Source organism: Oryx dammah, unplaced genomic scaffold (assembly GCF_014754425.2).
Source record: "Oryx dammah isolate SB20612 unplaced genomic scaffold, SCBI_Odam_1.1 HiC_scaffold_14, whole genome shotgun sequence".
NCBI classification, from domain to species: domain Eukaryota; kingdom Metazoa; phylum Chordata; class Mammalia; order Artiodactyla; family Bovidae; genus Oryx; species Oryx dammah.
In genome coordinates, this window is record NW_024070198.1 from 31,338,503 (window position 1) to 31,482,681 (window position 144,179).

A 144,179-nucleotide genomic window follows, 5' to 3' on the forward strand; every position below is an offset into this window, starting at 1 on the left:
CTAATATCAGGTGCCATCAGAACCAGTCGCACATTTTCTTATGCTGTAACATGAGCACATCTGTGGCCCACACTGGCCATCAGAAGCAAACATCACCAAAATAAAAGAGTTCTGGGGTCTGCTACTGATTTGAGCAGTCGATACCATATCTACATTTAGACCTTCTGAGGGGATTAGACTCATTAATGTCTGAGATGTCTATCTAAAGAGTCTGTGCTTAGAAACTGACAATAAAAAGGGAAAAATATATATAAAGATATAATTTGACCTCACAATATTTCAAAACGCCTTTAAGTGCTGAGTCAAGTAACAAATTTCTGACTTTTTAACAATGCAGGAAATGCCTATCTTTGAATAAAGACAACATCAAAGAAAAGAGGGCACAGAAAGACAGAGACCAGCCACAATAACATTATTCAAGCCCCTAGATGCAGCCATTCCTGAAGCAGAAGTGCTTCAGGAACCTTTCAATTATGTGAGTCAATACATTGCCTTTTACGTTTAAGCTTGTTTACAAGTTGAGCTTCTGGTCAATTCAAATCAAGATGATTCCTGACTAATAGACAGAAGGAGGAATCTTTAGGACCCCTGAAGAGCGTTCAGTATTTTAGTTGATCTCATTACTTTGAGTACCAGATCAAATATTCTTCAACTTCAGTAACTTGATCTGTGAAGAAGAAATGGACTTTGTGACCCATCTTCTTATACTGAAATCAGTATTCATCTGGCTTAGTCTGTAATCCAGTGGAAAGAAATTCATATAGGCTCCACTGAGAGAAAGTGGAGAATGTAAAGAGAAGTGAGAGTTAACTCTAGAGATGAATTAGTGAATGCCTAGCCTCTCTCTAGGGCTTCCCTTGTGCCTCAGCTGGTAAAGAACCTGCCTGCAATGCAGGAGACCTGGGTTCAATCCCTGGGTTGGGAAGGTCCCCTGGAGAAGGGAAAGGCTACCCACTCTAGTATTCTAGACTGGAGAATTCCATGTACTGTATAGACCAAGGGGTCACAAAGAGTTGGACACAACTGAATGACTTTCACTTTTTCTCCTCTCTCTCTAGAAGTCCTGAACTGGCCACACAGAGGCACTCACTGGTCATGATTGCTGAGGCCACATTTGGTCGTGGTTGTACAAAATAACCAAGAGTAGAGAGAAACAAAACAAGAATACACACACCCTCTCCCCACCCCCACCGCATTCACAGATTGCCAAACGACAAGCCTGGGAAGCCAAAATACACCTGCAGGTCCAGGGCATGAGGTCAGGCTAGAATCACAGCAAAATGTAATTCAAAGGGAGTGATAGAATCAAGAAGTCCAGTATAATAATGCAAAGTAGGACTGTATACGCTGACCTCGTTACACCTGGATTCCAGTGTCATGGCACACAGGGTCAGCCTGGGAAGAGATTCAAGGTGGACAAAAGGTAGCCTGCCTTTAGGTTTAGGAGAAAGAAAGAAAATGGAAAAGGGGACTGGAAGAGGAAAAATGAAGATAGAACAAGAGAAATGAAGTATGGTGGTTAAGACCAGAGCCTCAGACTTCCTTGGGAGTCCAGGGAAGTGGTTAAGATACCATGCTCCCAAAGCAGCGAGCCCGGATTCAAGCCCGAGTCAGAGAACTATTAATAGGTCCCACATGCCACAACTAGGAGTTTTCATGTCACAACTCTAAGATCCCACAGGCCGCAGAGTAGACCCTGCATGCCCCAACTGAGACCAGGCACAGCCAGAAAAGACCAGAGCCTCTGAAAACAGACAGACCTGGGTTCAGATATGAGTTCTGCTTCTTTTGAGACTTCTCTTTTTCCTTCCTCCCTCCCCTTTTTTCCTTTCTTTTGTCTTTAACAATTTTATCGAATTATAGTATACATGTTATAAAATTGCACATTTCAAGTACACAAATCAATGACCTAGTAACTTCACCAAGTTATGCAGCCTTCACCCTAAATCAGTTCTAGAACACTGTCATCTCTCCAGTAACCACTTTCATTCTCACAGTTAATCTCCATCTCCATTCTCAGCTCCAGAACTACCACTATGTTGAGTCTCTAAAATAAATTTATTTTCTGCCTCTATAAATTTGCCTTTTCTGGACACCTCACATAAGTGGAATCACATGATATGAGGTCTCTTGTGTCTGACCTCTCTTATTTAATGTAATGTTTTTGAGACTCACCCATCACCATTTGCATAACAAATGTCAGAAGTTTACCCCCATTTTGCTGAAGAGTAGTTCACTGTCAGTATGAGACTTATTTTCTTAAGCCTCAGTTTCCTCATCTGTAAAATAAGGATAAGAATAATAGAACCAATTCGATAGTGTTAAATAAATGTGATAAATGAAATAGTGCACATTAAGACTGTAGCATAGCAGCAGGTACCCAAAACATGCATACTTAATTTTAAGAAGCTACAGTAGTAACATAAAGAAAGCATTGCTATTTCAACCATTCACAATTCTGACTTTACAGATATCACCTTCCTCCTACTCACTATTCAGGGAAGAAAAGGAAGGTATGTTTGCCTGCATTTTAATAGAAAAGGAAAGGAGAACAAAAGCTGAGTGCCTCGGCACGCCCCCCCCCCCACTCTGAGAACCTCTGGGTGGAATGGGGAGGGGTGCTTTGGCACAGACAGCTCACAAAATGAAGCACCTCCTAAACAGCATCACCCCAACTGTCAGAGAGCCTACTGCTTCTAAGTGAATCTGGGGGAAGATGGCAGAATTGAGTCGGTAATGCATATATTCACTTTCTAAAAAATGGAGTGATAATGATGTAAGAGAAAGCTCCCTAAGTAGGAATAATGGTGTGAAAGTAAGGAAAAGAACAAATCCAAGTGAATTAGAAAATGCCACCCAGATCCTGGCATGTTCTCAACTGCTGTAAGGCCTCTCCCAGGGAACTGCATGGGCCCAGCCCTGCTCCAGCTCCCAAAACTCAGAACAGGACAGAGGAAGGAGACAGCTCCTTGTGAAGAGGCATCCTACAGCTTGATTATCAGTCCAGCCTTCCCTGTCTTTCATGTAGTGACTCTGAAAATACATTTTTTTCAAGCTCAGACGTTTAAAGGTTTCATCGTTCCTGCTAGCAGAGATACATTAATCAAAAACAGAAACATGCATGGAGAAATGATTAAATGGTCCCAAGCAGGGCAACTACTGACACCATTCTCTGCTGCAGGGCCCATGGAAGGAAGATCGACAGAGACCTGGAGCAGAAGTATATCAAATGGAGCTGGTACTTTCAGAAACAGAAATAGCCAGATTATAAAAGGGTGGGATTTTAAGTATAGGAAACTTTCACATACTTAGTAAGTGTTCCTTAAGGTAGCAAACATCTGAACCAAAGTTTGAATTTCAGTTAGAGCACAGTTACTGGAAAGACTCTCATACATCTCTAAGTCAACCTTTCCATTTATATCTAGATATCTAGAAAGAGGAGGAGGAATAGAAACACACACAAATACACATCCCTGACCCTGGCAGGATAGATAAGGACCTTTCATCATTAATTAGATCTAGGATAAATTAAACAACTATAATTTTGAAGGCTGCACACTTTTTGCATTGCTAAGAATAGACACTCAACAGATGGCTTTTGTGTTTAGCCAAAGTAAACACTTCAGTGAAGTTTCTTTAGATCCACAAAGTCACGGCAGGAACCTAATGTGAGATCAAGGTTAGAAATTAAATTGCTCTAAGGAACGATGTATGAAGAATGTTTTGAGTCTTCTCTCGGTGCTTGAGGAAGTAAGGAGTCTAGGGACCTGAGAATGACAAAAAGGGAGATGAGGCGAAAGTAATTCTAGAACTATAGTTCTCAACCAGGTACGCTTTAGTTCCCAGGGGACACTTGGCAATAGCTGGAGACATTTTTAGTCTCCCTCCACAACTTGAAGGAGAAACACAACTGGTGTCTAGTGGATAGAAGTCAGGGCACTGTCAAACACCCAACAGTGCACAGGTCAGCTCCCACTACAAGGAATTATCCCTCACAAAATTTCAATAGGGCCAAGTTTAAGAAATGATGGCTTTGAATTGTGGTGCTAGAGAAGACTCTTGAGAGTCTCTTGGACTGCAAGGAGGTCAAACCAGTCACTCCTAAAGGAAATCAACCCTAAATATTCATTGGAAGGACTGATACTGAAGCTGAAGCTCTAATACTTTGGCCACCTGATGCAAAGACGCCGACTCATTGGAAAAGACCCTGATGCTGAGAAAGATTGACGGCAGGAGGAGAATGGAGTGGCAGAGGATGAGATGGTTGGATAGCATCACCGACTCAATGGACATGAGTCTGAGCAAACTCCAGGAGATAGTGAAGGACGAGGAAGTCTGGTGGGCCACAGTCCCTGGGGTTGCAAAGAATCAGACACAACTTAGCAACTGAACGACAACAGCAAGCTTTAGAAGAAAAATAAAAGGAGTCTATTAGAAACTTGAAACGTCAGGAATCAAACAGACAAATAGGGGACAGATAGGGGAGAAATTCCCTGGGATCAGGGATGGACCCGGAAGTTTTCATAATACCTATTCAACTTTCTTTTGTGTGCTTAGAAGTACTGAGATGTCTCTTTCCATTTTCTCTACATTAAATTCTATGACATGATAGCCTTGTGGTAGACATGTCTTGGAGAATAGGAAAGAAGAACTGCAATCTGCAGAGGGCAGGGAGATAGGAGAGCAAAGTGCTGCAGCAGAGACCAATGGCGATGCTTGAACCAGCCAAGCCAGCAGGGCAGGCTGCCACATCTTCACCTCGGCAGTCTCCCAGACTGGGGGGGAAGGGGTGGAAGTTCTGCCAGGATGTGGCAAGAAGGCTTGGGGAGATGGTGACACAGATAAGGAGGCTCATACTCATTCAGTCACGTCAGACTTTTTGCAACCCCATGGACTATAGCCCACCAGGCTCCTCTGTCCACGGGATTTTCCAGGCAACAATACCAGAGTGGGTTGCCATTTCCTCCTTCAGGGGATACTCCCAACACAGGGATCGAACCTGCATCTCCTGAATTGGCAGGCGGATCCCTTACCACTGAGCACCTGGGAAGCCCCCTCAGCGTAATAAACTTGCTTGCTGCAGGGTGATTAGATATAGTCAAGTCTGGGCAGAGCATACAGATCTGGTGGGTATCACAGCCTGTTCACCTCTGTCTTCCAGTACCTCACACACCATCTGTACCCTCATATCTGAGGTTGGACTTTCCCCTCCTACATTCAATTGTGGTAGTTTATTTCAGTTATTGTTATTTGTCTTTTGTGTTACTTTTTAATTTGTAATTAAAAAACAAAAATACAGCCTTAAATTGACCAAAGGCATGAGAAGAATGTACATACAGGGTCAGTCAGCTTCTCTCAAGTCTCACAATCCCCATGCCAAAATTTTCAAGCACCCACATATGCCAGACATGGTACCAATGGACATGAGTGGCACTCTGAATCTTCAGGGCAAGACAGTGACATACAGGTAACTATTTCCATTTTAGTAATGAGAAAACAGTCTTGAAAAGACAAAGTTACTTCTCTAGGTTACATAGGTGGAAAATATTTGTTTCAGGCTTAGAACCTGGTCACCTTGATTTTAAGGACAGGGGAACAAGTTATCATGGAAATATCATAACAAATAGACTAGAAATGAGTACCTAGCACATAAATAGATGTTCAGTATTATCAGTTTAAATAAAGTGAATTAAAACATTTAAAAATCTATTAGTAGATGTAAAAAATCATAAGGGTTTAAGTAGTATAACTTGAAATACTTCCAGGAAGTCAATTTGTCAAGAAATATAAAGAGAGCTAGTGAGATTCCTACTACTTCATCAAGTGATTTATTCTACAAATGAAGGTAGAGATTTATTCCCAAGTATTATGGGGGTCATTTATTATACAAAAAAAGAGAAATCTGCTATCATAAGGAAATTAATTTTAGCATATCCATAAAATAGAATTGCATGTATTTACTAAAGATTATTTTACCAAAATACTTACTATGGGAAAGTCCTTAAAATATTAAAATAGGATTATACAATTACATCTTCACTGTGATGCCAATTTTTTTAGTATATAAGAAAAAAGATGGCAATAAAATATGCCAAAATATTATTAATAGTACATTTTTTCTTTTAAACACCTTTCTGTATTTAAAATTTTTTCTACAAAATCTAGACCTTCCACTTAAAATTGTAAACAAAATGAAAACCAAGATGACCTTGCAATAACGTGAAAAAGAAGTCCATAAATGATGACTGGGTTGGGCAACAGTAAAGTGCATTTGAAAGAAGAAGAAGTCTTACTCTGCAACATAACTCCAAGATAACACCCATCCCCCAACCCCAGCCAAACCAGCATTACCTGTGGTGTGTCAGAGACACACAAAAGACTCACAAAGTTTCCATCAAGAGGGAGCTCAGAAAAGAGAATGACAGGGATCTGAAGTCCTAAGAAAAGACCAGGGCTTACCAAGAAACATGTAGGTGAAAGCTAAGTGGGTAGAAGCCAGGCTGGCCCTGGACAGTGTAAACAATTTGTAAAGCAGCCTTTCCCTCAGGGGGAGGAGATTATTACAGTCCCTGGTGATGTTAAAAGAAGGAGCCCCTTGACATGTCTATAATAAAAGTGCTTCCTGCTACTATACAATGCCGGCGAGCAACAGCACCTTGGGCCAACTCTTAAAACAGGAGTCGGCTGACTTATTTCTGTAAAGAGCCAGATAGTAAATATTTTAGCCTTTGCAAGCCATATAGCTACTCAACTCTGCCATCGTAGTATGAATACTGCCGGGAGACAAGACATAAATAAATGGATGTGGCTGCAGTCCAAAAAACCTGAATTTATAGAAACACTCATTGGGCTAGGCTGTCCCTCTGGCCACAGCTTGCTGATCCCTTACGACTTTAAGCGCAGCAGTGAAAGCTTTCCATTCTGGCTTTTCCCACTGGTCATGCTTCCTCGTATTAAGGCACCAGAGTTTAAATTGCGTAAATTATGTGATTATTTGGGGAAAGAGCTGAGTGAGATCGAGGTAAATCAGAAAGCGCGTTCATTTTACAGAGCTTTGGTAACTGAATGGACAGCAGGTACAGAGGGAGGCCTTCTGCCCGGAGCTCGCCAATCTACTGGTGACACAGGCTGATCAACACGCAGTCTGCCTCTGCTGCTGTGAAGCCTACTGGTTACCCTAGTGGAGTGAGCACCATGGACCGGTGGGAAGAGGAGCCAGAGATTGGAGATCCAGGAGTGGCAAGTGAGCTTTGCATGAGTGGAGTCTTTTAGGCTGGAACTCCAAAACCAGAGGCCGTGCTTTAACTAGCCATATGACCTTCATCTCTCGCAAAAAAATCTGAAGGCCTGACGTTGTTAGATTTTCCCTGAGCCCTGTGATCCTACAGAACAGGGAAGGTTTGTGTTTCAGAAATCAGCTTACTGCAGAGAAGCATCCTTCCCCCTGAGACTTAGAAAAGACTCATGGGTGGCTGCCAGGCCCTATTTACCTATGGCAAAAACAGGCACAAACCCTCCAAGTTCCCATATTTTGCCCCATAAATAACTAACTGAACTGCTTATCTCCACTGATCAGGGCAAAAAAACACTTATTAACCAAGTTTTAGTTCTGCTTCCCTTACTACTCCAGGCCCCTGAAATCTGGCCCACCCTCAATCGGAATTAGCACACAGTGCCCCCACCCCTCAGAGAATAGGTTGGCCTCAGGGTCACATCCTCTACTCACACCATCATTTCCTCCCACTCCTCCACACCTGGCTCTTTGTAGCTTTGTTTCAGTTCAGTTCAGTTCAGTTGCTCTTGCTTACTCCTCTATAAAACAAAAGTCCCACTTCCCTGGTGGTCCAGGGGTTAAGAATCTGCTGCCATGGAGCAATGAAGCACATGAGCCACAACTGTTGAGGCTGTGTACCCTAGAGCCCATGCTCTGCAACTAGTCACTGCAATGAAAAGCCCACACACCACGACTAGAGAACAGCCCCCACTTGCCACACTTAGAGAAAGCCCGCACTCAGCAAGGAAGACCCAGTGCAGTCAACATATAAATAATAAAAAAGAAAAATTTCCTTTTGGCTAATTTTTGATACGCTTGGCTTTATAGTTACAACAGTTTCCCTCTTGAAATAATCCCTTTCTGTTGTAATATTCCTTTGGAATAAATCTCTCCTTACTGAGTCTGGATTGCTTTTTCTTTGACAGGCTCTAGATGAGATGGTTGATATGGTCACCTATCATCTCTCCATCTCCCTCTCCTCCAGTTCCCATCTCCATATCTGCTCTCTCCCACTCCACCCTAGCCCCACTGCCTTCCTCAAACTCCAAACATGTTTCCATTCCAGAGTCTTGGCATTTAACCTTGAAACAGGTATAACCTATCTGGGTTACTCTCTCTCTTTGTCCCAGTGTTTGTTCAAATGCTAGCCTATCCAAGAGGCCTGATAGCCCTCTACAAAGTACCAACTCCATCTCTTTCCTTTCTGCTTAATCCCATACCACCTTTTTTCTTTCTTCCTTGTGTTTATCTCCACCTGATACAGATTTATTTATTGCCTATCTCCCAGCACTTAGGATATAAACTCCCCATGACTGTGCCTTCTTTGTACGTTGCTGTACCTTTACTGCCTGGAACATGGCCTGGGATGAGACAAAGTCAGCTGACAGTAAATACCTGGCTCAATAAAATGACCTGAAGAGAGTAAAGTGAAACCTACTAGTGGTAATTATTGAATGCTTACTAGATAATTGCTCTGTGCTGATTTCTAAGCCTCACAATTAACTGTTAAGGTAGGGATTATCACCTCCTTTGACAAATGAGAACACTGAATTACAAAGATTCACTAAAATGTCCACATTTTTATAGCTATGATGTGCTCAGGCTAGGATTCATATTGATCCCCGCACCCTTATACTTTTTGCTATAATATAGCGAATTCCCTCTTAAACCTTTATTACTGCTGCCATGCTATTGCCTGCAAGAAAAGAAGACAGAAGTCCTAGAGCACCACTTCTTTTTGGCACCAAGAGCAAGGATTTAAGGGAGAACCTGCAGGAGTAACATAAGGCACCTTCCAGCTGTCCCCAGAAGTTATGGTGAGAATCCCAGCAACTGGGGTCTAGAGCCAGAAGCTGGCCACCCCAGCTCACCACTATGACCTCAACAGCCAGCTGTGCCTGACACACAATAGAGACTGAACATGTGTTGAACAGAAGTGCCACAGGGGCATGGAGGAAATGCAACCACCGGAGGAGGAAGGGCACACTGAAAGCTGGGGCAAATCTGAGGCCGCTTATGCTAGAGGTGGCCATTTAAAAGTCCGCGCAAAGGACAAATAGCATTCACATAAACAAGAGGAGAAAAGGCCTTCGCGTCCTCTCTGGGACTTCCTCAGCCCCAAGTCTCCTTGTGCACTCCATCTCACTGTGTCTGACCCAGGGCACAGCCTGCCAGTGGGAAGTATTCCAACCTGACCAGCTATTTCACAGTCATAAAAATTAATTACCAAGCTGGAGGTGGAACATGTGACTCATTTATTCTTCTCAAAGCCAGCTGTAAATCTTGAAGGCAAAAATAGCAGGCACTGAATACTCTTATCATTCCCCCTGTATGCAATGAATTCTTAAATAGGTCTACCTATATCTATACACCTTATTTTTGACTGAAAAATGTTTGCTAAACATAGTAATGACCGAACTTTTATTGAGCGCCTAATATATGTCAGGAACTGTTAGACATGTTCCATGTGACAAGGCATCTTCCTCTTACAGGAATCCATGAGATATTGGTTATGTCCATTTTACTAAAAAGAGGCTCAAGAGGTCCATCATCTTTTGGTTATAAAATCAGGGTGCAGATTTAGGCCTGACTGTAATATTGCTTTGTCATCTGGATTACTTGGCCTTCCAAGACATAAACTTTTTACCAGCTTCTTCATATTTTGCTAAATTAAGCACCCACACAGAAATGGGGCTCCTCCCACAGGAAACCAGTTCCCTTTGACAGCACATTACCCAGCATAGTAATCGGTGCATGAAATTACAGGTGTGTTCCTCCTTCATGAATGCCGAAAATAAGAAAATAAACTGAGCAATCAGATAAATCAAGGGCAACTATCTACCTCTTAAGAGGATTCGGCTCTTTAGAAAAGACTGAAATCAATGTCCTAATGTATTTCATTGTTGCTAATAAAGAATGCAGTAGGTGTTTGGGAAAATGCTCATCAATTTGCCTGTCATGCAATTTCTAGTTTTCATATAATCTGTTCATTCCTCAGCCTGGGCAAAGGAAACCTTCAGTATTATGTGACCTGGACCCTGGTCTCAGCTGATTGTCATGATAGACAGTCTGACTCAAGCTGGGCTGATTAGATTTTCTACAAAGAATGTATCGGGCATGAAGTATGAATACAAGACATCAAAGCAGCTACAGTCCATAGAACACAAACCAATGTTCTTGGGGAGCAAGAACAAAGAGAAGTCAATATACAGAAGGAGAGATGGGAAACAGTACGAGAAGCCAGACTACACCAAAGAGCCAGAGAGTGGCTGACTGACACCATGGAGTGACAACCTTCCACTTCTGAGGAGGCCAAACTATCCCCTGAAGTTAGGTTCTAAGATTCCTCTGATATCTCATACTATGCTCAGTTGCTCAATTGTGTCCAACTCTGCAGCCCCATGGACCGTAGCCCGCCAGAATCCTCTGCCCATGGAATTTTCCAGGCAAGAATACTGGAGTGGGGTACCATTTCCTACTCCAGGGGATCTTCCTGACCCCAGGGATCAAACCCACATCTCTTGCATCTCCTGCATTGGCAGGCAGATTCCTTACCGCTTGTGCCGCCTGGGAAACCTAATATGTCTTACTGGTGGTGGTGGTGGGTTAGTCGCTAAGTCATGTTCGACTCTTGTGACCCCATGGACTGTGTAGCCTGCCAGGCTCCTCTGTACATGGGAATCTCCAGGCAAGAATACTGGAGTGGGTTGCCATTTTCTTCTACAGGGGATCTTCCCGACCCAGGATTTGAACCCGGGTCTCCTGCATTGCAGGCAGATTCTTTACCAACTGAGCTATGAGGGAAGCCCAATAAATCATATTAAATTTCCCTTTATTTAAGCTATTTCCTTGGTGTGTACAGGCAGGCATACCTTGGATATACTATGGATTCAGTTCTAGACCACAGCAATAAAACGAATATCTCAGAGAGTCACACAAATTTTTTGCTTTCCCAGTGTGTATAAAAGCTTTGTTTATACCATACTGTAGTCTCTTAAGTATGCAACAGTGCTATGTCTTAAAAAAACAATGTACCTACTGTAACTAAAAAAGTATCTTATTGCTAAAAAAAGGTTAATCATCATCTAAGCCTTTGTATTATTTTTTAACAGTAACAAAGATCACTGATCACAGATCATCATACAAATACAAAAAGTATAGAACTTTGTGAGAATTACCAAAATCTTACAGAAAGACACAAAGTGAGCAAATTCTGTTGGAAAAATGTAGCCCACAGTTTTGCTGGATGCAGAGTTGCCATAAACTTTTAATGTGCAAAAGGCACAAATCTGCAAAGCACCATAAAATGAGGTATGCCTGAATTGTAGCACACAGGCTTAGCTGCCTCATGGCACGTGGAATTTTTCCTGGGCCAGGGATCAAATCCCCATCCCCTGCAATGGTAGATGGAATCTTTACCGCTGTTCCACCTGGAAAGCCTCATAGTCCATGATGGTGCAGGAGAATCAGACACAATTTACTGACTAAACAATATCAACATGCCTGAATGAGTTACCTATTGCTGTGTACCAAACTATCTCCCAAATGTAGAAGGTTAAAACTATCAGATTGCTTATTTCATGCAGTTTTAGAGGGTCAGAAGTACAGGAACAACTTAGCTGGGTGGTTCTGACTCAGGCCATTTCCTGGGCTGCAGGCCAGCTGGGCTGCTGGTGGGGCCTCCAGTCACTTACTGGCTGGACTAGAATGGGGAATCCACTTCTTGACTCACTTGCTTGGCTTTTGGTAGGTCTCAACTCCTTCCTGGATGGTTCTCCCAGAGGGAAAGAGAAAGACCAACAGATCCTGGTGGGTTCCTATCCTGGCTTCTCCCTTATGGCTGTGGGACTGTGGACACGTTACTGAATGGCAGGACCTGGGTTCCCTCATTCGTAGAAGGGGCTGACTGCCGCAGCAACTACCTCTTAGAACTGATGTGACTGCGTAACTGGACATGGACAGTGCTTACAACAGGACTTGGCACAGAATCAGCGCTCGACAACCATCAGCTGTTACTCTGGGTTCATGACTCTGCCATTCACTATGCGATTTACCTCCTATGACAGAAACTCCTGAATCACAGAGCCAGATGGAGCAAGTCCTCCCTGTCCCCTAAACACAGATGAGGAACAAAGTAATACAGATTCAGTAAAGGTTCCTCAACCACACAAGGAGAGGCCAGGGGACCAGGAGACGCTGCTGCAGATTCTTCATCCGTACAGAGTTCAAATAATACGGAATTCAAATATAAACTATTGAACTATGAAGTTCAAAACTTCATATTCTCTAGCTCATCCACTGCTTTATTCGCATCATAAACATCTTCACACTGTTCTTTAATTGAATGCAAAATTCTCAAACTAGTGTTTAAGGACTTGCCAGGCCTGCAGTCAGGCCACCTTTCCCAATAACCACCAGGTGATTATTTCCTATAGTAACTGCTTTCGAGAGACTGGGCTCCTTGCCTTATTCTGAGCTCATGCTGGTCTCGTCTGCATCTTCTTCCCTCTGCCACTCTTCTTCCCAGCTTCAGTATTTTCAAATTCCGCTCACGGCTCAGCTCCATCTGATCCACGCAGTCTTCTCTGACCACATACTCGAGAGCGGTTGCTCTTGCTTCTGAATTCCTGTAATGCTCTGGGCTGTTTATTAATTCATTTGTTTACTCAAAATATTATTGACCATTTTTTTTCTTTTGAGGGGAAAAAAGTCAGAACTCTACATCACACACAAAAATAGATTCCAGATGGATTAAAAAGCTAACTGGAGTGAATAGGCAGTTCTAGAGAGATGGAAAATAGATCAGTGGTTGCCAGGGCCTTGGGGTTGGTGGGAAATGGGGAATGACTGTTAAGGGGTCAGGATTTTCTTTGGGATGAAAAAAACGTTCTTAAGTTTGATTGTAGTGATGGGTTTTGTAAACATATAAATATTTTAAAACCATTGAATGGTACACTTTAATGAGTAAATCATACTAAACCATTGGCTAAGGCGCTAATGCTCAGTCATGTCCAACTCTTTGTGACTCCATGGATTGTAGCCCACCAGGCTCCTCTGTCCATGGGATTATCCCAGCAAGAATTCTGGAGTGGTTTGCCATTTCTTCCTCCAAGGGATCTTCCCTACCCAGGAATCAAACCCGCATAGCATGCATTGGCAGGTGGATTCTTTTACTACTGTGCCACCTGGGAGGCCTCAATAAAACCATTAAATATGTTAAAACCATTGGATAGCATTCTTTAATAAGTTATGTAATAGGTGCATTGTATCTTTTTTACGTTTTTTTTAAGTATTATTTTTAGAATTTCTGGAAAAAAGCTAACCAGAGACAATTCATAGAGCTTATACTTAGGATTTTTATATTCTTCTCTGTGTATATTACATCTCAATAACAGAGTTATTTTCAAAAAGCTAACTGGATAAAGAGAGATCTATTAAAGTCTTAGGAGACATGGCAGGAAAATAGTCTTTATAATACTTGGATGGGCAGAACCTTCCTGACAAAGCCCCAAAAGCCATAAAAGAAAAAAACTGACATGTCATACTTTACTATCCATACGTAACAATCAGATTTTCCCATCAGTAAATGACATCATAGTTATTTAAAAGACCAGATAATATTTACTATACATAAATATAAACATAATTTACTAACTATCAAGGATTTACTATTCCTAATATTAAAAAAGAGGGCATATCTGGTGTCTCCATGTAAAGAATTTGCCTGCCAGTGCAGGAGACTGGGTTTGAGCCCTGGATCTGGAAGCTCTCCTGGAGAAGGAAATGGCAAACCCACTCGAGTATTCTTGCCTGGAAAATCCCATGGGCAGAGGAGCCTGATGGGCTACGGTCCATGGGGTTGCAAAGAGTCAGATATAACTGAGCAACTAAACCACAATACAGAAAGAGCTCTTACAAGTTGATAAAAATGATAAACAGCCAAATGTAAAATAAAATAGGCAAAGATATGAACATGGGTTGCAAAGAGCTGTGACCAAGACAAAGTGCAACCGATGGTGAGGGGACTCTGTCCCGAGATACGGCCTCATTGCTCCTCAGTAACTACACTACCTTATCCACAGTGCGGTCAATGCATGTTTACCTAGGGCAACACTTTTTTCCTTTCTGGCCACACCTCGTGGCCTGTGGAAATTCCCTGACCAGGGATCTAACTCCTGTCCTGTGCTGTGAAAGCACCGTCTTAACTGCTTGACCATCAGAGAAATCCAAGTGTAACATTCTTATTTGCCTCCCTTGAGTTTCAATTTGTCCTTTATCTTTTTCACTCTAACAGATTTTACATTTTTCCATCTCTACTTCTGCGATAGCAGATGTTCCTTTTTTACTTTTATTTGAAAGCAAAAACATGTTGTGTGTATGTGATTTTAGTAAAAGCCTTCTGTTTCATACTTATCTTTTTTTTTTTTAACTTAATGATGATTTCTCTTTTGATATGTTGATGCAGCCCATTTCCCTTCCACCCTGACTTATGTGATCTGTTGAGAAGTAACATGTCGATGGAAGCAGAATAGGAACTCAGCCTTTTCATCAGTAATTCCATCCTTGGTGTAACAGGCGAAATGATTATGCTTTCAGGAGTTTAAAGTAATTGCCTGTGACAAAAAGTAGAATTTCCCATTTTGTAATGAAAATACTGAGGAGTTCTAAGGGACTAAATTGGCTTTAGCATCACATTTCCCTATTTAAAAATAAAAATTCAAAAAATGTGCACAAGTGGGTAGAAGGAAAGAAAATCCTTAACCTTGGATTAGCCACAAGAGCATGATGAGTGTTAACTGTGAGGTGGTTTTTTTTTTTCCTCTGTGCTGAGAGATTTAATAGAAAAAAAAAAAATCCTTTCAGGAAACAAATTTCTCAGCAGTAGCTGAGTTTGAGAGAGCTGTGGAAATCACAGGATTGAAGCTCCGATTACCGTTCCTTCCCCACATGCCATAGCCTACATTTGAAGGTCGATTTAGAAACCAACTGAAAATCTTGCAGCCACCTCAGGAAAGCCCTCTAGAAGCCGTTCATCTTACAGTGCTTCTGCAGCACTGCAAACCCTGTTGCCCAAGCTCAACACTGTTCCTCGGAGAACCTTCTCTCCCCTCTCCCTCACTGCCCAGCCAGTCACACACTGAGCTCTTGCTCTTATTGACAGAGTGATGCTGTACACTCTCTTGAGTTTTTCTGAAGTCATGCCAGATAAGGAATGGAAATTTCATGCATAAATGGGACCGATGCTTTCAGTCCACTAATGGTCCCTCACCTATCCTTCCCAGGACACAGTTAACATTGAAAGAGAACACGCTCTAAGAATGACGTGATAATACTCCAGAGAATTCAAGAGAAGCCCAAACTCCAAGTTGTGTTATTCTATTTATGCTATGCTGTAACAAAGGATGAGATGGCTGGATGGCATCACTGACTCAATGGACATGAATCTGAGTGAACTCCGGGGGTTGGTGATGGACAGGGAGGCCTGGCGTGCTGCGATTCATGGGATCGCAAAGAGTCAGACACGACTGAGCGACTGAACTGTACTGAACAATTCTGAAAAGTGAACTTAACACAACTAGAAAATGGATGACCATCTACATTTTCCAGTATACTCTGGGTAGGACTTTTATTTGTGGTCATCATCAACAAAGCACAGTAATAGTCAGAGAAAATCACTGGAAGCCAGCTGTTATAGGCAACATTATGGAACAAGCAGTATCACGAATGGTGATATAACTAACATTAAATAAGTAGCATTTGGGAGCTGCAGAGGTCAGAAGGTCATATTGACTTACTACAAACAGCTTCTAAAGAACTATGGCATTTTGAGTAATAATTTTGCCACCCTTTTCTCTCAGCAGAAGTTATGAAATCTGCCAGAAATGGTTCATTTGGCAGAACATGAAGAAATAGTTTATGGACCTGAACATGAAGATATGATGTTTGGACACTATGATGAATCTCTGTACATTAACTGGTCAATGAACTAATACATAAGTACATCTTCTACCCCACTCTAAATCCTTATCAATAAATCACCTAGTGTACATGGGCCCATGAATTTTGTAATATATTTTACTTGACAGTGACATCTTCAGATTTTTCAGAAAGTAGGTTGCTGTTGTTCAGTCGCTCAGTGATGTCTGATCCTTCACAACCCCACGGACTGCAGCACTCCAGCCTTCCCTGTCTTTCACCATCTCCTAGAGCTTGCTCAAACTCATGTCCATTGAGTCGATGATACCATCCAACCATCTCGTCCCCTCCTCCTCCTGCCTTTCAATCTTTCCCAGCATCAGGGTATTTTCTAGTGAGTCATCCCTTCACATCAGATGGCCAAAGGGTTGGAGTTTTAGGTTCAGCATCAGCCCATCCAATGAATGTTCAGGGTTGATTTCCATTAGGATGGACTGGTTGGATCTCCTTGCAGTCCAAGAGACTCTCAAGAGTCTTCTCCAACACCACAGTTCAAAAGCATCAATTCTTCAGTGCTTAGCCTTCTTTATGGTCCAACTCTCACATCCATACATGACTACTGGAAAAACCATAGCTTTGACTAGATAGACCTTTGTTGGCAAAGTAATGTCTCTGTTTTCCAATATGCTGTCTAGGTTTGTCATAACTTTTCTTCCAAGGAGCAAGCATATTTTAATTTCATGGCTGCAGTCACCATCTGCAGTGATTTTGGAGCCCAAGAAAATAAAGTCTGTCCCTGTTTCCATTGTTTCCCCATCTATTTGCCATGAGGTGATGGGGCTAGATGCCATGATCTGAGTTTTTTGAATGTTGAGTTTTAAGACAGCTTTTTCACTCTCCTCTTTTACTTTCATCAAGAGACTCATTTTTAGTTCCTCTTCTCTGTCTGCTATAAGGGTGATGTCATCTGTATATCTGAGGTTATTGATATTTCTTCAGGCAATCTTGATTCCAGCTTCCATTTTTCATCCAGCCTGGCATTTCCCATGAGGCACTCTGCACATAGTTAAATAAACAGGGTGACAATATACAGCCTGACATACTCCTTTCCCAATTTGGAACTTAGAAGAAATGGAGTAGCTCTCCTAGTCAAGAGAAGAGTGCAAAAAGTCAAGAGAAGAGACTTGGATGCAGTCTCAAAAACAACAGAATGATCTCTGTTCATTTCCAAGGCAAACCATTCAGTATCACAGTAATCCAAGTCTATGCCCCAACCACCAATGCTGAGGAAGCTGAAGTTGAAGGGGTCTATGAAAACCTCCAAGACCTTCTAGAACACCAAAAATAAATAAATAAATAAATAAATAAAAGTCCCTTTCATCATAGGGGACTGGAATGCAAAAGTAGGAAGTCAAGAGATACCTAGAATAACAGGCAAGTTTGGTCCTGGAGTACAGAATGAAACAGGGCAAAGGCTAACAGAATTTTGCCAAGAGAACACACTGGTCATAGCAAATACCCTCTTATAACAACACAGGAGATAACTCTATACATGGACATCACCAGCTGGTCAATACCAAAATCAGGTTGATTATATATATTCTTTGCAGCCAAAGATGGAGAAGCTCTATACAGTCAGCAAAAACAAGACCAGGGGCTGACTGTGGTTCAGATCATGAACTCCATATTGCCAAATTCAGACTTAAATTGAAAAAAGTAGGGAAAACCACTAGACGATTCAGGTATGACCTAAATCAAATTCCCTTATGATTATACTGTGGGAAGTAAACAATAGATTCAAGGGATTAGATCTGATAGAGTGCCTGAAGAACTATGGATGGAGGTTCATAACACTGTACAGGAGGTAGTGATCAAAACCATCCCTATGAAGAAGAAATGCAAAATAGATGCCTGAGGAGGCCTTACAAATAGCTGAGAAAAGAAGAGAAGCAAAAGGCAATGGAAAAAAGGAAAGATAATCCATCTGAATTCTGAATTCCAAAGAAGTGCAAGGAGAGATAAGAAAGCCTTCCTAAGTGAACAATGCAAAGAAATAAAGGAAAACAATAGAATGGGAAAGACTAGAGATTTCTTCAAGAGGATTAGAGATACCAAGAGAACATTTCACGCAAAGATGGGCTCAATAAAGGACAGAAATGGTATGGACCTAACAGAAGCAGAAGATATTAAGGAGAGGTGGCAAGAATACACAGAAGAACTATACAGAAAAGATCTTAATGAGCCAGATAACCACAATAGTATGATCACTCACCTAGAGCCAGAAAACCTAGAGTGCAAAGTCAAGTGAGCCTTAGGAAAGATCACTACGTACAAAGCTAGTGGAGGTGATGGCATTCCAGTTGAACTATTTCAACTCCTAAAAGATGATGCTGTGAAAGTGCTGCACTCAATATGCCAGCAAATTTGGAAAACTCAGCAGTGGCCACAGGACTGGAAAAGGTCAGTTTTCATTCCAATCGCAAAGAAAGGCAATGCCAAAGAATGGTCAAACTACCACACAATTCCACTCATCTCACACACTAGCAAAGTAATACTCAAAATTCTCCAAGCTAGACTTCAAAAAGTAGGAGGAGAACATTTTAAGGAAGTTGGGTTTTGGTATATCCCATTATGTTATGCTTAAACTTTATTTACAGCCCCCAAATGTGGCTTCTCCAGTTGACTGAGATCTGTTCAGTGAGTGGGGAAAAGAGAACAGGTTATTCATTTATCTTTGTATTGCCAGGAAGAAAGACCTTGACACACAAATGTTCCTATAAATGTTCATCAAGTGAATTATAACCTTAATTGTAACACTGATTTTGTCCTCATAGAGAAAGTCTAAGATATCCCACTTGCTTGCATTTCAGATACATCTTTGAATGTTTTTGATCTCCATTTAGAGAAGACTCTGTGGTTTACAAAGCACCATGGGATGAATTATCTGAGCCAGGAAATGTTTTCTTAGCCCTTATCTATGTCAGGTTCTGGGGGGAAAAAGATGAAAAGTCACTGCTCTCAAGGATCTCAAAATTCAGCATAAAGAAGAATCAGACATACTATTATAAAGGCAGCATTACTAAGAACTGTGCAAAGATTAATTTTGTGTGTCATCTTAACTGGGCTAAGGAACACCCAAGTAGTTGGTAGAATATTATTTCTGTGTATGTCTATGAGGGTGTTTCCAGGAGAGATTTAGCCTTTGAATCTTTAGACTGAGTGAAGAATATCACCACACCACTACAGATAGGCATTATCCCATCCATTGACAGCCATTCAGGAAAGGCAAATTTGCTCTCTGCCTAAGCTAAACATCCATCATCTCCTGCCCTTAGAGATCAGCAATCCTGGTTCTCAGGCCTTCAGAGTCAAACTGATTTACACCACTGGCTTTCCTGCTTCTCTAGCTTGCAAACAGGAGATGGTAGAATTTTTTGGTCTCTGTAATCACATGAGCCAGTTACTATAAGTTGTCTCCATATACATATATATAAAGGCATCATAAATTGGTGGTAGAAGAGATGATATTAATATAAGTACAGAAAAGAATATCTTGAATTAGATCTGCTTGTAATACACTGAAGTTCAAAAGGTCAAGATATTAATATGAAGCTTAGGACAGAAGTTGGGGCTGGAAATACAAATGAATGATCATCTGCTAGAGGAAATTTCTCAAAAGCCATGAGAGATGATAATTCTTGAGTTTTGATTATTGGAGCACACCATATGTAAAAAGTATAAATAGAAAACTAAGAGGAAGGATGGCTGGGCTTCCCTTGTGGCTCAGATGGTAAAGAATCTGCCCACAAAGTGGAAGACCCAGGTTTGATTTCTGGGTCAGGAAGATCCCCTGGAGAAAGGAATGGCAACCCACTCCACTATTCTTGCCTAGAGAATTCCATGGACAGAGGAGCCTGGAGGGCTATAGTCCATGGTGTTGCAAAGAGTTGGACAGGACTGAGAAACTAACACTTAACAGGAAGGACAGAATGGCCAGGGAAGGAGAAGCAATAAGAACTTATGGTCTTGGGAGCCAAGTGATAAGAAAATTAGAACTACTTTGTCTTCTCAACCACTCTTTTAGGGGAGCAAAAAGCAATTAGTTACCACCATTTTGGAAATGTGAAGACAAACACTCAGAAAAGTTTGGAGACGAGGCCAAGGCTCTGCAGGGAGCAGAGGCAAGACCCAAATCCAGGTCTTCTCACTGCAAGTTCACTTAAAGCAAGCATTGCTCTTAAGGATAAGGGAAGAGTTGTGTTAAGTGTTGTGGGTGTCTCTGATGGCTCCAATCAGACACATTCAATCACTAATGTTCTTCACTCCCTGAAATTTTCATCACCAATATCACTCTTTGGGATAAAGGAATTTTCAGAAGGCCTTTAAAATTGCACATTCACAGGGAGGATTTTAACACATGAACACATTAGCAGCTCTTAAGGTGATTTTTCCCCTCAGAACAGGCCTCTCACAGCACCTTTTCATCAAATTTCCAAAGAAATAACAGGTCATGAAGGATGCCAGAATGGGAAAGGGACAGAGGGAAATGTCTTTTGCACGCTGAAAAGCCTCCATGGCTACCAACTAAGCATACTTCAACCAAATCAAAGAGGGTAAAGGAAGGAATCAAGCACTGGAATAGGGCAATGAGAAGATGTAAATTAGGCTTAGGTTCTGCAAGGCTGGGATTGGAACTGAACACCCATAGGGGAAGCAACACAGACACTGAGAATTAGAGGGAAGCTAAGTATCTAATTTCCAAGACCAGACAAAGTGCCCCCAAATCAGAGGCCAGAGGCTGGACTGGGGCAGGAAGATCTCAGAACCAGAGAGAGATGGAAACAGAAGGGAGGTGGTCAGGAATTGGTAAAGGAGGCTGAGGGAATGGCAAAGAGGGTAGGAGGGGGAAACAGGACCACAGATCATGAATATTTATACAACCATGAATATTCATGACTAATATTCATGAGCCAGTGGGTTTATGGGTTGGGCAGGAGTGGATTTAGCACATGTGACCTTGGAAAAACATACTGCACCTTTCTGAGCTTCATATCTATAAAAAAGAAAAACAACAATTTGATTAAATTATTTCTAAAACGTTCTCCAAATTCCAAAGCAAAACCTTCTCTTAAAAAAAAAAAAAAAGAAAGTACATTTCTTATCTGGACTGAGGAAACTGTCAGATGCTTAAGAAATTATCCATTGATTTATTTCTTACCTTCTAAACAGCTATTCCTTTTAGCAAGAATAAAAGTGAAACAAACCAAGGGGTGGAAACAAGAGGGCATTTTAAATCTCTAAATTGAAACAGAAAGGGAAGAAAGGTTTAAAGGTAGCATAATAACGGCTTTTCTGTTTTCCCACTAAGAGCTTTTTATCTAAAAGGTTCACCCAGAATGCTAACAAGCCAAAGCTTCAGAAATGCATCAAATGAAACTATTTCCATTTCCAATGGCCTTAATCCTCTCTGTGGTTCAGACAGAATTAAAGGTAACCCCTAAGGAGTTGGCATCCCTCAGACGTTTTCCAAGTACACCTGTTCAGGGGTCCCTAGGCAAGGGCATTAGCCTGATTCATCTCCACACTCCCACAGTCACTCGTGGACGTCTTCAGCATGTCACCTGGAGGTCACCGGCTTGCTACAAAGAGCACCAGTTAGAAACCAACTGGATAAGCGCTTTCCTAACTGGATGCAGCTCACCACAGGGAATTTCATTTTAGGACAAATCTACTTATAGGTCGTATCATTTGTGCTGATAACATTATCCTCTCCAAAGACAGAACATAAGAGCTCCCATATAAGTAAAAATTTGAGATTTAAATTCAACCTTTTGTGTGATATTTTTCATTACTTCCTTTACTCTGTAGATTCCATGCAAGCTGTCAGCATTTGGAGCTAAAAAATCGTCTACTTTAAAACTGACCATTACATCTTTGACAACTATATCAAAGCGCTCCCATGCGTTTAAAATATGAAAAAGTACAAATAAAGAATTTTGTGAGCAATGTCTTAAATGCTCTAGGAATCTTGCCTCTGTATAAATACCAGCATCAGAAACATTGCATTCTACCACCACTTAACAAAATGTTGGGTTAGCGCAAGCTGCTTTACTCTCTCTGACTTCTGATTCCACTTCACCTCGGAAATTTCATTGAGCTTATAGAAGAAAAGGCCAATTATGTAGGATGAGCTACATTGGAATCTCATCAAAATCATCTTGGAAGTTGTACACTGTAAGAACATCTGGAGTTTTCAGCTTCAAAATACTTAGTAATTAGAGATGCTACATATCAGGGGGGAAGCGACAAAAGCTGACATTTCTACTGAAAAATCACTGGAACAGAGGGATTTGTCTCCAAATGTATTAATTACAGGAAGCCACTTCTGCATGGTGGTTGGTGGCAATTGTTGATGCTAACAGTATTGTTTTCTCTTTTGTTGTTTATGCCAGCTTCATTCAGGCTCCCAGAAATCTCATACTGTCTATAAAGTCTTCTTGGATAAGGAGTTTCATTTTCATTGAATAAAAAGCATATTCGTTACCTGTTCAGATGACCCCCAAGCTAATGGGGTTTACTACACTAGGGAAGATAGACCTGGAGTTCAAACTGGCACTAACAAATTGGATTCACTGTCAAAATGCAAGCCAGTGCAGGCAAGGGGCACACACACTGCAGAGTCTCTGAGAAAAGGGGAGCCACCTATTGATATATCGGTCCCTATGCCCTGAAATGTCAGAAAGGCTTATAAACTCATTTCCAAGTTCCAGGTTTATTCATAGCCAATGAAGAGCAAAGATGGAACACAGAGGGTGAAATGAACATTCCTTCTGGACATCCTTGCAGTCAAGACTGGAGAAAGCGTCCACATGAGTCTCCTGTAGACCCTTCTCCCATTTCTTCCTTCATCTTTCCTCCCTTACTAACCACCGCCCCCTCAGGGTCATCTTGAGCTTTCCCCTGTGTCAAAGGCTCAAGGAGGCGGGCTATCCCCCTCTTTCATATAGCTTCTTCTCAACTCTTAACACATTGTAGGATTTGCTTCTTGTCAACACTCCAAGAATCAGCCCTGGATAGTATGGTTTGTCTGGGATAGTCACAGCTATCATTGTAGTATCTATAAAGAAATAATTCTTTGTCTTGCTAATATAGCTCACCTCTTATTGTATAACTTTGATTATTAAGCCAAGAGACCTCCCCTGCCCACCCTGACTGAAGATGGGATGGGGTAAAGGGAGGGTCCTGCCACACACACACAAACCTAGATTAGGGTCTATAACCGCTGCTACCAGTTTTGGGAGTTCAGGCAACATACTTCTCTCTGGGCCTGTTTCCTCATCTGCAAAACAAATAATTACAACTCTCAGATCCAGTCATCAGATCCCCTTCCAGCACTAACATTCTGAGTCTTATCTCTATGTTAGTCTTGCTCTTTTGTCCTCAGCTCACGTCATACTTTTCAGCCTTTGAGAGTGAATGTATTCTCAGGCTGTCTACTCTATTAACACCATCTTGCTATTACAATCTGATCATAAGCTCAGGGCCTCCTTGCATCTTAGGGCAGGAAGGGATCCCTGCCAAGTTATCATCAGCTTCAGAGGAAGAACGGCCAGCCCAACCCCATAGCCATTGTGACCTATACCTACCTTGTTCCAGAGAGAATTTATGACAAGTGGGCAGGATCTTTTATAAAATGCAAAATGGGATAAATTAAAAGCAAAGATAGAAAGACAAGCAAGGGTAGGGACATATGGGCCTGGCAACTACCTCAAGAATAAGAAAAGTCCCCTTTGAAAATTCTTTGCATAGTGCCAATTCCAAGCCATGTGTTTGGCTCTGAGTTCTCTAGCAGTCAAAGGGAAAAGGGAAACCCAGAGGTTCAGTTGAGAAGCCTTCCTCTTCTCCCCAGCATTCTTCCCTCTGTTGGGCACAGCCTTTGGCTGTACCTGGTACACTGCTCAAAGCTTACAGTCGCTGTCTGAAGGGGTATGGATTGAAGCAGTTGGAGTTCTTTGGTCTTTGGCTAACTCAAAGCTCAAGAAGGAAACAGAAACCATAGTCTTAGAGATTGATCCTATTTCTTATCAGACATGGGTAGGGCAGTGCTGCTCCTTCTTATATCTCTGCCAGGGAAAATCACAGGAAAATGTTGGTCCATTGTAATCAACTCATATCTTCTTGCAATATCGTACTCACTGCCAGAAGAACTGAAAGATGAACCCTGAAAACTGTGTTTCTTACTCTATAAAACAAACAGCTTCATGTGCTTCAAAAAGAATCTTTGATACATCATTAGAAAAACACTTGGCTTCCTGAACAGAGGCACTTTTTCTCAGCCAAGACTACTTCCAAAGGGTTCCATTGTAAGCCATCATCATCAACAAGGACTACCTTTTCCTCGAAGATCAGCCACAGTCAGGAAGGCACTGGGATGGGAACCTGGGAGAGAGTGCATTTTTTCAGAAGGCTGGGAGGCAGTGAGGCTCTGAGGAGATCAATCCTTAAGGAGCCTTATATCTAAATATTTAAATAATCTGTGTGTCTCCTATGTGTCCCCAGGTCCCTGTGATGAAGATGAAAGAGCTCCGCTTCTGGATGAAGATCTGAAAGTGACTAAAGGACTTTTGAAGAGATGGCTTGCACAGTGACAGAGATTCTCTTCCCGACCAAACTGTAGTTATGCTCCTTTGAGCCCTCTGCTTGACAAGGCACCTAATGGGCGTCCATCCCCATTCTTGTAGAATCCAGTTTTATTCGTAGAAACCTGTCAGTTGGTTCAGCCAGAATCCCTCATCCTGGATCCCTGATCAAGTTCCCCATCCCCACCATCTTCTAAGGGATGTCTGATGCCCCTGACCTGCCTTCAGCAAGAATCCGGTCAGGGCCTCCTAGCTAGAATGCCCCCTTATCCCTAATGTGTCCTCTTAGAAATCTTCCTTCCACTGGCCCCCACCCTGCTCCTTGGCTATAAATTCCCAACTGCCCATGCTGCACACAGAGTTGAGCCCAGCTATATATCTCTTAATAGTTCCTGAATAAAATCTGTTTTTACCCCTTTAACAACTGTCCAACTCTGGCTATTCTTTAGCAATAGCCATGGGTCAGGTCTTCTAATTCCAATGTGATAAAAGACCTGGGAATTGGAAGGTAAGTGGTGAGGTCCTAGATCAGACTCCTACTATCTAGTTGCTAAATCTCAGACAAGCTGCCTTCTTAAGACAAGGATTAGGGTCAGGGTAGGGGCTCAAAACACAGACAATCACTATGGGCAAGCATCAAGCCAACCCGTCTCTCTAGCCTGCCTCTCTCCATCTGTCCCTGCTGAGGTCTGTCTCTTCAGTGGGACATTGGCTTCTGAATCCCCTTCCCATGTTTGCTCTGCCCAGCATTTACAAGAGGAGAGAAACAAAGTCATTTATCTAGAAGATGTGAGCACACATGGGCAGGTCTGCTCCTGGCTGACCTCTGTATCCACCAAAGATTTTATCATTTTATAGGTGTAGGGTGGCAGGAGTATTTTGCCTTTATAAAAGTAGACTTTTCATTTTCTTAGCTTCATTCTTTGCACATAAACAAGGCAAAATGCCTCCACAGCTCCAAAATGTTCCCTACCACTTAATACAGTCAACCAAAGTTCTTTGCCATAACCGTTTGTGAATGAAAAGGAACAGCCTTTATTAGGCCATTTGAGCTTTTTTAATTTAGGAAGACAGGAACACATTCCACTCCCCTAAAGTAATTACAGATGAGTGTTGGGACCAAATACCGGCCATGATGCCTCATAGCCTTTGTAAAGGAACGCATAAACACTGTACAGCTGTTTGTGCTTCGACAACAATATCGAACTGTGTCTCAGCACCAAGAGGAAGATTCCTCTATATGATCCAAGGACGGGGGGAATGTTGGGACCAAATACCGGCCATGATCGGCTCAGTGAGGCCTACAAGGACTAAGGCCTGAATCAGCAATTTCCTAACAGAAGTGGCCCATAACCAAATTAGGAGGGCCAGAACATTCCTTAACCTTATTAGGAGAATTCCCCAAGAAGCACCTATCCTAAGGCGACAGGACATGAGCTCACCCTGTCCAAACCAATCATGTAACTCCAGCTACCCTCTCATAGAGACAAAGAAAATGCCTGTATATAAGCGGCCATGCTCCTTTGTTCGGGGCTCTTGTCAGATTCCACTGTGCTGGATGAGACTTGAGCCCTAGCGCGCTAGAAATAAACTCCCTTTCTGCTTTTGCATTACTGTGGTGGACTTGTTCTCTCGGTTGGTTTGGAGATACGGACACAGTGCGTAACATTGAGAGCAACTTTAGCTGGTAGACAACCCACAAGCTGCTCTGTAGCCCCAAAGTAACAGAGACTGGTCTTCACTCCCATCAACTGCCCACAGTGCTCTGTTGCAAGCAGTCTAACCTGATGCTGAATACTGCTTTTAAACCCTGCTTCACTTGCTAGAAAAGGTCTCTGGGACAGAAAGGGTGCTGTATCCCACATGGGCCAGCTTAGGACTCTTTGTAAGAGTTCCATTTCTATTTCCTGGCTATATTTCCATTTAGAGCCCAGTTTATTCTCTCCCCCCGTAAAGGAAATATGTCATCAAGTCTCCTTAGGAGCAGCCCTTCTGTACAATGATGCAATCCAGCTGATTAACCAGAGGACTGCACTTAGATGAGGATTGTGAACCGACCTTCCTCCCTGCATTCTCCACTCAGAAATGCAGATGACCAACCACAGGGCAAGACCTAAGGGTGGATTATAACCTCTGTTGTTTCCTCTAGTCATATTGATCTTAAATCAGAAGACCATAAACTTTAGCCAAATTCTCCTTTATTAGACAGAGCTATTATGCAAATCTTTGGGACGTATTACTAGCATTCTAAAGAAAAGACATTTTTGTTGCATTATGGTAATGATTCCATTATTTCTGGTGAAATCATAGTTTATATACACTACGGCCAGTTATGTGCCATAGTGAGGCAGGCAGCCCTACAGTCTCCTTCAGGGGAAGTATATCCACAAATACGCATGTGTGTTCAAAATCTATTCACTGTCAAGGTGGCTCTGTCACCAAATGAGTGGCCTACCAGACTGACTTCAGCATCGCCACATTTACAATTGCCCATTGTGACAGCAGAAGCCACTGGAGACTCATCCAGATGTTTTTTACAGACTGGTACACTCACCCTGGTATGCTCGTATATACCAGTGGTAACGTCCTAGATCAGACTCCCACTATTTAGTTGCTAGATCTCAGAAAAGCCACCTTCTCAAGACAAGGATTAGGGTCAGGGTAGGGGCTCAAAACACGACACAGACAAACACTCCGGGCAGGCATCAAGCCAACCCATCTCTCTAGCCTGCCTCTCTCCATCTGTCCCTGCTGAAGTCTATCTCTGCAGTGGAACATTGGCTTCTGAATCCCCTTCCCATGTTTGGAGCAGTGGCTGCGCTTTGCTGGAGCAGCCGTGAAGAGATACCCATGCCCAAGGTAAGAGAAACCCAAGTAAGATGGTAGGACAAGAGGGCATCAGAGGGCAGACACACTGAAACCATACTCACAGAAAACTAGTCAATCTAATCACACTAGGACCACAACCCAAGCCAGGTGGGTCATGGTGGAGAGGTCTGACAGAATGTGGTCCATTGGAGAAGGGAATGGCAAACCACTTCAGTATTCTTGCCTTGAGAACCCCATGAACAGTATGAAAAGGCAAAATGATAGGATACTGAAAGAGGAACTCCCCAGGTCGGCAGGTGCCTAATATGCTACTGGAGATCAGTGGAGAAATAACTCCAGAGAGAATGAAGGGATGGAGCCAAAGCAAAAACAATACCCCATTGTGGATGTGACTGGTGATAGAAGCAAGGTCCCATGCTGTAAAGAGCAATATTGCATAGGAACCTGGAATGTTAGGTCCATGAATCAAGGCAAGTTGGAAGTGGTCAAACAAGAGATGGCAAGAGTGAACATTGACATTCTAGGAATCAGCGAACTAAAATGGACTGGAATGGGTGAATTTAACTCAGATGACCATTATATCTACTACTGCGGGCAGGAAGCCCTCAGAAGAAATGGAATAGCCATCAGGGTCAACAAAAGAGTCTGAAATGCAGTACTTGGATGCAATCTCAAAAACGACAGAATGATCTCTGTTCATTTCCAAGAAAAGCCATTCAATATCACGGTAATCCAAGTCTATGCCCCAACCAGTAATGCTGAAGAAGCTGAAGTTGAACGGTTTTATGAAGACCTACAAGAACTTTTAGAACTAACACCCAAAAAAGATGTCCTTTTCATTATAGGGGACTGGAATGCAAAAGTAGGAAGTAAAGAAATACCTGGAGTAACAGGTAAATTTGGCCTTGGAATATGGAATGAAGCAGGGCAAAGACTAATACAGTTTTGCCAAGAAAATGCACTGGTCATAGCAAACACCCTCTTCCAACAACACAAGAGAAGACTCTACACATGGACATCACCAGATGGTCAACACCAAAATCAGATTGATTATATTCTTTGCAACCAAAGATGGAGAAGCTCTGTACAGTCAACAAAAACAAGACCAGGAGCTGACTGTGGCTCAGATCATGAACTCCTTATTACCAAATTCAGACTTAAATTGAAGAAAGTAGGGAAAACCACTAGACCATTCAGGTATGACCTAAATCAAATCCCTTATGATTATACAGTGGAAGTGAGAAATAGATTTAAGGGCCTATTTCTGATAGATAGAGTGCCTGATGAACTATGGAATGAGGTTCGTGACATTGTACAGGAGACAGGGATCAAGACCATCCCCATGGAAAAGAAATGCAAAAAAAGCAAAATGGCTGTCTGGGGAGGCCTTACAAATTGTTGTGAAAAGAAGAGAGGTGAAAAGCAAAGGAGAAAAGGAAAGATATATGCATCTGAATGCAGAGTTCCAAAGAATAGCAAGAAGAGATAAGAAAGCCTACTTCAGCAATCAATGCAAAGAAACAGAGGAAAAGAACAGAATGGGTAAGACCAGAGATCTCTTCAAGAAAATTAGAGATACCAAGGGAACATTTCATGCAAAGATGGGCTTGATAAAGGACAGAAATGGTAGGGACCTAACAGAAGCAGAAGATATTAAGAAGAGGTTGCAAGAATACACGGAAGAACTGTACAAAAAAGATCTTCACGACCCAGATAATAACAATGGTGTGATCACTCATCCAGAGCCAGACATCCTGGAATGTGAAGTCAAGTGGGCCTTAGAAAGCATCACTATGAACAAAGCTAGTGGAGGTGACGGAATTCCAGTTGAGCTATTTCAAATCCTAAAAGATGATGCTGTGAAAGTGCTGCGCTCAATATGCCAGCAAATTTGGAAAACTCAGCAGTGGCCACAGGACTGGAAAAGGTCAGTTTTCATTCCAATCCCAAAGAAAGGCAATGCCAAGAATGCTCAAACTACCACACAATTGCACTCATCTCACATGCTAGTAAAGTAATGCTCAAAATTCTCCAAGCCAGGCTTCAGCAATATATGAACTGTGAACTTCCTGATGTTCAAGCTGGTTTTACAAAAGGCAGAGGAACCAGAGATCAAATTGCCAACATCCACTGGATCATTGAAAAAGCAAGAGAGTTCCAGAAAAACATCTATTTCTGCTTTATTGACTATGCCAAAGCCTTTGATTGTGTGGATCACAATAAACTGTGGAAAATTCTGAAAGAGATGGGAATACAAGAGCACCTAACCTGCCTCTTGAGAAATCTGTATGCAGGTCAGGAAGCAACAGTTAGAACTGGACATGGAACAACAGACTGGTTCCAAATAGGAAAAGGAGTATGTCAAGGCTATATATTGTCACCCTGCTTATTTAACTTCTATGCAGAGTACATCATGAGAAATGCTGGACTGGAAAAAGCACAAGCTGGAATCAAGATTGCCGGGAGAAATCTCAATCATCTCAGATATGCAGATGACACCACCCTTATGGCAGAAAGTGAAGAGGAACTAAAAAGCCTCTTGATGAAAGTGAAAGTGGAGAGTGAAAACATTGGCTTAAAGCTCAACATTCAGAAAATGAAGATCATGGCATCCAGTCCCATCACTTCATGGGAAATAGATGGGGAAACAGTGGAAACAGTGTCAGTCTTTTTTGGGGGGGCTCCAAAATCACTGCAGATGGTGATTGCAGCCATGAAATTAAAAGACGCTTACTCCTTGGAAAGAAATTTTATGACCAACCTAGATAGCATATTCAAAAGCAAAGACATCACTTTGCCGACTAAGGTCCGTCTAGTCAAGGCTATGGTTTTTCCAGTGGTCATGTATGGATGTCAGAGTTGGACTGTGAAGAAAGTTGAGTGCCGAAGAATTGATGCTTTTGAAGTGTGGTGTTGGAGAAGACTCTTGAGAGTCCCTTGGACTGCAAGGAGATCCAACCAGTCCATTCTGAAGGAGATCAGCCCTGGGATTTCTTTGGAAGGACTGATACTAAAGCTGAAACTCCAGTACCTTGGCTACCTCATGCGAAGAGTTGACTCATTGGAAAAGACTGATGCTGGGAGGGATTGGGGGCAGGAGAAGAAAGGGACGACAGAGGATGAGATGGCTGGATGGCATCACTGACTCGATGGACATGAGTCTAAGTGCACTCCGGGAGTTGGTGATGGACAGGGAGGCCTGGCGTGCTGCGATTCATGGGGTCGCAAAGAGTCGGATACGACTGAGCGACTGAACTGAACTGAACTGAACGAATACTCGCCCTTCTTCCAGACCCCAAGTAAAACTTTGACCGCTGCCACCCTTTCCTTGTGATCCTCATCATAAACAACAAAGGTCTACTGTATGGCACAGGGATCTATATTCAATATCCTGAGATAAGCCATAATAGTAAAGAAAATAAAAAAGAATGTGTCTATATGGGTGTGTGTTCACTCGTTAAGTCACGTCAACTCTTTGTGACACCATGGACTGCAGCATGCCAGACTTTTATCTATATCTATATATAATACATATATAAATGTATATATATATAGTGAACCAGTGAAGTTGCTCGGTTGTGTCCAACTCTTTGCGATGTCATGGACTGTAGCCTACCAGGCTCCTCCATCCATGGAATTTTCCAGGCAAGAGTACTGGAGTGGGTTGCCATTTCCTTCTCTAGGGGATCTTCCCTATAAATGCAATTAAAAAAAAAAAAAAGCCTACAGCAACATATTAAAAAAAAAGAAAAAGAAAAGAAGAAAATGGATGAACCTAAAGCCTGTTGCACAGAGTGAAGTCAGAAAGAGGAAAACAAATATTGTACAGTAAACATATGTATGGAATCTAGAAAAATGGTACTGATGAACCTATTTGCAGGGCAGGGAAAGAGACTCAGACATAGAGAGCAGACTATTGGCAACAGTGGGCACAGGAAAGAGTGGGACAAATTGAGAGAGTAACATTGAAATAAATACAGTACCATATGTAAAATAGATAGTTAGCGGGAAGTTTCTGTATAACGCAAGGAGTTCAGCCTGGTGCTCTGTGACAACCTAGAGGGGTGGGATAAGGTGGGAGGTGGGAGGGAAGTTCAAGAGGGTATACCTATGCTGATGTGTATACCTATTGCTAAATCATGTTGATGTAAGGCAGAAATCAACACAACACTGTAAGGCAATTATCCTTCAGTAAAATAATCTCACTTCAAGAAAAAAGTAAAAAGTGACGCTCATTAATAGGAACCACTTTCGCTGGCAAGGATCTTGTTGTTTAGCCACCAAGTCGTGTCTGATTCTTTGTGACCCCATGGACTGCAGCTCTCCAGGCTTCCCTGTCCCTCACTATCTCCTGGAGTTTGCTCAAACTCATGGCCATTGAGTCAGTGATGCTATCTAACCATCTTATCCTCTGCTGCCCCCTTCCCCTTTTGCCCACAGTCTTTCCCAGCATCAGGGTCTTTTCCAACCAGTTGGCTCTGCATATCAGGTGGCCAAAGTACTGGAGTTTCAACATTAGCAAGAACATGCAGGATACTTAAGTATATGCAGGATATCTTAAGACACAGTGCCACGGGGCAGAGAGAACAAAGTCTATATCCAATGACTGAATAATATGGGGTGCTAAAGGCTGGCTTCCTTACCTCCCCCTCAGACAACTCTGAGGTGCTACTTATGCTCAGAGTTCCCTATACCATCATGCTGAAGCCAAATACCCTCATCCTTGTCCAAGTTTTCTATAGTCTGCTCCAGCTTCCTTTGCTCCTTTAAAACACTCTCTCCGGGAATCCCTTACCTAGGAATTGTCTCAGCTCTGCTTCTAGGAATACCAGCCTAAGGCACTGAAGTCAGGAACAAAGCTGAGCACAGGAAATCACACCCGGCTGTCAATGGTGGTAGCCCTTTCCAAGGAGGAGGTGTAGGTCTTAATTTCATCTCGTATTTTCATTCTGTGGTGCTATTTCAGCATCAAAGAATAGGAGCATCCCTGGATTTCAAAGTCTCAGTGTCTTGATACAGACAGATCCTGAATCTTACAAACAGCAAGAAAGATGCCCTAAAGAGTGGTTGCCTGAAAAATATGCCTTAGGAATACATGCATTTGCATAAGGTTTTGGGGAGGCCACTACTGAGTTCAATTAAAAACCAACTTCAATAGTTCAATTGGGGATAGGATGGAGTTAAAATTAGGGCAGATGTATTAACTCTTGGTAAAGTTGTACTTAAACTTGATCAAACATTTATTGAGAAGTCCCTGATTCAAAGTTTTATTCTAAGGGTCTTACATTTGAACACTGTGAAAGTAGACTCCCATGTCTGAATCCTACCCAGGAACCTGAATGAAATACAAGTTAATTTTGTTATAAACTCTGTACCATGCTGTAAGCTCCTGGAAGGTTGCCGCTGCTAAGTTGCTTCAGTCGTGTCCGACTCTGTGCGACCCCATAGACGGCAGCCCACCAGGCTCCATCCCTGGGATTCTCCAGGCAAGAACACTGGAGTGGGTTGCCATTTCCTTCTCCAATGCATAAAAGTGAAAAGTGAAAGTGAAGTCGCTCAGTCGTGTCCGACTCTTAGCGACCCCATGGACTGCAGCCCACCAGGCTCCTCCGTCAGTGGGATTTTCCAGGCAAGAGTACTGGAAGCTGACGTGGTTTCAAATAAAGAAACCAGTGCTCTTGAAATGGGCACGTACTATATTTTGCCTCTCTAGAATCTACTTACCTTTTTTTTTGAGAAACCAAAAGATATCTTTTTAATTAATTTTTATTACAGTATAGTTGCTTTACAATGTGTTAATTTGTGCTGCCCAGCAAAGTGAATCAATTTTACATATACCCCTTTCCCATTTAGGTCAACACAGAGTACAGTGTAGAGTTCTCTGTGCTATACAGTAGGTTCTCATTAGTTATCTATTTTATACATAATAGTGTAGATATGTCGGTCCTAATCTCCCAATTTATCCCACCACCCACCATCCCCCTGGTATCCGTAAGCTTGTTTTCTATATCTCTGTGTCTGTTTTTAGTAGCAGGACCCGGATTGACTTGTGAACTTCCTCCCTGGACTCTGGTAACACTAGCTCTGTTGCTCAGATCCAGGAGTGACTTTCATATTCCCTGGGGGCAATGATTGGCTAGCAGATAATCCCATGAGCTAAGCCTGGTCCTTGAGAGACTGTGAATTCAAGTCAGTCTGAGACTGGGCTGCAGTAGTCAGAATAAATAAAGGTCTTTTTCCTCTCATACAAGCAGAAGAAAGGGCTTTTTCTCCCAAATTAGTGAAACTTAGAGAATGCAGGCCTGGAGATGCTGGTGCCATCTTTCCGTAACAAGAAGACACCCTGCAGGAAAATAAAGCCAACATAGAGAGGCAAGCAGAGCTGAGAGATGAAAAGCAATCTTCCCCCCAACCCACCAAAAAATATTCTTGGTCTCTTTATTACAGAGAGCAAGGAATAAAAAAATATATATTTAGGTCATTTTGAGTTGGATTTCTGTCAGTTTCAATCAAATGCTGCAACTAAGCCTTAAACCTCTAATAGGCATTCATTCAAATTTTAGGTATGTGTTAATTAGAATGTGTTGGTACCTTTACCAGGCAAACAGACAAATACTTTTAACCTTCAACAATTGCATCTAATTTTAAAGATATATATTGATCATTTACACTGAGCCAGATATTGGGCTTGGATTTTTGAAGGATTTTAAGATGATTAAGACATGATTTCCTTTCTTTAAAACATTTATAATATATCCACCATCAGAAAGAAACTCATTAGATTTCAACTCCTCCCCACTGGAAATAACACAAGGACACCCATTTTAAAGAAGTTACATTGAGAAATGTTTTATTAAAAACCCAGTGGAGAAATAGGTGAGTCAAGCTGTTTCCTGGATCTAAACCATAAGTTGGTGCCTCAAGTCATAGTTGATGACTCCACTGGGACACAGGGGAAACAAAAGTATTTTTAAACTTTTGAGAAGGGAGAGTAGCTTGAACAGCCAAAATGGACAGTCTGTCCCGTTGACTCACTTGGGAAATTTCCACTTTTCTGCCATTTCAAGGCAGAATTTGAAACAAGATTTGGATTGCCTTTTAAGTAGATACGCTATCTGGATAACTTCCTTGGATGAAATGTATGCCATCACATCATAGATATCATGGCTTCTGTTTTTAATCTACCTTTTTTTGGGATAATGACTACATTTAATAGTTTTTCCAGGATTAGGGTAAACTAATAAGCAATGAGCTACTAGTAGCAATATCCTACTTCTACAGAGTATTGGGTTGGCCAAAAAGTTCAAAAAGCCCAAATGAACTTTTTGGCCAACCCAATACTTCCCAGTTTATTAAAGCACATTCTCATGCATTATCTCCTAGGGAGTTGGGAGAGCCAACAACTAAATAAATCTAAACAGTTGCTCCTCTTTTTATAGGGTATTATTTCATTTTTATTTCCTTTTTTCTATTTCTAGTACCCTTTTTTTAACCTCATATTTGGATTTCTATAGTAGCCTCATAACTAGTCTCTATTTCTTAGCTTTCTTTTTTCTCAATATTCCTCATGCATATCTCTGACCATATTCCAACTCCTTAGTGTTCCATGCTTAACAGAAAAAATCCAGACATCCCAGCCAGTCATCCATGATCCATCCTACAGTTCCAATACCAGATCCTAACCACCTATCACTCTGACAAGTTTCACAGAGAAGAGGAATTGGCGTCGTAGTGACAAATGGGAAGAGTCTGAACAGGAAGACAATCACAGAAGCTGAGTCTTGGAGAAAAGAAGGAATGACCAAAGGCAAAAAATCACATGACTAGAAAGGTTGAAGGTACAACCAAGAGTGTCAAGCAGTCAAATTTGGGGACTTCCCTGGCAGTCTAGTGGTTATGATTCTGTGCTTCCATTGCAGGGGGCATGAGTTCAATCCCTAGTCGGGGAACTAAGATCCTGTACGCCTCGTAACACAGCTCTAAAACTTCACAATTCTGATCAATAGCCAAGGGATACTGATTCTAAATATCGACTGCCTCTGACAGGAACAAAAAGTAAAAGGAACAGAAGAAGGAAAGAAAACTTTACTAAATACAGAAAGTGATTAGGGGCTTTAGCCCTCAAAGCCAGAAAAGGTAACTCAAAAAAGAGAGGGCCTCTCAGAGCATAACAAGTCCATTGGGAGCTGAGGCTTAGGAGCCCAGAGCCTCACTCTGAGCACAGTTTTGTCTCCCAAGACTGCGCTGACCTTTCTATAAAGGGCTAACCAACGTGATGCTGGGAGTGCACCAGGAGAAGCAATGGCTGGGTAGGTCCAGAGTTCTGGAATCATTCAGTCTGATGCATTGTGAGTACATACTCAGTCTTGTCCAAATCTGCAATTCTATGAACTGTGCATGGGATTATCCCAGCAAAAATACGGGAGTGGGTTGTCATTTCCTCTTCCAGGGGATCTTCCCGGACCAGGGATTGAACTCTCGTCTCGTGCAATTTGGGAGCATTCTTTACCACTGAGTCACCCTGGGAAGTCCCTGAAGCACTATGTTCCAGGAGAGGAACAGCAGCACGCAGGGATTTTTATAAGATATATACAAGCAAATATACTTTGCAACTTGGAATGAAAGACTCCTGTGAAAGGCCCCTGAGAGACTGTTCAGTTCAGGTGGGCCAAAACCTGGGCTGGACTAGTCATTCTCAAGAACCTGAGGAGCTTATTATTGTTAGAAAAACACATTTCCAGAACTCCACTTCAGAGACTCAGACTCAGGAATGGGATGATGCTCTGAATTTCAAATTTGTAACAAGCTCCCAGGTGATTCAGAAGACAGATGCCCGGCTAGTTTTGGAATCACGGGATGGACTTCCTTTGTAAGTCACACTCTCAAAGAATGCTACTCTCCAGCAACCTGGCCCCCAGGCTAGATGGGCTGTTGATGAGTCTACTGGGCATTGCTGTCTATTTCATCAGCTGCTCTAGAGCAATGCCCACAAGTTGTGCCCAACTTGTGGGCACATTAGAATCTTAGAATTTGGAGAAATCAAATTTCCTCCCCAGCATTGAATGAAAATCTGCATCTTAACAAATCTCCATATAATGTACATGGCACACTCCAGTTTGAAAAGCCCAGTTTGACTGATTTTTAATCTCTTCACTTGTTTGTGGCTATCAAGGTCAGCTCTGCAGAACTAGATAGGAACAGGAATCATAATTCTCCCCAGTAAGTAACCAAGTTCACATGAGCCAACTAAAAAGAAATTGGTTTTTCAGTGCCTAGTGACTGCAGGAAGGTCTAGCCTGTCACCCCAGTTCTTCAGCATTTCAGAGACACCACACGCTCATTTCCACATTCCTATTTGATAGCCTGGAAAATCCCATGGATGGAGGAGCCTGGTGGGCTGTAGTCCATGGGGTCACGAAGAGTCGGACAGGACTGAGCGACTTCCCTTTCAATTTTCGCTTTCATGCTTTGGAGAAGGAAATGGCAACCCACTCCAGTGTTCTTGCCTGGAGAATCCCAAGGACAGGGGAACCTGGTGGGCTGCCATCTATGGGGTTGCACAGAGTCGGAAACGACTGAAGCGACTTAGCAGCAGCAGCAGCAATAGAGCTGAAGGGCTTCCCAGGTGGCACTAGTGATAAAGAACCCACTGGCCAATGCAGGAGGTGTAAGAGATGCAGTTCAGTCCCTGGGTGGGGGAGATCCCCTGGAGGAGGACATGGCAGCCCACTCCGGGATTCTTGCCTGGAGAATCCCATGGACAGAGGAGCCTGGGGGGCTACAGTCCATGGGGTCAGAGTCGGCCATGACTGAAGTGACACAGCATCATTCAGTTCAGTTGCTCAGTCGTGTCTGACTCTTTGCGACCCCAAGGACTGCAGCACGCCAAGCTTCCCTGTCCACCACCGACTCCTGGAGTTTGCGCAAACTCATGTCCATCGAGTCGGTGATGCCATCCAACCATCTCATCCTGTCGTCTCCTTCTCCTCCTGCCCCTGGAGAAGGGAATGGCAAACCACTTCAGTATTCTTGCCTTGAGAACCCCATGAACAGTATGAAAAGACTTAGCGTGCACGCACGCAATAAAGCAGAAAGAGCCCTGCATAGATTGACTAATTTGGGGGATGTATACTCAGCCCAGGTTACTCAGCCGGAGAGGAACTGTGCCCACCCCAGACCCTGCAGCCACAGGTCCTGTGGAAGAGACACCAGGGCCACGACGGCTCTAGATGCTGAGCTGGCTGATGATGAGGGCAACACAGTTGGAAAATTTTCAGTGCTGCTCTTCTCCTGGAAGAGAGGAGAGGTTCAAGGAGATGTTGGGTGTAACACCTGCTGCAGGAGGAGGACTGCCAAAGGACATCTTCGGCAAGCACGGGCTCGGGGACAAAAGTCCAGAGCAGAATGATTTCTGCTGTAATTGCCAATTTGTCCATGTCAGCACCACAGCCACATCTAATTTACTGTGCATAAACAGCCAGGCCGTCACAGGAGGTGAAAACTCCATGGATCACAACCAACCAACAACTGAGCAGGACCCTAGAGTGAGTCGTCCCAGGGTCAGGCTCTCCAGAAGGTGGGTTTATCTGGTAGGAGAATTCCTCTCTTCCCTCCACCCAGGGGAGCATGAGGAGCCAGTGAGATTGTCCTTTCAAGGCACTTTAGATAGGAAAATTTTATAATTGTGTTTATCAGGCCATTGTTTAGGGGGACAAGGAATGATCCCTACCTTCTTAGACTCTCTGTCTGTAACTTAGAGAAAATAAGTTGAATGAACACATGCTCCCTATCTCTCCCCCGTTTAACCCACTCTATTATAGCATTCTTCATAGATGTCATATGGAGCTGCAGTAGCTGGAAACCTCTAAAGACTGGGAAAGGAATCAAGAACTGTGCCTAATGAACTGTATGCCAGTAGTAAGTTGGGGAATCGTGTAAGTCTGGATGGTGAAACCCTCTTTAGCTGCTCCTGTCAAGCCTCCAGAGGCTCTATTGAGTCCGGCTGCTGATTCTCAGACATGAGCAGACAACAGCACGCCCTGCAGTGCGTGCTAAACCCTGGAATGGCTGGACTCCACCCCAGAGGCTCTGAATAGCAGCACTGGTAGCATAGAATTTCCATTTCTATTAAGTCCGACTCTTTGCGACCCCATGGGCTGTAGCCCACCAGTCTCCTCTGTCTGTGGAATTCTCCAGGCAAGAATACTGGAGTGGGTTGCCATTTCCTTCTCCAGAGGATCATCCAGACCCAAGGATCAAACCCAGGTCTCCTGCATTGCAGGTGGTTTCTTTACCATCTGAGCCACCAAGGGAAGCCCATATTAAGTCTCCGGGTGGTGCTGTTGCTGCTGATCTAAGGACCACACTTTGAGAACCAGTGAGCTAGGGACTCCCTGAGAGCAGCTGTGGGATTCAGAATGTAGAGACAAGCATCACCAGGTAAGTCACCCAATGTTCACTGTGAGAACAGAGCATCTTTGTTCCATACTTCAAATAGTTTCTTAAAGATTGATTCCTAGAAGTGAGATATATTGACCCAAAGGGTATGAACATCTTTATGGCTCTTGATAATTATTTCTAAATTTCTTTCCAAAAGGTTTGGGCTAATTTATGACAGCATTAACATGTATGAGTACTGAGTATCAGTACTTTCATTACCAAAACTATTATAATTATTACAACTTATTTCATCGGCAAAATGATAATGATTATGGTAATAACGATGTCATTTAAAAATGTATCCACTTATTTGATTACTCTATACAGTAGAATATTGTTCCAAGTCTATATCACCATCTTGAGTATAAAATTGGTGGCAAAAAAAGGAGATCTTAATCAGGCTACTTGTCCCTTAGGTACCACTTCCTACCTCTATCAAAGCTCCATGACCCCAAATTCTGTCTTGTTCTCCACTGCATCTTAAGCACCTAGTTGAAGACCTGCCACAGCAGATGCTCAATAAATGAATAAATTATAACTTCCCCTGCTTTGCTGGAGAAAAGTTATATACAATTGCTGCTTAAAAATAACACACTTTTCATTCCCCATCCCTTCTGTGCTCTTTGTTCAATGAATGAAAGTTTGATACCATCTTGAATTTCCAATGTTAAGTGTGCACGGATGCCCCCATGCTTTTCCAATAAGCTAACAAGCATCTCTGAGCATCCGCGGTAAGCAGGGCAGCAGAAGAGAGGCAAGCACCACGTCACCTGCGGTCAACCCCCATGGCACCTCTCCCTCTCCCAACCTCATTCTCTCGGATGTTTGTTTCCAACACCTGCAGCTTTTCCCAACCCAGTTCCACTAGATTACAAGAGGATCAGAGCCTCCACTAGGCACATTCCTCGCCAACATGCTGCCAGGCAGCAGTGAGAGGAGGTGGAAACCAACTTTGTCCCCTTCCCTCGTGGTAAGAAACACAAGACTTGCCAGGGCCCTGGACCCCTGGAACGCCACAGCAGCTCCCCGAGCAGCCAGGCTCCTGACAGAAGCTTCAGTCACTCCGATTCAAACTCAGAAGCAAGCAGAGCCTCTGTGGGGCTTGGCCTAGAGACTGAGGACTTTAACTTGATCTGAGTAATTCATACAGTGGCCCAAGTGTCCTCATTGGCCCTGTCACTTGGTCATGAATTATGAAATCAAATACAGACCCCAAAGACGTTGCAATTTCCGGGTTGGGTCTGTTAGCTCTGCCTGCCTTTCATTGTGGAGGCTGGGAACTAGGCTTCTGGGTCTTACTTGCAAACAGAGATGTGCCATGATTCCCTCTGCCTCCAGTCAAAAAGCCAGCTGCCCCCTATAACACAGTTCCAATAGACCTTTTCACATTCATTTGTTACTACTCCCTGAGGGTGGTGGGGAGCTGACACACCCCACTTCTGCCCCCACACCTTTGACCACACTCCATTCTCCAGTCCCTGCTTCCTCAGGCTGAGCCAGGAAGGCCCCCAGCCTCTCATCTTTTGAGTCCTAGTCACACACCAGGTTCATTTTGGGCCCTATTTCCTGGGGTAAAACTTCCTAATGACCTCATCCCAGGGAGAACACTATCCTCCCAACGAAAACAAACCATGCCTGCAACACTCAGCCTCTTAAAACCAAATCCAGTCAACAATACCATTCATTTCAAGATACAAAATCGTACATTTCACATTCTATCTCCTCAAATAGAGTGCAGGATTGAAGCTTCAAATGTCTTTATTTCCCTCCCAGAGCCCCAAATGCAGTCAGGATTCAATAGCTGTGGAGAAAGTTTCTTTAATGAGAAGGAATCTTGCAGGCATCCTGTTATCAGCTAACATTTCCATCCCTAACCACTCTGCAAACCAAACCACAATTAGGCACAAACCTAATCTGACCCGAGGGCAGGGGTCCCCAACCTCCAGGCCACAGACCGGTACCTGCTGTCACATCAGTGGTGTCATTAAATAAGAAATAAAGCGCACAATAAACATAAGGGGCTTGAATCATCCTGAAACCATCCCCCAGCCCTCGGTCCATGGAGAAGTTCGTCTTCCATAAAAGCAGTCTCTGTGCCAAAGAGGTTGGGGACTGCTGCCACAGGGTACCCAACATGACCTGGGTGTGTACACACGCATCTGAATATCAGTGGCATCTTTGAAATCTGAACACAAAGACTAGGGCCACTCTGGCAAAGGCGTTTCAGCATTTCTCTTGAAACAACTGTAATGGGCTTTCTAAAACCACCTCGTGTCACTTTGATTTTCCTCATATAAAACCCCTTCCCAAAGATTCCCGGAAATTCCGTTTCTTGTCTGGCTCCTGTTTTTGCATCCATGTCAGTAACAAAGCTTGACAAGTGCTTGATTCAAGTGATGCTTTTATCTGTAACATCACATGCTGACTGCTTTCATCCTGTTGCTCTCAAACACCCACTGCCCATCAGATCTCTGTTCTCTTACAATACCATGTACTGCTACCATGCTAACAAGTTTCCAACCAACCTGTTTAACATGTTTTCAATTTTAATTAACTTGAGAGGAAAAGGGTTGATAGATGTACATTTAACATGTATGCAATTGAAATGTATCTGCGTCACAGCTGCAGACTACATAACCATTTAAGGCTATCAAGAACTGCCTCATTACAGCCTGGATGGGAGGGGAGTTTGGGGGAGAATGGATATATGCATATGTATGGCTGAGTCCCTTCTCTGTTCACCCCAAACTATCACAACATTGTTAGTCAGCTATACCCCAATACAAAACAAAAAGTTTTTTTAATTTAATTGGAGGCTAATTACTTTATAATATTGTAGTGGGTTTTGCCATACATTGACATGAATCAGCTATGGGTTTACATGTGTTCCCCATCCTGAACTCCCCTCCCACCTCCCTCCCCATCCCATCCTTCTGGGTCATCCCAGTGCACCAGCCCTAAGCACCCTGTCTCATGCATCGAACCTAGACTGGCAATCTGTTTCACATATGATAATATACATGTTTCAATGCTAGTTTTAAAAAACAAAATAAAAATAAATAAACGATATACTCTTCAAAAAAAATAGAATTGCCTCATTAATCCTACCAGTAACAGGTGGGATACATGATTTCTTTATCCACTAGCTAATTTAATCTTCAGAATTTTGCAGAAAAAAGCTATACCTGTGGAGTCAGACAAAATGTAAACTATGCTTCTGTTTTCTCTTGCTCACAAGGCTAATGTTTACATTTATCTCTTGTGCTTCCACATTTTTTCAAACAAGCATGGAAGCATCTTCATAGATACACATGATTCTAGAACTTTAAGAAATTAAGAAAGGGCAACAAATAAGAGAGTGAGATGAAACCAGGTGTGGCAAAGTGCATTTTACAAAAACGGATTCAACAAAATCTCCCATTCCACAAACTCTTCCGCAGTATGACCTTGACATTCCCCCACCAAGAGGTAGGGTATGGCCCTCTTTTCCTTGCTTTCAACAAGGAAAGGCAATCTAGTTTCTACCTTATCTAGTGAAATGCTTGCACTTGAAGTCCTGAGCTGCTATTTAAGAAAATTACCTGAGACAGCCATGCTGTGAGGAAACCCAAGCCATGTCTAAGACCAGCAGTCCTAGCTGTCCTCTTGGTTCAAGCACAGACATATGAGTGAAAAGACCCTCGGGTCCTCCTCAGCCTCTGAGTCTCCCCAGTTAAGGCCCCACACTCCACAGAGCAGATACATGCTGTCTCCACTGTGCTCTTTGGGGATTTCTGAGCTGTGGAATCTACAACCTCCATAAAATGGCTGTCCCACTGCCCTAAATCTGGAGTCATCTGCTCTGCAGCAGTAGTACCCAAACACCTATTAACGGTAATTCACAGACTCACTTAACATGAAGACTTTCAGTGTTAACCTGATTCCTTTGATATTCTAAGAAGCCCCAATAAAAAAACAATCTTCCTATTGAAGCAGAATCAGCCTGCTGCTCTAGAAGTCAGAAAGCACACCTCTGATTCCAGCTCCTTCATGTAAGAGATGAATGACTTTGGGAACAACAATATCTGCATAAGGTTTTACCTTCTACAAAGGCCATTTCACATGTGTAATGTCATGTATTTTTCAAAAAACCCTGTAAAGGAGAGCAAACGTTCAGTTCTCTCAACCTCAGTTTCCACACTGTAAAATGAGGACAAGGTCTGCCCTAATGACTTCATAAAGGTTCAAATGAAAGTGAACACACATTTGAAGGGCAACAAACAAGGATTTGTCAGCTCAGGAGACAGAAATATCAACACAGGCACACTGTATCAATCTTTGTCAGATGTGCAGACTCAATGGCTACACAAACATATACTCTTAACATAGACATCATAGTCTTGCCACCCAGGAATAAATAAATTTGATGAAAAGAAATTCTAACCTGAGTAAAGAGGCTTCATTTTCCTGTCGGGGAGCTCACAGAGACTGCTGGACTCGACCCGCCCTCCTACCCAAGAGCTGAGGGAGCCTTTCAAATGGATCGCAGGTGGAGCCTCTCAGTTTACACTGCGCCAGGCATGGTAATCATGTTTACCTGGCCATCTCAGGAAGCCCAGAGCACAGAAACCACTGCACCTGGCAACAGCCACGAGCTCAGGAAGTAGTGGGGAGGGGAGAGAGCGAAAGGCGACAAGTAGGAGAAAACCAATCCCAGTGACAAATTCTACATGCATCTTTTGCTCCATCTTTTTGCAACAGCTAAAAAAATGAGCTGTTTTGTGCCATCAATAAGACTGATCTCTGAGACTGAGAAGGGAGTGTCAAAATGAGGAACATAAATGGCCTGAGAGTGTTTAATGTTCACCTGTGGGTCTATAGCTCAGCTTGGAGAGAGCACAGAACGTTGTACCAGGAGTCTGAAGACCGCAAGTTATCGTTCCAGCTCTGCCACCGACTAATTGTGAATAAGTCACTAACAGACCACGAGCTCCTTGAGAGCAGAGCTGTGTCTTGCCCATCACTCTACCCCTTCCACTAGCATGACTGGCCTATAGAAGACGCCCAAGAAATGTTTATTCAATCAACGAGTGAGATTCACTAACTTCACAAATGTGCACATGCTGTAGCATAGGAAATACTGTCAATAATATTGAAATACCTTTGTATAGGCACAGATGGTGACTAGGCTAAGCATGCTGATCAGTTCATCGTTTATGAAAGTAGCAGATCACTATGTGGCACACCCGAAACTAATATATTTGTTAATCAATTATGTGTCCATTTAAAAAACGCAGTAGCTGAGAGCGTGGGTTCTACAATCAGACTAAATTCAAACTCCATCACTTGTTATCAGTTACTCACTTCTGTCTCAGTTTCCTCATCTGGAAAATAGGGACAATAACATCCCCTTCTATAGCTCCTGATGTTCTTCTCATTCCTCTCCCACCACGACCCCTGGCAGAGCGGAGGTTCTAGCTAAAGTGAGTCTCCCACCTTAAACACCTGTGTCTCTTTTGTCTCTGCTGGAAGCCTGTTTCTTGTACCAGAAGAGTCTGCTCTGCAGAGGCAGAGGCAATCCCAAAGTGCTAGAGAGTGATGCCCAATGTGGAGTCTATGGGTTAGGGTTAGGGTTAGGGGTTAGGGTTAGGGTTAGGAATTCTTCCCCAATTCATATGTTGAATCCCAAACCCCCAGAACCTCAGAATGTGACTGTACTTACAGGCAGGGTCACTAAAGAAGTGACTGAGCTCAACTGAGGCTGTTAAACGTGCTTGTGCTTAGTCACTAAGCCACATCTGACTGTTTGAGACCCTGGGGATCGTAGCCCGCCAGGCTCCTCTGTCCATGGGATTCTCCAGGCAAGAATACTGGAGTGGGTTGCCATGTTATCCTCCAGGGGATCTTCCTAACCCAGAGATAGAACTTTCATCTCCTGTGTCTCCTGCATTGAAGGCAGATTCTTAACCCACTAACCCATCAAGGCTTTAGGGTGGGCCCTAATCCATTCTGACCAGTGTCTTCACACAAAGAGAAACTTTAAACAAAGACGCACCAGGGATGTGCACACACAGAGAAAGGATGTGTTGGAACACAGCACGAAGACAGTCATATGCCAGCCAAGGAGAGAGGCTTCAGGAGAAACCAAACCTGCTGACACCTTGACCTTGACCTTAAGCCTCCAGAACTGTGAGATCTGTTGTTTAAGCCACCCAGTCTATGGTATTTTGTTATGGAAGCTCTAGCAAATGAATACAGGGGGAACCCCCAAATAAGATACCACCTCAGGAAGTAATCGTGAAGAATAAATATGACAATATGTCCACTGTACCCCCAGCTCATGCCTGGAGTAACTCTCAAGGCCTGGCAGCTGTCACCATCGTTGCTAGTGGTGATGGGAGAAGTAGGAATAGCTGTATCACCCTCATGACCATCTATGAAATAACCATTGCTCTGCTACGATTCCTCAAAGGGCAATTGTGAAGCACAAAGAAGAGAGTAGATGTGGGAAGATGTTATGTGTTTAATATTCACTCACCTTGGACATCCTTGGTGGTCCAGTGATTAAGAGTCTGTGCTTCTACTGCAGAGGACACAGGTTTGATCCCTGGTCAAGGAACTAAGATCCTGCATCCCACATACTACAGAGAGGCCACAAAAGAAGAAAAAATCACCCACTTTTTCATTCAATGAACTTCTATCAGGATCAACCCTAGGCACCGGGCCAGGTGCTAGAACTATAGAGCTCTGCAATGTCCTGTACTGTGGGATCTTAGTCACATGTTGCTCTTTTTAAATCTGAATTATTTAAAATAAAATGCTATTTAAAATTCAGTTTCTATCATGTGTCACATTTCAAGTGCTCAAGAGCACCTACTGGCGACTATACTGAAGAGCAAAAAAAAATATTTCCAACACTGAAGAAAATTCTATTGAACAGAACTGGTAGAGAGGGGGGAAAAATAAATTTGTACTCTCAATAATTCTTAATTAATCACAAATTCAGTCTGATAATGATGACTTCTGGAAATGGACTCCAATGTCCACTCCGTGGGAGGTCAGTCTTCGCTCCTGAAGGACAGTAAGTGATTCCAGACCTCCAAGTTCTGAGACTAGGTGGTGTCTATTCAAATCATTGCCCATAAGAGCAAGGACTTTCTTTCTTTCCTATAATGTGACTGAATGCCTACTCTGTGAGAGTGACAATGCTGAGTGCAGCAGAGCCCACAGAGATGGAAAAGCCACAGATTCCAGTCTTAAGCTTATAGTTTCATATTAGGAATAATAGATTCCGTGTATAGAAGAGTGAAAAAATTTCACATGAGAAGTGACCATCCTAACAACAGCTAGCATGGGCGGGCATGTAGCTGTTGCCAGCCTGGAGCCAAGAGCTTTATAGACATGTTCTCATCACATTGTAATCATCACCCTGGTAGGTACACTGTTATCTTCATTTTACAGAAAAGGAAATGAAGCACAAAGAGAAAAGGACTGTGCCTGGAGTCATGCCATTTGTAAGTGGTGAACCCAGGCAGGCAGACCCAGGGCAAAGCTCTGCATCCCCACTAGTTAGGATGGCATCAGCATGTCACGGTGTTATGGCAACAGACCTGAAATCATGGGAGGACCCACTTGGAAAAACAAAAGCTTGTGCCCTCCTCCTACACACCTGTCTTAGTTTGGGTTTCCTCCAAAGCCGAGTGAGTGCCAAGGACTAGGGTGCAAGAGTTTTATTTGGCAAAGGAACTCAGGAAGCAGGAATGAGGGAGGGGGGCGGATGGGACGCAGAAAGAAGAAAATCAGAGTACATGACCAGGAGAACTGCTGCTGTGAGCAACAGAGAACCACTTCCACACACACGGGATGCCTCCCACGGGGTCTGCCTAAAAGACAGAAGACTTTAACCACCAGCGTTTAGCCAATAGTTCCCAGCCCTCGGGGCTGAAGATTTCCCCAGGAGAGTTACCATTACCTGGCTTCTCGTCTTCCCTGTATAGCCATGCAAGTCCTATTACCTCAAAAAGTACCTGAGGCAGAATACAGAAAGATTCACAGCCCAGCCTTGCATACCAGCCAGCACAAGGTGGCCTATAACCGCCCATGCAGCTGCTGCCAATTCACAGGGAGGAGAGGGGATGTAACCTGGGCATCAGGGCATCTACTCTATCACTCACATTTCTCCTCGTTGGTTTCATTCCGTTGATTTTTCCAGGATTTGTGGCCTAGGAATTAGGGATGCCTTGGCTAAAATAGGACACCAGCTGTACCCTCATGGAGCGCACAGCCCAGTGGGAATTCATTTCTGACCAGTTTGAAAACTGGTCAGACCACCCACTGCTATAGAAGCCACTGAGTTCCTTTTCTGGTTACACAACTGCTTTCATAAAAACTGGCTGTGTCCCAGCAACTACTAAGCATTTTCCTCCTAAACTTTAGTTGGCAGAATTTCATTACTTTAACCTCATTTCAACCAGCAGAAAACATCGTGCACTTTTCCACTGGGCCCAAAACATTACTCAGAAAGAAATGAAGATGAGGGTGAGAAGGGAAAACCACAGAGCCAATATCATTAGGATCGTCTGTTTCACAGCCAGGCTGCCTACATTGTCATTTCATCTTTGTGCATATTTATTTACCCAAGGCCCTTCAGTTCCACCCTGATTTCCAAAGTTTGAAGGTTTTTAGAGGAAAGAAAAAGGAAGAGAAGAAAACCCACTTCATTAAAGTCTAAGGTTTTCACTCAAAGTTTGGCAACTTCTGCATATAGATGAACTCCAGGGGTGAGACTTCTCATGTGATGTAATACATTTTTTTAAAGGGGACCGGGGGAAATTCTAAATAAGACATGCAAATTAAAGCACTGAATTAGAACCAACTTCTGTTGAGAGAGTAACTTTAGAAAGTCCTTCCAAAGGGAGCTGTGATTTGAAGCATTTTGCAGAAGGTAATTAGTGACCGGGGCTTCCCAGGTGACTCAGGGGTCAAGAATCCACCTGCCAAAGCAAGAGCTGCAAAAGACGCAGGTTCGATCCCTGGGTTGGGAAGATCCCCTGGAAAAGGGAATGGTAACCCACTCCAGTCAGTATTCTTGCCTAGAAAACCCCATGGACAGAGGAACCTGGTGGGCTACAGTCTACAGGGTCACAAAAGAGTTGGACACGACTGAACAACTAAACAATAGTAACGATTAGTGACCACTGAAATACAAGGAGATGTGAAGTGCAGCGTTAGCGTACCTCAAAGGTCTTAGGAAAAGACGTTGAATGTGGTCGTGTCCACACTCAAGAATTTCCAACTGTCATGTTGATTTCTATAGTACATTTCTGACAATACAATTGGTCAGCTTCCACTCCTATCACTACACCATTAGCCAGGTTAAAGCCATTGTTCTGAGATTTGTGCTAAAGAGACCAACATTTATAAATTAGCTCTATATGCCCTCAATTTATTTTGTTCCATTGTTAAGACCTGCAAAATCACTTTATGGCTGCTGACCTCCATGAAGGTGAGGAGGAAGATGAATCAGTGGACTCAGTTCTCAGTTCTGAAAAGATGTGTGCCTTACCATGTCAGGTCGGGACACGATAGCTCTGTCCTTCTGTTTTCAATATTGTCCTTCTCTTTCCTTCTGTCTTATTTTAGTAAAGTCCAACAAAATGGTGTGAAATAGAAGCCATAAAAATGGTTATTCTTTCACATTTCATAACTAATGTTTTTGAAATTTCATCATCAAGTATGACATTTGATATGGGACTTTGTGGCTCAGCTAGTAAAGAATCTCCCTGCAATGCAGGAGACCTGGGTTTGATCCCTGGGTTGGGAAGATTCCCCTGAAGAAGGGAAAGGCTACCCACTCCAGTATTCTGGCCTGGAGAATTCCATGGACTAAATAGTCCATGCAGTCGCAAAGAGTCAGACAGACTGGGTGATTTTTACTTTGGGAGATTAGATATATCATATCTAAGAAAAGCACCTATTCCAATTTTACTGGGATTCTTTTCTAAACATATGTGAAGTGTTGGATTTTGTGATAGTTTCATATGATTTTTTTCTGTGTATTCATCTATAATTCTGCACAGGTTATAGATCAGTATCAAATCCAGAGAACTCTAACTGATATTTGGTCCTCAAGGCCTTTTACATTTCTAATCAGAGATTGGAAATCAGGGTTTGGGGCTCCCAATGAGAATGCTTATTAAAAGCACAGTATTTGTTCACTTCAAATACACACTTCCTATTATCATATCAGGATGTTGTAAAGGAGAAAAAGACTGAGACTTTCGTGAAATTTCCTCCTGTACTCCATATGGCTTTAAGTAACATTTCACCATAGCAAGAAGGTCTTGTTTATTTTTATATGTTCAGCTGATAAAAATAAAAGCAGAAAAATAAACCTTCCCCCTTCTTGCCCCTTCATTGGGCAGGGTCAGTGTTATAGACATTGTGATAAAATTAGACTGTGCTTGGTTTCATCTCCTAACACACTCCAAGCCTCTTGAAAACCCCCTGCCGACTAGAAATGATTCAGCCTCCAATAACCGATTAGACATACTGAAATTCACCTCTCTTCCCCTGGTGCCTCCAGTTCAAGAAATATGGGGCCAACTCATCTCTGGGAAAAAAAGGGGGGGCTTTTTAGACATTTTAAGGACACAGGCTTAATTCTCCTGATGGCTCCAAACCACAAATACTTTCCTATATGCGTTGCTCATGTCTGATGGGCTCAGGGAAAAATAGTTTCCACTCCTCGTGGCTCTGGGTGGTGGAGGGCCCAGTCCTTGTTCTCACTTTGTTGCTTCATTTCTCTTGAGCTTACTTTCCTCTTCAGTAATGAAAAACAACTGAACCCTACAATGCACTGATATCCAGGCACTGTTTCTAGGAATCGTGGCATATTGATGGCTTTCACCTCTCTTCTAGTCTCTCCCATTGGTCTGCCCCCACCTAAGGATGTCTGATGTGTCCATCTAGCCAGGCTGAACCACACGAAGGACACAAGGATAATGGAGAAGTTATGACATTATTTCATTTACAAGTGACAGAATGCACTCATAGTGGTTTATGCAAAAACAGCCTGGTGTCACTGAAAGTGCAGGCAGTAGGGAGTCTTCGTGCACAGCTGGATCCGAGTACTCCAAGAACTGTGCAGGGACGAGCCCCTCTCCTCTTTTCCCTGCCTCTTGGCTCTCCTCCAGGCTGGCTGCATCCTCTGGCAGGTCTTCCCATGCTGACTCTAGCCTGCATTAGCCTCTCAGTAGAAAGAGATTGTCTTTTTCCCAGGAGTGCTGTGCAAAGCCCTGCGGAGGCTCTCATTTCTGCTTGTGTCATATACTCTGTGGCTTCTCTGGTGGCTTAGCAGCAGAGAATCCACCTGCCAAGCAGGAGACGTGGGTTCAATCCCTGGGTCAGGAAGATCCCCTGGAGAAAGGAATGGCAATGCACTCGTGTTCTTGCCTGGGAAATCTCAGGACAGAGGAGTCTGGTGGGCTACAGTCCTTGGGGTCGCAAGAGTTGGACAGGACTTAGTGAGTAAACCACCATCACCATCTATTCTGTATCAGTCAGGGACTGGATAGGAAATAGTTCACTTTTATTGGATAATTTGGAGGAGAGTTTAATTAAGGGACCATTCTAAAATAACTAAGCAGTATGTAGGGAAACCACAGGGGCCGGAGGCACTCTGGAGCCACATGCTGAGGTTTATTATCTGTAGGTCTGGAAGCAGAAAGAGCTGCCAGGAGCTTCAACTTCTAGTGGAGGGCTGCAGCAAGTAATGGCAAAGGTGTGGCTTCCTCTTGCTCTCCTTCCTTCCTCTGCTCTCTTGCCTCTGTTTGGAAACAGCAGAATTCGACTAGTCAGAAGATAGAGGAGCTCACCAGTGAAGTCCATACTGGCCAAACTCTTGAGGTGCAGCAGAGTAGAGATGGATGGAGAGAGAATTCCAGATCAAATGGAAGACAACCATATCCATCTCACACTCACTCGTGAACCAGTGCTTGTGGCCAGGGAAAAGTCCTTATACCTGGGTTTCCATAGCCATCCCTTGAGCTGAGGGCGAGTTCAGGCTTATCTCAAAGAAATGAACTGGGAGCATATGCCTGTGTGTGTGTGTACGTGTGCACTCATGTGTGCATACACTTCCCCAGCAGACCTCAAAATGCATCACCAGCAAAAGAGGGAAAGGATTCAGGGATGGCAGAAAATAGCAGGAGACAGCCACAGAGCAAATGTATTTTTCCTGGACTTGCTCCAGCTAATCTTAGAGACACATCAGTATTTTTCTTTGGCCTTTACCCTGGAGGCCTGATGAGTGTGTGCTAAGTCACTTCCGTCGTGTCCGACTCTCTGTGACTCTATGGACTGTAGCTTGCCAGACTCCTCTGTCCATGGGATTCTCCAGGCAAGACTACTTGAGTGGGTTGCTGTGCTCTCCTCCAAGGGATCTGCCCAACCCAGGGATCAGGCCCACATCTCTTACGTTTCCGCATTGGCAGTTGTATTCTTTACCACTAGCGCAATTTGGGAAGCCCTGCAAGCCTGGAGTGAGGCTCACTTAGCAGAGATGGCCTTGGCAGCTGAGGGTGAGCCTTCTCACCTTACATGGACTCGGTCTTGGTCTCCAGCTAAACGTCCATTCCCCCATGCAAAATTCCCTGGAAAACACACCATACATACTGACAGCCTGGCCACACTGATGGCTCCATTTGAATTGATCGTCTGTGCTCCACAACTACCTCCAAACCTTGTTCATTCCAAGCCCATTGGTGCCAGCCTTCTTCCCGTCACTCCATACCCCATCCCAGTTTTTTCTCTGTATATCCTAGACCTGGATAATAGCCTTCATCTCAGTTTTCCATTCTAAGTACTACTTCCTATTTCAGGCACTCAGATACAGAATCCCAATGAGATTAATAAAGTCAAATAAGGCCTTTTTTTTTTTTTTTTTTTTTTTTAGCCAATTGCCCTAGGAGACTATTTTGCTGCTGCTACAAGATGGAATTCCAGGGACTCCAACTCCAAACAGCCTCCCCACCTCCATACACACATACAACAGGATTATGCCCTTTCTCAGGGTTCAGAAGGCAACATCATCACAGCCTACAGAGCTGTCACTTGGCAAGGAAAAATGTTGATACAGTGGTAGTAGAGCAGTGACAGGAGAGGAAGAAAAAAGAGGGAAGGAGAGAAGAACCTGGGGAGAACTACTCAGTGTAATTCCGAGCCCTGCAGAGGTAGGACCTTCAAAGTCTACACCAAAGAGGTCTCCTGAACCTTTCCAGCTTCAACCCCATCATTCTCCTCATTCTTTCTCCCTGTTCCCCAGAAGAGAGGAATAACCGGTACTTATGCTCTTAAAGCGGCCAGCAAAATGGAGGTACCATGTTGTCTCAGGAAGACAGCAAAATGCCCGTGATGGTTTACAAGACACACTGAGTGTGTATCTTCACCAGGGTCATAAATACTCTATTGTCTCAGGAGGAAGATTCAGTGTTCACCATACTTGTTGCTATGGCAGCTGAATGGTTCTCATAACTGGAAAGAGCAGTCATTGGCTTGTTGGGTCTTCTTTTTTCAGGGCCAGCAGCAATTTTCTGTTCTTTCCCAGGGATTTTGTTTTTTTTCTTCTTGGCCATTATAGGCCTCCCTCAGGCTGCTTCTGGAGCAGTTGATCCTTACTAAGCTCGGGAGGCTCTGTGACCTTGGGCAGATAACCTCACCATGCTTGGCTCAACCACTTTATGATGAAGGGAAAATAATCAGCCCCACATCACAGGGCAATTCAGAAGGTTAGTAAGATAATGCACGTAAGTGCAGAACACTGCTTGGCATTAGAAAATGCTGGCTGTTTCTATTGAAAAGGAAAATATGATTTAAGGGTGTTTTCTAGGCAGCAGGAATTCCGATAGGGTATGGACATGAGTTTGGGTGAACTCGACAGGGAGGCCTGGCGTGCTGCAATTCATGGGGTCGCAGAGAGTCGGACACGACTGAGTGAATGAACTCAACTGAACTGAACTGAACTGAACTGAAGCCGAGAAGGTTCTGAAAGCTAGACATGAGAACACAGGTGAGAGTAATTCCTCTGCCCCATCACTTCTGCTTCCTTATCTTGTATCTCTGGTAACACTAGTTTTGTGGCACTATCATTCTTTCTAGAGCTTCCCCAGCGGCTCAGATGGTAAAGAATCTTCCTGCAGTGCAGGACACCAGGGTTCGATCGCTGGGTTGGGAAGATCCCCTGGAGGAGGAAATGGCAACCCACTCCAGGATTCTTGCCTGGAGAAGCCCATGGACAGAGGAGCCTGGTGAGCAAAAGTGTCGGACACGACTGAGTGACTAATACTTGCACTTTCACTTTCATCCTTGTCTGTTCCCTTCGGGAGGCCTGCAGTGATAGCAGCCGATGCCCTGAGGACAAGGACCATCACGCTAAAGCCCTCAAAGCCCCCTGTGTTTTGCACATAGAAAGTGCTCAGGAAGTGTCTGGTGCTTGATACCTGCAGGAGGATGAGGGCATCCCAAGCAGAAAAGGCTGGCAAACACCTGGAGGTGGGAATGTACATGAAGATTCTCGACTCGCAGAGAAAATTTCCCCCAGTCTCTCTATGTTCCCGTTTTTTTCATTGTTCAAGGTTCAGTTCACCTAGAGCCACCCCTCTCACACCTGAGTTTGTCAGCTGGCCCCCCAGCCCTCATTCAGAAACCAAATCCTCCGAGGTGTTCCATTTCATTCTCTCCAGGATTCAGCCCAGGTGGGGCACTGACCAGGTGGAAAAGGAAGTGGAAGAACAGAAAGAACTCCCAAGGAGTCCACTGCTGTGCTTTGTCTTTCCTTCTTGTCTTCATTTTCCTTTTATGAATGAATACATTATTTTTAGTTAAGTAATGCATGCATATGGTCTTAATTGTGAAAACATTCAGGCAAACAGATAAAAGTATCACTTCTCTCTCTGAACATCACTGCTATTATCTACTTAGTGTGAATCTATTCAAATGTGCATACATATACATATATATGTATATATATAAAATCTCTGATCCCAGTTGCTTCATCTGTAAAATAATTTTTTTAATTGTACTGGCCTAGATGATTTATGATGTTGTATTAATTTCCGCTGTACAGCATAATGATTCAGTTATACATGTATGTACATTTTTTCATATTCTTTTCCATTATGGTTTATCACAGGATATTGAATATAGCTCTCTCTGTTACACTGTAGGATCTTGTTCATCTATCCTATATAATAATTTGCATCTGCTAATCCCAAACTCCCACTCTATCCCTCCCCCTGCCCTTGGCAACCACAATTCTGTTCTCTGTATCTGTGAGTCTGTGTAAACAATGTCAAAATTACTGAGCTCACCTATTTGTGAATTCATAAATTCACATATGTATGGCACCTGGCATGAAGTCTGGAATGCAGTAAGGACTCAAATATTAGATGCCTTCTCCTTGACGACCATCAGCCATATGGTTCTTCGTGATATATAAAAAGAGCTAAATATATAGATGCATTTAACCACTGAATAAAACATTCTTTCAACTATCCGAGAAACTGCTCACCTCATGCCTGCTTAAAACCACAACACAATGTAAGTCATTTAGGGCCTTGCTCAGTGACTAACATGGTCATACCCCTTGCCCTCAGACTGTCTATTTCATGTTATTTTGATGGCCATGAAACTCCTCTTGAGAAGGCTTTGCCTGTTGAACATAGGAGACACATGTATTGCTCTCTATACTTGGTCTGTGGTATCTGAAGTTCTGCACAGGGTCTGATAACTAGGGAGTTTTCAGAAACCTGTGAAATGTTTGAAAACTGCAAAGAAAGTTTGACTTTAGTATATGCAAGAAAACTGAAAAATTGAACTTAGTATTTAATTAAATGTCTACAAATCCTAACATGATGTCAGTATTTTTTAATAGCTAGATTTATATTCATAAAAATGTTTCATTTTATTTAAAATATTTTGGTAGGATTTTTCTGACTATAGGATATGAATACATACTCAGGAAATCTTGCAATGATTGCCGATAGATTATAGTGAAGTCGCTCAGTCGTGTCCGACTCTTTGCGACCCCATGGACTGTAGCCTACCAGGCTCCTCTGTCCATGGGATTTTCCAGGCAATAGTCCTGGAGTGGATTGCCATTTCCTTCTCCAGGGGATCTTCCCAGCCCAGGGATTGAACCTGGATCTCCCACATTGTAGACAGATGCTTTACTGTCTGAGCCACCAGGGATGGTAAATTATAAACAATAGTAAATTGGGTTATAAGTAACCAAATCATTTTAAAAGCAAAAATAATAAAAAGTCCTTTAAAATTTTTCCAACAGAGATGATATTGAATGTACAAGGGGATGTTTTTTAACTTTTCTGATAAGATGTATGCTGTTGTTCGTTGTTCAGTCACTAAGTCGTATATTACTCTTTGCAACTCAAGGACTCCCTGTCCCTCACTATCTCCCAGAGTTTGCCCAAGTTCATGTCCACTGAGTCGGTGATGCCATCCAACCATAAGATATATGGGATGACTGCAAAAGGAAGCCCTTGGCCTCAGCAACTCCTGGTAGATCATATTCTTTAAACTGAAAAATGTGTTGGAAACAACAAAAGTATTCTGAGACGTGGTGGGCAGAAGGCCCAATACACACATCACAAAAGTTATAACCACACACCTAATCCTCTACACCTTCGTTCAGGAGCCAATTCCATTGTCAACAGCATAAGTCCTGTGGCTTGTGCTATTTTATTTCCTTCCCTTTTGCCTGTCCCACCTGCCAAGTAAGACAATAAAATCCCCAAGCTCAGGATTCACAACCACTGTCTCTTTTTATCTCATCTTAGGACATGGAGCAATCACTCAGAATTTACTTTTAAAACTGGAGATTAAAACAAGCCAGCACTTTTGAACACATCTTAAAAAAAAAAAGTCTTCCAAGTTTGTTACTAACAACATCTGAAAAGAATCTGAAACTTTAAATTGTGAAAGACTGCTGTGAAATTACATTTCACGAACATCTATTGTTTCTTTGTTCCCTTGCCTGAAAATATGTTTCTCCCTAGGACATTAGCATATAACAAATAAATCCTAAAGTACCTTATTTTCCTGCCCAAATGCAGTACTTAACTCTGGTTGATTTCTAAAATTACTTACAGGAAGAAAAACTGCCTAAGTGTCTTTGATTATTATGGTATTTTTGAGCCCTCATCAAGCAGTGCCAACTCTGCTACACACAAAAACAAAACACGCCTTGAGTGGCATCGTATTTAAATATGACGATGCCTCACAGTTTGTTTTTGATGGAGAAAACGAGAATTATTATTACCTAGGTGGATTTCCACCTAAGGATTAACCTTGCTCTATGGATTTTGTAACTGTGGCATTATCGCTGGGCTTTTTATGATGAAGGGGAAAATCCAACATCAAATAAGCAATTTGCAATGGTTTACCTTCTCCACCACCTGTGTGAGATGAGGAGAGTCAACTCTTCCAGCTATGATTTTCCAAGCTTTTTGTTTTCTAAAGAGGAATTTACCTGAGCTCCTATGGGGAAGAGATCTATGTTCACAAAACCAAGTCATAATGCCCTGGACAATAACTGCAATTATAACAACGTTTCTTTTCTTTCTTTCTTTTTTTTTTTTTTTTCACTATTTCTTTGCTATTAAAAGAAAAAGAAGAAGAACAGTCTCAGACTTCTGCTGGAGCACAAGAAAGAACCAGCTGTACCAGGTGTAGCTCCACTCATTTCCTCCCCAATCTCAAACCCCAGCAAACCACACACTCCCAGTCAGAATGGGAATTTTCACAAAAGATGGAGAACTGAGCTACTGTTAACTGGGTCACTGGAGTCTTTTTGAAAAGCCTGGACGAAAGAAAGAGAGGCCTGTTTCTTAACTAACTTATTCCTCCTGAGCTCATTCTTCCTAAGAATAGTTGCTCTTCATCAGCTTCAAATGGATTCAAACATCTCCCAGCCCAGCCAAACCCTTGGGATGTCTGGGACTCCTCTGAGCTCTGTGGGATCCAGTCTACTCCCCGCCAAGGGGATTTCTCATTCTCTTCTCGCCTGCACACCCATCGAGATTTCAAAGACTGTGTTTGTTGAAAAGGCACCACTGATTACAGTCAATGAATTAATTTTCCACTTCTAATTAAGCAGACACAGAAAACCAGCACCCAGCATGTTTAAGCAGCATGAGATAACCAGGGTTACCACATACTACAAGGAGCTGGTTTGATTACAGCCCAAATAAACATATAAAAACATATAAAATTGTAAAAGCTCTCCTGGTGGCTCAGATGGTAAAGAATGTGCCTGCAATGCAGAAGACCCAGTTTCAATCCCTGGATTGTCACCAAGTTTCCTAAATATAAGGAATGATTCAAGAACCCTGAGCTTGGGAGCACTGCCTGGGAGTCTTCATATAAGACTATCTATGCTTAGGGACTCCATCCTATAGGATTAAAAAAAAGAACAGGATTTATGGGAACATTACCCTCCCTTCCTTACAACAGGTATTTCAGTGGCAAAACCTATATAAATGGATATATTTCAAGATTTCAGTGCCTAGCACTGTACTGGACGCTTTACAAACACTGTTTGAAATAATCCTCCTAGCAGCTCAACGAAGTAGAATTTCAGTCTCTCGTTCATCCATTCCTGTAACAAAAACATATACAGGGCTTGCAATGTACAGAGAACCGTGTGGGCTTCTAGGAATACAACACTGGAAAAGCCCTTTCCTGTAGGAGCTTACATTCTAATCTGGAGATACAGACAACAAAAATGTAAAGAACCAACTGTGCAAGGAAACAGGCTGATAGAGTCAACGGTGAAGGGAAGCACTGCTTAGGTGATGTGATCAAGGCTGTCGCAACTGAGGGGCCCTGACTTGATCTGAGAACTTCATGTATTAAATCTGCTTTGACAAGTGGGAAATTGAGACTGAGAGAGGTTTACAAAGTGCTCAAAATCATGTTATCTACTGAGATCGTGTTAAATTCTAAGATATCACTGTCAATCTCCAAATCTGCCTGCTCTCCACTACACCCTATTGCCTCTCAAGGGAACCTCATGTTGTTCCGTCACTAAGTCATGCCCAATTCTTTGCAACGCCATGGACTGCAGCATGCCAAGCTTCCCTGTGCTTCACTATCTGATAAATACCCAAATTCTGCCCTGCATCAAGGCTGTGGTTTCAGCCTTAGGCTGCAGAGAGAAAATGTTGCCAAAAAGAGATGAAAACAAGGAATTAAAACTCATAAACATCCTTATTTATACATAGGATAAGCCATAGCCAATATTAAGGTATCCATATTTAAATTTGCTTTCTTCACGTCCTTACTAGCTCCTTAATTTTTCACCAAAACCAAACTGTTCAATTTTGTTTTCTTATGGATGGTAATAAATGGGTCCTGATTTAATCTATAGAGACCAGATTTTCAGAGCCTGTTTTTTAAGATATGAAAGTTACATGAATACCTATGTCCTCATCAAAGTCCAGATTCCTAACCCTCCCAACTCCATAAAGTAAAGCATCATTTAAAAAAAAAAAGAATCAAGGGAAAATATGTCTTTGTGGGCTGATTGGGCAACACAGAGAACTCCCTTGATTACAAGTGACATTCAAAGAGATTCTCTCTTCCACTTGGCCATTTCCTCTTGAAGTGACACTGAACAGGAGAGAAGGTGTTTACTTAGGGTGCTTCTGAGAATGATTCTATTGAATACAGGTTTTACTAAAGCTGAAGAACCCAGCTATCTTTGATCCCCTGAGAAAAAGTCTTCATCCAGTAAATGAAGGCCTATTAGCTGAGGAACAGGAGCAATCAAGCCACTGCCTTCGAGGGAAAGAGCAAAGTTTCAAGCCTGGAGCACAAAGGAGGCAACTGGGCCTCAATATACAGAGGGTAGCTCTGACAGAGAAAGTTATTATAGAAAACTATCAGGAGAGTTTGATTGTGGCCACTCCTGTTTCTCTTTTAAAATGGGACAGCTATTAATCTTGCTAATGTATGAGTGAAAAAGCAATCTATTTAATTTTGCAATAGCCTGGTACAGAGAAGGGCCAGAAACCTGACTCCTGGAAGAGCATGTCACACCAACATGACTCCTCCTTGATGGCCTGAGGTGCCCTCTCTCTTCATGTGCTGCTTAGATGCGTTTTGTTCATAAAGCGTGTATGGTAGAGTTCATGGGAGTTTAAAACCTGGGCTTTGGAATCAGACAGAGGGGTCTTGGCTCTGCTAGTTTACAGCTGTGAGATGGAATTTTCACCAAAGAGTGGCCTACTGTTTCTCTGAGGCCTTGACAACGTCTACAAACTTCTTCCCCACAACCCACCCCCATCTACAAAAAAAAAAAGAGTACTGTTTTTTTAAATGGTAGCCAAGACGGCAAAATCAAAGACAGAAAAGGGAAGGAAAGAAGGAGGAAAGAACAGAAAGGAAAGAGAAAAAGAAGGAATGACAATAAATCCAGAAGCACAAGTCTGAGTAAGAAGATGTGTGGGTTGGCACTGATTTTAGCATGAGTGGCATCAGCGTTTGGAAGAGATGTTTGTCAAGTCTGAATATTTGCAATCACATGAATTTTTCATGTCATATAAACCACAGAGCTTGTAAATCTGAAAGACATTCTTTCAAAGGCCCTCTTGCTGAGCAGTAAGTTTGCTTTTAAAATACATGGTAGGCACTTCCCTGTTGGTCCAGGGGTGAAGACTTCTCCTTCCAATGCAGGGGCTGAGGGTTCAAACCCTGGTTGGAGAACTAAGATCCCACATGCCTCGCAGCCAAAAAACCAAAACATAAAACAGAAGCAATATTTTAACAAACTCAGTAAAGATTTATCAAAAAATAATACATGGTAGATACTATGTTTGACTTTCCAGTAACCATGCCCTACACATAGGTAGGAGGTCATGACAACTCCATCCCATGGCCAGTGATGAGTCTAGGGACATGTGCCAGTTTGAGTAAAGTGACTCAAGGAGGGAGTGGCTCAGGGCGCACGGACAGGAAGAGTTTCTTCCGCACACTGGGCAGTAAATAAGGAAGCACAGCCCCAGATGCTGCCTGTAGAGATGATGGGAGCTGGGGCTGTGAGCAGGGCCAGCACTTGGAAAGCTGAAGCCACATGAGTCTCAGAGAAGGGGGCGCCTCATGCCCAGCCCCATGTGGACCTCTCACTAGAAGATGTAATAAATCTTATCTTCAGTAAGTTCAGGGATAGCTTCCTACCTGTCCTGTCATGCAAAGTGATGATGCTATTAGTGTATTAAAGGCTCCGGCAAGCTCTGAGTAAAGTAACCTTGGCTCGATGGACATGGGTTGGAGCAAACTCTAGGAGATAATGAAGGACAGAGAAGCCTGGTGTGCCGCAGTCCACTGGGTCACAAAGAGTTGGACACGACTGAGCAACTGAAAAACAAAGCAACCCCTATAATCCTGCATTTGGCCGACCTTAATTTTCAGAGAAATCCTCCTCTTCTTAACCCCTGTTAACAAGTCATAGAACATGCTTAGAGATGCATGACTGCAGAGTTCAGTAACTTTAGCCTAGATCAGCAGCCCTTCCTTAAAAACAAAAGGGAGCTATCTCTAACTATCTCCATTATACCATCAGTACAGTCCCTCATATGCTGTTTTGAGCGGCTGTCCTCTAACTCCCTCTAACCCCTCCCCATGTGGTGGTAGTAGGAGGCACCATATTCTCACCTAACTCCATCCTCATTGTTGCAGTCCTTGGTCATCAGCCAATCACACTCCGTCCCTGGGATGTTTTTCTTCCCCGAGTGAGAGAGTAAGCCTCTCTGCTTCACCTTTATTCTCACTCCCCCTCCCCTCTCTTCCCTTCCTTCCTTTCTCAGTCTCTCTCTCAGGTGATAGGTGTTGCAAGGTGTAAGTTGTTTGTACCATGAGAGACAGTCTTCAGTAAGAATGTATGAACCAGACTGAAAACAACAGAGGTAGAGAAGGAGAGAACATCCCATGGGTGGTCAGGCCAGGTTCTGTTTCTGAATCTCACTGCTTTTGTTCCCTTTCTGTATTCAGTATTCCAAGTTCCTTGAATTATCTAAAATGGAGGCCTACAAGCTAGCAGCCTGTGGACCAAATTCAGCTGCAGCCTGTTTCTGTCATTGAAACTTTAAGGGACACAGACACGTTTGTTGATGAACTGTCAATGTTAGCTTTATGCTACAACAGCTGAGCTGAGTCACTACAACAGAGAGAATAAGGCCCACAAAGGCAAAAAATATTCATTCTGTGGACCTTAAGAGAAAAGGTTTGCCAGCCTCTGATCTAAAACAATTCAGCATTCTCCCAACAATTTATCCTTTTTGCCTAAGGTAGCTCCAGTTGCTATCTGTCACTTGCAACCAAAAAAAAATCATGATACACTTGTCTTCAAATTTCCCTAAGCTCAATACACTCATGCACACTCCATGTGTTATCCAGCCCTGAGCTAAAGGCCTTTGCCCTTTTCCGTGGCTTATCTTTTCTCTCTGATCATTTCTTTTTGTTCATGGGTTAGGCCATTCCATATAATGTTTTTAATCAAGGATTTCCATATAGCCTCCCCTTTATCCTTCCTTTCCACCTCATGATATTCAAAATTCTTGGCAGAGCAAGAGCTACTTCTCCTTCATCTTTGGTTTTCCCCTCCTCTGATACCAGGTACAAAGTAGGCACTCAGTAAACACACAATGTATATTGAGTTAAATTTTTCCTCCCACCAACTACATTCAGCTAACTCTCTTTGTAAGAGAAGCTGCCTTTTCAAACACTCCATTTTGCCAAAGAACAGCTTCCAGGCCAAATGTTAACAGGATCACACCATCCAGAAACGAATCCCCAATCAATGATCAGTTTTAGCCTAAAACAGTTGTTTTCAACTTTTGAAAACTGATGATTGTGTGAAAGGTTTTCTGCTAACCCTGAAATGAATGTTTGGCCCCTCTCTGAGTTTCAGGCACTGATGCTTTAGAGCAAGGGTTGACAATACGTCCTATAGGCCACATCTGGCCCATGGCCCATTCCTATCAGCTGAGGATCATTTTTACAGATAAACATTTGCAGCCCATGTGATGATAGGGAACATCCTCTTTGAACCCTCATTATGCGAAATGTTGTCCTAAAACATTTCTGGGTGGCTGCAGCAGCTTCACCCAGGAACTAACTCATTAGAAAACACAAATCCTCGAGGCTCCACTCCAGACCTTCTGAAACAGAAGCTCGTGGATGGAGCCCAGCAATCTCTGTTTTAGCAAGCCCTCCAAATAATTCTGATGCTCTAAAACAAAAGCAAGGGTCAGCAAATCTTTCTGGAAAAGCAACAGAGTAAATATTTAGGCTTTAAGGGCTCAGAAAATCAAAGCTGTTATATGGCGTGTTCTGCAAACTAAGTTTCATCAGTCATGTCCAACTCTGTGTGGCCCCATGGACTGTAGTCCACCAGGCTCATCTGTCCATGGGATTCTTCAGGCAAGAATACTGGAGTGGGTTGCCATGCCCTCCTCCAGGGGATCTTCCCCACCCAGGGATCTCTTACGTCTCCTGCACTGGCAGGTGGGTTCTTTACAGTTAGTGCCACTTGGGAAGCATTTATACAAAAAAGAGAACACAAACTTCCAAAAATTTTGCAGTGTAATTCAAAATATAATATTATTGATAGTTTATAATAATAATAAAGTACTATTCTTGTGTAATACAGGTCTACTGATGAGAACTATGGAAATATTTTAGGATAACCTTTCACATAATGGGGGTTCAAGTGGATGCTCCCTATCACCACACGGGGTTGCAAATGTTCATCTGTAAAAATTATTCATAGAAATGAGCCATGGGTCAGATGTGATATTGCCAACCCTTGCTCTAAAGCATCAGTGCCTGAAATTCAGAGAGCAAGCAAACATTGATCACAGGGTTAGCAGAAAACCTTTCAATCAATCAGCAGCTTTCAAGTGGGCAGAGGATGACTTTGTCCTGGGAGGACATTTGGTATTGTTTGGAGACATTTTGGGTTGTCACAACTGGGGGGAGAGAATTGCTTCCGTCAAAACATCCTACAATGCCCAGGATAAACCCTGTCAACAAAGAATTGTCTAGCCCCAAATGCCAGTCATACTGAGGTTAAGAAACCCTCGCATAGATAACCCTGTGCAGCTCACTTCAAGCCTGTAGACCTCCCTTTCATCTCCTGTCCTCTTCCTCAGCCATACAGGCAGTGCCCAATCCTATTCCTACTGTAACTTCCCAATTCAGATTTGAACGTGATATCTTTAAGTCCCTTTGCAAGGATATTTACAAGAAGCAAGGTTGTTCTTTCTGTAATCTTAAAATTTTTATTGCTGAAGCAAAGTTCATGTCAATACTAAGACTATTTAATTTCAGAGCTGTCCTTCCAAAGGGAGCTTAGAGTCTGTTTTCTTCCAGGGATAGCCACATGAAACCAGATATTGTTGTGAGGGAGAAAATAGTAAACAAGCTCTTCAATAGGATCTTTGGCAAAAGAAAATATCCTAGAACATCCAAGGATCTTGAGGACCCTCTATGATAACAATAGAAAATAATGAAGCCTTTTTGATTTACAAAACTTCTAATGATCCTGGTTGTGAAAAGGAAGTGGTAATTGATGTTATCCCATCTCGAATTCCTCCCTTTAAAAATGACACATCAGAAGCTAAGACGCTTTGAAGATCCTACTTACATAAAAGATAAAAATACTTCCCCTTCTGCATGGTGTGGTCCAAGTTCATGATTAGGTTATAGAATCATATTTGCTGAGTCAGATGATGGCTGGCACTCCTGGAAGTCATCTGAAGCCAGGTGGCCTCTTACTGGAAACAGACGAGAGGAAAATAGGAAAATATTGGTCTATACTAGGAAAATGTTGTTGCTTGTTGTTGTTTAGTCTTTAAGTTGTATCTAACTCTTTTGCGACCCCATGGCTTCTCTGTCCACGTGATTTCCCAGGCAAGAATACTAGAGTGGGTTGCCATTTCCTTCTCCAGGGTACTTCCTGACCCAGGGATCAAACCTACATCTCCTACATTAGCAGGCAGATTCTTTACCACTGAGCAACCAGGGAAGAACAAGGAAAGGGAGATGTGAGCTAATATTTAATAAGGGTTTACTATGTAGCAGGCACTCTCCAGGTGTTTTCCTGTACTATATTATTACACAAGCCTGTGAGACGGGTACCACTCTCTTCTTTTTACAGATGAGGAAACTGAGGCTCAGAGAGGTGAATTAATTTGACAGGTCACACAGCCGATAGAGCCAGTATTGGAATCCAGGTATATCTGACTTCAAAAGTGAACTCTTAAACATTATTAAATTACCACAGTTTTGTGGATACACACGGAACCATGTCATTTAGATATAAGCAATTCATATTAAGACAGTGTCTTTACTAACCAGGGATTAGTGAGAACCTGGAAGTTCACAAAAAACCCAGAAGTGGGGCACCCTCTCCTGATGTGCAGCGTCCTGTGATGCTGGGGAGTTTCATAAGATTGATTTGGGTATGAGGTTTCACTCCATTATCAAAGACAGCCTCACCCACTCACCTTGGTGAACCTCAAAGCACCGGGTGAGTGAGAAGTCTGTCTCCAATAGTAACATGTGAGGCTGGGAAACTGATCAAGTTTGTAGAAGCGTTTTGTACAAAATGGCTTTCCTGGTGGCTCAGTGGTAAAGAATCCACCTGCAAATGCAGGAGACACAGGAGATGTGGGTTTAATTCCAGGATCAGGGAGATCCCCTGGAGTAGAAATGGCAACCCACACCAGTATTCTTGCCTGGAAAATTCCATGGATAGAGGAGCTGGCAAGCTACAGTCCATGGGGTCGCAAAGAGTCAAACACAACTGAGTGATTGAGCATGTATACATTGTATAAAGGAAGAAAAAAATTTACTCTTTTTACAATGCAAACCACACAGAATAAAACCTTGGCTAGAGAACATAGTCAAAGGAGAGAACAGGGTATCAAAAATCCTAGGCTAAAGCCAAAATAGACGTATTGGTTACCAAAAGGAGAAAAATCAGAGTGCGGCTGCCCTGGTCAGGAGGAAGAAGTTTTCTTCTGCGCTGCAGGGTTCTTCTGACTGATCTGAGTTAACTTGACATGAGACAGATTAGCGAAAGAAAAACCACCAGAGATTTAATAACATGTATACATGGCAGAAAGCAAGGAGGAACTAAAGAGCCTCTTGAAAGTGAAAAAGGAGAGTGAAAAAGCTGGCTTAAAGCTCAATATTCAAAAAACGAACATCATGGCATCCAGTCCCATCACTTCATGGCAAATAGATAGGGAAACACGGGGGAAACAGTGACAGACTTTATATTCTTGGCCTCCAAAGTCACTGCAGATGGCAATTGCAGCCATGAAATTAAAAGACATTTGCTCCTTGGAAGAAAGCAATGACAAACCTAGACAGCATATTAAAAAGCAGAGATATTACTTTGCAGACAAAGGTCCATCTAATCAAAGCTATGATTTTTCCCATAGTCGTGTATGGATGTGAGAGTTGGACCATAAAGAAGGCTGAGTGCTGAAGAATCGATGCTTTTGAACTGTGGTGTTGGAGAAGAGTCTCTTGAACAGCAGGGAGATCAAATCAGTCAATCCTAAAGGAAAATAACCCTGAATATTCATTAGAAGGACTGTTACTGCAACTGAAGCTCCAATACTTTGGCCACCTGATGCAAAGAGCTGACTCATTAGAAAAGACCCTGATGCTGGGAAAGATTGGAGCAGGAGGTGAAGGAGACAACAGAGGATGAGATGGTCGGATGGCATCACCGACCTGATGGACATGAGTTTGAGTAGGAGAGATGGTGAAGGACAGGGAAGCCTGATATGCTGCTGACCATGGGGTCACAAAGAGTTGGACACGACTGAGCTACTGAACAACAATACATGGAGAGTGTTTCTCTGGTGGCTCAGCGGTAAAGAATCTGCCTGCAATGCAGGAGCCACAGGAGACACCAGGTCAGTCCTTGAGTCAGGAAGATCTCGCGGAGGAGGGCATGGCAACCCACTCCAGTATTCCTGCCTAGACAGAGGAGCCTGGTAGGAGTCCATAGGATTGCAAAGAGTCAGATATGACTGAAGCGACTTAACACATACATACACACATACACACATACATGGGAGAGACACAGGGAAACTGAGCAACTTGCCAAAATGGCCAAAATTCTCACCATCTTCAGCTACAGAGAAAAGAGGACATTCAGGGTATCAATTTGCGCCTTTAAAGGGGAGGAGAGCAACTGACATGAAAATATAAAAGCAAATGTTTGGCAGAGACAGGGAGACACAGAGTGGACCCTGATCGAAGGCTGGCCTACAGTTTCAACCCACAAAGCCTAGCCCACAGTCTTTGGAGGTCTCTCTGGTGATAGCTCTATTCTGGAAGCAGCTCCTTTATCTAAATTCTTTAGCCAGCTGGGGGTGGGGGTTGGGGATGCTTGAAAAGTAAAGCTTCCTGAGTCTTTTGTTTCTTGATCGTTTTCCCCACTCAAAAGAATCCTCATGCCAAAGAGACATTTGGGGTGGCAAATTTTGCTCCCCAACATGACCTGCTGTTGGGTCACAAATGCTCTTGTACACAGAGGACAAGGAGAGACCAAAGAAAGGGACAGAACACTGTAGATTGGTACGTGGCAAGTTTAATAAGCAAGGGAACTTACTTATTAGGCTTGTCCTGGACCACTGAGAGATGAGTGGATCACCATCCCCATTGGCCAAATCTTCAAAGTTTATACAGAGGCATTCAGTGGATTTAGTCATATATTTCATCCAGATGGTCTCAACAATACCTACTCTCTCAAGGCTGTGTCCTTGAAGCAGCTCCTAGTGTAAGAACGGTGGGTGGAACTTACATTCCAAAGTCAGGGAATAGGGCAAGGAGCCTCCAACTGCCTGGGTTCAACTCAGAGAACAACCAGAGGTCCTGTCTTCTCAGTGACCATCTCCAATACCTGTGCAGGAAAGAGAAATGAGAAGGAGGAGGAAGAAGACAGATTTCTACAAATATCTGTTCCTCAGAGAAAAGAAACAAAGTGAAGTCGCTCAGTCGTGTCAGACTCTTGGCAATCCCCCGGACTGTAGCCTACCAGGCTCCCCCGTCCATGGGATTCTCCAGGCAAGAATACTGGAGTGGGTTGCCATTCCCTTCTCCAGGGGATTTTCCCAACCCAGGGATCAAATCCAGGTGTCCCACATTGCAGGCAGATGCTTTACCCTCTGAGCTACCAGGGAAGCCCGCGTTCCTCAGAGGAAGCTCATATCAAATTGAAATCCCAACTCAGAGACACATTTTCCCAGGCGCAACTCAATACAAGCTCCATATGTACAAGGAAAGAGCTGTAATTTAAGTCAAGTCTGCTATCCTACACTCAGAGATGGGTGCTTCCTCTCCTGCTGACCCCAGTCATTCAAAAAACCCAACCCCCAGCCCCCCACTCTGCTACTCTACTCCAACACTCATATGCACATACAGCTTCAGAGTAACCCAAAGGGAGACCTGAGCAGCTTCCAAAGAATTGTTTTCTTTCCCACATTCTGTGTTCAGAGAACAATGTCACACACACACCCCCAAAAAAGTGTATATATAAACATACATGGCTTCCGAGGTGGTGCTAGTGGGAAAGAACCCACCTGCCAAGTCAGGAGACATAAGAGACGTGGGTTTGATCCCTGGGTTGGGAAGATCCCCTGGAGGAGGAAATGTCAACCCACTCCAGTATTCTTGCCTGGAATCACACGGACAGAGGAGCCTGGTGAGCTACAATCCATAGGGTCACAAAGAGTCGGACAGGACTGAAGCAACTTAACAAATAGGCAGATGATCAAGAGTTAAATCTAAATTAAAAGAGTCAGGAATAATATTATCAGTCAGGGTATAAGTGACCTGGCCCGCTGGCTGGTGCAATTCCCAATAAGCAGAATAACCAACTTGTCACAAGAGTCCTAAAGAGAACGTTCCCCTAAGTAAATCATACTGGATCCTACCAGCAACACTAATAAGTCTGGTAAAAAGTGTGGAAAGCTAGTATGTTCAATTACAATAATAACCTGGAAGGCAAATTGGAAGTAGTCAAAAAGGAGATGGAAAGAGTGAACATCGACATTCTAGGAATCAGCGAAATAAAATGGACTGGAACGGGTGAATTTAACTCAGATGACCATTATATCTACTTCTGCGGGCAGGAATCCCTCAGAAGAAATGGAGTAGCCATCATGGCCAACAAAAGAGTCCGAATGCAGTACTTGGATGCACTCTCAAAAACGACAGAATGATACCTGTTCGTTTCCAAGGCAAACCATTCAATATCACAGTAATCCAAGTCAATGCCCCAACCAGTAACACTGAAGAAGCTGAAGTTGAACGGTTCTATGAAGATCTACAAGACCTTTTAGAACTAGCACCCAAAAAAGATGTCCTTTTCATTATAGGGGACTGGAATGCAAAAGTAGGAAGTCAAGAAACACCTGGAATAACAGGCAAATTTGGCCTTGGAATATGGAATGAAGCAGGGCAAAGACTAATAGAGTTTTGCCAAGAGAACGCACTGGTCATAACAAACACCCTCTTCCAACAACACAAGAGAAGACTCTACACATGGATATCACAAGATGGTCAACACTGAAATCAGATTGATTATATTCTTTGCAGCCAAAGATGGAGAAGCTCTATACAGTCAACAAAAACAAGACCAAGAGCTGACTGTGGCTCAGATCATGAACTCCTTATTGCCAAATTCAGACTTAAATTGAAGAAAGTAGGGGGAACCACTACCATTCAGGTATGACCTAAATCAAATCCTTTATGATTATACAGTGGAATTGAGAAATAGATTTAAGGGACTAGATCTGATAGATAGAGTGCCTGATGAATTATGGATGGAGGTTCATGACATTGTACAGGAGACAGGGATCAAGACCATCCCCATGGAAAAGAAATACAAAAAAGCAAAATGGCTGTCTGAGGAGGCCTTACAAATAGCTGTGAAAAGAAGAGAAGCGAAAAGCAAAGGAGAAAAGGAAAGATATAAGCATCTGAATGCAGAGTTCCAAAGAATAGCAAGAAGAGATAAGAAAGCCTACTTCAGTGATCAATGCAAAGAAATAGAGGAAAAGAACAGAATGGGAAAGACTAGAGATCTCTTCAAGAAAATTAGAGATACCAAGGGAACATTTCATGCAAAGATGGGCTCGATAAAGGACAGAAATGGTATGGACCTAACAGAAGCGAAGATATTAAGAAGAGGTGGCAAGAATACACAGAAGAACTGTACAAAAAAGATCTTCATGACCCAGATAATCACCATGGTGTGATCACTCACCTAGAGCCAGACATCCTGGAATGTGAAGTCAGATGGGCCTTAGAAAGCATCACTACGAACAAAGCTAGTGGAGGTGATGGAATTCCAGTTGAGCTATTTCAAATCCTGAAAGATGATGCTGTGAAAGTGCTGCACTCAATATGCCAGCAAATTTGGAAAACTCAGCAGTAGCCACAGGACTGGAAAAGGTCAGTTTTCATTCCAATCCCAAAGAAAGGCAATGCCAAAGAATGCTCAAACTACCTCACAATTGCACTCATGTCACACGCTAGTAAAGTAATGCTCAAAATTCTCCAAGCCAGGCTTCAGCAATACGTGAATCATGAACTTCCAGATGTTCAAGCTGGTTTTAGAAAAGGCAGGGGAACCAGAGATCAAATTGCCAACATCTGCTGGATCATGGAAAAAGCAAGAGAGTTCCAGAAAAACATCTATTTCTGCTTTATTGACTATGCCAAAGCCTTTGACTATGTAGATCACAATAAACTGTGGAAAATTCTTCAAAAGATGGGAATACCAGACCACCTGACCTACCTCTTGAGAAACCTATATGCAGATCAGGAAGCAACAGTTAGAACTGGACATGGAACAACAGACTGTTTCCAAATAGTAAAAGGAGTACGTCAAGGCTGTATATTGTCACCCTGCTTATTTAACTTATATGCAAAGTACATCATGAGAAACACTGGGCTGGAAGAAGCACAAGCTGGAATCAAGATTCCTGGGAGAAATATCAATAACCTCAGATATGCAGATGACACCACCATTCTGGCAGAAATTGAAGAGGAACTACAAAGCCTCTTGATGAAAGTGAAAGAGGAGAGTGAAAAAGTTGGCTTAAAGCTCAACATTCAGAAAACGAAGATCATGGCATCTGGCCCCATCACTTCATGAGAAATAGATGGGGAAACAGTGGAAACAGTGTCAGACTTTATTTTGGGGGGCTCCAAAATCACTTCAGATGGTGATTGCAGCCATGAAATTAAAAGACGCTTACTCCTTGGAAGAAAAGTTATGACCAACCTAGATAGCGTATTGAAAAGCAGAGACATTACTTTGCCAACAAAGGTCCGTCTAGTCAAGGCTGTGGTTTTTCCAGTGGTCATGTATGGATATGAGTGTTGGACTGTGAAGAAAGCTGAGCAATGAAGAATTGATGCTTTTGAACTATGGTGTTGGTGAAGACTCCTGAGAGTCTTTTGGACTGCAAGGAGATCCAACCAGTCCATTCTGAAGGAGATCAGCCCTGGTGTTCTTTGGAAGGAATGATGCTAAAGCTGAAGCTCCAGTCCTTTGGCCACCTCATGCGAAGAGTTGATTCATTGGAAAAGTCTCTGATGTTGGGAGGGATTGGGGGCAGGAGGAAAAGGCGACGACAGAGGATGAGATGGCTGGATGGCATCACCAACTAGATCGACGTGAGTTTGAGTGAACTCCGGGAGTTGGTGATGGACAGGGAGGCCTGGCATGCTGTGATTCATGGGGTTGCAAAGAGTTGGACACGACTGAGCGACTTAACTGAACTGAACTGAAAGCCTAATAGTAAAAATACTTCTTATGTTGTTACAAGGGAAGCCTTATCATTAGGCATAAGATTTCTCTGGAAAAGATACCCCCTCAGTGGGCTTCACATTCAGAAACCTGACTAAATATTTTTACAAATGTGGAAAAGAAGAAAATACTTGGAAATATCTATGTGTTCATCTTTGAGAAACAGGATGATCTGGATATGCATTTTTTTCATGATTTTGTATTTTCCAAATTTTCTTTAATAAATATGTAGTATTTTAATTAAAAAAAGACCTTCTAAAATATGTAAATAAAAAACAAAGTTCAAAGAAACAAAGATTTAGATTCTGAATTCTGCTTCCATGCTGATATTTGAATGTCCTAGTTTTAAAAAACTAAAATTATTTCTCTAAAAACAGTGTCACATTCATTTTAATAACTAAACTTGAATCATGAATTTCAAAATGCAATAGATCTTAATTTCATTTCATTCTATGAACAAAGATAAAACAACATACCTTTAGGGGAAAACTTTACTTAAACATGTTTCAACTACCAGTGATAATAGAAAAGGAAATATTTATGAGTCTGAATAAAAGAAAGAGAATTCTTTTAAGTTCTTAAATAAAGACACTTTTGGAGGAGAATTAGCTAAAGGGAAAAAATTGCATAAAGAGCTGAAGGAAAAATAAATTATTTATCAGCTCTCCTGCAGCGCCTTCTAAACTTCAGCTTTGCATCAAAAGATGCCTGACGTGAGCTAATTTCCGTAGCACATTTCCATTTAGAATTATACTGTAGATTTCAAAACGTCCTTGCTCTGTGCACATGTTACACATGCAAGAAGTTAGTCAGATACAATGCTAATTTCATCATATAATGAGAGCTTTCTGTACAGGGTAGATGTATTCCTGGAAAGATGTATAAAAATCAAATGATATTTGAGAAGTGCTTAGGAATTCGTACTGAAGTAAAACCTTTAGGCAACCAAGAATCCTTAGATTGTATATACATATATTTGTGAACTCTTAACTGACCTTAGCTTACTTTTCATCTAGAAACAGGACAGCTAAGACTCCACCTGGCTGGGAAGAGATGAGGACATCGTCAAAGTAGACACCTTCTGTTCAGAAGTCTGGTCCAGGCCTATGTAAATAAATATTCAATCACTAAAAATGTTTAAAATACATGGTTTCAGTTAAGTTCAGTTGCTCAGTCGTATCTGACTCTTTACAACCCCATGAACCGCAGCATGCCAGGCCTCACTGTCCATCACCAACTCCTGGCGTTTACCCAGACCCATGTCCATTGAGTTGGTGATGCCATCCAACCATCTCATCCTCTGTTGTCCCCTTCTCCTCCCTCTTTCAATCTTTCCCAGCATCAGGGTCTTTTCAAATGAGTCAGCTCTTCACATCAGGTGGACATAAGATTGGAGTTTCAGCTTCAGCATCAGTCCTTCCAGTGAACACCCAGGACTGATCTCCTTTAGGATGGACTGGTTGGATCTCCTTGCAGTCCAAGGGACTCTCAAGAGTCTTCTCCAACACCACAGTTCAAAAGCATCAATTCTTGGGCACTGGCACCCCACTCCAGTACTCTTGCCTGGAAAATCCCATGGACAGAGGAGCCTGGTAGGCTGCAGTCCATGGGGTCGCAAAGAGTCGGACACGACTGAGCGACTTCACTTTCACTTTTCACTTTCACGCACTGGAGAAGGAAATGGCAACCCACTCCAGTATTCTTGCCTAGAGAATCCCAGGGATGGGGGAGCCTGGTGGACTGCCGTCTATGGGGTCGCACAGAGTCAGACACGACTGAAGCGACTTAGCAGCAGCATATATATATGTGTGTATATATATATATAATAAATATATATATAAACAATTAAATCATCCATCTGGCATCTTAAGTGTTTTTCATATTTGCTTTCTTCCAAAGAGAAGTGTTTGGACAATACGCAGAGAAGCCCCTGACAAAATGTATTACTTATAATAAAGGTTATTATTTTAATTTAAGAACAAAGAACGGTTGACTAGTTAGAACAATCTGAGTAGAACTAAAGCAAAACATACACCCTGCCCCAATAGAGATAAGCAATACTTAAATCTGTTTCCCATACTAAGAATTTTCAGCATATTTAACTAATTTAAGAATGAATTTTCCCCTTTATTTTAGTTGATGGCATCTGCAAGCCAGTTGGCACTATTAGGAGCTACATGAGTTCCAGATAGCTTTAAAAAGGTAATTATTTTCAGGCTATTCATGTATATTTAAACAGTTAATCTAGAATTCAGAATATAATTTGCCTTGTGTGTTTGACATTTTGTCAGGGAAAATACAAATGCTTCAAAACAATGATAATATCAACTGTGATTACAGCAAATTAGAATCACATCTTCAGCTCCCTCCCCTGGGGTTGTTTTGGGACCAAGACATACACAGCTCAAGAAATTAAATTGCAGTAACTAATTCACCTCGATACTGAGCAAGAAAAACTGAAGGAGGTTACCTGAATCAGAAGTGCTGTCTTCTCAGTTTCTGTGGAGGACTGTCACCCCCCGAGGAAGCTGGGGGATTGCAAGAGCCCTGAAGATATAACTCTTGGATTGGACAGACCACTCCACTGTTTTGCAAAGCTACACCTGGAACACCCATTGGATCCTAAGGATGACCATTGTCTTGGAGCAGATAGCATGATATAAATGCAAAAAGAATGCTGATTCTATAACCACTAACAACAGCTACCATTATTATACCCCTTCCACTGGGGCTCCTCATGGGCTAGACCTTCTGCAGATTTTGCCTCAACTGTTATTGACAACACTGTTCCAAAGAAGAAGGTAGTATCTCCATTTTACTCCTAGGAAAACTAGAACTAAGTTAAAGTGATTTGCCCCAAATCACCCAGGTAGTGAATGGCAGAAGGGAGTTTTTTTCAATCCATATCTGAGTCTTAACCCCAGGGTGTTTCCAGTGTGCCAAGCTTCAGATGAAGAATCAAGTATTTATGCCAATTGTGATAGCCAGCCTCCAAGATGACCCCAGGGATCCCAGCCACTTGAGATTTCCAACCTGGCGTAATCTCCTTACACAGCACCAGGGTGATCTCTGTGACCAATGGCACATGGCAGAGCAATGGTGTATCACTTTTGTAGGTTATAAAAGGTTGGGACTTGCCTCTTGAATTCTCTGTCTTTCTCCATCTCTCTCTCTCTCCTCACTCTGTGTCTGTTTCACCTTTTGCTCTTAGAGAATCAAACTGTCATATTGTAAGTCATCTTATGAAGAGGGCTATGGCAGAGGAACTGAAGCCTCTGGCCAACAGACAGAGAGGAACCAAGGTGTGCCAACAACCACATGAGTGAGTTTGGAAGCAGGTACTCCAGTGCCCATCAATCCTTGATATGACTGCCAACCTGTTCAACCGCTTGACCGCAACCTTATGAGAGGCAGAATCAGTCAGCTAAGCAGTTCCCAAGTTCCTTAATGTCAACAGTTGTGTGACATAATGTTCGTTGTCAAGCTGCTAAGATTCGGGGCAATTTGTTACACACATTACTAAATCACCAGTATACTAAATCACCAGCGTACTTTCAAAAAGATGATAAAATATGTAATTGCTTCCCTAGTACACTGCATATGCCAAGCCTTGTGCTAAATACCATGGGAGAAATTAAAAAGCTTAAGAATAACATGACCCCAGCCTTCAAGTAACTTTGAGCTGGAGGGAAAGAGAAAAAAACATATATGTAGATAGATCACAAATTTTTAAAGTATATTGCAGTGGTTTTTCTCTTGGGCTTTTCTGTACATAGTTATCTTCTCCCTAAGTTAGCCCAAATTATCTAACCAGATGCTTTGGGGATATTAGGATTATTACAGAAGAGCTACAAAGAAAAAGAAAGGGTTATAATTAAGGCTTCTTAAATTCAAAATAACATTTTCTTGTGAGATAATTGGTTATAAGCCAGACATTTTTGAGAACGAAACAATTTTCTTAATTCTTTTAGCTCCCACTTAACATATCAAGAGCTAGTCCTGGCATATTAAAGCAGACTTTCTTCCATGATGTAGAGAATATTATAACTTCCTACCTAGGACAGTTACCCTGGAGCAGAAGGAAGATAATGGCATAGGAAGAATAAGAAAAATTCAACCAGCAGTGGACACTGTGGTCGCCCAGACTCTTCCAGGACTGAAAGACCCACCCTTCCAGACACTGGGAGTGCAGCTGGCAGACAGCCCTCAGCTAAAGGACCACCTTGCCCAGGCTACCCCTCTGCAGGGTAGTTCCCATCTGACACCGGATAGCTGAATGCTCAGTCTCATCTCAGTCTCTTTGTGACCCCATGTCCTCTAATCCCCCGGGCTCCTCTGTCCATGGGATTCTCCAAGCAAGAATACTGGAGTGGGGTGCCATTTCCTCCTCCAGGGGATCTTCCCAACCCAGGGATCGAACCTGTGGCCCCTGCATCAGCAGGCAGATTCTTTACCACTGAGCCACCTGGAAAGCCACTGGTAGCTGCAGGGCAGTATAAAGGCTTCACTCTCTTGCCCCAACTCAGGGCAATTCTAACGCACCATCCCTAGTCTCCCACATGCCAGCTGGAGCCACTGAGCCTGCATCACAGCACAACTTCTCCCTCTATCCAGTCAGGCTTTCTTCCTTTGCTCCCATGAGCAGTGATCCTGAGAGGACTCCCTGATAAATCTTCTGGAAACTGAACTGCCACTCTATCTTATTTCCAGAGAACCTAAGCTGTGGACGCACGTGGTCCCTTTGGGTCCCGCGGCACATGCATAGGAGAGGGATAGGTGAGCATGATCAGACATGTGTTCTGAACCACAAAGTACCAGAGAGGAAGGAACTACGGACACATCACTGATGGATGGCCTCTTGCCTGGCTCGCTACCTGAGACCTAAGAGATCACCGGGGAGGCTAGCACCACAGCAACAGGAGCCACGGTACAGCGAGGAGGGTGGACTAAGAGAGCAGGGCAAATTGAAGATCAGGTTGTTCTCCTGACTCTTCCTGGTTCCCAGTGCTGAGGAAATGCTAAGTTGGGGGCCAACAGACCAGCCTAGGTCCCTCCAAGCGAGATATGTGGATAGAGAGTTCTCAGCCTAGGGGTCACTTACTGGCTACGGCAGAGTTTCAGGGGGTCTTCAGTCCTTAGTCATCAAGAGGAAGTGAAGGTAACAAGGAAAGGAGGTGAGATCCAGGTAGCGCTGGAAAAGATCAGATGCAGATTCAGACATCAATGGTGGACTGGAGCAGAATGGCCAGGTGTGGGATCAGACCAACAAACCCAAAAGGCTCGGTCAAGGCTGGAGGGCCCTCTTTTATCCCACAGCTCTAAGATCCACATAAACCACACTTTCTTTCCCTCCTACTGTTTGCTACAATATTAGAAAGGAGGAAAGAAGGGAGCATGGAGCTGTAAAGTCTGATGTATTGATATTTAGCTGAGTCACCCAAGCAGAGACTCCTATCAGCCTCAGTAAAGGTGATATGACTTCCATGGTGGTTGAAACAATCTCATGAAATGCTGCAAAACAAAAACATCCATTTGTAAATGTATTAGGCTATCAAGATATCTAACCTCTTCTCTTTGACATTTCTATTTTTGTAAAGACTGTTTTCAAGCGGATGAAACAATTTTTTAGGGTTGGAAACATTGGATTCTATGAAACCTTGCTGGTGAAAGCATTTCTAGTGCATTGTACAAACTGAGAGCCAGCAGACCTGCCAGGGTGCGTCCACCAAGTCGGGGCTCAGTGCAGAGTAGGCTGGCCAGGTTAGAAGCAGATTGAAGACTTGAGAGAAACAAAGCTGGGTCTGCAGACATCAAGGGTGATGGGAAGGCCAAGTCAGCTGTCCCTTGCGATTAAGGGTCTCTGAAAGACAGTATCTGGAAGCTAGAGTCATCACACGTCCCAGCTTTCTTGAGAGTGCTGTGATTTATACAGAGGATCTTCATGTTCCATCCAGTCAGTAACCCCTTTCATTCTCAAAAATATCCCAATGTACAGAAGAAAGTATACGGCCACCTTAATTAAAATTTATTTAGTATGCAGACATAGAGAACACGTATGGACACAGTGGGGGAAGGAGAGAGTGGGATGAATTGAGAGAACAGCATGGAAACCTATACATTACCATATGTAAAATAGAATGCCAGTAAGAATTTGCTGGGTAAAATAGGGAGCTCAGCCTAGTGTTTTGTGACAACCTAGAGGGATGGGGATGGGAGGGGGTTCAGGAGGGAGAGGACATATGCATACCTGTGACAGGTTCATGTTGCTGTGCGGCAGAGGCCGACACAACATCATAGAGCTAGTGTTCACTACTAACTGTATTTTGTTCTATAAAAAATAAAAACAAAATAAAAAATAGAAAAAAGTTATTTGTTCAGAAGGAAATAATTATACATTTAACAAGATATATATATGTGTGTCTATATACACATACACATATGTGTATATACATACATACACATAGATATGTGTATACACACATAAACACAAGAAAATAGATAGACACACAATGTATATATACGTATATATACACATGAACGTGAAAGTGCAAGTTGCTCAGTCGTGTCCGAGTCTTTGTGACCCCATAGACTATACAGTCCATGGAATTCTCCAGGCCAGAATATTGGAGTGGGTAGCCTTTCCTTCTCCATAGGATCTTTCCAACCCAGGGCTCGAACCCAGGTCTCCCACATTGCAGGCAGATTCTTTATCAGCTGAGCCACCAGGGAAGCACAAGAGTACTGGAGTGGGTAGCCTATCCCTTCTCCACTGGATCTTCCTGACCCAGGAATCAAACCGGGGTCTCCTGCATTGCAGGCAGATTCTTTACCAACTGAGCTATCAGGGGAGCCCACAAACATACATACAATGGAATACTACTCAACCAGGAAAAAGAATGATATAATGCCATTTGCATCATCATGGATGGACCTAGAGATAACCATACTGAGTAAAGTCAGCCAGGCAGAGAAAGGCAAATATTATAAGCTATCACTTACATATGCGATCGAAAATATAGCACAAATGAACATAGTTACATAAAAGAAACCAGACTCAGGGACAGAAAACAAATTTACGGTTAATGAAAGGGAATAGGAGGGAGGATACATTGGGAGTTTGGGATTAACAGATAAAAACTACTCCATATAAAACAAATAAAAGCTCCTCTGTTCATGGAATTCTCCAGGCGAGAATACTAGAGTGGGTTGTCATTTCCTTCTCCATGGGACCTTCCTGACCCAGTGATCAAATCCGGGTCTCCCACGCTGCAGGCAGATTCTTTACCATCTGCTCCTATATAGCACAGGGAACTATATTCATTATCTTGTAATAACCTATAATGGGAAAGAATCTGGAAAAGAACATATATATGTGTGTGTTTGACTAACTCTGCCGTATGCCAGGAACTAACACGGAGCTGTAAATCACCTATACTTCAATTTTCAAAAGAGAGAGAAAGAGGTAGGAGAGATGGATCCACACGGGCGAGAACCAAAGCCCCTGGGTAGTCTGCAGATAGAGGTGGGAGGAGTCAGAGGACCAGTAGAGACAGGTTTGCCAGAAGCTCAGCATCACTGCAAATATCAAGGACATACACCTAGAAAGATGGTGAGAACTGAATTAGAAAGGGGCCCAAGCTGGGTAAATGTTGCCAGAGTTTTAGAGAGACATAAATTCTCTGGGATTGTCCATAGGAAAGAATTTGAAATGCCAGAGTTAGTTGCAAAGATGATGACTTAGATGAGACTAGTCAGTAAGAAGGGTGGCTTTGCTGTTGTTACAATCTAACTTTCTGAATAGGAAAATATTCATATGGTTAAAATGTCAAAATGGATAAAATTATGTATGATTTTAAAACTTCCCTACGCTCCTCCCCAACCACTCCTGTTTCCTCTCCCTTTTCTTGTCTATCCTTCCAAAGATACTCTACATCATAGAACCGAAGAAAATTCTCATTCATTCCCTCCTTTTTGGTTTACATCAGCGACAGCACATTATATAAATAATTCACATCTTGCTTTTTTTCATCAAGAAACAAATCTTGAAGATTGTCCTATGTCAAAGTAATAGGAACACTCAAATTTTGTATGGCATCATAGTATTCCATTATGTAGGCATATGATGGCTTAACATTGTCTCCTCCTGATGGAAATCCAATCTTTTCCTATTAATAGCAATGTTGCTATTACTGCCCCTCTACATTCACCAGTGCACACTTCTAAGCATACCTATAGGATGTTTTTAGAAGGGGAATTGCTAATGCAAAAGATACATGCATTTGTAATTTTGCAATATTTGGTGATGTTGCAGTTCATGAAAGTTGCACCAATTGGCATTCCCACCAGAGGATCTGGTTCTCCAAAGACCAGCGAACTCAGCAGGCTGTTAAACCTTTTGATTTTTGGCCAGTACTGAGAGGTGGATACAGAGGTGAGAAACAGTGCTTCCTCTATTCTTGCTATTTTCTGAGAAGTAAAGGGCACACGCATGGCTCCAACTTTACATTCATTCCTCCAGCCCCCACCCCAGAAAAGTAAAGTGAGTCCCTAACATATGAACCTTCAAGCTGTGAACTTTCAGAGATGCAAACATATGTTCTCATGTTCAATCACATAAAGTAGTTCATGTGTCTGGTAATCATTGTCACATGCGTGCATTCTCTACAAGTGCTTGTGCTTTGGGGTACTTTACAGTGCTATATAGAGTTCAGTATTACTCTACCATCTCCCAGCTCCTCTTGCTCCTCCAGTCAGTAATTATACTTGCCTGTTCACCCAAAACCAGTCCCTGCATGCCAACTGTCATCTTAACACTGTACTTTTCAAGGTACTATGCTGTAAGATTTTAAAAGTTTTCTTTAATGTACTATTTGTGTGAAAAGTATTGTCCTTTTACTGGACAATACTATATAGGTGATTTGCTAGTTGGGTACCTGGGCTAACTTTATTGGACTCACAAACAAATCAGAGTTACAAATGGGCTTTCAGAACAGAATTTATTCATAAGAAGGGACTTACTGTAAAGTCACTTATCAGATTAATAAAGTTAGGAAGCATAAACTAATCAATTCTCCTCTAAGCTTGTCTTCTCTGCACAGAAAACTGTTCTTTTCCTTTCCTCTATGCCGCATAGAGTTGTTATCGTCACTAAGTCACCTCCGACTCTGTGACCCCATGGACTGCAGCCCCCCAAGCTTCCTTGTCCTTCACTATATCCCAGAGTTTGCTCAAACTCAGGTCCATTGAGTTGATGATGCCATCAAACCATCTTATCCTCTGTCACCCACTTCTCCTCCTGCCCTCAACATTTTGCAGCATCAGAGGTTTCTCCAATGAGTTGGCTCTTCACATCTGGTGGCCAAAGTATTGGAGCTTCAGCTTCAGTAACAGTCCTTCCAATGAATATTCAGGGTTGATTTCCTTTAGGATTGATTGGTTTGATCTCCTTGATGTCCAAGGGACTCTTAAGAGTCTTCTTCAACACCACAGTTTGAAAGCATCAGTTCTTCAGTGCTCAGCTTTCTTTATGGTCCAACTCTTACACCCGTACATGACTCTTGGAAAAACCATAGCTTTGACTCTACAGACATTTGTCGGCAAAGTGATGTCTCTGTTTGAATATGCTGTCTAGGTTTGTCATAGCTTTTCTTCCAAGGAGCAAAAATAAAGATGCTGCCACATTCTGGGAGTCAGTCTATGACCTCGTTGACTCTCAAACTGAACTTTATCTTAGAAATGAGCCTTTCTCAGTAACAAGGAGATTTCAGCCCCTAACTGCTATACTCTATTTTTCTTTTTTTTTTTTTTTTAATTTTACTTTACAATTCTGTATTGGTTTTGCCATACACTGACATGAATCCACCACAGGTGTACATGCGTTCCCAAACATGAACCCCCCTCCCACCCCCCTCCCCATATACTCTATTTTTCTTTCTCAACTTGTTCACAGTTCAGACAGGGCAGAAGGTCAGAGACCCAAGTAGGTGCTTCAGATCGAAAGAGATGCTATCTCAACTTTTTCTTAGATGTTTATTTCTCAACTAGGAAAAATAATCAAACATGGGAGTTGTCCACCCAGGTAGCATCTTTCCAAGTGATGTTATCTACCTCTGAATCATGGGGAATGGTGAGAGTGGGGAAAACTATTTAAAATACATTCTGGGCTCAACCCAGAATTTCTGAACTAGAATCATTGGGTTAGGGAGGAGAATAAAGGGGAGAGGTGAGGTCCAAAGCTTCTCATTTCATATCAAGCTGCTTTTGGTGAGCTTCAAGCAGTTAGATAGTATTGCACTCAAGATTTATCATTAGGACTTCCCTGGCAGTCCAGTGGTTAAGAATCCATCTGCAAATATAAGGGACATAGGTTCAATCCCTGGCCTGGGAAGATTTCACATGCCTTGGGGTAGCTGGCCTCTGTGTCACAACTACTGAGCCTGCACTCTGGAGCGTGTGCTCTGCAACAAGCAAAGCCACAACCAGCCACAGCCAGAGGAAGCCTGTGCACAGCCACAAAGACCCAGTACAGCCTAAAATAAATAGATAAAAATTTTATAAATGATTCATTACTAGTCCTAAGAAACTCTGGTATAGCCTATATGATTCTGGTAACCAAAGCCAAGGAAGGAAGAGCTAGACAAAGTATGACTCAGGAATAAAAACTTGAAATGTTAAGCTGCTAGCAAAGAATAACAGGAAAGAAATATTCATGAGGCTATTAAAAAAATAGATAAACAGCTTTTTCCTATTAAGGACAATACTTCAAAGCTGAGTGCCATCAAAGAAGAGGGATGAATAGGACAAATGAAAGCTGTGGGTTTCAATTATTTATCAGCATGGTGAAAAATGAAATTTGGAGGATTCAGAGCCTTCCACATACTCTAAATAAACTACTCTTGCCTGGCTAAATTAATTAGTACATTAAAAGACTGGTTGTTAATTAGTTGCCTTTACATTGCTCTACCTAGCCACAATCAGACTGAGGAGTTTTAATCTCCTACTCATTAGTTGACTGTTAACAGCAAGAAGTCATTGCTTCAGAAATTATTCCTTGGAATCTGGGTAAGGTCTAATGTTGAGAAATGTATCTGTACGCACGTTTGCGTATGAGCTAGGAAATAGCCCAGCTTGCTGATGCTTCCTCACATTGCCTGGGCTACAAAGCAGGCTTCAGTCTCTCTCATCCATCCTTCCAAAACCAGGTATGAACCAGCTTCATGGCCAGCAAAGCTTCCACAGGGGGAGCCAAAAGATGCTGAATGGGTTAAATCACTTTGTGTGTACTAAGTCACTTCAGTTGTGTCCAGCACTTTGCAACCCTATGGACCATACCCCGCCAGGCTTCTCTGTCCTTGGGATTCTCCAGGCAAGAATACTGGAGTAGGTTACCATGACCTTCTCCAGGGAATCTTAACCCAATTTAATTCATTAGTTATCTTATTAAGGTCTAATCTTTACATGTATACTAAAAAGTTTTGGTATAGTATGAAAGGAGAATAACCACAATGATCTGAAAAGCTAAAATATGGCCAAATTATTTTTACATGCTACTTCAATTGAAACACATTGCAACATATTGAATGAAGAAGCAGATATGAGAACACAGCTGTGTTTTATCAGGCCAGATATTGTCTAATCATTCATTGGCACATATACTCCACGTCATATTTCCTTGGCATGGCAGATCCTCTCTGAGCAGACATCAGCAGCATCACCAATTAGTACAGAAAAGAGCCATTATGTGTGCAGGCAACTGGATGAAAGGAGATAAATCATGAGAATGCTCTGATATAATTTCAAAATACTTGATGGAATGAAATGCAAAATTAAAACTTTAAGTCCTTTTTATCACTTTTCTAATTGCCAGAGGTTTTCCTTCTTATTAATGATATTATATCCAAAGTGGGCAGAAATACATCTTTGCATCTGCTTATGGGAACATTCATTAGTATGAACTTTATGAAAGTATGACAGTTACAGATTTTTAAATCTAAAAGCAATGCTGCAGGGCCCCAGGATTTGCAGGATTCCAGGGATCGCTTTTACATGGAATTGGCATCTAAGTGGAGGTAACAACACCTGTTGGCAGTGACGCTACATGTACACGCTTTGACTCAGATACTCCAGTTGTAAGAACTCTTCCTTAGCCAATGATTAAGGATGTGAACACAAACCGAAGTCTTCATCACGGAGTCGTCTACGATAATGCAAAATGCAGAAAAACATAATAATCAATAACACAGGGGACTTCCCCACTGGTCTCGTGGTTAAGAACTGCCTTCCAATGCAGGGGATACAAATTCAATCCCTGGTCAGAGAACTGAGATCCCACATGCCAGAGAGCAACCAAACCCGCGCGCCACAACTAGAGAACCCAGGAGCTGCAAGGTAGAGCCCACATGCCACAGTGAAGAACTAACACTGTAAATAGTAAAGCAAGAATCAATAATACATGAAATAAATTGATACATCTATCCTCTGAAACCCCTAAATATCAAGGGATAGGTATATATTCAGTGACTTCTATGGCATAGCATGAAAGCATCATGTAGCTAAAACAGTGTGTATGAGATGATACATTTTTCTTTGGTAACTGTAATCAACTGTAGCTGAGCATCATCAGACTAGAGTGGTAATGTGCATAGCTCTGCAAACAGATTGTCTAGTTTAAAATCAGGCTTTGACACTTATTAACCAAGGAGTCTTGGGCAGCCCTTTGCCTAGTGGAAATCTGAAATGTGGTTACTGCTTATAGTCATCAGCATCCAGAGAGAGTAGAAGGAGATAAGGAAAGGCTCCATCTTTCTACCTCCACAGAAGGCTCATGGGAACAATATTTCTTTCAAATCTTGCCCTGCCATCTGAGAGGTGGCCCTATGTTCTCAACAGCTTCCCCAGCTACAGAGCTCCTACCTACTTCCACATGAAAATGCCCAGTCCAAGTTTTTGAAGTTTATTTGAAAGCTTCTTTGAAGTGTAGAGTTTATTTATTTACATTTGGAGCAAATGTAAATAAATACCTAATCACAGATGCAAAAGTATTCCAGCAACTATTCTCATCAAGCTAGCTTCCTGAGCACAGAAGTACCTCTTTGTGATTTGTTAATGACAATTTGATAAGGTCATGTATTCTGAGATCAGCAAGTTTTTCATAAAATGGCTACATGACTGAAGACACTAACTTTCTCATTCTTGAGAGCTTCTCTCAGGCTGGGGTACCTGAGTACCTCAGATTTGAGGTCTATAAAGAAGAGTTCTAGAGCTCAAAACCTTCATTCATCACTCCTGAAGGCCTCCCTGGTCCAGCGCTTCCTTGCTGACAGTAAATATAATCCACATCCATGCTGCTCACTCTCCTACTGGCACCTGGGGGGCTGGCACGCCTCTGAATACTTGAGGTCAGATGCAACCATATCACTTGTTTGGGCCCGTGAAACAAAATAGGAAGTTCTACCTTCTGAGTGGAAGCTCTCGTGCCAAAGTGAGGTTCGCCAGGGCTTTCTTTACTGCATCACAATAACCCACAATGTCCCAGATGGTGGTGTGTGCATGCTAAGTCGCTTCAGCCATGGCCAGGTTCTTGCAACCCTCTGGACTGTAGCCTGCCAGGGTTCTCTCTCCAAGGGTCTCTCCAGGCAGGAATACTGGTGTGGGTTGCCATGCCCTTCTCCAGAGGATTTTCCCAACCCAGGGATTGAATCCACATCTCTTATGTCTCCTGCATTGGCAGGAGGGTTCTTTACCACTAGTAACACCTGGGATCCACCGTTAATCAGGGTCTTTGCATGAGATGGCCTGGAACAGTCTCCTGGAATGCAGAAAGATAAACCATTGTTGCCTAAAGTCAAAAAACTTTTTTGGGAAAGGTCTGAGTAGTAAATATTTTCAACTTGGCAGACCATATGGTTTCCATCACAGCTGCTCAACTCTGCCCTTATGTGGCATACAAGCAGCCCTAAATAATATGTAAATGATATGTAAATACAGGTTCCAGTAAAACTTGACTCATAAACTCAGGCAGTGGACCAGAAATAACCTTGAACCACGGCTTGCCTACCTCTGTTTTTGTTTTTACATCAAAACTTTCTTTTTAAGTGGAGAAATTATTTTCTCCTACTTTACTGAGGTGCACATGTGCTTGCTAAGTCATGTCAGTGGTATTTGGTTCTTTGTGACCCCATGAACTGTAGCCCTCCAGGCTCATCTATCCATGGGATACTCCAGGCAGGAATACTGAAGTGGGTTGCCATACCCTCCTTCAGGGGATCTTCCCAACCCAGGGATTGAACCTGCATCTCTTACGTCTCCTGTGTTGGCAGCTGGGTTCTTTACCACTGGAGCCAAATGACAAATAAAAATGTTTATGTCTAAGATGTGCAACAAGATGATTGGATAAATATATAATGTGAAATAATGACCACAATCAAGCTAATTAATACATCTATCACCTCACACAGGTACCATGCATGTGTGTGTGTGTTGAGAACATGCCTGCCTCTGTTTTAAGCCATGAAAATGTTGGGGTTGTTTGGGACCACAGTATAAGCTAGCCTTGGCTGACTGATAAAGCAACAACAGGTCTCCTAAGGCAGCACACCTGAGAAACAACTCATAGGTGGAAACACGACTTTTCATGGTGACTTGCTAAGTCACTTCAGTCATTTCCTATTCTTTGTGACCCTATGGGCTGTAGCCCGCCAGGCTTCTCTGTCCATGGGATTCTCCAGGCAAGAACACTGGCGTGGGTTGCCATGCCCTCCTCCGGGGGATCCTCCCAACCCATGGAGCAAATCTGCACCTCTTAGGTCTCCTGCATTAGCAGGCAGGTTCTTTACCACTAGCGCCCCCTGGGAAGCACCACGGTGACTTAGGTCATGAAAGCCTTTAAAATAACAGTCCTTGGAAGACAAAGCAAACAGTTATTGATGAGGCGTGGGAACGAAACAGAGGTATTTCTAAAGGGGAAATCAGACTTATCGTGAGAGTTGAAAAAAGATGGTTAAATACCATGAGGAACTGCCAGTGCTTTTCAGAGCCACAAAGAACACCTTCCCTGGCTCTTCACATCCATGTCAGACCTAACACCCACCACAGACAGTCTTTCCAAGAGAAAACCTCTACAGTATTGGTTCTCAAACTTAAGCCTGCATCAAGATCACCTGAGGACTAGTCAAAAGCCCAGATGTTGGAGGACCCTGCCCTTAGAATTTCCATTCCAGGAGGTCTAGGGTAAGCCTGGAGAATCTGCTTGAGACACAAGTTCCCGGTGACATTGCTGATGCTGGTTCTTGAGAAATATAACCAAGCAGGACCCTATGGTGCCTTCCCAGGACAGATCCCTCCCACGTCCTCTGCGCTAGCTCCTCTCTGAAATACCCAGATGTTGTTTTATAAATGCTAAAACCACCACCACACCTAAGAAATTAACTACTTGATGATCATAACTATGTAGCCCCCAGACCTTACTGGCCCCCTAGGATTGATAAGATTAACCCCTGTAACACTGCCCTGTTAGTTCACCATCAATCAAACAGAGAAATGTGCACAAGCTAATCACAGACCCTGGGATGTCCCTCCGTCATCTTGCCTTTAAAAGGGCTTTCCCAAAACTCATCAGGGAGCTGGGGGTTTTTGAGCACTGATTGTGCCAGACCCCTCGTATGGTGCCCTATACAATAAACACTGCACTTTCCCTTCATTACAATCTGGTTTCCACAGACTGGCTTTACTGCATGGAGGCAAGAAGACTCAAGTTTGATTCAGTAACAGAACCACTGTTCTACAGTTAGCACCAGTTACATCTTGAGAAAGAACAGAGAGGAATCTTTAGATTCAAAATGTCCTGCATTCTGGACAGAGAAAGAGAAATATCATATGATACCCCTTATATGTGGAATCTAAAAAGAAATGATACAAATGAACTCAATTACAAGACAGAAAGACACTCACAGACTTAGGAAACAATTTGTGGTTGCCAGGGCTAGGGACTGTTAGGGACTTCGGGAAGCTCATGAACACATTGCTATATTTCAAATGGATAACAACAAAGACCTATTGTGTAGCACATGGGACTCAGTTCAGTGATATACGCCAGCCTGGATGGGATGGGGGTTTGGGGGAGAATGGATACAGGTACATGTATAGCTGAGTCTCTTCACTCTTCACCTGAAACTACCACAACACTGTTAATCGGTTTATCCCAAAACAAAATAAAATATTTAAAGTTTTTTTAAAAAAATGTCCTGCATTCTGAGTGGTACATTGCTGCTGCTGCTAAGTCGCTTCAGTCATGTCCGACTCTGTGTGACCCCATAGACAGTTGCCCACCAGGCTCCCCCGTCCCTGGGATTCTCCAGGCAAGAACACTGGAGTGGGTTGCCAGTTCCTTCTCCAGTGCATGAAAGTGAAAAGTGATAGTGAAGTCGCTCAGTTGCCAACTCTTAGTGACCCCAAGGACTGCAGCCCTCCAGGCTCCTCCGTCCATGGGATTCTCCAGGCAAGAGTATTGGAGCAGGTTGCCATTTCCTTCTCCGAGTGGTACATTACTCATGGTTAAAAGTGATGGCATCAAGGTGAAAGTTGCACAAAATTCAATCTTATCACTGCCATTCACTAGTGGGTGACTTTGGACAAGTTACTTCTCTGAGCCTCTAGTCCTTCTTCAGAGAAGATACAGCAGGAATATTTACCCCACAGGGTTGTTGAGAGTGAACAGGTAACACATGTCAGGCTTTTAGGATGATACAGTCTAGAAATCTGAGGATGCATCTCCTCTATCTAGGTCCCCTCCATATGTGCCCCCGCCCCCCACCACCTACTGGCACTTCATCGGCCAGTCCAGCCTGAGCTGGTGACTAGCTTCCAGGGAAGCTGCCAGGTTTCTTAAAGGACAGTTGTGGAAATGAGGCAAGAGATAGATGGGCGCCAGGCTGAGCAGTTCCTCCCCCGTGAACAGAAACTCCATACTTGCAGAAATTCCACAAGAGCAGTATGCTAGAGAAGGTTGGGCCCTGCCCAGATAAGAGATGAAAGAAAGTATTGGGCACTCAGGTATATCCGACTCTGCAACCTCATGGACTGTGGCCCACCAGGCTGCTCTGTCCATGGGATTCTCCAGGCAAGAATACTGGAGTGAGTAGCCATTCCCTTCTCCAGGGGATCTTCTTGACCCAGGGGTCGAACCTGGGTCTCCTGCACTGCACACAGACTCTCTCTGAGCCACCAGGGAACCCCGTGATGATGCATACTAACAAGCAGTAAAAGCCCACGTGTTGCTCATTCTCAAAGTTAGGGGAACCTCCCCAGCTACACATGTGCAGAAATGCTCCTTGGAGGCCAAAAAGGAAGGCGGCATCACCTCATAGTAAGTGATATCGAGCACCCATGAGCCTCTTCACTAGAATCCACCTTGGCTAGGAGATGAACACACACACAGAAGTTTCCTGAGATATATCAAATATAGCCTCAGGACCAGGCAAATCAAGATGAATGAGCAAAGGAAACCCGGAAGAAATGCCCCAGAAAAGTAATTCCAACTGCCCAAAGGGTGTGATTCAATGAGTCTCCATCTGACCCCACCCACGTTCTTATCCTCCTAATAAACACTTTACTCATTTCACTATTTTCCATCTTTGTGGGAATTCTTTCCTGCAAAGCTGGGGAGCAGAGCCTTGTCATCAAACCCCGGTCCAGCGGCTAGGGTTCAGTGTTCCCAGCTGCCACAACCCAGACTCGGTCACTGGCTGGGAATCTAAGCTCCACTTCAAGCTGTTACAGACCGAAGGCACCCAAACTCAGAAACAGCATGGTGCTATGTCTGCCACATTCTGTTGACCCAAGCAAGTCACAGGGAAGGGGAAAGAGATGTGATAGGAAGGAGCTGCCTGTACATACAAGAGGGATAAGAATTGCTGACTCCTGCTGTTCAAGAGCATGTACATGATTAAGAGGTTGAAAGGAACTCATAAAGACAACATGTTTCACACACATTTTGAATGGGTCAGTTCTATTCCACCAACCCTAGAGAGTTTGGTTGGTGAACAAGCTTCCCAGTCAGCCTTATTCTTTATTCTGCCAAGAGGGCAGCAGTAACCCCCTTCCCCTCGATGGTTCCCCTGCTTCCAACTTTTGTTTCTGCTCTCCCTGCTGTGTCTGTTTAAAAATCAAGGATGATATCACACCACTGCTTCAGATAGTCCAGGGGCCTCCTATAATACTTAAAGTGAAGTGCAAGCTCTTTACCAATTTTTCCTCTGCCCAGCTCTACAATGTCATTTCTTCCACTCTTCTCATCACTCACCCGACTCTGGCTATACTGGTCCCTACAGTTCCTTGAAACTGAGACAGGAGGAAAGGGGACAGGGCACAACCTTTAAAAGAATGACATAGCCATGGAGAATATGAAAATAACTGGTTAGAACCAATTAGGTACAAGATGGCAAGAAGATTCAACTTGCAGTAGACCTTGAACTTCATTGTACACTCATTGTAATACATATTTAGGAAATCAGTCCTGAATATTCGTTGGAAGGACTGATGCTGAAGCCAAAGCTTCAATCCTTTGGCCATCTGATGCGAAGAGCTGACTCACTAGAAAAGACCTTGATGCTGAGAAAGATTGAAGGCAGGAAGAGAAGGGGACAACAGAGGATAAGATGTTTTGATGGAAATGAGTTTGAGCAAGCTCTGGGAGATGATGAAGGACAGGGAAGCCTGGCGTGCTGCAGTCCATGGGGTCGCAAAGAGTTGGATATGACTGAGTGACTTGAACAACAAAAGCGACAACCTGTTACATGTGTACTGATTTATTTGTTACCATCTTTCCCACTTGCAATAAACCTTGTAAAAAGAAATATCAAGCTCAAACTGGAATCATTTGTTACCATGAGAGTATACCGAGACAGATGTGCAGTCTCAACCTCTCCCAGGAAGGTGACCTTCAAAGCAGACCATTTGAAATTTCCTCACTAGCCCTAGTGAGGTCATCTGCATAATAAAACCCTCCCTGTTGCCTTTCCTCTGAAAGATGACCTCCAGGCTGGAAACAATTCCTTTCCTCCTTTTGCTCAGAACTTCCTTGCTCCACCCTCCTGCCTATAGAAACCTTCCATTTTGTACAGCCCTTTGGCTTGCCCTTCTGTTTTCTAAATAGGGTGCTCCCTGATTCAAGAATCCTTGAATAAAGACAATTAGCTCTTCACATTTATTCAGTTGAATTTTTGTTTCTTAACAGTCTCCTGTGGGCTTACTGGAGGGGTGGCTCCACGGGTGCAGGAGGGCTAAGAGGAGCTATTCCAGTTCAAGGTCGGGGGGAGTGGCTGTGAGGAGATAGCCCTTGTTCAAGGTAAGGAGCAGCGGCTGCGCTTTGCTGGAGCAGCCGTGAAGAGATACCCCATGTCCAGGGTAAGAGAAACCAAAGTAAGATGGTAGGTGTTGCAAGGCCGGAAGGAACAACCGCATGCCCGAGGCCAGGGCAGCGGGAGGAGCAACCCCACGCCCAAGGCCAGGGGTGGCAGCCGGGAGGAGCAACCCCACATCCAAGGAGTGGTGGCTGCCCGGGCGCAGGAGGACCTAGAGAAGCCATCCCACGTTGAAGGTCAGGAAGGGTGGTGGGGGAAGATACCCTCATCCAAGGTAAGGAGCAGAGGCTGTGCTTTGCTGGAACAGCCATGAAGAGATACCCCCACGCCCAAGGCAAGAGAAACCCAAGTAAGATGGTAGGTGCTGCAAGGGGGCATCAGACTGCAGACACACTGAAACCATATTCACAGAAATCTAGTCAACCTAATCACACTAGGACCACAGCCTTGTCTAACTCAATGAAACTAAGCCATGCCCACGGGGCAACCCAAGACAGGCAGGTCATGGTGGAGAGGTCTAACAGAATGTGGTCCACTGGAGAAGGGAATGGCAAACCACTTCAGTGTTCTTGCCTTAAGAACCCCACGAACAGTATGAAAAGGCAAAATGATAGGATACTGAAAGAGGAACTCGCCAGGTCAGTAGGTGCCCAATATGCTACTAGAGATCAGTGGAGAAATAACTTCAGAAAGAATGAAGGAATGGAGCCAAAGCAAAAACAATACCCAGTTGTGGATGTAACTGGTGACAGAAACAAGGTCTGATGCTGCAGCATATTGCATAGGAACCTGGAACGTTAGGTCCATGAATCAAGGCAAATTGGAAGTGGTCAAACAGGAGATGGCAGGAGTGAACGTCGACATTCTAGGAATCAGCAAACTAAAATGGACTGGAATGGGTGAATTTAACTCAGATCACCATTATATCTACTACTGTGGGCAAGAATCCCTTAGAAGAAATGGAGTAGCCATCATGGTCAACAAAAGAGTCTGAAATGCAGCACTTGGATGCAATCTCAAAAATGACAGAATGATCTCTGTTCGTTTCCAAGGCAAACCATTCAATATCACAGTAATCCAAGCCTATGCCCCAACCAGTAACACTGAAGAAGCTGAAGTTGAATGGTTCTACGAAGACCTACAAAAGCTTTTAGAACTAACAGCCAAAAAAGATGTCCTTTTCATTATAGGAGACTGGAATGCAAAAGTAGGAAGTCAAGAAACAACTGGGGTGACAGGCAAATTTGGCCTTGGAATACAGAATGAAGTGGTGCAAAGGCTAATAGAGTTTTGCCAAGAGAACACACTGGTCATACAAATACCCTCTTCCAACAACACAAGACTCTACACATGGATATCAACAGATGGTCAACACCAAAATCAGATTGATTATATTCTTTGCAGCCAAAGATGGAGAAGCTCTATACAATCAGCAAAAACAAGACCGGGGGCTGACATTGGCTCAGATCAAGAACTCCTTATTGCCACATTCAGACTAAAATTGAAGAAAGTAGGGAAAACCACTAGACCATTCAGGTATGACCTAAATCAAATCCCTTATGATTATACAGTGGAAGTGAGAAATAGATTTAAGGGACTAGATCTGATAGATAGAGTGCCTGATGAACTATGGACGGACAATCGTGCCGTTGTACAGGAGATAGGGATCGAGACCATCCCCATGGAAAAGAAATGCAAAAAAGCAAAATGGCTGTCTGAAGAGGCCTTACAAATAGCTGTGAAAAGAAGAGAAGCAAAAAGCAAAGGAGAAAAGGAAAGATATAAGCATCTGAATGCAGAGTTCCAAAGAATAGCAAGGAGAGATAAGAAAGCCTTCCTCAGTGATCAGTGCAAAGAAATAGAGGAAAACAACAGAATGGGAAAGACTAGAGATCTCTTCAAGAAAATTAGAGATACCAAGGGAACATTTCATGCAAAGATGGGCTTGATATAGGACAAAATGGTACGGACCTAACAGAAGCAGAAGATATTAAGAAGAGGAGGCAAGAATACACAGAAGAACTGTACAAAAAAGAGCTTCATGACCAAGATAATCACGATGGTGTGATCACTCACCTAGAGCCAGTCATCCTGGAATGTGAAGTCAAGTGGGCCTTAGAAAGCACCACTACAAACAATGCTAGTGGAGGTGATGGCATTCTGGTTGAGCTATTTCAAATCCTAAAAGATGATGCTGTGAAAGTGCTGCACTCAATATGCCAGCAAATTTGGAAAACTCAGCAGTGGCCACAGGACTGGAAAAGGTCAGTTTTCATTCCAATCCCAAAGAAAGGCAATGCCAAAGAATGCTCAAACTACCTCACAATTGCACTCATCTCACACACTAGTAAAGTAATGCTCAACATTCTCCAAGCCAGGCTTCAGCAATACATGAACCGTGAACTACCAGATGTTCAAGCTGGTCTTAGAAAAGGCAAAGGAACCAGAGATCAAATTGCCAACATCCACTGGATCATCAGAAAATCAAGAGAGCTCCAGAAAAACATGTATTCCTGCTTTATTGACTATGCCAAAGCCTTTGACTGTGTGGATCACAATAAACTGTGGAAAATTCTGAGAGAGATGGGAATATCAGACCACCTGACCTGCCTCTTGAGTAACCTATATGCAGATAAGGAAGCAACAGTTAGAACTGGACATGGAACCACAGACTGGTTCCAAATAGGAAAAGGAGTACGTCAAGGCTGTATATTGTCACCCTGCTATTTAACTTATATGCAGAGTATATCATGAGAAACGCTGGGCTGGAAGAAGCACAAGCTGGAATCAAGATTGCCGGGAGAAATATCAATCACCTCAGATATGCAGATGACACCACCCTTATGGCAGAAAGTGAAGAGTAACTAAAAAGCCTCTCAATGAAAGTGAAAGAGGAGAGTGGAAAAGTTGGCTTAAAGCTCAACATGCAGAAAATGAAGATCATGACATCTGGTCCCATCACTTCATGGCAAATAGATGGGGAAACAGTAGAAACAGTGTCAGATTTTCTTTTGGGGGGCTCCAAAATCACTGCAGATGGTGATTGCAGCCATGAAATAAAAAGACGCTTACTCCTTGGAAGGAAAGTTATGACCAACCTAGATAGCGTATTCAAAAGCAGAGACATTACTTTGCCAACAAAGGTCCGTCTAGTCAAGGCTATGGTTTTTCCAGTGGTCATGTATGGATATGTAAGTTGGACTGTGAAGAAAGCTGAGTGCTGAAGAATTGATGCTTGTGAACTGTGGTGTTGGAGAAGACTCTTGAGAGTCCCTTGGACTGCAAGGAGATCCATCCAGTCCATTCTAAAGGAGATCAGTCCTGGGTTCTCTTTGGAAGGACTGATGCTAAAGCTGAAACTCCAGTACTTTGGCCACCTCATGCGAAGTTTGACTCATTGGAAAAGACTCTGATGTTGGGAGGGATTGGGGGCAGGAGGAGAAAGGGACGACAGAGGATGAGATGGCGGGATGGCATCACCGACTAGATGGACATGAGTTTGAGTGAACTCCAGGAGTTGGTGATGGAGAGGGAGGCCTGGCATGCTGTGATTCATGGGGTCGCCAAGAGTCGGACACAACTGAGTGACTAAACTGAACTGAACTGAGGGCTGGCTTATTGGAGCTTCCAGGTGGTGCTAGTGGGAAAGAACCCGCTTGCCAATGTAGGAGACATAAGAGATGCAAGTTTGATCCCTGGGTCAGGAAGACCTCCTGAAGGAGGGCATGGCAAACCACTCTAGTATTCTTGCCTAGAGAATCTCATGGACAGAGGAGCCTGGCAGGCTACAGTCTATAGGGTCACAAAGAGTGGGACAAGCCTGAAGTGGCATAGCACAGTAGACTTCTTGATTCTGTCCTGTTCACCTTTGAATTCTCAGCACCTAGTGATGCATTCATATGAGTATAAGCTCAATAAAGCCTGAGACTGGGGAGAGAGGAAGCCTTTGAATGCAATGCCACCACCTTAGATTCAACATTACCTAAAGAGTCTAGAAAAGACTTTCCTACAGAAATGTGACAATTTTCATCTGGCAGTTTCCCCCACCTCTTTCCATGGCATGATTCTTATACAAATGTCTTCTTTATTGTGTTTCAAATTCCATTTCACCTAGACCCAAGGCAGGCTTATGAGAACTGAACACATCCTTAAGAGCTACTCTGCCAGCTTCCCAAATGCAATGTCTCAAAGAGTACTTCTGGCCACTTGTCTTGTTTTCCCTTTTCTATGATTAGTTATGGTCAAGATGAAAGCAATCTGCTAATAAATCTTTTCAAGAGTACTTTAATTGAGATGCTCGTGTTCAAATTTTTTAGCCTCAAAACAAAATGCTCAAGGGAAGTCATGTTAGATGAGCTGAAATAAGATCTGGGGCTTTGTTTTCAACAAACAACAGGGCTAGCAGCCAGGCAGTGGGGAAATGAAGACTTTTTGAATAAAAGAGACAGTGTAATGAGGCAGTTAAGAGCATGGGTTTGGTGTCTGGCAGAACTTGAATTCTGGCTTCAGTACTTACAAAGTCTGTAGCCTGGGGAATCTTGCTTAAGCCCAGTTTTCTCATGTATAACACAGGAATCGTAAAGATCTATGTCATAGGATTGTTTTAAGGAATAAATGAGTTCATGAATAAGAAATGTTTGGTATATAGTGCCTGTCAGTGTTAATATGGGCACTGCATCAGTATTGTTAGAACAGGACCAACTAAAACCCTAAAGCAATGTTCTTTGATACTTTACATGCCTGGTGTTTGAGACAAGAGGGCTGGTTTGCAATGAGTGGATGAATAAGAAGGTGAGACAGAAAGGGGACAGGGCACAATCTTTAAAAGAATAACATAGCACAGGGATATGACATACACTGATTAGAATCAACTAGGTCCAAGATGGCAGACAAGTTGACTTCCACTAGATCTTGAGCCTCAGTGTATTGTAACGCATCAGCATGCTAAGTGACATACCCACAAGCCACGACCATTAAGATAAAAAAAGTGGGCAGTGGCCCAATTCCTGAAAATCCCCAGCCCTTCCCCAAAATAACTGGAATACTTCTCCCACTCGTTAGCCTATGCAATTACCCACCTTTATGAAAACTGAGAAAGTGAAGAGGAACTAAAAAGCCTCTTGATGAAAGTGAAAGAGGAGAGTGGAAAAGTTGGCTTAAAGCTCAACATTCAGAAAACGAAGATCATGGCATCTGGTCCCATCACTTCATGGCAAATAGATGGGGAAACAGTGGAAACAGTGTCAGACTTTATTTTTGGGGGGCTCCAAAATCACTGCAGATGGTGAATGCAGCCATGAAATTAAAAGACACTCCTTGGAAGGAAAGTTATGACCAACCTAGATAGCATGTTGAAAAACAGAGACATTACTTTGCCAACAAAGGTCCGTCTAGTCAAGGCTATGGTTTTTCCTGTGGTCATGTATGGATGTGAGAGTTGGACTGTGAAGAAGGCTGAGTGCCGAAGAATTGATGCTTTTGAACTGTAGTGTTGGAGAAGTCTCTTGAGAGTCCCTTGGACTGCAAGGAGATCCAACCATTCCATTCTAAAGGAAATCAGTCCTGGGTGTTTATTGGAAGGACTGATGCTGAAGCTGAATCTCCAATACTTTGGCCACCTCATGCAAAGAGTTGACTCATTGGAAAAGACTCTGATGCTGGGAGGGATTGGGGGCAGGAGGAGAAGGGGACGACAGAGGATGAGATGGCTGGATGGCATTACCAACTCAATGAACATGAGTTTGAGTGAACTCCAGGAGTTGGTGATGGACAGGGAGGCCTGGCGTCCTGTGATTCATGGGGTTGAAAAGAGTCGGACACGACTGAGCAACTGAACTGAACTGAACTGAATGAAAACTGACAACCCTATACCCTGGTGCCTCTCTTGCCTTCCTAGATGGCTCATGCCCTGTCTATGGAATGTGTCTCCTCCCTGAATAAACATTCTTTCACTTTAATATGGCTGTTCTTGGATTCTTTCCTGTGTGAAGCCAAGAACCCACATTTGATGGCCATCCCATCAAATGTGATGGGATCCAGACATGAGCTGGGATGTGACCATCCTCTTGTACCCCACTCTCTTTCCTGCAACAAAGACAGTACAGGGAAAAGCTGATAGGATCATCAGATATGGGAAAAAATTTTGAGTATGGATGAAACTGCTAGGAAAGAACTGGCCCCTCAGTCAGTAGAGCCCTGAATTGATTGCTATGATAAAAGAAAGTGGCAGAGTTCAGTAAAATTAAGGTTTAGGGGAAGGTTCTTTTGACAGAGGAGATAACAGAGGTCCCCAGAATCTAAGACCTGCCAAAGATGCGCCATTCCCAACCTCTCCAGAAGCCATGATCACCCCCCACCCCATCATCCAAAGCATTTTGAAAAGAAGACAAACTCAGGCAAAGTTGAAATCTGGAAGTCATAGCCCCCTGCAAACACAGGCCAGGCTTTAATTTCAAAAAGAGTTCAATATGTGGGCTAATTGGAAATGTTAGGTCAATGACTTACTCTACAGAACCTGGCCCCAGATGAGAAGAAACAAAACGTTCTCTCATTCTTGAAACCAAAATAAGCCTCTTCATATTTCAAAACAAAACCTTATCTAAGTGGATGGTCAAAGAAGCTGGCGATGGTACAGGAGGCCTTCTCTTTTCTACCAGTAGTTTCATGTTCTCCAATGAGGCTATATCTATCTACCCAAAGTACAAAAAGGAAAATCTCCATTTCTTCCCACATTTGAGTGTAAAGCAAATCTGAAGTGCCAGATCCTGCCTTCCCTTTTAAGCTGTTGATTCACTCTAATGGTGAGCTCTGACACTCTGCAGCAAACAGGAAATGAGTAAATATTGTCACCCTTTTAAATTGTGACTTACTTGTTGCTGTAGGGGGAACATCTCAAGAGATTCCAGTGAAAGCAAGAACATAGCAAAGTACTCTGAACTTGGAGTCAAAAAACACCCTTTATTCTCTAGCAACACACTCATAATTGAGCCTTGGGAAGTATCCAGCTCTGAATCTTCTAGGACAATCTATTTCACGTTTTATACTTTGCGATAAAGACTCTTTAGTGACTACTATATGTCAGTGAAAAATTAACCAGTCAAACAAGATAATGGGTACCTTCTTGATGTGTCTATAGGCTGGATAGAGGAGAACCAGGTGACAATTCAGCAGATGAGGCAGGACTGATGAGAGAACAGAGAAGATACATGTTACTCTCTCGAAAAAGGCAATGAAAGGGAAAGCCCCTGATGGCCAACAGTCTGGTTATACAGAAGTTCCAAGCCCAGGATTTCCCTCTGCTTGCCTCCCCAGCAACTCCACAGTCCTACATAACTTTCATCATTGCAGCATATACATCTGCAGATGGTTTGTTTGGCCAGGGAGTGAGAAGGTGCCTCTCACATCCCCCTATTTGTAAGTTGGCTTTATTGTTAATAAAGCACTGTTTTTGCCAAAGAAGATGGAAGTGGGTGCTTAATGGAGAAGAAAGGGTGGCTTGGATGAAGACAGAGATGGATCAGTCATGGTTGTGCTTGAGAGAACTTCTTAAAACGTGGGTAATACATCATCTACTCCATGTATTCATCAAAGTGATCTCAGGCACCTATTCTCTGCAGGAAATAGGGTACAAGACAAGGTTGAAAAGCTGGAATCAAAAATAGGAGCTTATAATCTGGAAAAGGGAGTAAGGTATTTACATAAATAATTAGAAGATAAAGAGTTCATAATACATGACAGTGGAGATGTTGATGCAGATAAAATAATTACACCAGGACCCATAAAGATGAACACAGAAAAGGAAGAAGAATATGTAAATCTGTGTCTGGGAAAGCTTTGTGTGCACACAGGGGATGCTAGAAGAGGGATTTAAGGTTAGAAAAGTAGGCTGGGGTTGGGGCACGTAGGTCCTGGAAAGACCAGATGAGGAGAGTGTACTATATTTCTGAAACCAAGTAGGAGCCAGTGGGGCTTCTGGACACAAAAGGCTTTCTGTGTCTCCTTTCTGTTTCTCATTTGTAAGAAATAGATTCATTCAGCCTCCATGACCTTCCCTGAGTTTCAAAGGGCAGGTTCAAATGGTTGCTAATCAGGAAAAGGAGGTGATGCAAAGACAAAAGAGAAGCAGTCAAAAAACAACAGTACAGTCTTGGGGAAGGTTTCTGGTACCCCCTCAAAGGATACATATAGCAGTATCTTTGAACTGTTTTGCAGATACTGAAACCCCACCCACCCCACCCCACTGGGTGGAAGAAGTTACTGTATGCTGTCCATAAGCATGCAGACCCCAGACTGATTGGAACCAGAAGGTTGATGATACTGACTCCCAGTGACCTAACCACCAAGCAATCAGAAGAATGTCCGCAAGGTGATCACACCTTGCTCTTTGAACCATTACTATAAAACTCCTCATTAACCCTCTCCAGGTCAGGAGGAATAAGGAAAAAATATACAAAATAAGTAACTATAAATGCTGACATTTCCCCCTACACCTTACTGTGTTCTTGGGGTCTATCTTGTTCTGCGTACTCAATCTTATAGGCAACTAGGGGAAAAGGTAACTTTCCAAGCAAATAATGGGAGCCCTCTCATTATGCACCTACGTCTTGGAATGGAAGAGCAAATGTCCATCTTGGGGGTAAGAGAAGCTGTGGGGAAAGGCTGAAAGGGGAAGAGACAGAAAGTGGGGCAAGTGCTAGGCAGACAGAAGGAAAGGCTCACCCTGTGCCACACACAGCAAGAGCTGTTCAGCTCCTGTCTCCCAGACCATTTCTTGAATTCATTCTAGACTATGCCACTAACACTTAGGACAAAAAAAGAACTATCATCAGGGACTTCCCTGGTGGCGTCATGGTTGGGAATCTGCCTGCCAGCAGAGGACACTGGTTCGGTCCCTGGTTCAGGAAGATCCCACGTGCTACGGGGCAACTTCCGAGACAGCACGTTAAAGCCCATGTGGCACAGCTACTGAAGCCCTGAGTCTCAAGCCCATGCCCCACAACAAGAGAAACCACTGCAGTGAGAAGCTCTCACACCCCAACTAGAGAGGAGCCCCTCTTCGCCACGACTGGAGAAGGCCCACTTACCACAGCCAAGACCCAGCACCGCCAGAAACAAACGAATATTTTTCAATTTCTGCCAGAATAACTAAATTTAAGGGGGAAAAAAAAGAAAGAAATATCATGAGTTCTGGAGTCCAAACCTTCTGGCTTCAACTTAAGGTCCCCATTTACCAGCTCCTTGACCTGAAATATCCTCACATTTTGGACTCTTTGTTCTCATCTGTAAACTGGGGTGATGACCCCACACCCACGCATTTTCATAACCATTAAATAAAATGAAGCTCTAGTCCAGGGTCTGATTTTAATGAGTCCTCAATAAATATTCATCCCTTCCCTTCTTCCTCAAATTAAGAAATCAGACTGCTCTATATATTTCCCTGAGCTGTACATTATATCCCCATTGTTTGTATCTCTTACATGTTATTTTAAAAGTCAGTGGCAAAATTCTTTTTAGGGAGGAGACCATTATTTAGAAAAACATATTGAAGCACTATTCTGGATGTGAAAAGATGGATTCTAGCCATGATGGGGAAGATGGAGGAGATAAAAAGCAGGTAGATCAGAGGACTAAAGTAAAATTCATTTAACATACCAGGAGAAAGGGGATAGTGTCCAGGTAGAAATTAACAGACCTGAATTAGTTCTCAAAAAAAAAAAAAAAAAGGAAGAAGGGCCAGGAAAATGGAGGGAGACTGCAGCCTGAGAAAAGAGAGAGTGAGACATCCCTGGTGATGGAAAAGGCCAGGAGGAGCTTTACAGATGAGAAACATCTAATAAATGATTCAAGTTGTCTCTCTGAGCTGTGTTGTGATTCCTTCGTGATGAGCGTCTATTACATCAGCTGTCTTAAGCTGGAGATGTTTTAAGGGAACTTTTTTTAAGGATTTGGGACACATTTTGGTGAATATGGGGTAAAATGGAAAGAAGAGCCAGAGGAGGTCAAGATCAAGAATTATTTGGTGACAATAAATTGGAGGAAGAGGTAAGAAAGAAAATGTCAGCCTTCAGGTATTCATGAGAATATTAAGATTGGAAGGAGGCTTCCGCTGTATGTGAGGGCAAGAGTGCAAGCCTTTTTATATTTGCTTTTAAATATTAAATGACAGGATTACCCCAGAAGTCCTCAGGACTTGGATTCCTAGACAGCTAATACTTGAATTATTTATGTCTCCCAGATAGCAGCCGCAGCTCTTGTCTCTCAGTGAGCAAGCTGAGCTTGGCTTGAACTCAACTTCCTCAGCATGAGAATCCAAAAGCTACCGCCATCTCCTTTCTGTGAACTCCAGCCTCATTTCCTCCTGGTCCCTCCATCTCTGCCCCTTTGCCAGCACTTAGCGTCTCCATTCCACTCTCTCTACCAATTCCCACAAAATTGGCCACCTGAGCCCAGCACCTCTGAGTTGAATCCGTTTACCGCATAGCCTTCAGTCAGAGGTTCTCACCATCCACAGCCTGCTGCCCACAAATGCTCCTTCTCACCGCCTCCGCCTCCACCCGGAGATATGTGGCCATCCCCTCCTCCTGGGAGGCCAGGTTCCCAAGCCTGATCAATGTACCCTCCCCACCCTTCACCCCTTCAATGCTTAGATTCGAGTTTTTACTCTTTTTACATACAGAGTGCCTCAGGAGATCTAACCACGTGTTTAGACTTTTGGGACACTCTCTAAAAGTTTTTTCTCAGAGTATGACTTTATTGGACTTCTCTTTTTTTCTTTTCAAACTTGACACAGTGGTTGGAGGATTAGGTCAGTAGAAAGTACTAATAAGTAATGAAAACAGTTCCTATCATTCCAAAAATGTTCTTTGAAGCCCTTTTGAGACTTGGCAGGGACTCTGTCTCTCTCTGTCTTTCTTCCTATTTCTGTCTTTCTCCCATTCCCTCTCTCTGACCCTCTCTGTCTTTCTATCTCGTTGTCTCTCCCTCTGTCTCTCTCTCTCTCACACACACACTGGCTCACCAGTCTGTCCCTCACTGAACCATGGGACAGCCAGGGCTACTGGAAGTGTGTCACTCTGACCGGTGGTCCCAGCCTAAGCTCTCCACTTAACGTGGTCAGCAGAGGTGGCGTCCAGGACAGGGCAGGACAATGGAAGCAGAAGAAGCCTGGGGAGCATCCCCATGTCTGCTTCTCTCTGTTCAAGATCATCTTTATCCCCCACTCCCTGAGCTGTTGTGCGCTCCATCAGCCCTGGTCCTGACATAATTCAGAGGGTTATCTGTCACTTGTCAAGTGAGTAGGACTTGAAGGGAACTCACAGTCCTCTCTTCTCACTCCATCTCCAGCTAACAGAATCTATAATCTGCCTCTGCCTCTTTCTGGCATGTAGTCTTGGGTGAGATTTGCTTTCTCAGTGTATCTTCTCATCAATAAAATTTGGGACTTGGGGGAGACACTTAAGGTTCCTCCCCGCTTCAGTTAACATCCTAGGACCACGACCTCAATGCTTAAGCACTGAAAATGGAAACTTCTTTGCCCCTAGACGGGAGGAAGCACTTCTGTTGTGATTATAATTACTTATTAATTTGTCTCAAAAGCTCTCAAATAATTAGGAGGCATTAAATTCTTCTTTTATCAAATATTCCCAATCAGGCACACATACATATTCACACACCCACACACATCTTCCCTTTTGAAACTCAGATTTGCATTTAAAATATGTACACTTTTGAAGTTCTTAAAGTTGTCTCTTTTTCATACACATGTATATGAAATGCCTCAGCCTCTAAGATAACAACAGCGTTTACTTAGCACTTCTGTGTGCTAAAAGTGCACATAGAAAGGAGGGAACTTCTGAAGGGCCTTTCATATAGTAACTCAGTAATGATGTTTCCCAGCATCAGGGTCTCTTCCAATGAATCAGAAAGATTTGAGGGCAGGAGGAGAAGGGGTGACAGAGGATGAGATGGTTGCATGGTGTTATCAAACTCAATGGACATGAGTTTAAGCAAACTCCGAGAGATAGTGAAGGACAGAGAAGACTGGTGTGCTGCAGTCCATGGGGTCACAGAGTCGGACACGACTTAGCAATTGAACTACAACAACAGTAACGATCACAACAGACTTATCAGAGGGGCATCTCCCAAAATGGCATCTGATGAAAGGCTTGATGGACAGCCATGACGGACAGAGAAGCCTGTACCCTTCCTGCAGGGAGTCCTCTATCTCCTGTTTTGCCTGTTGGGTACGTTTTTCTCTGGAAAACAGAGCCGGGGAGGGTAGCATTCTTGTAATCTTCTACTTCCACACTGATGCCTGCATCTGCTTCCTAATGGCATCTCTTCAGACCAGCTTCAGGCTGCCACGTCCTCTTTCCCTGTAATTACAGAAGTATCTTCCTCTGAATCAATCTGTCCTCAGGGTATATATAATTCAGTTACAAAGGTTGAGATCAGGGCTCAGGTGACTGCCAACAGAAAGCCAGACCTCATGGGTCGTGCTAGAAAAACATGTGGAGTTCACCACTGAGATCAGATGCAGAGATTCAAAGAGACTAAAAGGAAGAAAACTACCATTTAAAACCTCCACTTACTTCCCTAACAATGGCTTTTTCTTCTCCTTTTCTTTATAAGCTTATTAACTATTTTCTGTTTCCACTGCCTTGAATCCTTTTCATCTCAGCTTTCTCATCTTCCAAAGTTTCCACAGGAAAGAAGAGTGTCTTCATTGTTTTTCTTAGAATAAATAAATCCTCCTAACTGACTCATTTTCATCACTGTTAGAAGCATTTCTTAAGTGCCTAGTATTTGCCCCAGGCACATAAGATACTAAGAGAATTCTAGAACTCAGACAGCTATCTCCTGCAACCTTCTGGTATTTACGGGTAGAATTAAGCTTGTGTGTGTGTGCGCGTGTGTGCTGTTCCTTTCAATTTGTTAGGATGACATGATCATGCTCATCCCAGACAGAAAGTAGAAGCTTCCCCCTCTAAGAGGCTTTTTGCAAAATCCCCTCCCATTTTCCCAAGAAAAGTTAATCCTTCTCAGGATTATCTCATCCTGCTGCTGATAAAGTCATCAGCTACCTGCCTAGTACAATTTTTACAGGTGATTCAAGGATATGCTTTCCCCAGAGTACCCTCATCCCCACCCTAACCTGCCCAAATACAAAAATACCTTTCCAACTGAGTTGGCACTGACATCCTAAGAATTTCCACTGTAACAGTTCCAGAGGGCCACTCTTAATATACCCCCATTATTTTAGGGCAAATGTTCTTTGCAATGTCTGTCTTCCCCTCTGGCCAGAATTCCCAGTAGCAGGAACTATTTATAAGATACATCTTTGAAATCCCAGGCCCTAGCATAGTTCTTATCATCTAGAAGGTACTCAGAAAATGCCTTTTGAATGAATGAACAAACAAATTAATGTCTATTCTTAATGTAATCCTGGAAGGACATGTTACCTCAACACAAGTGTCTGAACAGATCACTGTTCCAGCTGATAGTGGAATGTCCCATTCCCTGTCTTCAGGGTTTAGGAGGCTTTATTTTTCTTATTTTTCTTCTTGGGGTTTCCCAGGTAGCTTGGTGATAAAGAATGTGCCTGCCAATGCAGGAGACACCAGAGACCTGGCTCTGATTCTCGGATCAGGAAGATCCCCTGGAAGAGGAAATGGCAGCCCATTTCAGGATTCTTGCCTGGGAAATCCCATGGACAGAGGAACCTGGCAGGCTACAGTCCGTGGGGTCACAAAGAGTTAGACTCAGCGACCGAGTATGCACATTTTTCTTCTTAGTGATTTTCTTTGCAGTATCTTCATTTTCACCATGATGGTTAATGATTACTTTGGCACAGTGCTCATCCTGCTGCTGATAAAGTCATCAGCTACCTGCCTAGTACAATTTTTACAGGTGGTTTAAGGATGTGCTTTCCCCCGAATATCCTCATCCCCACCCAAACCTGCCCAAATACAATAATACCTTTCCAACTGAGTTGGCATTGACATCCTAAGAGTTTCCACGGTAGGAGTTCCAGAGAGCCACTCTTAATGTTCAGATGGTAAGATCAGAGGTCACTTGCATGAAAGAGTCATTTACACATATTTAACACATTTTAGCACATATTAAATGCTCAGACTGGTTTGTAGACATTTGGCAGAGAACGACTGCCGACAAATGATGAGCCCGGAGAGACTTTTCTGGGCAGGATCAGCATCAGGGACAAGGCCCCAGTCTTAGGAGTGACCCTGACCCAGGAGCATTTTGTCAGGTCATGGGTCTCAAATTATGCCTTGCAAATCAGTTCCTGTAACTAAGACTCCATGCCTGCAGAAACAGAGCTTTGCCGTTCTTTGTTTCACGTTGTTCATAAACCCCAACTGGAATAATTTCTGCTGAATTCATTTTAAAAACATCCAAGTCTCTGTTATTTCTTCTGCTTTTTTGTAATGAACAAGATTTCTTTATTCTGTATGTTATCAAGGAACGCTTCTGGCTTTGTGTCCCTTAGGTGAGGCAGATCTCACCAAAACAATGCCCCCTTGAAGGTCCCATCCGAGCTCGTTAGTAGAAAGTAAGGATGCAAAAGCCAGCCAGCTTGTTTATCCCGTGTTCCATCTTTTATCCTATTTCCATCTCCCTTTTTTCATTTTCACATTTGCTCAGATTCTTCGTATGTTTCCCACTGTTTCTTTATTTGCCTCCAGAGCTTAAAATCAAATCTGCCTGCCGTACAATAAGGCCACAGCAACCTCCCTCTCTGATACATGCAGCAAATCACATTACAATCACTTCAGAAAGGGCCTGCCAGGCTTCCCAGAATGCTGTACAAAATCTTCCTGTGTTAGACAAAAACATTTCAATGGGAACAAATGCAGGACCTCAAGATCCAAATGAGTTCACATCACAAAAAGCAGCCTTCCTCTTATTGGAAACAAGTTACAGATTTTCAGCTGTCCCAGTGTAAAATGCCCAAATCCAGCCCTTTCTCTTCTTTCAAGGGCAGCTTCATACAGGCCAAGTTATTGTATGTGGATCGTATTTCTTCCCATGACAGGCACATAAGATATGCCCTGTATGTTTAGTGTATTGACACATATATTTCTCAAAATGCCCAATAAAGTAAATATTATCCCAATGTTACAGAAGAAGAAACTAAGGTTCTGATACTACTCCCCTGCCCCCACAAAGTCCTACAGGTAGTAAGAGGCAGAACCAAGTCTTGAATGCAGGCTCTGCACCCTAGAATCAATATTCTTGGGTTTCCCTAGTGGCTCAGACAGTCAAGAATCTGCCTGCAAAGCAGGAGACCTGGATTTAATCCCTGGGTCAGGAAGACCCCCTGAAGAATGGAATGGCTACCCTCTCCAGTATTCTTGCCTGGAGAATTCCATGGACAGAGGAGCCTGACAGGCTCCATACAGTCCCTGGGGTTGAAAAGAGTCAGACACGACTGAGCAACTCACACACACACACACGCACACACACCAGTATTCTTTCCACTGCTCCATCCCCAGAGGTTTGACATCCAAGACTTTCCCTGAAGATCATGACTTGTTTCTTTTGTTAGAAAATTATTTCCTTAGTATCAGAGGACCCTATAAGAAACTAGGATGTCAGGTCAGTTTTGACACATTAGTAACAACAAAACTCCAACATTCAGTTATCCATTATTTCCAACAAAGGGCCAAATATTTTTTTTTTCCAGCAGTCAGACAAATCCCCTCCCTTAATGGAGCTTCCATTCTAGGAAGCAAATAAGGAATCAACCTCCTTTTTGATGGACTTAGTAAAGAGGATGTTTCATTATATCCAGGCTAAACAGCATAACTGTAGTAGCTTTACTTATTTCATGTACACTAACTCCAGTACTCTTGCCTGGAAAATCCCATGGATGGAGGAGCCTGGTAGGCTGCAGTCCATGGGGTTGCTAAGAGTCGGACACAACTGAGCGACTTCACTTTCACTTTTCACTTTCATGCATTGGAGAAGGAAATGGCAACCCACTCCAGTGTTCTTGCCTTGAGAATCCCAGGGATGGGGGAGCCTGGTGGGCTGCCGTCTATGGGGTCGCACAGAGTCAGACATGACTGAAGCGACTTAGCAGCAGCATACACTAACTTACACAGAAATTGCTATGTGTCTGTGCTGTCATAAGCCCTTCACAAATAATAGTCCATCTAATTATCATAAAAAACCCATTGAGGCAGATGATGTTGTCATCGTCATTTTAAAGATGAGACAACTGAGGCACCGAGCAACGAAGTCACTTCCTCCAAATGGCACGGCACTAAGGGGCAGGACCAGCCTTCCAACCCAGGCAACCTGGCTCTGGAAAACATGCTCCCACCACTTTGCAGAACTGTTTATGGCAGTTTAAGGTTGACCACAAAGCACTGTGTACAGCACAGCTTCAGAGCAGCATTTCAGCCAGTCACCACCATGACCATTATCATAATTTGAACATGTAGAGCACTTTACAATATTTGATGTGATGGGAACTTGCTGCCTTTGGTGTAATTTCCTGAGCTTGTGGCCAACAGCTCATGCTATGTTGCTAAAAGTCAGGTGCTATAACAAAGACTCAAGGCAAGAATACTGAAGTGGTTTGCCATTCCCTTCTCCAGTGGACCATATTCTGTCAGAACTTTCCACCATGACCCATCTGTCTTGGGTGGCCCCACACAGCATGGCTTAGTTTCATTGAGTTAGACAAGGCTGTGGTCCATGTGATCAGATTGGCTAGTTTTCTGTGATTATAGTTTCAGCATGTCCGCCTTCTGATGCCCTCTCGCAACACCTACCATCTTACTTGGGTTTCTTTTAACTTGGATGTGGGGTATCCCCAAGAAAATGAAATGCAAAAAAGCAAAATGGCTGTCTGGGGAGGTCTTACAAATAGCTGTGAAAAGAAGAGAAGTGAAAAGCAAAGGAGAAAAGGAAAGACATAAGCATCTGAATGCAGAATTCCAAAGAATAGCAAGGAGAGATAAGAATGCTTTCCTCAGCCATCAATGCAAAGAGATAGAGGAAAACAACAGAATGAGAAAGACTAGAGATCTCTTCACAAAAATTAGAGATACCAAGGGAACATTTCAGGCAAAGATGGGCTCGATAAAGGAAAGAAATGGTAAGGACCTAACAGAAGCAGAAGATATTAAGAAGAGGTGGCAAGAATACACAAAAGAACTCTACAAAAAAGATCTTCATGATCCAGATAATCATGATGATGTGATCACTCACCTAGAGCCAAACATCCTGGAATGTGAAGTCAAGTGGGCCTTAGAAAGCATCACTACGAACAAAGCTAGTGGAGGTGATGGCATTCCAGTTGAGCTATTTCAAATCCTAAAAGATGATGCTGTGAAAGTGCTGCACTCAATATGCCAGCAAATTTGGAAAACTCAGCAGTGGCCACAGGACTGGAAAAGGTCAGTTTTCATTCCAATCCCAAAGAAAGGCAATGCCAAAGAATGCTCAAACTACCACACAATTGCACTCATCTCACACGCTAGTAAAGTAATGCTCAAAATTCTCCAAGCCAGGCTTCAGCAATACGTGAACCATGAACTTCCAGATGTTCAAGCTGGTTTTAGAAAAGGCAGAGGAACCAGAGATCAAATTGCCAACATCCACTGGATCATCAAAAAATCAAGAGAGCTCCAGAAAAACATCTATTCCTGCTTTATTGACTATGCCAAAGCCTTTGACTGTGTGGATCACAATAAACTGTGGAAAATTCTGAAAATGATTGGAATATCAGACCACCTGACTGCCTCTTGAGAAACCTGTATGCAGGACAGGAAGCAACAGTTCGAACTAGACATGGAACAACAGACTGGTTCCAAATAGGAAAAGGATTACATCAAGGCTGTATATTGTCACCCTGCTTATTTAACTTATAGGAAGAGTACATCATGAGAAACACTGGGCTGAAGGAAGCACAAGCTGGAATCAAGATTCCCGGGAGAAACCTCAATCACCTCAGATATGCAGATGACACCACCCTTATGGCAGAAAGTGAAGAGGAACTAAAAAGCCTTTTGGTAAAAGTGAAAGAAAAGAGTGAAAAAGTTGGATTAAAGCTCAACATTCAGAAAACGAAGATCATGGTATCTGGTCCCATCACTTCATGGGAAATAGATGAGGAAACAGTGGAAATAGTGTCAGATTTTATTCTGGGGGGCTCCAAAATCACTGCAGATGGTGACTGCAGCCATGAAATTAAAAGACACTTACTCCTTGGAAGAAAAGTTATGACCAACCTAGATAGCACATTCAAAAGCAGAGACATTACTTTGCCAACAAAGGTCTGTCTAGTCAAGGCTATGGTCTTTCCAGTGGTCATATATGGATGTGAGAGTTGGACTGTAAAGAAAGCTGAGCGCTGAAGAATTGATGCTTTTGAGCTGTGATGTTGGAGAAGACTCTTGAGAGTCCCTTGGACTTCAAGGAAATCCAACTGGCCCATTCTAAAGAAGATCGGTCCTGGGTGTCCATTGGAAGGAATGATGCTGAAGCTGAAACTCCAATACTTTGGCCACTTCGTGTGAAGAGTTGACTCCTTGGAAAAGACCTTGATGCTGGGAGGGATTGGGGGCAGGAGGAGAAGGGGATGACAGAGGATAAGATAGCTGGATGGCATCACCGACTCGATGGACATGAGTCTGAGTGAACTCTGGGTGTTGGTGATGGACAGGGAGGCCTGGCATGCTGCGATTCATGGGGTTGCAAAGAGTTGGACACAACTGAGTGACTGAACTGAACTGATACCAAAGACTGTCCATGGAAACTCCAATTTAATATCCATAACCACCATTCTTTTAGTAGATCAGCATTACTTCTATATGAAAGATGGGGAAACCAGGAAGATGGCGGAGTAGGAAGACCCTAAATTCACTTCTCCAAACCCAACAGGTCAAAACTACAACTATGTATGAAACAACTCTCCTTGAAAATGACCTGAAAAGACTAACAGAACAGCTCTTCCACAGTTAAGTATATAAAGACGATACTACACTGAGACAGGTAGGAGGGGAAGAAAATTGATCTAGTCTGGACCCAAACCTCCAGCAGGTGATCCAAAAAGGAAGTGAAAGTGTTAGTCACTCAGTCACATCTGATTCTGTGCAACCCCATGGACTGTGGCCCACCAGGCTCCTCCATCCTTGGGATTTTCCAGGCAAGAATACTAGAGTGGGTTGCCATTTCCTTCTCCAGGGGATCTTCCCAACCCAGGACCAAACCCAGGCAGATTCTGCATCACAGGCAGATTCTTTACTGCTCAAACCATGAGGAAGGGGATATCCCAAACTCAGAGGTCCTCCCTAAAGATTAAGTGATTTGAGCCACACATTGGGCACCCCAGCCATAGGGACTGGCACTGGCTTTCCCATGCTCTGCTCTTACCATCTGCCATGCCAACCTGTCCATCCTAAAGGAAATCAGTCCTGAATAATCATTGGAAGGACTGATGCTGAAGCTGAAATTCCAATCCTTTGGCCCCCTGATGTGAAGAACTGACTCATTTGAAAAGACCTTGATGCTGGGTCTTTTGAAGACCCAGAGGTGGGAGGACAAGGGGACGACAGAGGATGAGATGGTTGGATGGCATCACCAACTCAATGGACATGAGTTTGAGTAAACTCTGGGAGTTGGTGATGGACAGGGAGGCCTGGCATGCTGCAGTCCATGGGGTCACAAAGAGTCGGACATGACTGACTGAACTGAACTAAAGGAGCTATAAAAGGGTTTACAAAGATTTTCATGTTTACATGTAATTAGGTAACTTTGTCACAAAAATAACAAAGTAAGCAAGGAGGTCATCAAATCTGAGAAATCAATATGCAGGGTGCATGGGTAAACCATGGAACACAGCCACTGTGAACAATTACTAGAAAAGGTTTACAACCATTCTCTTTGTTGCCTTGGAAATGTCTCTGTCATATGGCCTATCCTTGGCCTTGGAACTTCCATATCCTACACTCTGAGATGTTAGGCAGATACCCACCTGCCTTATTGTTAAATGTAAGTATTCAAGTCACTGCTGCCCAACCACACATGTGCAGTGCCCATCTGAGGCTTTCATAGATTCTCTCATTCCAAGTAATTTGACATGAGAATCAACATCTTTTTTCATCCTTTTCGGTTAGGTATGAAATTGTTTCCTCTGGTAATTAACATGTGGGACAGAAAAGGAAATTAACTGACGACTCTAAAACATCGACTCACCGCATTAAATCAATCTCCCTATCATAAAACATGCCATGGCCATTAGCTTGGGATTCATTTTTGCTGGTGCTCAGTTACTCTGCTTGAATGGATTAGGCCAATTAAACAGATTCAAGGACACCATCCTACCCAGCCTACAAATCTATGGTAATCAAATTTAAGTCAGATTGGTTTTCTTGGCCTGGAACGAAAGAGAAATAAGGTGGAACGAGCACTCAAAATGATACAGAAGTAGCTAGAATCTTGGCTAACTCTGAAAGAGACATACTAAATTTCTTCTGGAGCATTTCTCTCTCACGTGTACACAGGCCTTTAAGACCACAGTCACTTAAGTTTCTCAATCATCTCCATCTAAAAGACACTGTCACATGAACCTTCTTCTTCCCATCCCTCCTCATAGCCCCACTTCCTTTCAAGACACCTCCATGGTGTTGGTCTTGCCCAGCAAAGCTCTCCAACCCCAGCACTTTCCCTCTGCTGCCAGGCCCTCCCCTCGAGTCCCCCTAAACTGCCCCACCAGGATTCTGGACAGTTCACTTATAGGTCCTCCCACTAAACTGTAAATCCCGTGCAGGCCTGGGAACATGTCTGGTTCACCACTATGATGCCTTCATCAAATATGAAATGAGTTATTTATTATATGACTCCCAGTGGCTCAGCTGGTAAAGAATCTACCTGCAATGCAGGAAACATAGGAGACACAGGTTCAGTCCCAGGGTTGAGAAGATCCCCTGGAGGGGGGAAATGGCAACCCACTGCAGTATTCTTGCCTGGAGAATCCCACGGACAGAGGCACCTGGTGAGCTACAGTCCAAAGGGCTGCAAAAACTACTGAGTGACTAAGCACATCCCCCATCTTGGACCCCCACCTAGGCCAAAGGCGCCACCTTGTGGCAGAAGGGGCACTGTCTTCTGTCCCTCTGGGACCTGGGAAGACTGTTTTTCCTGCCTGTGTATCTTTGGGCTTTCTTATGGGAAGATGATGTGAAGTGGGATAGTCTAGATTACATGGTAAGTATTTTGGGAGCTAGACCTGGGAGCTGGGATCTAACCACCCCTTAGAAGATTCTTTCTGTGGAGAAATCTGTGCCAAAAGTTAACTAGGTATATACATGTCAGTTTCCCAGGGATGCTGTAAGAAAATACCACAAAGTAGGTAGCTAAAAAACAACAGCAATACCACCAGAAATTTATCTTCTCACTACAACTGTTCTGGAGACTAGAATCCTGAAACTGGCATATTAGCATGAAAATACTCCCTCCAAAACTTCCAGGTAAGAAACTTCTCGGGCTCTTCCAGTTTCCGACGACTCCCGGCACTCCTTGGCTTGTGACAACCCAGCTGCCCCTGTCTTCACATCACCTTCCTTCCTCTGGCTCTGAGTTCATAGCTTCTCTTTGGTTCTCTTGTAAAGACTCCAGGGAATCTAGGGCCCACCCGAATCCAGTGTGACCTCATCTTATCTTGATGGCTTCAGCATGGACCCTTTTCCAAATAAGGTCATGTTCACAGGGACCAGGGTTTAGGACTTGAACATATTTGGGGCTATGGGGAGACACAATTCAACCCGGTCAGGTATCACAGCACCAGAAGTCTAGTTTGGCTACATTGCAGGTTAAATTAACCACTCTATGATAGCCTGGGAACATAACCACTGTTCACAATATTCAAACTTTCAACATATTTTGCCATTAGTGTAAACTTACTATCTGACTTTTTAAAGTGCAACACTGCAAATAATTAAAGATGTATAAAAAGGTAAACACATATGCATGTATGTGTATATACCTATACCTATACATACATATGGATATCTTAATAGATATAGATGCATACATATATCTGCCCTTTCTACATTTCAAGTATAGAGAGTACCCAATTGCAAGCTGATTTCAATATATTTCAAATATATTTCAATATATTCAATATATTTTCAGAAGCAAACTGCTTGTTTTAAAAGCACATATGTTTGTTATCATAAGTGGGCCTTAAGAAGCATCACTATGAACAAGCTAGTGGAGGTGATGGAATCCCAGTTGAGCTATTTGAAATCCTAAAAGATGATGCTGTGAAAGTGCTGCACTCAATATACCAGCAAATTTGGAAAACTCAGCAGTGGCCACAGGACTGGAAAAGGTCAGTTTTCATTCCAGCCCCAAAGAAAGGCAATGCCAAAGAATGCTCAAACTACCACACAACTGCACTCATCTCACACACTAGCAAAGTAATGCTCAAAATTCTCCAAGCCAGGCTTCAACAGTACATGAACTGTGAACTTCCAGATGTTGAAGCTTGATTTGGAAAAGGCAGAAGAATCAGAGATCAAATTGCTAACATCTGTTGAATCATAAAAAAAGCACAAGAATTCCAGAAAAACATATACTTCTGCTTTATTGATTATGCCAAAGCCTTTAACTGTGTAGATCACAACAAAATATGGGAAATTCTGAAAGAGATGGGAATACCAGACCACCTGACCTGCCTCCTGAGAAACCTGTATACAGGTCAACAAGCAACAGTTAGAACTGGACATGGAACGTCAGATTGGTTCCAAATCGGAAAATGAGTATGTCAAGGCCGTATATTGTCATCCTGCTTATTTAATTTATATGCAGAGTACATCGTGAGAAATGCTGGACTGGATGAAGCACAAACTGGAATCAAGACTGCCAGGAAAATATCAATAACTTCAGGTACGCAGATGATACCACCCTTATGGCAGAAAGCAAAGAAGAACTAAAGAGCCTCTTGATGAAATTGAAAGAGGAGAATGAAAAAGCTGCCTTAACTCAACATTCAAAAAATGAAGATCATGGCATCTGGTCCCATCACTTCATAGGAAATAGGGAAACAATGGAAACAGTGACAGACTATTTTCTTGGGCTCCAAAATCACTGCAGATGGTGACTGCAGCCATTAATTAAAAGACATTTGCTACTTGGAAGAAAAGCTATGACAAATCTAGACAGCATGTTAAAAAACAGAGACATTACTTTGCCAACAAAGGTCCATCTAGTAAAAGCTATAGCTCTTCCAGTAGTTTTGTATGGATGTGAGAGTTGGACTATAGTGAAAGCTGAGCACCAAAGAATTGATGCTTTTGAACAGTGGTGATGGAGAAGACTCTTGAGTCCCTTGGATTGCAAGATCAAACCGTTAATCCTAAAAGAAATCAACCCTGAATGTTCATTGGAAGGACTGATGCTGAAGCTTAAGCTCCAATATTTTGTCATCTGATGCGAAGAGCCAACTCACTAGAAAAGACCCTGATGCTGGGAAAGATTGAAAGCAGGAGGAGAAGGGGACAACAGAGGATGAGATGGTTGGATGGCATCACTGACTCAATGGACATGAGTTTGAGCAAGCTCCAGGAGTTGGTGATGGACAGGGAAGACTGGCATGCTGTAGTCCATGGGGTTGCAAAGAGTCAAACACAACTGAGTGACTGAACAACAACCACAACATAGCCCGTTGTTCAGATGGAGAGACTGAAGCTCAGAGAGGTTAGGAAATTTGCCCACAGGCAGATAGATGCCCATCCAGGTATGTCTGACCCCTGGCCTGGGGTCTGCTACCGATCCCTGCCTCCGCCCCCGCCCATTGCCTTGTTCTGGAGATGACTGTGTCTCCACCTGTTTTCTCTTACTTGTGCTCCCTCCCTCCCTCTTCCTGCTCATTCTAAAATCTAACGGTCCTCGCTTTCTTCCTAAGATGCTCTTTGCCAACCCCTTTTTAGGCAAGGGTGGTTTCTGAGCAAAGATTTCCTTCATCAGTGAAATGAGAAGGCACCTTCTCACCCTTCACTGTTCTGATAAATGTTTCCCATCTGTTCAAGACAAGACAAAAAGTAGAGACACCCACCTCTGATGAGTGGCCTTAAAACCTCCAGAGTTATTTGCTGTATGACTCAAGGAACTCAAACCTGAGCTCTCTAACAATCTAGAGATGTGGGAAGGGTGGAAAGTGGGAGCGAGGTTCAAGAGGCAGGGGACATATGTATACCTATGGCTGATTCATGTTGATATATGACAGAAACCAATACAATATTGTAAAGCAATTATCCTTCAATAAAAAATAAGTAAAATTTTTTTAAAATCTCTGGAGTTCAGCCCAGGTAATCACCTCACCATTGGGGGCTTTCTATCCAACAATGACAAACTAACTTGCTTTTTAATTTTCCAGTCTCATTCTATTTCAGTTCATTGTTTTTTCTTTGCCGCCTTCTAGCTTCAGACTATGTCTCCCGCCCATTTAATTGCTTTTTAAAAATGTTCATTTTTTTAAATCTGCCCTGTAACTGTCCTCTGAAGATAGCAACCAATAATTGCACTCTTTAGTCACAGGAAACTTGCTGTTTAAAATAAGCTTCTGATCAGACAGGGTCCTCAGAACATTATGACTAATCTATAGACGATGTAATAGCAAAGACGGTGATGCTCTCATTTCTAAGTGCTGCTTCATTAATAGGGTTCATATCTCAAGTCTTTAATACTCTCAGTTCTACTTTACGGGCTGAACAGATATGATTGTAAATCACGTTGAGGAAAGGAGCAGCTCTGAAAATTACCGTCTGTTGGAAATAGGAGACCCTCATCAGGCAGCCCCAGGATCCTGGGGCTCTACATTTCATTTCTGAGTGCAATTCAGAAGGTGTGGGCTTGCGCTGTTAGGAAAAACCCATAGGTTACTCATTTTTCCTTGCAGGAAAAATAAAACCAGCCTCTTCTTTCTAACCTGATACATAGTGGGAATAACAGAAGAAACATCAGTAAAAAGACTGGGGAAAAAAATCACTTCTGCTTAAACAGAAAGCAAGATATTTGTTCTAGCTCTTTTAAAAAAATGTATTTATTTTTAAATCAGAGGTAAAAGATGAAAAAAAAGAAAAATTCAAAGGGGAACATAGGAAAGGTGGAAATGGCCACAAACTGGCCTTTATTTCAAAGGCAGAAAATGTGAAGGCAAGGGTGAGGGGGCGCATCTATGCTAACACTGGCCACACCACCTGGACGTGATCACCCATAGCGCTCACTCCCTTCCAGGTGCGTTAGGGAGCTGACAGCTTCGTGGGTGGCCAGGGACGTCTCTTTCCAGGGCTGTGCTAGAGCCAAGGTATGCTGCAGCCACCCATCGCTCCCAACAGTTCAGTGTTAAACTTTTAGAAATTTGGGGAATTGGTTGACATCAAATCAGCAGATTGAAGTCAGCCACAGTGGGAGTTTTTACGAAGGGAGTAACAAATGCAGCACATCAGAACTTTTTCATCCCAGAGAGCCAGTTGTTAAATGTTTACCAACTCACCACTGCTTCTGTCTCCGCCTTCCTATGGGCTCACCTTGGAGAAGTCCAGGCGTGGTCAGATCACCAAAGCACATTCACAGCGAAAGAAGAGAAGCCTTCCAGGTGGATTCCATCAACTGAGATGTGAGGCTATGTCAACACCAAGGCTGGGTCTTAATATTTTCTGGAAGGCTCAGGATAAAGCAGATCCGCCCAGCAGACTACTGCTAGGAGCCAGAGGTCTTTAAATCCCTCATTCCTTGCCCATCTCCCCTCTGCCTTGAAAAACAGTGTTGACTGTCAACAGAGGAAGTACATCCTAAGGTCTCAAGACATCACTCTCACCCGCTGGTGAGTTTCTCAGGGGTCCCATGCCCAAGAGCCCCCGTTTTCCTGCCAAGTTCTCTCTGCATCCCTGCTTCCTCAGAGTGTACCAACTGTCTCAGTCGCACCCATGACACACCCAGAGGAGCAGCCCCAACTATGAAAGTGAGCAGCAGGGACTAACCTCTTTTGTTCACCACTGTATACCTCATACCTTGTACAGCACTGAGTATTTGATGGATGCACAATACTTATACAATGAATTAATGAATTCAGTAGGCAAATCTCTGCTCATTTACCCACTGCTTTGCATCAGGGAGTCTTGGTGAAGGGCGATCATTTCAGAAATTCAAGACAAAACATCAAGAAACCTAGATCGTGGAACAACCAGCCTTGGCAATTGACTTGCTGTTTAGTAACATCTTTGGATTGCCAGTTTTCATCTAGGAAATAGCTCCTGGCTTTGAGCATTTTGATATTGGCTCTATCACTTCATAGCAGACAGATCTTGGCAAATTGTTCAACCACTCTGAGCCTCAATTTCCTCATCTTTAAATGATAACACAACGTATGTTCTTTTAAACTCTCACATGGGAACTGAAATATATGTGAAGCATATAGACTACAGAATGACTTTTATAGAATATAGCATACAGGATGAGGGTTCCACAAACGTTTTCTAGATTTGCTTCCTCTCTAGACTGAGCAGTTCACAATTCCTCTAGACCCAGTCAGATATCTGTATGAATAGGACAGGTGCTGGCCTCAAAATATTTCTGCAAACAGTGGCTTAGGACAGGCTGACATGGAAACTTATTTCTTTATTCCACTTCAAACATCACCAGTGAGAAGAACATAAGGATCTTCCTCTATACTGAAAAAGAATTTAAACAAGATTAAACTCTAGATTCCCACCTGACAGTCACTTGTATCAATTAGGATGCCTTCAACTACAAATAACAAAAAACTCAAATACTAAAACAAAAAAAAGGGGATATATTATCTCTGTAATAAATGTCTAGAGGTAGGCCAGCACAGAGGTGGCTACTCTATCACACACCACCACCATGCCACACCCAGATGTCTTATCTCTTTCTATAGCAAGTTCTTCTGGAGAGAGACTTGGGACTAATTTCACTCCTGGTTCAAGGTGATGGCTGCAGTTCCACAAATATTGAGTGTATCTACTCAAGAACAGTTCTTCTGTGTACATCTCTTTTGAAGAGCAAATACATTTCCCCAGGAATCTCCCAGAAAAATTCCCCTTATATCTCATTGACCAGAATTGGATCCTAATGCTCAACTTTAAACTGATAATTATCAAGAGAATGGAACCATTGTTATTGGCTTCAGTTCAGTTCTGTCGCTCAGTCGTGTCCGACTCTTTGTGACCCCATGCCCTGCAGCACGCCAGGCCTCCCTGTCCATCACCAACTCCCCGAGTTCACTCAGACTCACGTCCATCGAGTCAGTGATGCCATCCAGCCATCTCATCCTCTGTCGTCCCCTTCTCCTCCTGCCCCCAATCCCTCCCAGCATCAGAGTCTTTTCCAATGAGTCAACTCTTCGCATGAGGTGGCCAAAGTACTGGAGCTTCAGCTTTAGCATCATTCCCTCCAAAGAAATCCCAGGGCTGATCTCCTTCAGAGTGGATTGGTTGGATCTCCTTGCAATCCAAGGGACTCTCAAGAGTCTTCTCCAACACCACACTTCAAAAGCATCAATTCTTCTGCGCTCAGCCTTCTTCACAGTCCAACTCTCATATCCACACATGACCACTGGAAAAACCATAGCCTTGACTAGACGGACCTTAGTCGGCAAAGTAATGTCTCTGCTTTTGAATATGCTCTCTAGGTTGGTCATAACTTTTCTCGCAAGGAATAAGCATCTTTTAATTTCATGGCTGCAGTCACCATCTGCAGTATTTTGGAGCCCCAAAAAAATAAAGTCAGCCACTGTTTCCACTGTTTCCCTATCTATTTCCCATGAAGTGATGGGACTGGATGCCATGATCTTCATTTTCTGAATGTTGAGCTTTAAGCCAACGTTTTCAGTCTCCTCTTTCACTTTCATCAAGAGGCTCTTTAGTTCCTCTTCACTTTCTGCCATATGGGTGGTGTTGTCTGCATATCTGAGATTACTGATAGACCAATCCAAATCTGCCCATGTCACTTAGGGGAGTACAGAACAAAACTGGAGCTTGACCAGCATAAAACATGGGAATAACAGGTGCTGGAATGGCAACCTGTATCACTGATGAATTTTGCCCTCTCCTACTATTCCCTCCTCAACACACACACATATACACTCACACACACAACTGCGGCAAAGAAGATTAAAATCACATGATAGCCTGACTTGGTAACACTGTTACTAACAAAAACAGAGATGAAATTAGTATTTGTTGAGCACCTACTATGTGCTGATCAGTATGATAAAGCAATATAGCAAGCAAATACCCATGCTAATCCTGTGACACAGGTTGCCACTTCCATTGTATGGATGACAAAACTGAGTCCTACCCAGAGGCCAAAGCAGCAGTCACTGAATGGCAGAACTGGATTTAAGTTGAGATTTGACTGGCTCCAAATAATATCACCCTTCCACGTTTCCAGGCTATCTCCTGAATGAATGACTAGAAGTGATGTGTACATTGTCTTTGGACTAACTGCTCTAGAAAGGTCAAGTGCTCAGCCCCTAGCTCCCTTGCCCTAGGCTCACTCTGAATCCTGCCAACAAATGGAGCTATTTTTACAGTAAGGGATAAAAAGCTTTGAAAGCCATATACTGCTTCTGCTCTTTCTTCTCTGGTTGCTATTTCGGAGTTTTCTTCTATCCATGCCATTTTTAATATATTCTACTGTCTTGCTAATGATAGGAAACTTGCTGCTGCATGCTTCCATAAAACATTATCTCATTATCTCGTTTTGCCTCTCACTGTAAAGTATTTTGTAGCATTGAAAGTGGTGTATGAAAAAAATTAATTTCATTAAATTAATGGAGAGTGTCATGACTGCTCAGTTATGACTCAGATGCATTTATAGAGGGGGTTGTATGCATCAAAGCTTGTCATTTATTTTGCCATTTTCCTCCCACTTGCACCCACCATCCTGCCCCAAGAAGGATGAAGTAATTCTAAATAGCATGCTTTGGAGAAATATTGTTGCCACCAGCAACCTGGAAAATCCCAAAGGCAAAACATGACTTTATATGGCCAATCAACAAATTGCAGAGCCAATCTATTCATCTCCACCATCTTCCTAAGAGACACAAATGCAATAGCTGAATACATCATATCGTAATTCCTAGCAGTGCACAAGGCTACCCATGTGAATGACCCAGCCCTCCAGGTTATAGTAAAAATATTTTCTAAAGTTGTTAACCACTTCAAAGGGTCCACTTCCCCTTTCTCTACAAAGTCTCCTCATTCTTCCAGGTCTTTCTCAAATGCTACCTTTTATAAGAAAACTTCTCCATTGATTCAAGCTCACAGAACTCTCTTAACCTCTTGAGTTCATGTATTCAATGGTTCACCAAATATTTGTTGAGCAATGAGATATGCACAGCTCTGTTCCATGCACTGGAGATCCCATGGAGAGGACACACTGGCCCCTTCCCTCCTGGAGTACACTGTATCTGTACCACGTGGCTTATCACCCAAGTAATGATGGCTCCACCTACCCTCTACAAAAAAATTAAGTCTCTCCTGAGAAGAAAGGTGCTGCTCTGTGAGTTTAACATAGTCTAAGACTTATAATACCCATCTTATTTTAGCCTCTATAAATGAAACCAATACTTGTGCCTTAGATAATGCTGGTACACCTATAAGGCCACTATAGATATCTGCTCTCCATTTTGGAATTTTTCTGGATGACCTCCCACTGGCTCTTTCAGTTAGTTCTTGATCTCAGCTTTCCTGGATCCTCCAACTCTCTGCTTTGGCTTCCCAACAAAACTTCTGTTCAGTTCCGTTCAGTTGCTCAGTTGTGTCTGACTCTTTGGGACCCCATGAATCGCAGCACGCCAGGCCTCCCTGTCCATCACCAACTCCCAGAGTTTACCCAAACCCATGTCTATTGAGTCAGTGATGCTATCCAACCATCTCATCCTCTGTCGTCCCCTTCTCCTCCTGCCCTCAATCTTTCCCAGCATCAGACTCTTTTCAAATGAGTCAGCTCTTTGCATCAGGTGGCCAAAATATTGAGCTTCAGCTTCAACATCAGTCCTTCCAATGAACACCGAGGACTGATCTCCTTTAGGATGGACTGGTTGGATCTCCTTGCAGTCCAAGGGACTCTCAAGAGTCTTCTCCAACACAACTTCAACTCAGGTCAAATATTCACTGAGTACCCGCTGTGCATCAGGCATTGTGCTTCATGTTCTATAAAACCATGTCTACTTTTCACAGCCCACAAAGGTGATGGTGCTATTTCCGTTTTACAGAGGAGGAAGCTGAGGCTCACCATATTAAGGAAGCTTTTTCCAGATCAGCCCACTCAGAGGTAGCAACACCAAGACTGAATCCATATCTGTGATGCTGGGATTCTATTATTCCACATAACCTCAACCTCTGCCTACTTACTCACATGCAAAATGAGAAAAAGAATCCCCACTACACCCTTCTCATGAGTTGTCCTAATTATCAAGTGAGATAATTGAATACAGTGATGCTAATAATGCATCTCTCCTGCCTTCTGAGTTCTAATGAGTAGGGACAAGTATCCAGAGCTAAATGATGGGATCAGCTTTGTTAACCATCCTCTGGTAACCAGAGTCCCATAATGAAGAGGCATGGTAAAATAGTGCTTGAATCCAAGGCTAAACGGGAGGTTCTTACTAAAGTCCCTCCTCAAATCTAGGCTAAGTATCTGCCTATAGTAAAACCAGTTCCACAAATCAGCTCCAAGTATGTGTCAGGGGCCAGATTAATCTACCTCTGAAAGCCAGACCCCTGAAAACTGAGAACCTGAGAGGATCCAAGATGGATCTTTATTCCCTTTTCAAGCATAGACTGTGCACCCTGCATGGGAAATGTGATCCAACAGAAATCACACTCTCTACAATCAACTGGACGCTCATTCTCCCTGCAGGAAAGTGAGTAGGAAGTGGAGTAAAGGTCCCCTCCAGCATTTTTCTATCACTTGGAGGGAAGCAGAAACCTCCTTCTATAGAACCATGAGAAGAGAAACTCAGAGTTCCTTACAAGAAAGATAGTATAAAATGGAAAGTGCCATACGAAGGTTGAAGCTGTCATTTTCCAATCACTTTTTCATTACTGTTCCCCTACACCCTACACACTTTGATGTTACGCTGCTAGATAATTTGCTAATTTTTTATCTGACTCTATCAGACTAAATTCCTTCATAGAAGATCATTTTTCAATTTAAGCTGAAATACCCATGTCTAATGCCACGCCTAGTTGCTTTCCAGGTGGTTCTAGTGGTAAAGAGTCCACCTGCCAGTGCAGAAGACACAGGAAACACAGGTGCAGTCCCGGGGTCGGGAAGATCCCCTGGAGGTGGGCATGGCAATTCACTCAGTACTCTTGCCTGGAGAACCCCATGGACAGAGAAGCCTGGTGGGCTCCAGTCCATAGCATTGCAAAGAATTGAACACGACTGAAGCGACTTAGAATGCACAATACCATGCCTACCATATAGTCGGCATGAAATAAATATCCATTCACTCAATAAATGAATGGATTCCATTTTTATATAAACACCAAAACCAAAACTCCATGGAATGGATGGTTTTCCAGTTATAAAGTATATTCATATTGATGCATCATTTTGCATTTTTTAATCTTCTCTGCTCACCTATCTGCTGACAGTCTAAACTAGATCTATACCTGTATCTTTAAATCATCTTACTATTCCCTACTGATGTGCTGGGTTCATGTTTCACAAAACTGGCTTCATACATTTAGTATTCATTTTATGATGCCCTATTCAAAAAAGAAAAAGAATTTGAGAGCCCATACAATATATTAAAAGTAAACAAGAAAAATGAGGCAAAGCCACCAACAAATTTTTCATCTTACATGCTCACCTTAGGGTCAAGACGGCATGGCAAACAACTTTTCAAGAAGAGCATTTCACAGTTTCTTCATAAACTACCCAATAACTTCCCCAAACTCAGCTCAGACAAGGTTGACAGAGGATGGTAGTAAGTGAGGGAACATCGCTTGCCCTTCATAGCTATTAGCAACTCTAGCAGACTTCGCAAGGATTCTCTGAAGACACCAGACAGAGATGTACTTAAAAAGTAAATCGACTTTTAGTCTGAAAGCATTGAAAAAAACTGAGGAGGAGGCAAAGGTCAAGGCTGAAGTGAGTTGATAAAGCGCTGTTCCCCTGAAGATACTTCTTCCGTCAAGAGAAACTCCCTGCTCCAAGTCTCCTGTGAAGAACAGTTCTCTTGGCAGGTATTAATGAGCTAAGAGAGCCTGCGTTCTGGTACTTACAGGCCCAGAACTGGAACTCAGAATGAGGCTACTTAGATCACAGCCCAGTGGTCAATCCTCATGGAGAAATCTAGAAACATTAGAGAAGCCAGATGAGGCACCTGATTCAAAAACAGGCCTGAGGACATCTGTGGCTGGTATCTGCTGCAGATTGCTGTCACAGTGAATGAAGGAGGGGACGGAAAGAATCAAATCAAACGGGCCCTTTTCAACTGTTTTTTTTTTTTTTTAAACTTCCTAACATTTGACTGAGGACAAGGTATCTATGCAGCACAAACAAAGCTATGGAAAATTTTGTCATCTGCTTGCTTCTGCCTGTATTTTTAGGGAGGAGGGGCGGGGAATAAGTAGGCAATCCAACTTCAGCCAGGACAATGATGTCAGCACACCTAGGAAGCCCTGACCTATGACTCACCTTTTGAAACATGGAGTAACACATATCTGTTCAAGGGAGCTGGGGTGGGTTGAGGAGTTTACATTTATTGTCTTCTGCTCACAGAGCACTCGGATTTATCTGACTGCAATCCTTCTTTACGACAACCCGGCAGTCTAAAGCAGAGGTCCATTCAACTAATTAGATCAGTGGCCTTAACCAAAATAAATAACTCACACACTGTGATGGAAAATACGCTGAACCCAGAGCCAAAAATCCTAGGTTCTAGTCCACTTACTAATGTTGTAACTCCTGGCAGATCAATGAATGTCTTAGAGTCTAGTTTCCTTATATTTTAGACCAATTCAACATTTCTATCTACCTCAAACATAATTTAGAAGATCAAATAAGATGATGTATGGCAATGGTCTCAACTGGGGCTATTTTGCCCTCTGGGGGGCACTTAGCAATGTCTGGAGACATTCTTGGTTGTCACAACTTGTGGTTAGAAAGGCCAGTAATATGGTAAGTGCATGCTCAGTCCTGTTCAACTCTTTGAGACCCCCATGGACTGTAGGCCACCAGACTCCTCTGTTCATGGGTTTCTCCAGCCAAGAATACTGGGACAGACTGCCATGCCCTCCTCCAGGGGATCTTCCCAACCCAGGGCTTGAACCCGCATCTCTTGTGTCTTCTGCATTCGCAAGCAGGTTCTTTACCACTGAACCATCTGGGAGAGGCCAGGGACGCTGCTAAACATCCTACATTGCACAGAACAGCCCCAGCCACAAAGAACTCTTCATCCTCCAAATGGCAGTAAATATCACAGCTGAGCTTTGATGTATGTCAAGAGCTCTAAAGGCATGGTTTTATTGGTTAGGATTGCACTAAGGCACAAGTAATAAAAATGGATTAAACAGTGAAAGATTTGGTTTTAATCACATAATGAGTAGTTAGGTTATACGCAGACCACTGCTCAAGAGAGTCATCAGAGATGCCAGTTGTGTCTATATTCCTGCTTCACTGCCTTCGAATCTAGCTTTTGCACACATGGTTATGAGATGGCGGTTACACCACTAGTCTTTGCTTCCACATGCAAGACACGAATAGAGTAAGGGAGTTGCTGGAAGGATCTGAGCCTATGCTAGGAAATCAGCAAGAACCTCCAGCTTATGCCTCACTGGCCAGAATTATATCATCCCAGGTCCACCCAGAGGTGCAAGGGAGTCTGCCCAATTAATTATTAATTATGCCACAGAAATGATGATCTCCATCACCATCAACACAATCACTATGGCAATTCATGATAAAGGGGGCTGGTTAAAGGAACAGACTGTGACCAGGAAGCTGCAGATTCAGTTTCCTACTCACACTATTTTCTGTGTATTAGTGAGCTGTTTAATTCCCAAGCCCTGGCTGCTTCATCTAGGTTCTAGAGATAACAAGAATACATACATGAGCAGAGTATTTTGAAGATTTAATGAATAATGCAAACTGTTTTCATTCATTGAATGCTGGGCATTTGACAAATGGTATATATGATCATCATTACTTAAACACAGTGACTAGCTAACTCTGAAGGATCAAAGCACTAATTTCCCATCCTTCACGCTACTTTGACCTGAGGCAACTGGCCTTGTCTTCCCTCTGAGTTGTGGAGACCCAGCCTGCAGGTCATAAAATAAATTTGCAGAGGGAGGCAATACTTCAAATCCTGATTCACAGAAATCAATATACAAATGACATCATTGTTACAGAGGTCTGGCTTGGTACTTGCCTGACTAAACAGTCTGATCTATCAAAAGTATCATCTGTGTCTGCAAAAATGTCACTGCAGTGATATTGTTAGAAGGACATCACGTGATCTAATAGTTCATGTTTCATTGTTAGCACTTCCTTAACTCTATCTGTTTACCAAATTATTGTTCATCAGAACTTGGACTGATTAACATTTATAGTTTACTTAGAACTGAAAGGAATTCTTTCAGATGGTAAAGAATCTGCCTGCAATGCAGAAGACCCTGGTTTGATGCCTGAGTTAGCAAAGATCCCCTGGAGAAGGGAATGGCTACCCACTCCAGTATTCTTGCCTGGAGAATTCCATGGACAGAGGAGCCTGGCGGGCTACAGTCATGAGGTCACAGAGTCAAACACAACTGAGCGACTAACACTTAGTTTTCTTTTCTTTCTAGAACTGAAACTTAGCAAGAACTGCACAAAACCAGCCCTAAGCTGGGTCATTGTTGGGAGCCTGCAAGTATCAGAAGACTGAGTTTGGATTGCGTGCAAAAGCAGGATAGCATCTCTGTCATCTTGCAAAAACATGCTGGAAGAGCAATCTTCCCAAAATATGACTACCTCTCACAGGAGCCTGTAATGACTCCCTGTTTTCAGAAGACCAAGTGACAGCTCCTCTATCTGGCTTCATATGCCTGGTTCTACCCATCCACTATGAAGATTCCTAGAACCTGGGGCCAAGTAACCAGAGCTCTGCTTCCTTTTCTTCTTTTGAGTTCTTGTATCTGTGTCTGTGTTAAAGGGTGTATCTCTTGCACTAATTCCTCAGCTGACCTCCAATGTCATTTCCCATCACCCACTCCAGCATGTCCTCCAGTCACTCAAATCCCATCACTAGTTCTCTGCACAGCCCTTTAGATTCCTTCCTTCATGCCTTTATTTCCCGTAGCTACCCCTGCCTTGATGGCCTTCTCCTTTCTCTCTAACCCCCTATTTCCTACCAATTTATCAAGACCCAGCAACGGGCCCATTTGGCTCCAGAGTTAGCCTCCATTACTCCACTTCCCTCTCATTAATCTCTCTTCGTTGACCTCTCATCACACCAGAAGCTGCAATTCACGATCAAGCACTGGATGCTGGGCCAGCTTATCCAGCTGTCTAATTGTTTCAGCACACATGTTCTGTCTGCAATTGGACTGTGAAGGCTTCAAGGCCAGGGCCCAGACAGTCTCCATCTTTGCAAGTCCCAGAGGGAGAAGCACAGTCTGGAATGTGGCCACTCAAATATTTCCTCCTCCAGGGATAACCTAGGAAATCAAATCAACAAATATTATGCACCTGCTGAAAGCAAACCTTCCTCTCTGACCATTTCCAGCTCCTTGTTTATATCAAACATCACAAGCGAAAATCCAATTAAGGCTGAGATTAGAAAACCTTGGCTAATATTAACGCTCATGAATATTTAGTAAGAATTGCATATTAACTAGGGTTACAGTGGTCTCCCTTGTAATCACAGGGTTCTAATAACTGCTGGCATTTAATTGTGCTCATCCAATAGTAAGTGAACGTGCAGGGGTTTGTGAGCTAAGAAATGCCATATGATGTAGAGTGATGGTTTGTTTTTGTTTTCTTTTTCTTTTTTTTGGCCATGGCATGAAGGATCGTAGTTTTCCAACCAGGAATCAAACCCATTGCCCCTGCAATGGGAGGACAGGGTCCCAACCACTGAACTGCCAGAGAAGTCCCAGAATAACAGTTTTAAAACCAAGCCTCACATAAGGCTTAGGTACTTTCAAGGCAATTTAGAGACAGTCTGGGGGAACAAGTGTTCATTGCTCAATTGGGTCTGATTCTTTGTGACCCCATGGACTGGAGCCCACCGAGCTCCTCTGGCTATGGAATTCTCCAGGCAAGAATACTGAAGTGGGTAGCCATTCCTTTCTCTAGGGGATCTTCCAACCCAGCGATCAAACCCTCATCTCCTGCATTACAGACCTATTCTTTACTGTCTTTACCTATTCTTTACAATCTAGCCACTAGATTTGACCCCTGTGATGGGAAGATGCCCTGGAGAAAGGAATGGCTTCACACTCCAGTATTCTTGCCTGGAAATCCCATGGACAGAGGAGCCTGGCAGGCCACAGTCCTTGGGGACATAAAGAGTCAGCATGACTGAGCAACTAATACTTTCACTTTGGGGAAGCAAGGTGGTGACCTGATCATCTACCCCCAGTTCAACAAGTACAACTCTCTTTTGACAGGTTTATAGATTGGGCTTTGCTTGATAAATAGATTTTATTAAAATGTTTCTAAATAAAACATTTAAAATGTTTTTAAATAGTTTTAAATAAAACTATAGACAAAAGACTGCTTGAAATCTAAAAACATTTCCCTAGCTCAGCCTGTTATTGTAGAAAACTAGAAACCCTATGATTTTTCTGAACCCTCGGGTATAAATTTGGCTCACACCAAACACACAGGGTTGTTGTGTTGGGAGGACTAAGTGAGAAAATTCAAGCTACAGAGCAAGCGCTTAAAGCATGTTACATAAGAGGGGAGCAGCTTCATCTGGGGTGTGGACATTAGCCAAAATGCTGACCTTCAGTGTCTCTAGACCAGGCAGGTAACAAGAGCCCATGTAAATCCAGCTCAGAGTAGGGAGACACACTGTGGTCAGCCTCACTGGCAACCCTTCCAACCTCCAGATACCCTGGGCCAGAAATACCCTGCCACTGATAGGTCTCCATATTATGTTTTCATGGCAACACTGTCTTTTCCCTTCACTGTGTATCAACAGAAAATAATTGTTTGTGCAACTGTTTGTTTAATGTCTGTCTCTCTCATCTCTCTTATTCAGGCCCAGATCTTAGCAGCCCACACATTCCTCATATTCAATATCCCTGAATATGCCTTGCTGAATAAATTACTAAATCATTCAAGACAGGATATCTCCATGTTGGGCACTGGGAACCTAAAAAAATGTATAAAAATAGGATTCCCTGACATTAAAGGGCTCTCCAGGTCCCATGGATGACGCTGATGGATACAGACGTTACTGTTATAGTCTATCTCACCCAGAGAAATAAAATTAGATTTCTATCTATATATGTTATTGCCATCAACTGAAAAATGGCAGGACTGATTACCCATAAGTTTGGAGGACATGTTTAAAATGGTTTGATTTAGAATACAGGCTATACCTATATATGGAATTCTAAATTTCACAGCTGAAACTGAGATGCTGCAAAAGGACTCTCCATCAAGAAATATAAGCTATAAGTATTAAGTTGCTGTGGAAAGGGAAATAAACTAAATACGGTTCTCCTGAGTAGGTCCCCCAAGTTGCAGGTGGTGATTTATAATTGAGCCATTTCTCACAAGGGCAGCTCTGTAAACTAAATTGTGTTGATTCCTTTCGGGAACTGGCTACTTCATGATGGTTAGTTCTTCTCAAGCAAGGTTAGATATCAGAACTCATGATGATTCTCACAGTGACAACTGAGAACCACCTATCTCTAATTCACAGCACACCCCTCCAAACTAGGTATTATAGCGCCTGTCATACAAATGAGTTAAATCAAAATCAACTGCATCAGCACAACTGGGACTTGAGCTCCAAGCTCTCTGAATCAAAGGTCATGGTCTTGGCATATAGACGTCCCTGTTTCTGGAAGAGGAGGAAACTGGGACTTGAGACTTCACATCCTTGCCCCAGAAACATCCCAGGCACTAGAACATCACCAATGAGATCTAAAGCTGAAGAAATAAGGGCCCAGGCCTGGGATGCCTTAACTATTGTATGTGAGGCAAGGCTGGCAAAATAAAAAGGGCCTCTCTTGGGAAAGCACATCAGTGCTCAACCCATGGAAGTTTTGAAAGAGTTCAAGTCATTTCCTACAATAAATAATAATTAGCCCCTCCAGGGGTAAAGGTTTGCCAGGGAACGAGCTGAGGCATCTCTGCTCCTGGCCCAAAGCACATTCCTCTCTCTTCCTCCCTCTCTCTCCCCTTCCTCTCCAGAAGCTACCACTATCCTGAACTCTCTACAAAGTATCCCCATGCTTTTCAAGTTTTACCACTTATATTAGCCAAGAAATCTATGCTTTTCTCTGACAGATGGAAGCCTTGGCAAAGTTTATGCAAAAGAAAAAGTACATCCCAGAAAGAGGTTTAGGCAGAATGGCCTTGTCTATCACAGTTAAAACATAAATCAAATAATCATCCAGCCACTTTCTGGTGATACCAAGGAGGAGGATGGGGGAGGGAGGGCAGGGAATTAGCGATGCCTCCTATCTTAGTCCTCTTTTAGTAAGTTCCATCTAATCTTTTCTCACCTTCCAGATTTCTCCTTCTAGGGAAATGCAAAGACAGGACATCTAACTCCCAGGGTTATGTTAACATTTTATATTGAAAAAATATTCTCCTGTTTACATACTCATAATTTTTACCCTAACTAACCAGAAATATTTCTACAGATTCAAAATTTTTCATTTTTCCATAACTTGCAGACAAATCAAAACTCAGAAGTGCATCTTAACCTCTCCTCTGTCCCTGCCTTCTCCTTCCCATGATGCCTCTGACCCTACTTCTACTGAGCTCCTGACTGACCCCTGCAATCTTCCTCTTATTTACATCCTTGGTTGGCCTACTCCCTCGAGATTTCAGTCCAAAGTCTCCATTTTTTCCACCATGGTGGACTCAGAAATCAGATAGCTCCTTTTGTCTCTTTCTGCCCTGAAACTGTTTACAATATTTCACCCGGAAGTCTGACTAATGGAAAACACCGCACACAGCATCTCCACACTACCTCTCCATCTTCCTCTTTCTGTAGTTTCAGTTTTCTTTCGAATAGCCACATTGCTCCAGCCCATAAAGTTTCCTTGTGTGGGTCTGCTGCCCTTCTGACATTCCGTAATTTCTTATGGTCATCAGAGGTACTGGTTCAACTTCCAAATGCAAATAGAAATAACCTGTTCCATGATAAATCACAATTTACACAACCAATAAATCAAATGGTAACTGCTGTCTGTGGAAAGATCATATATCAAAGTTTCTTTTAAGCATTTGACAAAGTCCCTTCAGCAACTAAAGGAATCCTACACACAGGAGGTGATTCCCTTTCTAGAACAGTCTCATTGCCTGTGCGTATGTACACACGTGCCAACATATATGCACATACATGATCTTGGTTTTCTGAATGTTGAGCTTTAAGCCAACTTTTTCGCTCTTCTCTTTCACTTTCATCAAGAGGGTTTTTAGTTCTTCTTCACTTTCTGCCACAAGGGTGGTGTCATCTGCATATCTGAGGTTATTGATATTTCTCCCGGCAAGCTTGATTCCAGCTTGTGCTTCTTCCAGCCCAGCGTTTCTCATGATGTACTCTGCATAGAAGTTAAATAAGCAGGGTGACAATATACAGCCTTGACGGACTCCTTTTCCTATTTGGATCCAGTCTGTTGTTCCATGTCCAGTCCTAACTGTTGCTTCCTGACCTGCATCTTAGTAAAACCATTTCACAGATGATGGACTTGAGCTTAAAGAGGTTTAGTGACATGACCGTGGTCAGAAAACTGATAAGTGGAATTCCATGGAGAGTGATTATCGGATAGACATCTATCTTCCCTGCTAGACAGTAACACTTACAAGGGAAAGCACGGTGTCTTTTGCATCCACCGTTGGATGGGTCACCATATATTTGGAAGATTTGCAACGAGAACTCCTCCTCTAAATGTATATATGATCTTAGGCAAATGTTTCACTCTCTCTGGAGCTGTTTTCCCAGTTATAAATGAAGAGGGGAGCCTTCTGTTAAACATGACAGGCTAAACACTTGTGTTTTCTTAAAGAAAAATTTTCTATCATTTCAGGAACTGAATTCTTCAATAACCCAATAAGACAAAGAGGAGGTAGAGAAGATGACAGCAACAAAATTTAGAAAGATAAAAGAACTGTGGTTAAAAACAACAACAACAACTTATGGGTAACAAAAAACAAAAACCTTAAAAGCCAAGCTGGAAGTGGGATAGACCAAGAATGGAGCCTAATCCTGTAGAATATGAGGAAGGCTCAGCAACTGGAGGCAAGTGCCTCTGAACGCAAGGACATGGATAGAGTTGGATGGGATGAAGGTCTAAAAGATAATTAGATTCACGAATTTCTATCCACCCTAGTCCACGCTGCCAAGCACATGCCCTTCTACGCCAGCAGAAGCCTGAAGACTTCAGTGGTTAGAACCCAAGGGAGCCTGAACTAAGGGCCTCCAGGTGCCTGCTGTGGCTGCGAGCACAATGCTGAAAGCAGGGGTCCTACGCAAAAGTCCACAGACAGCCTAGTGACAATCTCAGTCCCTCTTTCTCAATTTACTCTATACATGCTCAGGTCCCCGCCAGACAGAAAACTGGAAAAGTTTTTTCCTGGGAAAAGTCAAAAGTCCAAGAGCAATGACCTATGGATATTGAAACACTTGGAATTTCCCCATTGAAACAGTCCTCTCCCGTCACCTAAGGTAGAACCAATCAGTGATTGGCCCCACCAATCATTGTTCACATTGTACACAGCTTCCAATCATTGTTATCTGCTCCAGTTAAAAACCAAAAAACAAAAACCTGAGCAGAGTGCCAAGGATCCTCAAACACTTGAGAAGTGTCTTCTGTGAAAGGTAGAAATCAAAATAATAAACAGAAAAACAAACTCAGAGAAAATAGAGTGTGTAGGGAACATGGAAAAAAGAAATCCAGTGAAAGCTAAAGTTAATATTTTCAGAGTGACGGGAAAAGATACTGCAACCATGAAACAAGAACATGATGTTATTTTTAAAAAGGGAACATCCAGATATGAAAATACAAATGTTTAAAAATATGATAGCAAAAGTGAAAAATTCAAAGAAAGTCTGGAAAATGAAGTTAAGGAAATCTTCCATAAAGTAAGAAGCCCCAAAAAAGATGGGGGAGAAGAGGGAGAAGAAAAGATAAGACAATTAGCATAGCTCTAGGGGGAAAAAAAAAAAAAAACCAATAGGAGTTCCAGAAAGGGAGGGAAGGAAGGAAATTACCAAAAAATTAAAGAAACATTCCAGAACCAAAGGTTTGAGTTCCAGATTTAAAAGGCCCACCACAGACTTCCCTAGTGGTCCAGTGGGTAAGATTCTGCTCTTTGAACACAGGGAGTGCAGGTTCAATCCCCGGTTGGGGAGCTAAGATTCCACTTGCCATGCAATGCAGCCAAAAAATTAAAATTAAAAAGGAGAGAGAGAGACAAAAACAATGCAAAAAAGGCCCACCAAGTATAGTTCAAAGAAAAAAAAAGACATACCAAGACCATCACCACGATGGCTCACAACACTGTGGATATAGTGTGCGTATGACTCACTTCCAAAGAAGAAGTGCAGGTCAGTCCCAGGCCTGGGAATCAGAAGGGAATCACTTTCCTTAATGGTGACCATGCAAGGGGTGACAAGGTCAGAGGAAAAGTCTCTAAAATCCAGAAGGAAATGATTTACCACCCAGAATTCTATATCAAGTCACACTACTGATCCCATGTGAAGACAGAATAACACCTTCAGTCACACACATTTTCAAAGTTATACTCACCAAATACTCTTTCTCGGGAAGCTACAGGAGAACCATCCTCACCCAGATTTAAAAAAAAAAAAAACTAAACTAAATAACAAATGGGGGATGGGGAGCTGGGAAACGGGGGCTCCAGTACGGAAAACAGGTAAAGGGAACCAGTAAAACGGAGAGAGAAGGAGATTTCAGAATGACAGCAGCTGTAAATATGCACGTGTGTGTGTGTCTTCTCAACTGGGACTATATACATTCACAATAACCTGGACACAGGACACCAATGGTTAAAAAATTTTAGCCATTGAGAGGCAGAATGGATAGAAAATGTCACAGCAAGAAAGTAAATCATTATCTTCAGTAGCGGGCAATCAGCAGAAAACAGCTAATGCTGCAAAGTAAAAGCAAAATAACAGTGTGGATGCATGGTACTTAGAAAAGTTACTATGGGAAGAGGGAAAGCGGTAAAGAACTAATTGTCATCGCCTCTCAAATGAGGGTCAGAGGTGGAGAGACATATGACACAGGACTGCCTCTTTTTGTTATAAATCTTACAGAGAAGATTAGATTAGCTAATCTGCAGTTCTTAAGTTTCTATTTGGACTTTTAGGACCTGTATTTTGTAACATGAGATGATGTGTAAATTTTAATCCCAAGTGTCTTACATGCATCCCTCTTGTTCTAACTAAACCCTCTTTCCTTACCCTTTATTGAAAGAAAATGTGTGCACTGCTTCATTCATGTCCAGTGCCAAGATGACGCACACCCCATATTCTTGGAGGCTGACTAGACTCCCACATAATTATGCACAACTCTAAGTTTTCAGGGTTCCCATCTGGGGAGAGGCTTGGAGTAGGTTTGTGTACTAAAAGGAAATAAAGCCGGGAGGAGGTACCTTAGCGAAGCAGAACTAAAATAATTATGATAGTCAAACTACTTGTTCGAAAAAAGCCATCAGAAACTTCCTTTTCTATCTCATTCAAGCCTCCATCCTCAAAGGGACCTTGTGGAATTTCTTTGACCATCACTAAGCAGGGAGCGTTGGCAGAACCAAAATAGGTTTATGCCCTGGATAATTTTATTTTAAATGGAAATTTCTCTGTGGTACATTGTTTAATGTTGGAAAAATAGGAGCCATCACATCTTGAAGCTCTCAGCCTGGCTGCTGGCTTTGCAAAGTGAGAAATAACCTGCGGGGGGCTTCCAAGCTCATAGCCTCTGGCCCCTATGCTAGCTGCTGTCTGGTTCTCCATTCCTCTCCTCATCACAGGGCGCTGAGCAGCAGACAGTCACTCATCTCGCTTCTGGTCTCTCTCAGCTGTCTCCACTTCACCTCCCACCCTTGGAAGTCCCAACATGGAAAACAAAAGCAGAGGTGGTCACCTAGCCCACAAAACAATCCCCTAGGGAGCAGGATTAGGAGGTAGGACAGGCTTTGTGGCAGGAGGCAAGGGTGATGGATTGAAGAGGCGTGCATGCTTCTTCTCACACTTGGGTACCAGCTTTTATCTTAGTGATCAAGATACATGCAGTGGAAAGGAAAAAGTCTGTCTCACTCAGCTTCCCTTTTGCAGTGACAGTTCCTGCTCAAAAGGCCAGGCTCCCCATGCAGGGATCTAGAATACCTGAGAATGTGGGTGATCTCAGACAGGAAGCCCTCAGCACAGCCCTAGTAGCCAAGGCACATTCTTGCTGCTCCCCACACTGCAGGCCTGAAACACAAGGAGTGCAGTGTCACCGTATTTTAGGGAAATCAAGCCTCTGGTTTCAGCAGTCACTTATCTTATGGCCTAATCTCACAGCAAACAGAACTCCTTCCAGCACAATCCTAGCTCAGGTGAGGAAAAAGACGCAGCATGAGACCCTGTGGAGTGCTGTCCCTGTTCTCACAGGCACAGTGTACCCTTACGGGCATCTCAGGCTTCCAGCATGATCTGTCACCTCACTCCAGGCCTTCACCCAGCCACCTCCCCAAAAGACAAACTACGTGTCAGCACAATGGATTTCATTAGCCTACAATGGCTAATGAAATCACCTCATTTCAACACACTGTACTTTCCAAGGCTTGATGGATTTCAGATATGTTATTGACCTGCACGAGGCTTAAATGAACTAAAAATATTAGCATTCTTCGGCGAGTTCACCCAACCAGGCAATGCTTCGAAGAGGACTCTTGTGGGACGTGAATTCAGTATCAGGGTCTGGGTGCTTTGATAGGACCCTCTCAGGAACACCCTCACAAATCTTATGGGTTCTATCCAGCCATTCTTCCTTGAGTGGGAGGACTCTGCTAGACACGCAGAAAGTTTCAGACATGGCACAAGACCTCTTTTCTTGAGGAAAATCCCTGTGCTAAAGAAAAGGAAACAAACCTAAAACCCAGAAGAAAAAAGAAGGAAAGATTCCTGGAGTGGCACAGAGCATGAGACGGGTAATGAGGAGAAGGCAGCTCCTCCTGGCTGAGGGAGGCTGAGACACAGAAGGCTGCTCTGGAATGAGCCTTGGGAAGCCAGAGCAGTTATTTCCATGAGCTCAGATGTGAAAAGAGGGTTGCCAGGCAAGGGGACGGTGGGAGCAAAGGCCTGTGATGAGTGGTCTTGACCCAGGAGCAGGAGGCCAGATCTCCGAAGCATATGCCAAGATGGGGTAATGACGGAGCCTGGTCCTGGGCTTTGGAAGTCACAACTTGCATTTCAGTTTTCCATCAGAGTAAAGGAATTAGACTAACTGATTTCTACGATCTCTCAGTTCAGTTCAGTCACTCAGTTGTATCCGACCCTTTGCGACCCCATGGGCTGCAGCACAACAGGCTTCCCTGTCCATCACCAACTCCCAGAGCTTGCTCCAACTCATGTCCAACAGGTTGGTGATGCCATCCAAACATCTCATCTTTTGTCGTCCCCTTCTCCTCCTGCCTTCAGTCTTTCACAGCATTAGGGTCTTTTGCAATGAGTCAGTTCTTCACATCAGGTGGCCAAAGGATTGGGGTTCCAGCTGCAGCATCAGTCCTTCCAATGAATATCCAGGACTGATTTCCTTTAGGATGGACTGGTTGGATCTCATTGCCATCCAAGGTACTCCCAAGAGTCTTCTCTACACCAAGGTACTCCCAAGAGTCTTCTCTAACACCACAGCTCAAAAGCATCAATTCTTTGGCACCCAGCTTTCTTTATGGTCCATTCTCACATCCATACGTGACTACTGGAAAAACCATAGCTTTGACTAGATGGACCTTTGTCTAGGGTCTCTGCAGCTTTATAATTCCAGGAGGCTGAAAAGAGGGCTGTGGAGTCTAGAACCGGAGAGCCTATAATGCCAGGGGAGGATCCAGGAGCTTCTCACTGAAGCTGATGGGGCATCACTAGAGGGTGGGAATGGAACTGCGACACAGGCAGGGCTATTTATCTGCAGTGGTGGCAGCAGAGTTGAGATGAACTGGAGAGGCCACATGTTAGAGGCAGAGGCAAGGAAAGGAAGGGATGGAGCCCAGACTTCAGCTCATAAAGTAAAGGGGAGCAAGCCCTGCCCTCCACACCTTAAAGTAAAGGAAGGTAAGCAGCTTTACCACCTAGACCTAGAATGAACCTTGATAAAATCTAGCTCCTCAATTTCACTCATTTTATTTTTTTTTAAGTGCAGATTTTATTTTGTTCACTTTTTTGACCACACTGCACAGCTTGTGGGATCTTAGTTCCCCAACCAGGGATTGAACCCATGCCCTCAGCAGTGAAATCATGAAGTCCTAACCACTGGACCTCCAGGGAAGTCTCTCAACTCACTCATTTTAAAGATAAAAAATCGAAGTTCACATAACCAGCTGGGGACAGAGAAGGACCAACACTTTGTTCTCCAGGTTTCCAATTCAGCATCTTCCAGGGGGTGCCTTCTTGCTGGTCCGCCCTCCCAGGAGAGCTCAGTGGCAGCTTGTACTAACCTTTGTGTTTAATTTTCTGGGCTCCTTCTCTATCCTCTGAGAGTCCCAATACACCCACTGTATTCACTGGGGATCTGTTATTAATCAAGCTCAGTCAAATGTAAGGGGGAATTTATTAGCCTTCACCATTGGGAATACCACTGGAAAAACTTAAGCTGTATGAACCGGGGCCAGATGGTCACCACTACTTGATGTGTACCGGCTGGGTGTATCTTTATGTTACCCAAGTTCATTTCTGCATTGCCTTATATGTCAGCATTTCTATATGTTGGGGACATGGCTGCCAGCAAATTCAACTTAGCAGACCCAGAGGAAGCGGGGAGAAGCTTCTTCTCTGTGTTCATATATCAGTCACAGAGAAGGACCCTGGTTGGTCTTGCAATGATTACCCGCCCTGCCCTTAGAGGTATCCTTGTTGATTACAATTAGCCATGCCTTGCTCACAGGATCATCCTCTAGCCAGAAGGGCAAAGTCTGTTTCTAGAGGAAGACACTTGGGGAAATCTTTTATGTGAACAAAATGGAATAGGTGGTTTAACCTACTAAGCCCATCTCTATGTGAAGATCCTCTGAAAGTTGCCATTAACATAATCCACTCCCTCTGTTCAGGGCACGTCTCCCACATGGTAGGACATAAGATTGGAAATGCAAAGTGGCCTGGGCAAGCAGATCCTAGTGTGAGCCACTGAAGAACATTTAGGCAGTGGCATAATGTTTCACACAACCATTTTAATGCTGCTCCACTGATGTTTAAATACAAGAAATCCATACAAGGTTCCAATGTAGTCAAGTTTACCCCCACGTACCAGACATTGCTGAAATCAAACTTCTATAAAACACCCCTATCCAGAGCAGAGGCCAGCTAGCCTCTGTCTCAAGGCCCCACCTTGTCTGTTCTCTTGACACAAGCCTGTTTTCAGGCAGCAGGTATTTGGACACCTCTGGCCTGATCTTTGCTCACTTTCTGGGTGTTTTGGCCCCAACTTGGAACCCAGTTTGAGTAACTGGGTCTCTGTCTTGTTCCCAAACTCAGTGCCTTGTTCACAGAAGGCACTTGCCTCTTTCTCCATGCCCCAATGCCTGCTTTGGACCTCCATTCCCAGAAGATCAAAGCTCAACCTTATTTTCCTCTGTCCTCTCTCAGATCCTGACAGGTGTCCCAGCCCAAGAACAGAGAACTCACACCTTCACTGGTACCATCTGCCTAGGTCTCCATGCATCACCTCCTCCTGAATTCCCTTTGCCCTGCTGCAGCTCAACATTCCGGCATGGCCCTCCTGGTGCTGTCCCCACTCAGGGCTTGGTCTTGCCTGGTCCCAGCCTGACTCCCCCAGCTATACTAAGCAATGTACACCATGGTAGCTATGACACTAAGGCCACAGTCCCAAAACCTCATCCCTTAAACCCAGCTGTGCACAGGTAAAGGCTGGAAGTTTAGAAATATCCATGGCCAAGTGACAGTCAGCCCAGTGTTTTATCTACATTTGTACTTTCCCACAGAAGTACTGAGAAACTAATAGATGCAATGGAGTCTATGTACGGAAAGAATTATGACCATCTTGTTACACCCCCTAACTAAGCAATGCAGGGTTGTACACCAAACCATTTGTGACTTCATAAAATTGTTTCCGGAGCTAAGACTTTCCAAGGCAAACATACTACTTATTTGATTTGTCTTCATAGTACTTCCAGACATAGTGGAAGGAAAGTCTTGAGGCCCACAGAGTCTGGGGTTATAGGCTCAAATGCATCAGGCCCCAGTGTCCTAGGAGCATAGAGCAGTGGGTCTCAAAGTGTACTATCCAGAACAGCACCAGCAACAGCATCACCCCAGAACTTTCTAGAAATGCATATTTCCAAGCACCACCCAGACCTACTGAATCAGATACTCTGAGCCCCTTACAAGGGTTTGAACAAGCCCTCCAGGGAAACTCATGCTCATTAAGGTGACTACACTAGGAGTTTTTAAAAATTCAGATGTTCAGTCTGCCTCGAAAGATTCTGATTGGATCTGACCCTGCTGGGACCTGGGCACCTGTGTTTTAAAAATCTCCAAGGTGACTCTAAACAGTCACTATTGAGAGGCACTGCCTCAGGGCATGCGAAGTCCTGCAGTTTGCTCCGAGGCAGAGCTGTATCCGCTTCCTTCTCCCCACTTTTCTTACTTCCCTGTCCATGGACACCTACCCTTACTCCGCCTGTTCAGTTCCTGCAGGATGGAATATCCACGCTTGACAAAGGCTCATTTTCCAAAGTTCCATAAACGTCAAGCTTCTTGTCATTCAGTGTTTTTGTGTTAGTTGTGGTTGTTAACGTCACCATCAAATCAATCAAGAGGTTTCACAGGCATGCTGTGAAACTGCACCCAGATGTCTGCAGTCCTGGCTGAACTCTATTTAGGCAAAGTCACGTATGTTATGTATAAGGATTGCATTGTGCAAGGAGAGGATGCCAGAGAAAATTAAGTAAGAAAAGGAGAAGCAGGAGGCATCAAAGGAATAAGATGTGTGTGTGGGGGGGGTTGTGTGTGCCTGCACTCGAACTGTTTCCCACTCTTTATGACCTCGTGGACTGTAGCCTACCAGGCTCCTCTGTCCATGGGATTCTCCAAGCAAGAATACTGGAGTGTGGTGCCATTTCCTTCTCCAGGGCATCTTCCCAACCCAGGGACTGAACCTATGTCTTCTGGGAAGCCCAAGATATGGGGACTTCACTTCAGTCCAGCCACCGTGTGCCTGTTCTTTGTGGAAGTCCCCTCAAAAGCACCTGTTTTTTGGTTGGATCCAAACCTGTAGCCAGTCATCAATCAGGGCCAGGTGACATGTAGGGGCTGAGGCTACATCTAATATTTCCCTCCAAATCAGTGTTTCTCAACCTTTAAATAAAAGGATATTTTTAATGACAAAAGACTTCTCAGAGCTCCACCTATAGCCAATTTCCTTGTAGCTTTGTTGGAGCAGAAAATCCACAATGAAAACTATTCTGAATTCATCACACTCATAAATAAATTTGTATTTTGTTTATCACATGAATCTGAAGATTCATCAGTTCACTTCAGTTCAGTCCCTCAGTCGTGTCCAACTCTTTGTGACCCTATGAACTCAGCATGCCAGGCCTCCCTGTCCATCACCAACTACCAGAGTTTACTCAAACTCAGGTCCATTGAGTCGGTGATGTCATCAAACCATCTTATCCTCTGTTGTCCCCTTCTTCTCCTGCCTTCAATCTTTCCCAGCATCAGCGTCTTTTCAAATGAGTCAGTTCTTCACATCAGGTGGCCAAAGGATTGGAGTTTCAGCTTCAACATCAGTCCTTCCAATGAATATTAAGGACTGATTTCCTTTAGGATGGACTGGTTGGATCTCTTTTCAATCCAAGGGGATTGCCAAGAGTCTTCTCCAACACCACAGTTCAAAACCATCAATTCTTCGCTGCTCAGGTTTCTTTATAGTCCAACTCTCACATCCATACATGACTACCGGAAAAAGCATAGCTTTGACTAGACGGACTTTTGTTGTCAAAGTAATGTCTCTGCTTATTAATATGCTGTCTAGGTTGGTCATAGGTTTTCTTCCAAGGAGCAAGTGTTTTTTAATTTCATAGCTGCAATCATCATTATCTGCAGTGATTCTGGGGCCCCCCAAAATAAAGTCTGTCACTGTTTCCATTGTTTCCCCATCTATTTGCCATAAAGTGATGGGACCTGATGCCAAGACCTTAGTTTTCTGAATGTTGAGTTTTAATCCAACTTTTTCACTCTCCTCTTTCACTTTCATCAAGAGGCTCTTTTGTTCTTCTTCACTTCTTCACATTAGGGTGGTGTTATCTGCATATCTGAGGTTACTGATATTTCTCCCGGCAATCTTGATTTCAGCTTGTGTTTCTTCCAGTCCAGCATTTCTCATGATGTATTCTGCATAAAAGTTAAATAAGCAGGGTGACAATATACAGCCTTGATGTACTCTTTTCCCAATTTGGAACCAGTCTGTTGTTCCATGTCTAGTTTTAACTGTTGCTTCTTGATCTGCATACATATTTCTCAGGATGCAGGTCAGGTGGTCTGGTATTCCCATCTCTTTCAGAATTTTCTACAGTTTGTTGTAATCCACACAGTCAAAGGATTTGGCAGTCAATAAAGCAGAAATAGATGTTTTTCTGGAACTCTCTTACTTTTTTGATGATCCAACAGACGTTGGCAATTTGATCTCTGGTCCTATGCCTTTTCTAAATCCAGCTTGAACATCTGGAAGTTCACAATTCACATACTATTGAAGCCTGGTTTGGAGAATTTTGAGTATTACTTTGCTAGCATGTGAGAAGAGTGCAATTGTGCAGTAGTATGAGCATTCTTTGGCATTGACTTTCTTTGGGATTGGAATAAAAACTGACCTTTTCCAGTCCTGTGGCTACTGCTGAGTTTTCCAACTTTGCTGGCATATTGGGTGCAGCACTTTCATAGCATCATCTTTTAGGATTTGAAATAGCTCACCTGGAATTCCATCATCTCCACTAGCTTTGATAATAGTGATGCTTCCTAAGGCCCACTTGACTTTGCATTCCAGGGTGCCTGCTCTAGATGAGTGATCACACCATCATGATTATCTGGGTCATTAAGATCTTTTTTGTATAGTTCTGTGTATTCTTGCCTCCTCTTCTTAATATCTTCTGCTTCTGTTAGGTCCATACCATTTCTGTCCTTTGTTTGGCCCATCTTTGCATGAAATGTTCCCTTGGTATCTCTAATTTTCTTAAAGAGATCTCTAGTCTTTCCCATTATATTGTTTGCCTCTATTTCTTTGCATTGATCAGTGAGGAAGGCTTTCTTATCTCTCCTTGCTATTCTTGAGAACTCTGCATTCAGATGCTTATATCTTTCCTTTTCTCCTTTGCCTTTAGTTTCTCTTGTTTTCTCAACTATTTGTAAGGCCTCCTTAGACAACCATTTTGCCTTTTTGCATTTCTTTTCTTGGGGATGATCTTGATCTCTGTCTCCTATACAATGTCACAAATCTCCATCCATAGAACTTCAGGCTCCATCTGATCTAATCCCTTGAATCTGCTTGTCACTTCCACTGTATCATCGTAAGGGATTTGATTTAGGTCATACCTGAATGGTCCAGTGCTTTTGCCTACTTTCTTCAATTTAAGTCTGAATTTGACAATAAGGAGTTCATGATCCGAGCCACAGTCAGCTCCCAGTCTTGTTTTTGCTGACCATATGGAGCTTCTCCATCTTTGGCTGCAAAGAATATAATCAATCTGATTTCAGTGTTGACCATCTGGTGATGTCCATGTGTAGAGTCTTCTCTTGTATTGTTGGTAGAGTATGCTATGACCAGTGTGTTCTCTTGGCAAAATGCTATTAGCCTTTGCCCTGCTTCATTCTGTACTCCAAGGCCAAATTTGCCTATTACTCCAGATATTTCTTGACTTCCTTCTTTTGCATTCCAGTCCCCTATAATGACAAGGACATCTTTTTGTGGTGTTAGTTCTAGAAGGTCTTGTAGATTTTCATAGAACCGTTCAACTTCAGCTTCTTCAGCATTTTTGGTTGAGGCATAGACTTGGACTACTATGATATTGAATGGCTTGCCTTGGAAATGAACAGAAATCATTCTGTCACTTTTGAGATTTCATCCAAGTACTCCATTTTGGACTCTTTTGTTGACCATGATGGCTACTTCATTTCTTCTAAGGATTCCTGCCCACAGTAGTAGATATACAGTGTCAGACTTTATTTTTTGGACTCCAAAATCACTGCAGCCATGAAATTAAAAGACGCTTACTCCTTGGAAGAAAAGTTACGACCAACCTAGATAGCTTATTGAAAAGCAGAGACATTACTTTGCCAACAAAGGTCCATCTAGTCAAGGATATGGTTTTTCCAGTGGTCATGTATGGATGTGAGAGTTGGACTGTGAAGAAAGCTGAGTGCCGAAGAATTGATGCTTTTGAACTGTGGTGTTGCAGAAGACTCTTGAGAGTCCCTTGGACTGCAAGGAGATCCAACCAGTCCATTCTGAAGATCAGCCCTGGGATTTCTTTGGAGGGAATGATGCTGAAGCTGAAACTCCAGTACTTTGGCCACCTCATGCAAAGAGCTGACTCATTGGAAAAGACTCTGATGCTGGGAGGGACTGGGGGCAGGAGGATGAGGGGACGACAGAGGATGAGATGGCTGGATGGCATCACTGACTCGATGGACGTGAGTCTGAGTGAACTCTGGGAGATGGTGATGGACAGGGAGGCCTGGTGTGCTGTGATTCATGGGGTCACAAAGAGTCGGACACGACTGAGCGACTGAACTGACTGACTGAACTGACCCACTCCAGTATTCTGGTCTGGAGAATTCCATGGTCTGTATAGGCCATGGGGATCGCAAAGAGTCGGACATGACTGAGAAACTTTCACTTCATTTCACTACCGATGACTACCAAGGCTACAAGACACACAAAAGCACTTTCCATCCAATTTCTCAGCTCATCCCACTCCCCACCTTTGCCATTATTTGAGCAGGTTATGACCAGCCTGGCTGGTCTTTAGTGATTCAGGGACTAGAGTTGTCCCCACTGTTAGAAAGAAATTAAAAGAATATTTAGCAACATTTCTCCCTAAGGGTTTGGGACCCAGAGGCCTCTCGTGAGTTTCTAAAGCCATTCTACTTCCACCAAAGAGATTTTTTATTTTTTAAATGATCTCAGAAGAACAACGCAGATCTTATATTTTCATGAAAGGGAAAAGGCAAAGAGAATCTATGCAATTGGTCCTTCCAAGGGTCCTTCTTGATAGCAAGACAGAGCATTCCTGTGGACAGCACAAAGTAACACACAGTACAGAGAATCATCTTCCCTTGGCAATCTAAATAAAAGCTGGGATAATTTCATAATTTCCTCATTATGCTCAATTCATGGAGCTTGGGTAAGATTTACATGCCATTTTCAAAACAAAAGCTCTAAGCTATCTAAGTAAATATTCCAGACAGCAAACACATCTTTTTTTAAGCAAAAATAAATCTGTAGGACCTTTCCCATTTGAAAATAAAATATGTTCATTATGTATATTCAAAAATTTGATATTTCTAAAAAAGAAAGTAAATAAAACTCAAAATTTCAACACCCAAAAGCATCAGTGCTACTTTTTTAAGAAACTGCACACCAAGCTGAGTTTTATTGTTTATCCAATCACAAATTTTCTCAAGCCTTCCCACACGCAGAACGTTTTGTCCGAAAGACTCTTCTCATCCCTTCAAATCCTTGCCTTTAACCTCCTTCCCCTATCCTAGGCTAGACATTATTACTGACTACAATTAATTATTAAGTAATGATGTCATTGATAATGTGATACCATGCAATAAAATTCAGTAAAGCACACTGCAGCACAATACAATATAATAACTATTGGACATAATTTCCACTAGGACCCGCTGCACACACACCCGACTCCCCAAGGCCAGGGTGGTTGGTCTTGCCTTGTACTCTCAAAGCACCAATCACAGAACTGTTCATCCTGTCATAAAGCAATTACTACTGATTCCTCTCTTTCTCCCACCAGCCTGTAAGCTTCATGAGAGCGGGGGTCAGTTCCATATAGTTCACTGCTGTCATAAGTACCCAGCATCATCCATTGTCTCTCTAGGTGAAGGGTAACTCCGTATGTTGTTCTATAAACTGCCTTGTTGCTCAATGATAGATAGTGAACATACTTCTGTGTCAATCAAGATAGAGCTATATTATTACTCTAAATGACACGTGCCGTTGCATGGAAAGTATAATTTCTTCAACCAAGCTTGTACTGACTGCTCCTGTAACATTCAATGAGACCAGAGGATCATTTCTTACAGAACTTGGGGTTCAACAGGGATCACTGGGCTGTGAGTAAGAATCTAGGGATTCTGATACGATGAAATTTGACACAAGAGTATTCTTACA